General features: G+C 35.9%; 1 protein-coding gene across 6 annotated transcripts; it reads left to right on the top strand.

Annotated features, from left to right (window-relative positions):
* Positions 1–5,285: 5,285 nt before the first annotated feature.
* On the top strand, positions 5,286–74,247 carry LOC102047831 (cadherin-19). Of its 6 annotated transcripts, none has more exons than XM_055706017.1 (15): positions 5,286–5,449; positions 15,887–15,925; positions 16,267–16,358; positions 25,717–25,854; positions 33,395–33,624; positions 36,932–37,226; positions 44,855–44,974; positions 45,621–45,785; positions 46,774–46,958; positions 48,196–48,449; positions 51,507–51,643; positions 58,205–58,326; positions 66,616–66,733; positions 68,826–69,077; positions 72,781–74,247. In XM_055706017.1, exons 5-15 carry the CDS (start codon positions 33,424–33,426, stop codon positions 73,269–73,271), a joined length of 2,340 nt encoding a protein of 779 aa, XP_055561992.1. In that variant the 5' UTR covers positions 5,286–5,449; positions 15,887–15,925; positions 16,267–16,358; positions 25,717–25,854; positions 33,395–33,423; the 3' UTR covers positions 73,272–74,247. The 6 variants fall into 6 exon arrangements, with proteins under 6 accessions (XP_055561992.1, XP_055561991.1, XP_055561993.1 ...); XM_055706016.1 differs by having other exon boundaries at positions 25,714–25,854; XM_055706018.1 differs by lacking the exon at positions 15,887–15,925.
* The last annotated feature ends 50,503 nt before the right edge of the window (positions 74,248–124,750 follow it).

Raw genomic sequence — 124,750 nt, 5'->3', positions numbered from 1 at the left:
CTTTCATTTGTTGATACTATATTTATTATCTATAGTGACAAGATATATGCTCAGGAATTAAAAAAAAATATTATTGCATTTCAGAACTATGTAGCCCTCAAAGCCCCACTTCTCCTTTCTCTCTTGGCTCCACTTGGCTCCTTTCAGAGCTGTGGCTCCCTTAAGTTGTAATAGGTAAGATTTGCTCTGCAGCAAGCTGAATATCTGAATCCCCCAAAAATGTCCATGTAGAAATGGCAAAGGTCCCAACAATCAAACAAACAAAAAGAAAACCCTCGGGACAGATCCCCAAAATTCAGTATTGAGTCCCCAGATATGAAGATATTATTAATGCTCTCATTGCTGTTGCTCATACGCCACTGCTGCTATTCTTACAGCACCTTCTCCACCTTTTAGCAGTGTTGTGCCACCTGCTTACTGAGCCTGGAATATTTCTGCTTAGCCTGATGCAAATGACAAACACCTAATTGAAACACAAGAACCATCATTTGGATATAGGTGATCTGGGAGATTCATCCCCCTTGAAACCTGGAGTTCTGTCCCTCTCCTTCCCAGTCCCTTACTAAGCAAATTCAGCTTACTCTGATATCAGATTGATATTTGAATAATCTGCCTTATTTTCTCTCTGTCATATTTGCAAAGGTTATAAGCTATTATTTAGAAGCTGGGAACATAATATATATATAAAAATCAAAGAATACAACTTCGCTCTTCTCGTATTTCATGCCAATGATGTGTAAAAGTGTAAAAACATCATAACCTCCATAATATTCTGATACCAAATAGGGAAATGAATGCATCCTCTTCCCCCTAATTTTAGTTCACAGGATCAATGAATGCCTATGCAAAACTGAGGACATGACTAGATAAGTCTTCACATATGTTGCTCTTATACATGCTTGCCATGAACTCAGCAGACATTTGACTAACTTCATTTAACTTTTGACAAAATATGAGGCTTTTAAAACTACTTCCTTTCTAAATTAATCACCTTTATTGGTAGATAAACCCATGGCTTCCTATTCTCTGCAGACTAATACATGCAACATATTAATTCATTTTTTCACGTTTTAGAGAAAAATACCTTGAAAGAAAAAAATCTAGTTTTGCTCTGGGTATAAAATCTCTTTTTTCTTCCCTGTCTTTTATGAAAGAGATTCCCCCTCAGATGGATAGGACTGAAATCCCATCACTGAATTTCCTCTAAACCCCTGCATTGGGTAAATGCAGCTCACAAACACAGTAGAACAATAGTTAAACCACAAATAAAATAAAATAAGAAGAAACAAATTAAGGGTTTTTTCTCTTTCTGCCACCCAGCTCCCCCCACCCTCCACCCCCCCAGTTTGTCTCCCCTTTTAGTTTTCGAAGAATTTTCAAGAAAGCATTTTGCCCTTGCAAAAGCATCTGTCTGTATTTTGAATTCTCCTCATACTGGCAAGTGATTAAGGGAAGATCTGTTTACCTGTAGTCCCACTGAATGAACCCAAGGGAGTGAAATCTTCTGACATCAGTCCAATTAGGCAAGTGTCAAAGATGAGGATACAGTCTCATTCATCATCTTGAATGAGAACTGATCCCTTTTTAATCCTTTCTTTTTTCTTTTTTTTTTTCCACACAGTGCTCTTTATTCTGTTTACCATCTTTATTTTTTCTTTAGTATTCAGAAAATGTAATAGATTTTCCTTAGGAAAAGATAATTAATTCTACTGGATTCTTAGGACTGTCTTTCTTCAAGTCATTATAGCACAAACATATATATCCACAAATTATGATTGGTCACTATATTTGATGTTAAATTTAACGTTAAAAAGAATTAATAGATATCATAAAAAAATCCAAGTTTTAAATTGTATAGATATTTTAATTCCAATTTTATTATCAAGTTCTTGCCCTCAAGCAAACACGTAATTCAAGCTATAGCTTTTGGATGGATAAAAATCCTAATTTTAATCACAATACATATAATGAAAAAGGAATTTACTCCAAAGTTTAATTGGAATTACTAAGTTTCTGTCTCAGTCTCCAGTGTCTATATGCCAACTCATTTATTTATTTAGGTAAAATAAAGGTCACTCAACTCTTGCAAACCTCCAGTAAGGTTTTGCTCAGCCGATGAGTAGAGCTCCTCACATGTTCCCTCAGAAATGGGTTGCCCGTTCATGTTGATTGTGCTATTAATTCTACTGTCAGCAAGCAACAGGCCTCCCCTGTGAAGCAAGATGATGTTAAGCTTTTAACACACCTTGGAGAGATGCTGTGACAATAGTCAAGGTGACAGTGGCTGCTGAAAGCTACCATATTGCTGAGATCCCTCACTGCAGGAAATAGCATGGTCTGTGAAATCAGGCTAGAGCTAACAGGGTAACTGTTTTCCTTAATATGTGATGGCCCAAATTGTTTCCTTTCAATATTAATATTAAGAAGCCTGCCTGTCATTAACAGATGCCTAGATAAAGAGAAGCAGAGACTGTTTATCCCATGGGAGCACTGTACTGGCAATAAGTACGTGTTTTCTTCTCAGCTGAAAAATGTTTCTTATAACTTTGTGAACTAGCCTTCTTATGCAGACCACACAACTAATCTATTTTTTCCTTGTTGTTGCATTCTATCTGTACCTTGTCAAAAAACCCTCCTGTTCTGGCCAGTTTGCCTCACCAGTTCTCCAACAAACATTTCCAAGAAACTTTCATGTTTATATGATCCCTACTGCTCATTTCTGTTCCCTTCACATGGCACATCTTAGATTTCATCTTGTGACAAGATTCAGCATTCTTAATGAATGAGCATATCTTGTTTGCCAACTGTCAACAATGGTTTTACCCTTTTCTTACACCTATGTCTAGTTAACTCTGGCTCGGTGAATGAAACGTCACCTCTCCTGTATTGCTAGAAAGCCAGTGAGAAGCAGCATTTGTAAAAAATCCATTTTTCCAATTGGTAAATGGTAACACGTAACTGAATTTCAATTACACTTTTTCAGTTTCCACAGATCTTAAGAAAGAGTCTTTCACCTCTTCCCATTTTTCTATTTTGCATCAGCTATACCTCACCCTGTGCAGAGGTCATGTCAGACCATGAAGCAAATGTAGAATGCAACTATTCTTACTAAACAGCAGCTCTCCCCAAACATTCCTGTTTCTTAAACAACCAACCATGATAAAAATTGCAGAAGATATGAAAAAGTTATTTTAGTTTATATCAATACCTTGACTCAAATCTTACATCAAGCTTTAGACAAAGAAGTCAAGTTTTACCTAGCACAGGCAAAAATGCTTGAGGTAAGAGCACCAGAAAGAAAACTTTGTCAGATTGTTTTTAATACCTAACTTCATAAATACTAAGAATACAGTCTTCTCAAAGAACCTTAAGCTGTATAATATTATGATGTTTGCTCTGGTTTGAGAAAAAATTATTAGCCCGTCTATCTACTTAATGATAAAACTGTATATAATTTGATGAATTTTGTGTTCATTTTCAGTCTGATACAGAAACTGTATTACTTATACTGAAGTAGTTAGGAGGAGATAGTCCTCAAGAAGTTGTCAGGAGATCATTCTCAAAAGGCTGAGAAGTAATTCTGAATATTCTCACAAAAATCCAGCTGCCCAGATAGTGTACACAATAATTTATAGAGTAGACTTTCTAATTGTGTCAAGATGGACATAATGGATGGACAGTTTTCCTTGTGTCATTTCAAGCCCATTCATTTCGAGATTTAAGGTCTGTGACACTAGAGGGGCTTGTATTTATTTGGAACCAGCTGATTTGCCCCTGACATCTAGACATGAATAAAGTAAACAGTGATTTGGTGTTAGCCAAGGTACCAGAGCTCACATATGGATCAACCGGAAGTGTTTCCTTTGCAGACAGTGCTCTGCTCTGCTTTATTCTCTGACTTGGCAGCACTATAGTCATGTCTTCTTGTAGTATTACATATACTGAAGAATCACCGTTCCTTGTTCACAATCTTTTGTCTTCTGGCCATGAGATTCCTGAAATTCTAAGGCAGTTCTACAGGGCTGGTCACAATTTACTTTCCTTCTTTTCCAGAAGAAAATATGTTTAAAATATATGATAAAAGTACAGATAAGAGTTTTTCAATTTCTACATAGAAACAGTTGCTAAATTTTCCTAGATTGGATGGGGAAGAAGGAAGAGGGAGAGGTAACTTTTCTCGAGATGTCAAAAATTTCTGCCTGAAGGACGCAATTTCAGGACAAAAAAAAAAAAAAAAATAAAAATCTAACATATTTATTCCTTAGAGCTACTGATTTTAGAATGGAAAATTTAAAATGGTTTTAGAAGTTTTTTGGGTGGTTTTTTTTTTGTTGTTGTTGTTTGTTTTAGTTTTATCCTTAACAGAATACATTGACAAAATGTCATGTTTGTTGTTTTACCATTTAGGACTTCTCAGAAGTCTTCTTGGCCTGGAGCTAAAACTGATGTAGCTCCAGATTATCTCACCATAAATGTCTTCATAATAATTACAGAAATGTTACTGTAATCCATAGTTCTTGTTTATTCCCAATATATCCTTTTTTCTTTTTGAAAGCACAAGGAATGGACAAGGTATAATTGAGTTATTGTTTAAAAATTTCCAAACTGACTTAAGATAAAACTTAATTCTATGAAAAAAATATAACCTGTTGCATAATTTTTCCACAAGGTTTTGAGGGTTGTTTGCTTGGGGTTTTTTTATGATTATGTTCATTATATTTTTCAAACATTAGCTAGTAGACAAAAATAAACTGTTATAGACAGTTGCAAGAGTTGTAAAGAATTTATTTAATGTATCCCAAAATATGTAAAGACAGAAGCCGCTATCTTCGGCATGTGTTGGGGTTTTTTTTCCCCCTCAGTATGAAGATTTTATGATTCTTAAAACTAAATTGGGGGCAGGGGGAAGGCTGGAGGGCAAAACCAAGACTGTAGAAACTCTCTTCTTTGACTAACTTTTGTAACTACTCTAAATTGATCACTTGTTTTCCTGACTAATCTCTAAACAGAGGGCATATCCCTTTCACTTGCAAAATACTCTCTCACAAAATGAATTACCTTCCCACCACCTTGGTTACTTGCCAGGGAGTACTTTATTTTTCCACTAGGAAAAAGAAAATCAGCTTGTATTTTGCTTGCTGGAGCCTCCCGCATTTTAATTCTGAACTCTGAATGAACATCAGAGAGGCCTTATGATGTTTTGCACAAAAGTGCCTGTGTTCATAGTTTTACTCAGGGCACCCAAAATAGCATGCACTAAGCAGTGTCATACTGTGAGTTTTCAAAACTAAAAGCAGAAGTGACTTACACTGGCAGGAAGCTGTAACTCCTAAAGCTTTCGGAGGTTCTGTGAAGTACAAAAAAACTGCTTACTTCTTTGCATCAGATGTTTAATTCAACTTTTACCATACCTATTTCTTGAAACCTTGAAGGCCCTGAGGTTACACAGGTAAGATCTCTATCTTTCTTTTTTACCACCTTCAAAAATAAAATTTAAAACATTTAGCTGGGTGTTTCCAGTCCAAAAACCACAACAGGCAAAGAAAAACCCCAGTCACTCAAAATCTCTAAAAGAAGAAACGTGCCTTTGTTGTTTCCTCTGAGTCCAATGACTAACTTTTACAGCTGTAGAAATTCAACTTTCTAAGTTGGATTTACCATACTTACTATGTCTGTTTTGTGTTCAACTTGCACATTAAAATATTCATGCTGATTATGAATCTGTTTTTGCAAGACCCCCACCTCTGACAGATTGCTTGCGATTGCTTCATCTACACTCATGCAAGTAATTGTCATTAAAATGTGCTTACAAGTCTTTGAGAGAAATGTCAAGAAGACTGAAAAGTCTCTTTTTTTTTTTTACAGGAACACTTAGAAATACTTCTTGTATTTCTCCATTCTACCGTAGCAATAATACTCTCTTAAAAAACCCCACCTTTTCTTAACTTTACATTCACATTTCTATGGCTATTTATCTTTATAAACCCACACCTAGCAACTGAAAATCTTTCAGATGACAAAAAAGGAATGCTTCTACTTTTATTGGATCTCAGATGTGAAATGGTGATTTGTTAATAAATAAGATATTCATAGAGCAATGCAGTATATATGCTATCAAAATATTTGTATTTCATGTTTCTTTCACAAATCTTCTATTAGAATTGTATAGCTACAATTTATTTTTCATGTTCTAACTCCCCAATTACACTACAGTCCAGAAACATCCAGTAGAATACAGCGCAGAGATATTTAGTAGCTCTTGATTAGTTATTCAAATGCTGAATGTCTGTCAGCTTGTCCATTTCTAGAAATCATTTTGGTATGAAACTGGTAGGAATTTCATGGCTTTTGGATTATGTCATTATTTTTTAATAGACTATAATTTAGAATTGGTTGTGGTTGAAAAAGCACTCCAGATAAACCACTTTTAATTTATACAAAATATATTTGTGGTGAGGTGCAAAAACTGATCTGTGGACTCAATTATAGGAGTCACAATGATACATTTTGATGTTCAACATTTTCCTGTTAGAAGTGTTGAACTAAGCACTCACATAAAGTAAATATAGGGCTGTGTCTGGAGTTCAGAATTTCTACACTTTTAAACTGAAAAATGCATTGGTGTAAGAGCTAGCAGACAATGAAAATCCATACTTGGAATTATTTTTTAGGTAAAGGAGGGAGGAAGAAAGAGGGACTTGACCACAAAATAAGAAAAGTGGCTTAAAACCAAAGAACAAAACTACAAGTCTACTATGGAAAGCCATGCATTTTTAGAACAAAACTTAAATATTTTAACGTAGTATTAGGTAATTTATAAAAAATACACATTTTGCATCCAGAACTGCTAAAATATAGACTATTTTCAAAATTAACTCAATATGTTGCCTCCCTGTTTCAGAATGATTTACAATTACCAACAAAAAGTAAATATCAGAAATAATCAACACATTTTGATACTGAAATCAGGAAGCAGTATGTGATATGCTATACAGGCAGATTTTATTGATACCATGGTTCAAGCTACCTGCTCCTTTTCATCATTGCCCTTTGTTTTATTTGCTTTGATACTTCATAAGTGCTTGGGTTGAAATTTCCATTGTGTAATCTTTGCATCATGTTTACTATAAATATACTTGGAAACTCCTTATTTGGCTTAATCAGAAAGATTTGGCTATTTCTTAAATCAGTTTAATTTAAAAAAGGTAATTTTGCTAACAGACCTAACAATACAATAGATAATACTGAATTAATGTATTAGTTCTTTTGTAGGTGAAAACCCTTATTCTCATTCTACTTTACAAGTCACCGAAAGTCTTGATTTCTAACACAGACAGCAGAACTGGGTTCCAACATGGTCCCTTAATTTTTTCTCCATTTCAACTGTCTTCCCTTTTGAGACTACATTTTGAAGGAAAAAATGTATAACAGAATGTCTTCCTTACCCATCCTTCCGATCTTCTTAACCCAGCAAAATGCTTGTTTCTTAAGATGAATTAATCGAGAGGCCCGAGTGTGTATGGTGGCCTCAGCTACCCTGAGTATTGTGGGACGTTTCATTCCAGACCCTGCTAAGTAGGCAAGGCACATATCCATTACAGAGGAAGTCAATGAGGATGGAGCAATGTCAACAAGACCACATGGAAACATAAATGTGCTTTGGATACACAGATCCAGGTATCTTCTCCACAGCTGCATTGCCTGTAGCATTAAAGGAATTGCAATTGATATTGCTAATGAGGCTGCAACTGTTAAAAATGTTTGCAAAAGGGCATTACTCCCAGGCTTTCTATCAGGGACACAAACATAGCGAAAACCTCGTAAATGGAAGGTAATATTACATTAGAATCCCTCATTCTTAGGCCACTGACCTACCTGTTAAATCAAATTCCTATTGAGACAACAACATTATAAACATTCAAATAAACAACAACATTAAAGATATTCAACTTGAAAAAAAAAAAAAAAGAAAAGAAAGAAATAAAACCTCTGTAAAAGCTTTGTGTCTATAAATACAGTACTGGAACTGAAAAATATGATAATACCTGAACTAAGATTACTAAGATTCTCTTAAAGGAGAACTCTAAAGTTTACATATTCTGATGCAATGTTAGATTTGTGGAAGACAAACTTTGTGGGTTACTTTGCATTAGCACTTCCCAACTCCCACCCCCACCCACCCCAAATTTATGAGTGACAGTTGGTGAAACCTTAAAATTGCTAACTAAACATTACAGGAAGTATAAGGTGTCACTTAACATTTTCCTGGTTTACTTTTTGTATGGAATTATGACACATTGGAAGCCAAAACACATTCTAGTAAAGCAGATTGTAAACCATAAATAACAAATGAATAACAGAATTCACTGTGACTGAGCACTGTCTTTATTCTGATTCAAACATAGCCAGGATAAAATCTCTCTGCACAGTAAACTCTTTTTTAGTATTTTACAGATCTTTAAGACAGTCAGTGAAAAATAATATGGGTGAATAAAATAGCAATTAAAGTTCTTGAAGTTTTATTTTGTTTGAAAAAATCTGTTTAAGGCTGCTTTTACAACTACATTAAGCAATATCATATTTTGTTGTTACATTAATCAATATCTAAAATACCTTGCCCTCATTCTATGCATTGCATCTGTTATATGCAACATAAAGGTTTGTGGCTCCTCATTATTAACATTCTGATGGTGTAACCAAACTGATGACTTATCTTTAAATACAGAGATTACCAAAATTAAAAGGGATTTAAAGAGACAATATTTGGAAAATTGTGAAGACACTATAGTTACACACTCCTTTCCCTGTAGGGAACCTTTTCAGAATGGTGATTATGTGGGGAACAATTTACATGGCAACATGGTAAATTTTTCCATCCTGTGTTCATAAATTGAAGTGAGATAATGCCATCTGTCAAAACTGGCCAGAAAAAAAACCCAAAACAAAAACAAACAACAAAAACCAACCAAAAAAAAAAAAAAAAAGGGATCAAAAGACTTTGCAAAGAAAACTGAAAAGACTTTGCAAAGAAAACTGTATTTATTTAGTGTCTCTTTAACAATTTTAAATTGTTAAATGACATCTCAATATCCAAACTAGAATTTGTCAGAAGGTGAAATGAGGAGCTATGTCTTATATCGCTTTGTAAACAGATTGTGGTTCACTGGATGAACCACATCAAGTGAACAGAGCTCACTTCCTAAGAGTTTTATCCATGATGGCTAAACAGAGGAGCCAAACCCCAAGGATATATGAATCTTTGTAAAATCATTAGTCTGTGATTCCTGGATGATTTGAAACACTCTGAAATTAAAAAACAAACAAACAAACAAAACCACAAACAAACAAAAAAAAAAAACACCACAAAACAAAAAACCACAAAAAAACCCAACTGACAACAAACTTCATAAATAAAAGCTGAGAAAATCATAACACAGCAAGATGTAAGAATTTGTATAATACAAAATACTCTAAATTATCTCCGCATATTTTTTGAAATTTATTGAAAAAAGTCGTAGAAGTACACATCACCATACACAAAACCATGCTCTGTGTTACATACTGGCATAAGGAGTATGAATGTGCAAACTGCTACAGAAGCTCCGTGGCATCTTGATGTATTTGCATGTATTTTTGAGAAGATGGACTCAGGCTATTAGTCCTAACTTTGGTTACCTTTTGATAATCCATGACATTTGAGGTGATATGAAATGGGATAATTTTTCTCCAAATGGTGCAAATTCCTCCTCTTTTTCATCCTTCAGTGAAGAACACAAAAAGACACCATTGTCTAAGGGTCCATGAGCCATGACAATGGGTCATGCTCATGACACCCTTCACGGGTGTCTCAGATTCCCATGGAGTTCGCAGAAAACTCGAGGGAAAGAATGAAGGGAGAGGAGGACATGTGCCAATACAGTGCAAACTACACCCCCCCACATCTTTGCAAACAAATTGGAAATAGTGTTAGTTTCAATTACTGCCCTGTTCATCTTCAAACAGCTGATCTCTCACTCTGCTTTTCTCCATGAGATGCAGACGGCTGTTGGAGAATATTAAGGGCATTGCTGGTGCTGCTTTTATGTATCACTGTGATATATATAGGCTGGACCAAAATTTACCCTTGACGGTAATTTCCAGTGGTAGATGAGCTAGAATGATTTATACTACTTTATATCCCATGAGATACCCCTGGAAAATAAAAAGACGTTTCCAGACAAATTAAGATGACAACCAGACTTACAGAATGAAAATGTGGTAAGTGTATTGGTTTTCCCCTAACATCAATTTTAACATATAAATTGAATTGGTTTCAAATGCCAGATCATTAGATAGCTGGCATACACTGCTATTTTCATAAAAGACTGACCCATGAAATGTATAAATAGCATTTGGAAATGTCACATAGAGATAAACTGTGCTGATTGCTCAGCTTTTCATATATGCACTTTGAAGAGTGTGCAAATGTTACAAAATTAGACCCATTTTCTTGTGTCTAACATGTAATATTATTCTACTCATTTCTTTATCTCAGCTATTTTTTCAAGTGATCAACTTAGGAAAAGATTTTTTTTTTCCACTTAAAGATTGAGGGAAAACAGAGCCTAGAATCAAAGACTGTCACAGTTTAAGACAATTTGACAGTGTAGAGACTGAATGGACTCAGATGCCTGAGCATTTTGAAAAAAACTATAAGTTTTACAAGTGATACTACTCCCTTGATCTGGGGTGTGTGTGTGTGTGTGTGTGTGTGTGCGCGCGCAGACATGGTGGCCTCCAGGAGGAAGACCAGGCAGCTCATCACAGCAGTCCCTACCATGTGGTGCACAGCCTGGCGTGGCGCCGTGGGGGTCCCTGGAGTCTCTCTGGTTCCTTCTTAGAGTCCTTCCACATCTACCCAAATAATTTCTCCCCTCAATACCCCTGGAGTCTCTCCTCCATGTACCTCTGGGGACTCTCCCTGAGTGACCCCAACCCCATCAGTTACTGGTTCCACAGGCAATATCTGCCTGGGATCCCCTGCCCAAATCTCCTCAGCACCCTGCACCAGCCCATGGACATGGCTGTGGCTGTGGCCAAGCCCCTGTGGGCTTGCTCCCACAGCCATGGGGAGGCTGATGGTGGCTGAGGTGCTTTGCTTTTTCTGGTGACAGGGCTGCTCCCCTGTGGAGTGGGGTTCACATCCTAGCACTGCCAGGCCCAACCATGCACATATGGACAGGTACCAAGTTTCTCAAGAGATACATCAGTAGGAGCAGCTAACATAGAGCAGCACTGCTAGGAGTCTGAGCCCCCCCTTTAGGTACTAACCCAAGGCCAGATCCTGAAGCATCCTCTCTTGGTGGGCAGAGGTAGGTAGTTCCACCACCACCACCTGAACGACCCAGACAAGTAACTGCCTGTTCTTAGCAGCTCAGCATTAACAAAACCAAACAAAAAGTTCCTATTACACTGAGTTCTTAAAACGAAACCCAAGAATTAAGCTACATGAAAAAAAAAAAAAAAAGTTTTTCCGAGTAGGTAATGGTTATTTCCCACAAACAAAACTATCGTCTCAGAAGAAAAGAAAATTTAAAGCAAGAACTTACCCCCAAATATAGTGCATAATAGCACGAGTTTGTTGCACATATGAAGCATTCAAAGAAAGTCTGAAATATGAATGTATAATGACATTTTCTAGATATATTATAGAAACTGAAATATAAATTAAAAAATGTGAATAACTGGTAAGTTGTCATGAATAATGGATTTTTACTTTTCTATCCATTGGGGGTTTTGTTCTGTGGTTTGCCTTTTTTTGTTCTTTTTTTTTTTTTTTTCCTTTTTCTATCCCTGATAGATAGCTTCTCCAGAATAAAAGCTGATTTCCGAGTGAAGAAATACTGTTTAAGTCTGATCTACTATAAACTGATTAAGTCCATTTTGTTTCAAATGAAAACAAGGCAGCACAGCAAAAAGTGCTGCATCATAAAAATGATAGACTGTAGTCCTGAGTATTAACCATAAATATCAGGGAAACAGTAAAAAGTATACTATTTCAGGAGGAATTCTGAAGATAAACTCTGTTGGAACAAATTCAGTGGCCTTCCTACTGACTGACAGCAACTTTAGACTTCTAGGAATTTTTAACTGTGTGTAGGCTTTCTGTTTTTTAAATCTGGGTATGTTAGAGCAATGCTCATTATATCTAAACCAGGGAGGCGAGATGAGCCTACAGGCTCACATAGCAAAACCCATTGCAGAGTGAACTGATGTCAGTAAAAGACTGAAATTGTATTCACCTGTGTAATGCATGAAAAATGTGAAAGGTTTAATATGTACGCGACAAAATCACCAAAAACTATAAATTGAGGAAATAAAGAAAACTTAGTTTTGCTTTGATATTTTTTTCACTTTCAAAAGAAACACGTTTCTTTCTGCACTATGCCATAGTAATTATTATTTGGATATGATAGTATACCATAATAGTATGACATTATGATCATATCGATCATAGTAATCATATGGAGGAAAAGCATTCTGGTAATCAACTGTGTTAAGTAGGGATTCAAAATGTGTGAGAAAAAATTTCATAAAGATTTTTTTTTTTTTTAATATACTGGAAAACATGAAGAAATGTCAACTCCATTGGATAATATTATTCCTCTAGTCCAATCTAGAGACAAATGGTTTCTATAAAGTACTTATATTCTAATTCAAAATAGTTCCAAGAAGATAAATAATGTGTTTTATGTGAATTTCAAACATTATTTTAAGATAGTTAATCTGTGAAACATCTTTGTTTCAGTCTGAATTCCTTTACTGGAATCGTCTATCTCTACTTAAAATGAAAAATATATCTAACAGAGGAACTCTGAGCTATACACCTATGTGTAAATCGGTGCTAACATATTTAATAAGACGTATCTTGATCTTCACTAATATGAAGATGAACTCAGAAGTCAAAGAACTTTCTCAAAAATAAGATATTTCTGTGGGGATGGCAATAAGATTAAGAATGCAGTTCATCTGGCCTGTTTATTAGCTGAGGTTAACTGTCCAAATCCTCTCTGGACAGAAAGAGGGTGATTTAGATTACATATGTTAGTTATGTTTCTTACAAAGCAGTAAAACTCAGATGCCTTTCTCTTTCCATTGACTATTGAAGAGGCCTGCACAGGCACATTACACTAGGTCTTTAACTTTCAGATGCTTTAATTAATAACTGCAGCTTTAAGAAAACATGTGAGCCTTAGGCTTTGTACTATTAAAACAAAAATTCTATCTGTGCCATAAAGAATAATCATTCACAGACGTGGAAAAAAATTAAACCCTTAGGTTATTAGCAGGCCTATAATATCTAGAAGTCCCTAATAAACACTGTAATATTTCATGTTGTAATCGTGATTTTTCAATAAAAAGGAACTTTGTACTGTATTATGTTCTGTTCTTCTGGTAATAACATTATTTTTTCTACCTCGTTTAGCAGTTGTATTTAGCAAGCAATGATTCTAGGAATAGATTAATTCACAAAATTAGTATTTGTAAAGGTAATGTATTAAAATAGTGAAAAAGCAACACGTAAAGCTAAAAAAGGAAGAGAAAAAAAGAGGAAAATTAAACATTTTGGACATTGTAACTTTGTCCAAGGCTCTGATACAACTTGTCAAAGTGACAGCAGGTACCTGTGTAGAAGCCCTGGATGTTTTTTACTCAGCAGAAACTGTGAATAAGTTTGATTTAACTGAGCAGAGAGGCTGCAAATTGATTTCTTGATTAATTTAGGACACAGTCAGAGGTAGCATACAGAAAACCCTAGAGAGAAGAGGACAGCATTATTGTTTCCTCCCTTAATAGGTGTAAAAGGTTGGAAGTCTGTCAAGTGGTGGCAAGTTCATCTGTGTAAAACACAATGTAAAGAATTTGCCCGTCAGACACATCGATTGCTTGATGCAAGGGAGGTGACAGCCTCAGCAATGCTGATGGCTTGCTGCCTCCCGAGGCTGGGGGAAGGAGGTAACTGGGGGATGCTGAGCCAGCCCGGCCCTGCTGCCACTCACACCACAAACGCATGAGGTTGCAGCTGCACTGCTGACAAATCACAGGAGTGTTATTAGTATCAACCTGTTCAGTCTTGCCCTGTATTGTATCATGTTCACAATTAGTTAAAAATAAATTTTAAAATTCAAATTTTAAATTCTATATTCTCACATACGTCTCTCAAGACAGGAAATGATTTAAAGAAAAAAAACAACACTTTTCAAGTTTTGAAAAACTAAAATGCTAAACTGTATGGTTTTCACATGCAAAATCCACCATTTCAATTTTTAAACACCAACATATTCATAAGCGATGGTCATAAAATGTCACAGAAACAAATTTTTGTTTTTTAAAAAAGTTTCATTCAGTATCTTGCACTGAAGTCACAATGATGTAAAGATTTTTAGTGGGCATACCTCAACAGTAATTGCTTTAGATGTTCAAGACTTCTCCATCTGATAGCTAGGTATAGATATGTATTGGTAAGTTTACATGAAGGTCTGTGCATTCACCAGTATTTACAATTTATTTAAAAAATAAACAACATACATAAAAAAAAGGAAATTATTTGATAGCATGTTCATTAAATCACATATAAGCTCCTTAATTTGCAAATGAAGGTTTGGGGTTTTTTTTGATCATGTACAAGGCCACAACCTGGCTGTACAGCAATAGTCCACTAATGATACTAACGGAGTGCTAAAACCCCGTCCTTTTTAGTGCTGGAAATTACTTTACACTTTGAACTTCTGTAATACTTCTAAAAATGCAGTAACTGTGTATGTATTTCCTTTATGTTTTGTTTTCCAGTATTCATAATGCCCTATAACTCTCCCATTTCTAAATCTGTAATAAAGAAAAAAAATATAAATTATAACATCTTTCTGTTGTAACCTTCTTGCAGGTTACAATTACAGCATGTGAATCTTTTACCACATTTTGAGATTAATTTGCCATTTGCTGATAACCTTAGGCAAAATCTATGGAGTTCAATTTAGTCCATTAAACTCAACCCAATCAAAGACCTCTTTCTGTAAAGAGTGAGAAAGCAAGGAAGAATCTTGATTTTCAGATGGGTAAAGTGATTAAGCTTCAAATCCTTTCTGTGTTGCACTGGTTCTTGTATTGAGAAAATCTTTGTGATATTTATGTATCAGTTACAAATTTGTGCTAAAATCTTATCAAAAGGCATTATCTTGAAATGCTAATTTTCTTTCACTTCTTTTCATCCCTATGCTTCCTACACAGAAAACCCCCATTGTTTTGGAGATACTGTCTAAGCATTCTAAAGAGGAACAAGCATGTAGATTTAGATGTGGTGAGGTTGGAAGTAGTTCTTTGATATTGTATTAAGGTGCTCAACAGACTGAACACTATACAAGAAAAAACCCTGCAACATGAAGAGATTAGCCTTAACCTTGAAAAGAAACAGTACCATCCTTACTAAGGAGCTGAAGTCATAAACATTCTGTAAGCATCCCAGTCACTCTCCTACCTATCAGGCATTTTCTCCCTTCAAACCTTCTCCTTTATTGTACAAGTAGTAAATAACTTGGCAGAAACCTCTTCTTTACTCCCCCTCATGCCCCCCCCAGTTTGTTCAGTTCATAGCACATGATTTCTGTGTTCAAACAACAACAGGGGCTGACCAGGGGTAACAAAAGTAGCTGGTGTCAGAAGAGAGAAAAAAGGCAGCCTAAAGTCATGGTGTTACTGGAAAAGCTTAGGTTAAACTATAAGCTATAAACTACAAACTATCCTGTAAGAGGATTGCAGAAGAGTATGCTTCTGAGGGGGTAAAAGGGGACTTCTTACAGTTCATTTACCACTTAGCATAAAAAGAACTGATTTTTTTTTTTTTATACAGAACGATATTCTAAGACGAGCCAATGGAAGTGAATTCAAGGTGAAGTGCTTTCTTTGTAGATTAATTATGTGGCCTGTATACTGAATCAGTTGCTGTTTCTACAAAGATGCTGTTGTAAATCTGAATAGACCTAATTACAACGATCCTCATAATAGATCATGCTTTGCATTAAGATTGTCTTTTCACAAAGCCTGATTGGTCTCTTTTTGATCCTAGCTGCAAATAGTTCAGCATTCAGTCTGATATCAATATTCAAAAAAACAACATCAAGTGGTGTAATCCACAGATAAAAATGCCTGATTTTCCTCTTTGTATGAACTAATTGGATTTGTATGAGATAACTAGGTATTTTTTTCCTTCTGATTGATTCTCTTTAACAGAGAAAGATACTCCTTTGAAGCATTTCAGAGATTTTGATCAGCTTGGAATTTTTCAACTTTGAAACATCTCAGAGTTCAACTGTTTCTTCAAGGTAAATTTTTTTTTCAAGACACTTGCAGATGTTTGTTTGTTTTATTTTTATTTTTATTTATTTTAAATATTACTGTGTACATTCTGTAAAACTCACCTGATACCGGGTAGGGAAAATGGCAAGACATCCCAAAAGACAAATTCAGAAGCTCTAAAATACCTTACCTACTCCCTGTTCCAGCTGACGTACCACCTCTTTTCTTTTGGAGGTTGTAAGTGAATGTTTCATACATTTGTTCCCTTCAGTTTTACCTAACCTTTCTTAGGACTACTTCAGCAGTGAGTACAGTCAGCACATTAGATTTATTGGTTACTCTACAGAGTAGAGCTTACTGTCATGCTCTACTAAGAAAGCTTGAAACAACTTTATTTATTAGTTAGAATAATCATACTTCCTATCCAGTTGGGATTTTTTTTTTTGTTTGTTTTCACATTGCTATACCACTGGTCTTAACATGTATAACAACCCTGGCCCCTTCCCAGAGAGGGGGATTTCTGTGCCGTGCCTAAGATTTCATTGCACCACACCAATACTGTATCCCATTTCTACTCCTTTGTTCCTGCATGGCTGCAAGGGTGTAATAGTACAATAACATAATCAGTATTAGCAACGTACATTTTGAGTCATATTTCAGTTAAGGGCAGTGAGGTCACAAAAGTAATTTGAAGGAAAATAAGAAGGGAAATGTACAGAATTTACTTTCCTGGCTGACAGTTGTTGGTAATAACAGAAAGAACTCAGGAATAAAATATTTTTAGTGCTCTTTTGTACATCTTTCTCTACGGCAAAACAGTAAGACCACAGAGTAATCCCAGTTTGTCTCTACATAAATTTTCAGCTGGTTGTCTAAATACTTTAAATTTAGGCTTTTTTTTTTTTTAAACAAAGCACTAGTGAAGCAAAGCACCAGTGGAAATATGATGCACTACTGAATGAAGTTTCAACCCAAGGTAGTTGAGAACATCTCTGTATTTTACAAACACCTTGCATAAGAAAATACCCTTCCACTCATCACACTGGTAGGTGATGTCCTTTGTGAAAGCAGTTAAATATATTTCTGTGATTTAAGCACTGATTTACAGACAGATATGTTCTTTAAAGTTAAAAGCTACATAGGCCGTAACGCACACAATACAAATTTTGTATGCTGTGTAACAGCCTTTTGTGTGTGTGTGTGTATGTGTGTGAAAAACCCCCTTACAAGTAAATTTTATATCATAAATCCTGAATTATAGAACATCTTCTTATAAAAAAACATTTTCCATAAGAGATCTCTAAAAAGTCAAAATGTGCTGAACAGTAATGGAGATTGGAGAAGGGAGACGAGAGTAAACCTGTCATTAAGGCAGCAACCTATGCTATTTCACAGCTCATGAGAGGCTCCTGGACAAAACAAAACAAACCTAAAATCACAAAACACACCAACCCTTTTATTGTTGTATGTGACAACAAAATAAATTTATGATAGTGGAGTATCTAACTATTCCCTGTTTTCATTCACTTTTGTAAACAATCTGCTTTTTATTTCTCTGAATGGTTTTCCACATCCTATTGCCTCATGCCATTTATCCAGTATTTATACATCCTGGGCAAGAATCTATAAAAGGACCTAAACCACCTGGAATGATAGGAGATGGCTGGCATGACACAAAATACAAATCTAGTTATAAAGTCTGATCGCCTGATGAGCAGTGGAATCCCATCCAGGGAGAAATATAGGTGTCAATCTGCTCTTTGAATTAAATGTGCAGGGGAAACTTTTAGTTTCAACATCTTGCTGAAAACTGGCAGTAGAATTAAAATGCAAGAAAAAAATGAAATCAACATAAAATACAATAAAGCTGTAGTGGCAATTCCCACCTGGGCTGTTCTCTTCATGCTTGCAGGATTAAAATGAATAACTGATGTACTCAGGAATATCATGAAAAAGAGCTATAGAATTCATTAATCTAGGGAATTAAATTATATAGAATTGTTCTCTAAGATATTGAAATTATAGGTAGATTTGATGATGAAAATGTCCGAATCCATTTACTAGTACAAAGTTCCCAAAGAATGTTTATGATGATTATAATATTTACCAATGCTGTTTAGGAAAGTTGCAGTGCAGCAGGCCTGGTTTACGATTTTAATCTGCCCAATTGCTAAATGTTGCATAAAGCAGAAAGTGTGGGGAAAGAAGGCAAAGTCAAGCAGACAGAAAAAGTTATTGTTATTGTGTCGCGACGGAGGGAAGACACAGTCACTCAATATGAGTGATCAGCAGACTTCATTTATTTTACCTTACAGTCACCTTTTATGCCTTGTTATAATTAGCTCATACATATTACAAAAGTTAAGCTCATTATTGGTTAGTTGCCTAAATACCAAGCCCGCCCCTAGTTTCTCTTCTGTAGTTATCTGTTCCCACCTGTAACATTCTTTTCCCACCACGATCTTCCTGATACTGTGTAACAAGAACAGCCAAGGATAGTGTATTTTTGCTTTACTTCAGATAAGCTGAGAGCGATGTGCATTTTTGTCCAGCCAGCTGGACTATGTCTATGTGACCCTTTTCAGCTAGCCAGTTATCCACATTATTGTTCTCAAAGTTAATGGATAATCTCAAATCAGTTCAAAGTAAAAGACTTTTGGTTCATTTGCTTAATTTTGGGACATCCATATTGACACCACCCAGCATAACCATTGGCTATGTCACACTTTTTTTAATCCAAAAGAATGCAGTGCCCCTAAATAAATCATGCTGCCGATGACAAAACGAGGTGATTCATAACATTCTTCAAGAGATTTCTCCTTGAGTCTTGCTTTTCCACATCTATCTTGTTACCTGAGCAGTGTCACTGCAAATTCTGTCCATGGGCTTGGAGCAATAACAATTGAGTTCTGTCCCGTTGTTTTCATTAGATTGCAAATTTCAAAATGTGCTGTACTCTTTACTGTTAAATCCACATTGACTTTGTGGAGTTTAACAGCTCAGTGTTGGGATTTTTAAAAAATAAACTCTTAATAAATAAATAACATAATTCATATCCTCTCAAGATGGAAAGATGTTACCATATGCTGGTTTCTTGTTCCTTTTCATTCCCCTTGACTTTTTGATTGGCTTTGGCTTACTGCCCAACATACAACTACTTTTGAGACAGCATGGGGCAATCCAAGACCATTTTTCACTAACTAAGGAACTGACACCTATTTATTAAATATATATATAATCCATTAATAGTGGACTTTATAGACCTAAATAATTTAAGACCATTACTATCTGCAGGATATGAGTTCTGGCTTATATAAACTAGTGAATTAAGCCTTTGTCCATTCAGTTACTATGGCAACTTTATGGACTTCCCAGTTTCAGCTGGCTTGCAATGAATTAAAGTCAGAAACTCTGAAAGACTCCTGTAAAAAGGGGAATTATGTGGATGAAACGAGCTTTAATTAACTGAGATATCCATAGAAACCTATTTCAGTAATTTCTTTTGGAAGAACTTACGTGGCTGGGGCAAATTTAAACAATCTGATTTAGTGAACCATGGCATCTTCAAGAGCTCATAAGAGCTCATACATATTCATATGTTTATATGCATTGAAATTATCCACTCAGCTGCATAAAAACCAGAGAATGCTCTCAAGCTTGATGAAGGAAAAGAAATGTCTACAAAACAAGTATGCCAATGGCCAGATCCAAGGCCAAGAAGTAGTTTTAAAAGTACCACTCATTTCAATGGACTTCAAAGTCCTATTTCTTCACTACAAATTTTTGTGAGCCACTGTAAAGGGATGAAATTTGAAAGAAGTACCTAAAGCCTTGCACATCAATTTCACAAAAATATAGACCTATCTCCAATCCTGGGATTTTCTTAAAATACTACTTTATAGAGGAAACTCCCACCCCCGACTCTTCTCACAAACATAGTAATTAATGCAGTGAGGGATGCGGAATACAATCCATGCTTGCTTTTCCTGCTGTTGTCTATGAGTTGCCAGCTGAATTTACAGAGACATATAAAAGTTACAGATATAACTAGCAACAAAATGTATTGAAATGGTGATGAAAGAATTAGTCCTGGTCATACTTTGCCAACTAAACTCTGTAAGTCTCTAATTTTTATAGGTGAGTTTCCAAACTCAAACGTTGGCAATTATATGGTTGGTTCTATTTAAGAAAATTAATACAGATAATGGTATGAAATTAGTTGTAGAAAGGAAATTTTGCCCATAATATACTTTTAATTTCCATTTAGTTTGTTGTTGTTTGGTTTTGGTTTTAGTTCTTTCACTCTTCACCCTGTTACTTTGTTTCCTTATTCAGAAAATCTATTCAGGAAATTAATAGTTCAGCTTTACACATTCTTATATAAAACAAACCCACAGAACTTCTGGAGCTGTTATCTCTTCAAACATGCATCATCTGGGGTTAAGTTTGTTATTTGCAAAGGTCTCATGTTTCTTCCTTGGTTCAACTCTCAAGCTTTCTGTTTCCTGATTGTCAACACAATTCTTCATGGATCTTTGAAATCTTCTCAGACTACTTCTGCCTTCCATAAATCTGCCTCTTTCTCGACTGCAAAGCTTCTTTTGGTGTTATGTGTTGTGCCATGTCACCATCGAGGTCTGATAGTAGTAACTGATATAATTTTCTTAATCTATTATTTTGCTGCCTCTGTTTTGGAGAAACTACTTTGACCATGCAACACACTGCACTGATGTCACAGCACCAATATCAGCCTTTGGTGTTTTTTATATTCTTTGGAAACAACTAGGTGAGTACTTAACACAGTGCTCTCCTGCTTTCTACCAGACATGGGGCTCTTGTATTGAATTTCTGCAGCTCCTACAGATATCACTTGAAAGGACACAGAACCATTCAAGAAGTAATATTCCTGAGCAATTTCAATTAGGCTAAACTGTCTATACCTATAGATTTTAGGTAAGTCTGACTCTTAAAGTTGAGGAGAAAATCGAAATGTGCAAAAGACTTGCTGGCTGGTTTCCACAGCTCTGCTGTACAGCAGTGTGCATAGACCAGGAGTCAATTAATCCTGTGAATGTCTCCCATGGAATGAAAAGCCCCTGGCACAACACACTTGGCGCTTCTTTCCAATTCAGGGCTGACTCCATGTCTCATTTCTTTCTTTCCTAATGAGTGCATGAAAATCTAGTCGTGCATTTTAAACACCAGGCTCTCCTAGCCTGTCACTTCTTGTCACTTAACACTTATCATGATTCCTAGCCTATTAAAGTCACCCTAGCCAGGGTTTACTCTTAGTGTGAACTCCTCCTATTTCTGCCTCTTTCCTCCACTTTCTTTTTGGGTTAAGAAGCTTCTTTGAGTGAAAGAAAAAGGTAGTTGATGAAGTTTAAAAATATTGAGTATGATTGTGCATTTTGACTCTGGTAATTCATAAAGTACTGAGGATGTCCGCTCAGCTGGAGATATAAAAGCTAAGACTTCTAAGCACATAAGCGCTCTTGAAATAGGCAAAATTACCCTCTGAATGTCTCACAGGGACCCTGGCTCAACAATATAATACAGCACAATTTATGTTTTTACAATTGGTTTCTATGAAGCAAAATATCAAAAGAAAACTGTACAGAGAGGTCTGATTGAGAGATACCATTGAACAGAGAAGCAACAAAAGCTCACACAGGTAACGAGGGGATAATGACAGATGAAGATTAAATAGAGGTAAAAAACTTGGATAAAGATGCAATAAACTGTTATTGCAGATGAGTCAGAGTAGTGGGGACGGAACTGATAGATAAGTAGGTAGCTCATCAATCTTAGATGCAAACAGGAATTTTTTTTAAAATGAAGAATGGGAAAAAAAGTGGGGAGGGATCCTCAGTGCCTCAGCTTCTCAGTGAGAAAGATTCAATGTAGGCTAGGAAGAGTAAGAATCATGTTGTAATAAGGTAAAAACTGGTTGAAAAAGGAAAGAATTAATAAAAAATAATAATAAAAAAACTCCCATAGAACAGAAAATATGGAGAAAAAGCAAAATATTTTACCAGCTTCAAAGAGAACAGTAAGTCTGGTTTTCTTCTATCAAGAGTGTGAGTCTTATCAACTAACAATAACAATTAGCTGAAATAGTATCAGCTGAATTTTGGGGGTTACCGTGAAGTCTTTAAACATGTTGGATTTTTAATCCAATTTTCCACTGCTCTCACTACTTTTTTTTTTTTTTTTTTCCCCTCTCTAAATTAATGTAATACACTTAAAGAATGACCAGAGTTTAAGGACCTGAGATAAACAAGTGTGAAAAAGGCAGCATACTACCAGCAGTATCTGTGGATGTTCAAGGCAGAAATAATAGCTAGGAACTTTTCAAAGGCTACTTCATACATAGATATAATACATTAAAAATCACCCAACAACACACTACAACCTGAACAATTTTACAAAGGCAAGTTTTAACACAAATCCTGACTTTCTGATTAATGGATTTTTCAGTCAGAAGTCTTGTAATTCATAAGGATGTCTCAAGAGATCTTAATTTGATCTGAGGTAAGGACTATGTTGAATGATAATGGAAGTATAAACAGTATTTTCCCCTGGAAATGGGGAAAAATGTAACTTCATTTTATGGATAAACATGAAAGTAATAGACAAAATTTATGCTTTGATATATCACAGGAAGAACAGGCAACTTGACTATGAAGAGTGCCAAAACCTAGGTCCCAGATACTATGCAACTTAGATTTTTAAATTTCCTTTTTTTTTTTTTTTTTAAACTGAAACTATTCTTTGATGTTATGTTAGAGTATAGAAATATCAGAAGGGTCTGAAGTAACTCAGATCCTATAGAAATGGCTTTGAAGTCAAGAATTGTTGGAAGATGCAACAGCTAGAAAAATCATTCCTCTTTTAAGATTTTTTTTAAATAACTCTCATAAAATGATTTGATTAAAAAAAAAAAAATAAAATATGCATCTTTTGCAAATCTGATGGGGTTTGTTGAACTATACCTGGAATATTTTATTCCACACCTTGAAACAGAACATAAAAGAGAAGAAATCCTTTTTTTAAAATATTCTACATGAAACTGATTATACAACACCCTTTATTTTGCCTGGATGACCTAATGCTCTGTTCCTATCCTGTTCTGAATACTTCAGTGACTGGAAAATGCTTACAAAGTTTAATGAAATCAAATAGGAACTGCATTTGATTAATATATCTTTGGTATATGAGACAGATAAAAAAAAAAGGATATTAGCCTTTAACATCATTGATAGAATGAGTGAAGAAATAGGATAAGATATATTCTTGGTAGTGGAGCAGAACAGTGAAATATTAAAAAAAGGAATAAGGGAGAGATGACCCTTTGCTCATTGAGACCTAAGCAGAACCAAAAATGAGGTTATTTTGTTTATTTTTATTATTCCTGCTTATTGCAGGAAGTGATGAAAGATTCATCAGCTGAAAACTAGACTAAGAGAATAAAAAGGCAAGAAACAATATTAATTTTTTAGCAAGTTTTCAATTAGGTATTTTCCATCTGTACTTCTCACTATTCTGAAAAATACAAATGCTCTTCAGTTTGTTGTCTCTATCAAATGGCAGGCAAATTCTACCCTTTATTACCTGATATTGTTGTAACCTTTCTGAGGGAAGTGCATTCTTTCAGCATTTTTCCAACTGACTTCGTCTGTGGTGGTGCACAGAGTGCATGTATGTATGTATGCAAGAGATGTCTGTCCATGAATTGAAATTTTATCTTTAAACTCTATTATATATCAGAGCAAATTTTATAGCTTATAATAAAAACTCTTAATACTCTTAAAAGTAATTATTCCCTGCTTTATTTACCTTAATTTGTTTCATTAATAAACAGACACAAAGTGAGTTAATGAAAATAAAAAAGGAAAATATTTTTTTTTTATGTGGGAGTATGGTTTGTTTCAGTGCTTGTGAGAGACTGTTTTTGTGATTATTTATTGACTTTACAAATGAGTCCTAGTATGTTTCCTCAAATGTAAACATATGAGTCTGATTTCAGTCCAATTTCTCATTAACATAGACTGAATGAGCTCAGTTAAGGGTGTTTCTGATTTGCCTCATTTTATGAAGAAAATTGACTCTGAAGCCAAAACCACCAGTTTAACAAAAAGTCAAATTATAGCAAAAAGCATCTACTTAACTGAAATCTTGAAGCTTCTTTTTATCCTGGGGAGTTTCATGTTTGGAGGAATTAAATCTCCTCAAAAAAACATGGCAAAGGTGAATTCATTGCATTATTAGTTTTAAGGTATGCAAAGAATAATTATGAAATAATAATAATAAAAAAGGAATCTAAATACTAAAGAGAGTTTTGGGGCATTTTATAAGGTGCCTTCCTGAAAATCATTTGGCAAACAGTTTCAAATGTGAATCACAGAATGTGGTCCTTTACATCATTATGATGACAAGTAGTTCTTCAGTACTGAGTGGTATCCTGCAGAGCCGAAAATGTTCCAGTAGGATTTACCCGGTGAATCAAACATCTTGTAATTGGATTTGCTACTTCTCGACAACAAAAAGCAAATGCTAGAAGGCAAGAATTTCGGTTTTTACTGTGTATGTGTGTTAGACTCTTTAATCGGAAAAATGTTTATGCTAAAAGATATGGGCTTAGTCATAATTTTCTATAGTGCAAACTCTCTTAAAAATAAATAATAGTCATAGTTAAGGAAAGCTACAATTAAAACTAAACAATTACTTATTTCTAGTGTAAAGAGTGCAGTGTATGTACCACAACTACTGGCATAACTGAGTCTTTTAGCATCTCAGCATCTGTTTACTAAATTGATTTTTTCATCAGAATAAAATTGCTGAAGGTATTGAATGACTGTAGAAAATTAACACAATTTTTCATAAAGTTAAGTCCTCAGGTAAGCATTTCAATTTTTATTTAGCTAGGAAGCACCTGGACAGAAGTAGGATGTATAGAAAAATAGTCTGAGAAAAATAACTAAACACAATCATTAAGTTACCCATGTTTAGACAGGAGACACAGATATTCCTAGTTAAGTTTTCCTTTCTTTTTCTTCCTTACAAGAAACTGAAGTAGGAATATCTGTGTCTTTTGTCTATGAAACTATTCACTGAATAACTTCTATTTTGTGGTTAATTACATGTGGAAAAGGTATGCTTCCAAAAGATGTGAAAGTGCCACACCAACCAGGAAAAAATCCTAAAGGTTTAATTACCTCTGGGGAATCTGCTGGAGTTCTGTGTGTGTCACTGTGACGTTCTCAGTGATAACTGCTAGTCCCTGTTGGGGGATTTCAGTTGACTCCAAAAGAAATCTTTAGTTTTTCTTTATCACTTCCTGATGTTCCAGATTTAATTTGAATATTATCTTGGTTCCAGCAGAAAAACAACAACATAAGCACTCACAGGGAAAGTTTACAGTAATATCGTGCTCCATCCATACACAGTGCTTACCTTAACCAGCGTTCTCAAAGGTCACCTCTGCAGGACAAAAGCGGTCTGACAGAGTGCTGGCCACCAGTAGGTTATCCTTCCCCACACACTCTGTTCTGTTGATGGGAATGGTGTGGATGACTCTCTCTTTGTACCCAGAGACTTTTTGGATGGGTTGGGCCATCTTCACCAGCCTGTTTGTAAAGAAGCTCAAAGGAATTGCAATGAAAAGACTTGGGTCTCCTTCTGTCTTCAGCATGACGGAAGTGTTTGAGGCTGCACTTCCAGCTCCGTGTTATATGACACATCACAGTGAAACAGTGATTTCATGTTTCCAAAATCATGAGAATCTTTGTCCACAGTCACAGCAGTGGCAGCAGTGACCTAAAGGAAGTCAAACATGGGAATGCTGGACGAGGCCCAGAAACACTGAGCTGGTCCCAGCTACATATATCTCCAGCAAACTGCAGATCAGCAACCAATTGCTCAGCTCTAAAACTACTGGTAGAATAGAGTTTAAAAAGTCAAGAGACTGGCTTTCTCATATGTATGCTCACATCCGTTAGGAAATAACTACTATGCAGCCAGGTTTATATGACATATGTTGTCCTGGTGGACATATGACATGTGGACATATGACATATAGACATATGATATACATTGTCCTGGGGGATAGCAAGCTGCCCATGAGCCAGCAGTGTGCCCTGGTGGTCAAGGAGGCCAAAGGGATCCTCGGAGGCATTAGGACTTATGTGGCCAGCAGGTGGAGGGAGGTGATCCCCTCTACTCTGCCCTGGTGAGACTGCACTTGGAGCACTGTGTCCAGTTCTGGGATCCCCAGTTTGAGAGAGACAGGGAACTACTGGAGAGGGTCCAGTGGAGGGCTATGAAGATGATTATGGGACAGGAGCATCTCCCTCATCAGGACAGGCTGAGAGCTGGGCCTGTCTAGCCTGGAGAAGAGAAGACTTGAGAGGGGATCTTAGCAATGCATACAAATATCTTAAGGGTGATAAGAAAATGCCAAGCTCTTTTCAGTGGTGCCCAGCCACAGGACAAGGGGCAACGGGCAACACAGGAAGTTCTATCTGAATATGAGGAAAAACTTCTTTATTTTGAGGGTGACACAGCACTGGAACAGGCTCCCAAAGAGGCCTTTCTCGAAGTCTCCATCTCTGGAGGCATTCAAAGCCTTCCTGAAACGATTCTGTGCAACCTGCTCCAGGTGAATTTTCTTCAGCAGGTTGATTGGTCTGGATGATCTCCAGAGGTCCCTTACAAACCCAGTCAGTCTGTGATTCTGTGCCTAAGTTCAAAAAGAATAGAATAGCACCAATACTCACTGGCTTTAACTCAGAAAAAGGCTGTTTCTCAATGTGGTTTACTCGTCATTTAATGTAGCGTCACTAAGGAATGGGAATGACCAAAAATGCTGTGGTGTGAGGTTGTAAACCAAAATGTGTCACCTCATCCTCTATAGTACCTCCTTTGGCTTGTGGACTGAACAGGGAACAGCTCTAGCACTTAAGTCACTGCAGGAAATCTCATCCTTCACATTTGACCCCTTTCCCCTAATTTAAAAGAATTATCTTACCTTTCCCTACAGTTCCTATAGTTTTTAAATGGGAGAAAGGATTTGAAGAAATAAGTAACACAGTTTGATACTCTAAAAGGTGTTTGGAATCTCTGGTATGGACAGACTTCTGGCTACTGCTTGTCATGCTTTGAAGACTCAGGCTTTTGTCATTTGAAGTGACATCTGGGCTTTTTCTACAGTGCCACAGATATTCTAGTAAAATACCGGAGTTGGATAATGTGTGTTAATATACTACCTGAAAAGATAATCAGTAAACCATTAAAAAACAATAGGAATGACAGGATTTCTAGTCAGTCAACTCTACACTGAATAAAATCCACAGGCATAAAGGCACTAATCAACTAAAAAAGTAATTTCTCTAAAGCTATTTTGTCCTTGTATAACAGACAGATAATTACTCTGGCAATTCTATGCAATAGTTTGAAGGTCTTCCCTAATTATGCGATAGCATATTTACAAAATAGAGAAAATAATGTACCAATTAGAATGAAGTGAAATTTATATTACATTCATAACATCTAAGTAATTACTATCCACACAATTGGAGTGCTGAGTGACTAGTGGAGATCCATAAAGCTGTACTGTATTAATATGCACTACCAGTCAATGTAATTTGGTCAAACGTCACATCAAGTCATGTGTTAAGGAAGACTTCTCAAGGTTAAATAGTGGCTTTTAGTTGTGCAACAGACTAGCAAGACTATTGTTGATACAGCTATAATTAATTGAGTCAAGACGTTATTACATTTCAGATGTTAGTTCTGATAGCCACAGTAAAATTAAATTCAGCATACTTGTTAGCTGTAGCAGTTCAAATTTATTTTTAAAAAAGTGTGTGAAAGGCCAGAAAGTCAAAATATTTAGAGTCAATACAAACAATAGGGAAAACTAATCCATTATTAAACACTAAACTGATCATAAAGAAGCTAAATCAGACCGATAAATATAAGCTAAGAGGAATTATAGAAAAGGTGACCTGAGCTACAACAGGACTAGTATAAAATTTACAAATTTACCCATTCACAAAAATCAATAAATCAATCAAACAATCAATCACAGTGACAACTATGATATTCAGTAAAACAGTAAGTTCAAATAGCAAAATAAATTGCAAATTTTAGTCTTTTATTCCCACTGTTGCTCTTTATCAACTCAGTTAAACATTACTGACAAAACAGTGACTTCTGTGCCAGTCTGTGATGGTAGGGATCTGTGGAACCAGAGGGCAAATCCAGCACAGTTGGAGCTGAATATGCCATATTTACTCCTTAGGGGTTTAGTATGCCTCCAAATAAAATACTTAAAATACATGAAGAATGGAAAACTTACATAATGAAATATCTTGGTACTGTTTGCAAAATATCAAATCACAGCTAAAAATCAATGAAAATGGAAATGAAGAGTTTCTAATACATCAAACTTGTAAAAATTATTATCTGCTTCTCTGTGAAATTCAACAATGGCAAGAAGCAGCAATAATAAGATTAAGTCCACTACTTTGCACACTCTGGAAGACTTTGTCATTGTTCTATACAGATAAAAAAAAAAAAAAAACCACACCAAAAAACCAACAAACCAATATCACAATACATATGCATTAATTAAACTAGTTGTTATACATATGATTAATTCTTTGGGAATTCTATAAGTAATATAGCCTAGGTGTCTACCATATTGTATGAAACCTAAACTGGTTAATGAAAATGAATCGATATACAGTCTTTATACAGTCTTTTCTGAAAGGTAAATAGAGCAGCAGCACTGCAATTGAAATGAGGTTGGTCAGCAGCCAGCCATATAAAATGTAACTAGGACAAACAGCCAACAGACATAGTACAAATGAACTAATGTATAGTTGAAACTATGAAGGTTTCTATCCTTTTAAGCTTTTCCTAACACAGTAGTGTGTAGATGTTAGTTACAAATACCCTTTCTTTTTTATCCTATTAAGTGAAAATTAAAGATAGCACCATATAAGGGAGACAACTTTCACTATAATTATAGCAACACTGATAGAGAAAAGAGAACTTGCAAATAAAACAATGTCATGGTAGGCCACTTCTTGAGATAAGAAATATGTTTCAGAAGCTGCATATTAATGAATTAGATTGGCTTACATGATTTTATCCACTTTGTTGTTGTTTACTTGATGTTATTAAAACAAGCAAAACCCACCAAATTCCACAAAAGAAATGTTTTTCAGTCTGGCATTTTTGGTTCTGATCAGTAATTTTAAGGACAGAGAGATCTGTTTTTCTCAGAAGCCACTGTTTCAAAACCCTGTTATAAAGCAGGATCAAGTACTTATACAAGATGGTCCTAATGGTGTCTAGTTAAGGAGTATTTACCATGACCCTGGTTACCATGTTTGAGTATTTTATCACCTCCTAATTAAAATGCTTTACTTATATCAAATTGGGGTGTGTGTGTGTGTGTGTGTTACAAAATTAACCTGTTTTGTTGGGTTTTTTTTTTTCCCTTATTCTTCAGCTAACATATCTGGACCAGAATTTATCCTCATCTTTATTGTAATCTCTTGTTTGTATTTTTTTTTAATGCTTTAGAAGGCTGGTTTTTTTGTATTTTACTTTTTCCACCAACTTCACTATAACCCAGAGGCTGTATTTTGTAAATCTCTTGTTTTTCCTATTGTTGTTCTTGCAATGCTAAGCAGTAACAGGTATTGTTTTGTAATGTAATGACATGGTCATAATTCAACTTTAATCACTATTATTTAAACAAAGGAAATTCAGAACCAAGTCAGACTATCAGCAAACCTAAAAGTAATATCCAGTTTCAAATGGTGACAGTATGTCACTTGGTGGTTCTAGAATGAACCTAACAATGGACTCTGCAACTTTGTGCAAAGAGGGTAAATCTGTTCTTAGTCAGGAAACTCATGATCTTTATTGGGTGTAAAAGGAAGATAGTACTTTAAAAGTAGCCTGTTTATTACAACTGCAATTGATATTCTCATTACTCTGTTCTAAGTATCAGTCTTTATTATTGCAAGCCAATGCAAGTGAGAGAGATGTACTTCCTGAAGAATAAGACAGGAACAGAACAATAGCCCCCATTCCTCTTGTTCCCTCGGGAAATTATTAGTGATAGTTCTTTTGCTCATCTCTGAAAATATATTTGTCTTTTTGTTTTCAATGAAAGATTATTCTATTAACAATTATCTATTTGTGCACATTACTATAGTACCTAAAAGCCCTGTGCTTTTACTAATCCTCCCTTGTGCTGCATATTATAATTATAACACAAAGTACAAGGTCATTTCATTTAGAAAGACCTTACAAATTGAGTGTAAAACAAGAGACAGCTGATGGATAGGGAAAGACAGAGGAGTATAAGAGAATGATGAGACAATACTAGTCACTGTGATTGGCAGCAGTCTTAGCACAGAATTACCGTAAACACTGTGAACACTTTTTTTGCCTTTAAGCAGGTAACACTGAAATTTAGACTTTTTTAAAGGAAAGACTAGAAATAGAGGAGGGAATAAGAAATTTGATTCTGAATATTTTACAAGACCTACTTCTGAGGATGAGTTACAGTCTGTGGAATAGAAAGAAGGTGATTGTTTCACAAGTGAGTAATTGGAATGGTAACATGTGCTGGCCAGAGGCTGGAGGCAGCGTCTCAAGGCCAAATGAGTCGGAGGACATTGGAAGAAAATATGGTTTGAAAGGTCCTGAAAGTAGAAGCAAAGTGAGTATGTCTGATACAGCAGAGAAGAGAAAACCAGAAATACATATAATTCTCAGGTCCACTACATAGCTTTATGGGGTATTTTTACAATAATTTGCCTACCATCTGTATTTTCCCAGGTAAAGTCTTCATACAGATAACAATGTGCAACACATCAAAATCTAAAAATGCTTATTTCCCCCAAGTTTGTCCAAGATATGATGCTTGAATCCATGTATCATAGGCTATTAACATAAATCAGTAAAGAGGCGACACTGAAATGGACCGAAACATTAATTATGCTCTTTAAGCTCCTCATTGCTGATGGCTAACTGCTGACTGTATTGCTAAAAGATGGCCAACAATAGACCAGTGTAGCCATATTCTGTACCCTCCCTATGTTGATATGTATACAAGGTGTCTGGCAGGTGAGTTTGATAATGAGTGCCTGTTTGGCATTCACTCTGCATGAAATACCGGCCCACAGACCTGAAATAATTTGTTGAACAAGTGGCCAAAACACCAGCTAATGGGTAGACGGAAGCATTTGCTGTGGCCCAGGCTGAATACCTGTCTCCTCATTTAAAATAATGATTGAAATAAATTTCTTTATGATACCTCAGAAAGGTCCCTTTGACTATTCAGCTTTCATTGTCTGAGTTGTCTGTCCTTTGGTAAGTACTGCAATAAAAATGTTCATTTTCGGGATTGGCTTCTGTGGAAATTACTGTTTAGTGTTAAATATACCTGTTATACAGAGAGACTTTCCAGGGCCCTTAAGCCTTTTAAACCTCACTCAAGCTTTATTTGAGAGCCAAGCTGAGCTTTGTTGGCCTTGTCTTCCATGTAACAAATATTATTCTTGCAGCTATAAGAAAATACAAATTTTCCACAGAAAATCGAAATGAGAAAGCACCCAAGTCACATTCCTTCTATTCAAGTGTCATCTTGCACTGTTACAGCTTTACAGTTGGAAATCAGAAAATGTTAAGAAACTGGAACATGCACTTTAACACTGGCAATTCAATATACCTTACTATTAGAACTCCTTCATTTTTCTCACTAAATATGCATATGCAGATTACTTTTTAACAGAATAATGTTCAACATCATGTAAAATTGCTGGAAGGAAAGAAACAGTTGTCTATACAACCTGTCTGTCATTTTAAGCAATTATGGCATTTACCTTTGAATAAGCATGGGTATCAATAACATTACTTTTAAAATCATGATCTTAAAATACATAAATTCATATTTTATCCTGGACAGGAAAAAGGCTAATGGGTTTTTCAGGCCTAAAGTAAATGAAGCCAAATATTTTTTTCCAGTGTGTTTTACAAATTGACTGGCATGTGATAAATTCATAAAACAGACTGCTTCTGCGTAGGAAAAGTTATTCTTCAATGCTAAAGCCTGGAATAAAATCACTAATGTCTTTGCCAGGTAAAGTTTTACGACCCGAAATGTATGTGGTAAGGATTTTCAATGTTTTCCTTTTTTGCCTTATAGAAGGTGACCATTCTTAATTGAGCATTACATTTTATCTAAAATTTAGTTTAATTTACATCACTGAAAAGTCAATAACAGCATACCGTTTGTGCAAAGCCTTCATTTTCTGAAAGAATACTTTCATTGTGGCAATGAAACTAGATGCAGAAACCTACAGCTTTCAAGATGCATTTGCCCTTTGTCTGTTTAATTGAAGACAAGAATGTCAGACTTGGTAAAATCAGTTAAGAGGATTTCTTTTGACCAGGAAGGAGAAAGTTGTACATTTTTGCTGTTTCTTCATAGTACCCTACCACCTTTGCATTTTTACAGGCATTTTGCTGAGTCGGGAAAGAGGGAAAGAAGAGGTTAAAAAAAATATCTACACCACTCTATTTCAACTGTCACTCATCGGGGCCACTAAGGCTTGATGTGCACCCTTCAGGCAGTTCTGTGGCTGCTGCTAAAATGAGCCCTGTCTAAGCAGAAAGCAGAAACATACAATTATTCCAATCAAATTATTCTGAGGCTACACAATGCAATTACCCAGCTTAATTTGGAAGATGAATTAATTGAAGGATGATTTTCCTTTTTTTCATAGAAAGTCCCTATGTAGGATATTCATAAAGGAAAGTTGAATACTTGACTTTCATGCCAGAGTGTCTGAGACAATCTCTGGTTTAATCAGAAACAGACTTTTGTTTCAGCTCTTTCGTTTTAGGGAGAGGAGGAAGTTTCAAGACTGCAGATGAGCTTTTACATTTGCACAGAATCAATATGTAAAAGCAGAAAACCAAAAGTGATGCTTTGTCATTTTTTTTTTTATTATTTTTTTCTCCTCTTCCACAGATGAAAATTGATTGAAAGACTGGTTCAGCATGAATTGCTCTGCACTGCTATCTCTCATGCTAATGCTGGTTCAGCTCTGGCCTGGCTCTCCAAGCACAGAGAACCGCAGTGCTCAAAGCACAGATCAGCCTTTCACAGCAGTTCGAAGAGTGAAACGTAGCTGGGTGAAAAGTGAGCCACTTCTTGTGACTGAGGAGCAGACTTCAACGGTGCCTGTGTATGTTGGACAGGTATGATAAGTAATCATTCAAGGATGGTACGAGGTTAGATTTATTGTGCTGATTAGCAGTTTAGTACCTTCACCTGGAAGACCAAACATCTCCAGTGACCTGAAAGTATCAAGAAAGACAGAAAGAGGAGCTCAGGAAGTTTTAATCAGGGCACAACATCTCTCCTTTCCTGTGACCTTACTTAGGGTCAGAGTACGGATCCAAGAGCTGGAGGTTGTGACAGTACCACGGACCTTCCTTCACCTAGGTCTGCTGTCAAGGAAACCCCACATTCACTGTGTTACTAAAACTAGTTCCATACGCAACAGATAGAGATATCAAGCTGAAAGTTCCTTTCTGTCTTCTGAATGAAAGTTAAGGACTCATTTATCAACATCTGGCAATTTGCTTGTGCTATTTTTGGCACAGCATTAAAGCAGCCAAACTGAGTGCAGTGTAGTTTACAAACAGTATTTAGTCTGATTTTCTATTACACTAAGTAGCAGCTGATTTACCCCTCATTAATTTTTAATGAAACAGATTAATACTAAATCCTTTTACTACTGAGAAACTACAGGAATCTGCATGGTTCATTAGATTAATGTTGGGTTAGCAAAGTGAGCAATTATTTTTCACCCTCCTTTAAAAATGTGCTAGAAGATAATTGCCTTAATGAGGTTTTATCTGTGCCTTTCTTCCCTCTGCTTATTATTATTATTGTTATTATTATTAATCATTATTGAATGTTATTCGTATTTGTATGCTAGAAGTAATTCTTATCTTGAGATCTACTTTTCTTTTCTTTAAGGCACTTTCTAGATGAATGAACCAAAATAAGTTTAACTGCTAATTAACTAGCACTAAAATTTAATTTGGCCCAAAGGGTAAAGTGCTTAAAATTCATTAATTACTTTTTCACAGCCCCTTCAAACTAACTACTATGGAAGTGTGATGTCTCTCTTCTGAAATAACAAGTGTAGACACACTTATTTTTTAATTATTATTACTTTTCCCATAGCTGGAAAACAGCTTCCTGTAAAAAGACTTCATAAATGTCACGTATTTTCATACAGCTTTAGAAAAAATTCATAATAGTTCCTTTCTATTTCTCACAGGTAAAACATGGAGAATTTTTTTGAAGATTATGGTTAATTTATTACAGTCTAACCATTATCTAATCAGACATATTTACTTGTGTCTTTTTATTGAGTAGAATATACTTTGCTTTCAGGAAACTAAGTTATAGACTATGACCAAACCACGAATTTTTAGTAAATAAGGCCCTGAAGGAAACTGTATCAACAAGAATACAAAGGTAGACAGTCTCTGTTTTTAAGGCACTATTCCACATCAACTTCTTTTCACAGTCAGATTCAGAGCTCAATCTTCAAATTTCATTTAAAATAGATGCATAAATCCTTTCCCACTATCATGTTTAAGAAAAAAAAAAACATCCATCAGCACTGCAGTGGCAGATATGTGAGGACAAGTACATACATTCTTGTTTCCAGTTCTCATTTACAATGGGAAGAACATTTTTTTTTTTTTTTTTCGTGTCTAGCTTACTAAAACAGGTAAACTGAGAACCTTCAGCATGCTTTGTCATGGTCAAAGTCAATCTTTTGGGGAGAAATGATTCTGAGTGAAGTGGTTCAACATAAGTTATGTCTAAAAAGCCAGTCTGAGGCATGCTTCCCGTCTCTAAGAGTTTGATACACTCTATGATCCCATCTGAACCCCATCTTAGGTTAAAGGTGTAGATACTCAACACCTTTTCCATGCCCTGGGGTTCATGAGAAGGAAACCAAGATTTATCGTTCAAAAAGAAACTGTGGTGCCCCTTATCCAGATGCCAATTTTGGATGGTGTTAAAATTAAGTTCTACCAGATCACTCATAAAGTGGTGAACCTGCTCCATGTTTTGCACACAACGACTTGTGTTGAAAATATTTGGCTTTAAGTTGCTCATGTTTGAAATGGTTCTAAACTCCCTAGCCTTGAAAATTCTGTCTTGTACTGGCAAGAGGAATTAACTCTGTATAATCTAGGGTTTAAATACTGTGACAGAACTCAGAGCAGGAACTCAAAACTATTCCTCATACCTCAGAGCAGTGTCCTCATCGCCTTTGGAATAAACTATCCATTTAATGCATGCAGAAAATTATGCATTATGAAAATCTTCAAAAGGTATGGGCATTGTTCCAAAGAAAAGTTAAAATTATTTTTGCAGCTTTAAAAGCTATTACAAAATATGTTGAGTAGATTCAATAGGGAAATGTGCCCTTTTTACACCTCATAGTCACTTCTTCCCCATCCTGTGGCCTTATATCCTACACTGAGCTGTGGGGTCAATAAGCATAAAGAAGAACAGTGAGATTATCAAAGTCAAAAGCTAGACATATTATTTAAATTTTAAACTTGCTGCTTTGTAGGAGAAGCAGGTTTAATAAAACTTGGGGTTTTTTTCTTTTTGTTACATTGGATTTTTCAATTATTATCCAGGCTCTTAGACATTTTGATATCTTTTGTTCTAAACCCAAAATAAATAAATAAATAAATAAAAATATGATAGAAATTGTTGTTCCTATAAAATTCAACTTTGGATGCTTCACATTTTAAGAAATTAAGTTATTGCTATTAAAAAGGTGTTGGTGTGTACTGTTAGCATTAACAGAACTATTTTGTTGGCATAAACAAATGCAGCTGGACCGCAATGGTGTCCAGGGCTCAGCTTCATCAGAGGGTGTTCATCCTAGTAAAAAACAGAGGATGCAGATCATCCTGGAAAGAAATGGAAAATGTCTATCAATTTGTTTTAGAATAAATAATACAGGCTTATACCATAGAACGGCTTTTCATCTCTTCAATACAATATTTCAACAGAAATAGAACACCAGTGTCTTTCATTTACACTTAGTATTGCTGAGTACAAAAAATATATAAAACTTATAAAGTACACTTGGCATTCATAATAATAAAAATGTAGATAATGTTTAATGACCTTTGTATCATTTTCAGCAGAATTTTATGGAAGATGATAAAGCAACGATTTAAAGTAGGTACTTACAGTCATTCCCTTCACTTCAAAGTGGCTGAAGCATCATTTTTAAGGTTTACCATGCATTTATATTTCTGTTATATCAATACTTTAAAACTGAGACATGACTGACTGAAAATGTGACAGTATGCTTTTCTAAATATTAGTATCCAAGAAAGCTTACTAATCACAGGGTTCACTGTAGAATAAAAACAATGAAAACCTAAAATGAATATCCCAAAACTTTATTCCTCTTATAATGCAGCTTATTTTTCTGTTTTTTACTTGCAGCTGAAATCAGATTTAGACAAGCAGGATGGCAAGCTAAAATACATTTTGACTGGGGAGGGAGCTGGAAGCATTTTTATTATTGATGAAAATAATGGCAAAATTTATGTGATACAAAAGCTTGATCGAGAAGAGAAATCCTTCTACACTCTAAGAGCACAAGCAATTAGCAAGAGCACTCAGCTTCCTGTTGAACCTGAATCAGAATTTATTATCAAGGTTCAAGATGTCAATGATCATGAACCACAGTTCTTGGATGGACCTTATGTTGCCACTGTTCCAGAGATGTCACCTGAAGGTATGACATGCCCTGAACTAAACTCTTTTATTTCCTGACCTTTTTCTAGATAGCTATGTTGATATAAAATGTTAATAGCATATTTTATGGACTGCTTTTCAGTGAGAAGAAAGCAAAGTATTTTACAAGCTTGAAAATTTGGAAAGGTATATGCTTACACTGAAGGTTGTGCATACCTCTAGTTAACATCCTTGACTTTAAATATTTAGGTACTTACATGTATCTAAGTCTTTTTACAGAATCTGAATACATGCTTGGATTGACTATCGAGAGTTGTCTTTCCCATCAGTGATTCAGCCTTGAAATTTGTACTTGTTTAAAAATATAACATTACCATTCAAAATACATGGAGTACTATAACCAGTTGATACTGCAAAGATTTGGGACTGACAGATTTCACTACTTTTTCAATCAGTATATGTCCCAGTTTCAGCTGCGATGGAGTTGATTTTCTTCTTAGCGGTGCTGTGTTTTGGATTTGGTGTGAGAACAATGCTGATAGCACACTGAGGGTTTTAGTTGTTGCTGGGGAATGTTTATACTAAGTCAGGGACTTTTGGTTCCTTGGACCCTTTCAGTGAGAGGGCTGGGGGTGGGGGGGGTGGGGGGGTGGGGGCGTGGCACGGGAAACTGGGAGGGGACACAGCCAGGACAGCTGACCTGAACTAGCCAAAGGGATATTCCGTACCATATGATATCATGCTGAGTATATAAGCTGGGGAAAGAAGAATGAAGGGGGGAATGACTTTCAGCATTATGGGGTTTGTCTTCCCAAGTAACCGTTACTCGTGATGGAGCCCGGCTTTCCTGGGGATGGCTGAACCCTGCCTGCCGTTGGGAAGTAGTGAATGAATTCCTTGTTTTGCTGTGCTTGTGCATGTGGGTTTTGCTTTACTTATTAAATTGTTTTTATCTCAACCCTGGAGTTTTACGTTACTTTCTGATTCTTCTCTGCATCTCTCTGAGTGAGGGGGGAGTGAGAAAGTGGCTGAGTGGTATTTTGTTGCCAGCTGGAGTTGAACCATAACAGTATAGCATCCTAGTCTCTAGAAAATTTGTCAGTCTATGATTATTGTTACAACCTGTCTGTCAGCTTTTCAAACCTCTGTCAATCTGAAAGAGGAGTAGGATGCACATAAACTTTAAAGTCCTCTGACCTCAGCTGGCTCTTCTAAGGACATAAATATAAGCTTGGTTGAACTGAAAAGTACTGAACAGTATCCTTCAGTATACTGTGATTCTACTTAGCGATTAAACAATATGTCTTTATTATACCCTGTGTAATATAAAACATTTTGTACTGCAACTGGTAAAGAATCACATCCACAAGACAGGCACTCAAAATTACCACCTCCACCCTATCCCCTGAGATAGGGTTAATTTCCTTCCTATAAGTAATGGATTCAGAGCAGGAGTGGTATGGAGCTGATGTGGGGCTGATGTGATGACCACAGTAACACCATGTATGATGCCTGCCTATCTACGTTGCCAACCCTCTTCCCAATTATCAGGTTCTCTTTGTTTAGATTAGATTGTGTGAAAGGGACTTCCAATTTCCTAAGCACATAAATGGCAATTTTCTGTCAAGAGGAACACCTTAATTCCTGCACCTCTTCTTTTCCACCTCCACACTTTCAAACAGATCTGTACTAGGATCTGTCATGTATCTGGAAACTTAATACAATAAAAATGAAGCAAAGTCAACACCTGGCAAATATAGGTATACATATATATATCTATGTACATGCACATATGTATACCTAACATGTATACACATACATTTAAATCCTTAAAAAACCCCGAAGTGTGAATGCAGCTGACATAAACAAGCATGTTATAGAAAGTGCTATCTCCAAATAACTATTTTCAAATTCAGAGGAAAACCAAATTCTTACAGAAAGAATCCCAGTAATCTTTTAAATTCAAACCTCTATCTCTTTTGGTTGTCTCTATACCAAATAATATTGAAAAGAAATCCAAATATTGTACTACTTAAAACTGTATGAATTAATGAGGTCATTAATGTAACAGCATCAGTGATCATAAAAAGTAATAAAAACTATGTTTCATTGAGCATTAGCCATTCAACTTTTAGGATAGATTCAGCGAATCTTTCACAGGAAGCTGTAAACTTAATCTTTTTCTGACAGCCTAGATAGCACTTGCAAGAAAAGGATATTCATGCCTGGGGTTTAATCAAAAGTGGGGTGAATATTCTAATTTCTGTCAGGAGGCAGTAGGTCAGCATCAGTACCAGCAAGAGCTACAAAAGGCATCCGTTTAATCAATTTGCTTCCTAGTCGCCCTGCTTATACCACCTTCTACCAGGGAAATCACTTTTGGCTGTATGGTTGTTTCTTCATTGTTACTTTCTTCCATGCAGACAGACATATTTGTCTCAAGACTTCTGCATCTTATCCCTTGGTCTTTCTAACATTATCAGTGACTTATTCAGAGGTTACTTCTAGCCTTTGCATCTTACTCATTCACTGAAGTTTGGAGAATAGAAGACAGGTGCCTTGTCAAGGACATTTGCATATTTTTTTTTTTAATGTTCTCACAGTAATAATGGACATAGTTTATTGTCTAGAATTATCTGGATATTTTTATCTGGGTTTATGCGGATTTACAAATTTACAATTTCTTTCTTTCTTTCTTTCTTTCTTTCTTTCTTTCTTTCTTTCTTTCTTTCTTTCTTTCTTCCTTCCTTTCTTTCTTTCTTTCTTTCTTTCTTTCTTTCTTCCTTTCTTCCTTTCTTTCTTTCTTCCTTCCTTTCTTTCTTCCTTTCTTTCTTTCTTTCTTTCTTTCTTTCTTTCTTTCTTTCTTTCTTTCTTTCTTTCTTTCTTCCTTTCTTCCTTTCTTTTTCCCCCCCTTTCTTTTTTCCCCTGTGATAAAGCATTGCTTACACGAGACTTGGTCCTTATAAAAATGGTTTTAAAATAGCAGATTATTTAGTATGCGTTGATTTACACTCACGCCAACCTGTAACTACTCACAGAAGTATATCAAGAATTGAGTTACGTTTTCCTTCTATTTTATCTTCCTGTCTTAATGATGAGATTCTGTCTTAATGATGGTTATATGGAAAAAAAAGGAAAAAGTTAAGTAGGGCAGTACTTATGGCCAAAACCAACAGCAGCAATCTTTTCCCATGTACTTGTTTCTCACCTGAAACCATCAACAAGCAGTTGACAGATGAGAAGTTTCAACCTTTATTGACTTGTCTGCTATAAATTGATACCCTAAAACTGAAAGGTTCACCTGTCTTCATCCAGTCTCCTCTGTCATCTATTATATATTTAAATTCCTAAAATACAGTATCACACCAGCATAAGATTAATTAAACTGGAAAAAAAATATTTTGTGATATTCTGGTAAGATTATTAAAAAAACATTCCAATAAAATATAGAAATATATGACATGAAAAAAAACCAGAAGTAACATCACCTCTCATTTTTTCCGAATGGGTGGAAAACAAAATAAGATCCTTGTGTACTTCCTCTGTCAGACGCAAACTACCTGAAATTGTAAACACAGATCTGCAATCATCCAGTGTATGATATGTGAATCTAAGTCAGTCCTATGGATCTTAAAATGTTTTCTACACTGCTGCTATTTTTGACCTTGCCAGCCCTAATACCATAGCTATTTCAGAGATCATTCTTTCACCTACTTCTTCCACGTAGACACTACAACACTACTGGCACACTGATGTGTATGTCTTTCATATAGCATGTAAGTGGAGTGGTGTATGGTAGTATATACCTTAACAGTGATCAACTCCAACTCATGAAACAGCTGAGCCACACACAATGACACTTCTCTGGGCTTACTTGCTCTGCTTCTCAAAGGGTAAGGACTGCAATTCTGAGGTGAAACCTGTTTCAGTATGCACAGTAAAGCATTCATCCTTGCAAGGAGATTTCTACCTTCCCAGTAGATAGAAACAGTAACCAACTAAAATTTGTATCATTGATACCATAATGTTTCATTATATCAGGGCTTTTCTCTCAGTAAAACAAAACATCCTCTTGCATAATAAGGGATGCAGACCAGAATTATGTGAGTGATGCAGTGCAATAGAGAGGCTTGCCCTTTGATCTGTTTCAGATTTCTCTAGCATCAGTTCAGCTCACTGATGCTAGACCTGGGATCTCCTAGTAATTTCATCACAGAAAACACACTTAGGAAGCATGTTCGATACTTGGGAAAACAGCTCACTGTTAGTGAACATTTTGTCTGGACATAAGAAAGCAATAAAAAATAATTTATAGCCAGCCACTTGCCTCAGAGAATTGCAGAAAAACAGAAATTAAGCACAGATAATTTTGTCTAAAGTTAGGTACAAATATCAATATATATATATATATCCTAATGAGTCAACAAATTAGAACACATTTTACTTCTTTCTTAGCTCTCTACTTATCCTCACTACTAAATTTTATTAGGATTTTATATGCAGGTGTCACAGTAAATGAAAAGCCTGTCAGCAAATGGACTCTTCTGAGAACACAGGACTGGTTTTCCCTCAGGCATTTGGTACGATTTTATGTTAAGTGTTTTCCATATAGCTGTTAAACTTGTACAGATACAGTATATCTGATGGAATGGTTAAGAGTTAGATGCAATAATATATCATACTTAATGTTTTTATAGAATTGAAGCTCTAGTTAGAAAAATTAATAACTATTTGCCATATGAAGGCCCTACAGTTTACCTAGTAGCCTGCAGTGTATAAACGGCACCACTATGTTTTGCCCAGGAAGGGTAAAACCAGGGCTGCAGAAATGCAAAGAAAAATCTTATACAGCAATCAGCAAAATGTAGTTTGCCTTAAATAAAGATAATAAAAAGCAAGAAATGTGTAAGCATGTTTACTATCCAGCGTAAGACTTTGCTGTGTACATAAAAAATATGTTTAAGGCTAAACTTTATGTCAACATCACACAGACTCTCATATTCAAAATGATTGTTTGAAAGCTCACAGGCATATTTAGTTAATTTGCCTCTGCTATGATATCCATTTTCACATAAATATTGTGAAACTATATCATAGTATCATAGTTTGACTGTCAATTACATCATGTCATGGCTGCAATGTCAAGAGTTAAGGGTTTGGTGGTTTGTTGTTGTTTTTTGTTTTGGGTTTTTTTGTGTGTTGTTGTTGTTTGTTTGTGGATGGTGGGTCTGTGTTAATGGATTGTTCTACAATATATTATTTGTATCTGATCAACTATACTTCTCCCAAACATGGCGTTACCAAAAATGACTTTTTGGAGTTTCTGAGTACCTAATATTAACATTGTAATTTCTATCACTCAAATACAAATGTCTAGGTAAACAAGATTCCATTCAGTAAACGTCTTGCTATTTTTTGTGATTGGGTTAAATGTATAAAGAAATGCAGGCTTCATAGCAGTGAAAAGTTAAAAATGGAAAAAGTATTCTAAACCTAGGATAATATTTTTCTTCTGTTTATTACATAGTCCATATTTAATGTGGAGGTTCATACAACAATCATGAAATCTTTCGGCTGAAAAAATGTTAAAACCATAGCCCTCTCTTTACATGGTCTCATGCCATCCCATTTTAGAAATAGTCTTCCTTCTGAGAGTGCAGGAGATCTGTTACTGCTTTCCTCCAGGTCAGCTCCCTCTTTACCAGATGCCTCTTACCTTTCTATTGTAGCCAGCAGCTACATCACACTGAGTACTAGACATATTCCGTGCTTCTGTCCTGCCTTCTGCTAGACTCTGGAAGAGTCAACAGGCAAGCAGAAAAGTAGGCTGGGGCTTAGAGAAGCAGCAAATACTGGCTTAGATTCAACATTTCCTTCTAATGGTTAGAAACTGTGCAGAAAATAAATCTACCTTTAAATGAGTGAGATGCACAAAAGCATTGCAGTCCCATATATGTTGGATCTTATTCCTAATTTATTAAATATGGTGCTGTAAATGAGTCAATTTCGAAATGTAGTCATGGGTACCTCGGTTTAGTAGAAAATGACATTTATAACAGACTACACCTATTGGATTATTCAAAGTTCTTGATCCCTTTCTAACTAGCACTCTTCCCCCCCCCCCCCCTTTTTTTTTTCTTTCCCAAGGCAACTACATTCTAGTCATGCTAAATTGTCTTAAAGGATTAATTTCCTGTATTAGTTAGAACAGTTTTCATAGATTGCAGCTGATGAGAAGTTAACAGTTGTGTAGCTGAAGATTTCCTTCACTTTTCAGTCATATTAAAAAAGACTGTTACTTCTGAAGCACATAAGTGCCCTGATTAAATATTAATTTGTCATTTCATCTTTAACGTTTCTCCAGAGGAATAGGGAACAGCATATATGTGTATACTTCTATGCACACATCTAATACACACCTAAAGGTCAGAAGTTTGGTATTGTGGGTATGTTTTGAAGGACATATAACTCTAAAATTGGTGGCAATTAATAACATTTTAGTGTACCTCCACTCTGAGAGAAGACAACATGCATTATGGAATCACTTGAACTGTTGCTGAATAAAATGAGAGAAAATGCAAAAAAAATTTTTTTTTAATAATCAAAATATTTCATTCAGCATATCCTTCTATGAGAAAGCCATCTTCATTTCCATTTAAAAATAAAATTATTGACCTGCTGGAAAATTCAGAAATTAATTTATGTGTTTTAATGGGGATAATTATCAACTTTGAATTTGTCATAAAAAAGGTGTTTCTGTTCTAACTCCTTGCACTCCATCATTTCTTCTTCTTTTCTCCTCCAGCATAACTATACAGCTATATTGGTAAGCAGGTGCAACCATGTGATTGTATGTCAGAAACTTTTAGAAAGTAGTTTGATTTTCTGCTGTTAGTCACAAGTGATATTTGTATTCTTATGCAGAACCTAGATGAGGAAAAAAGACAAAAATAATGATTACGTTACAAAGTGATGCTACTGTGAATATTTTCTTTCAAAGGACAATCATCACTGACGGAGCTTGTGAGATTGCTGTCAATCTTGTATCTAGGATATAACCGCCTTCCAGCCAGAAATGAAATCAAGCTCTGCAGACTGATTCTGCTGTGTCTTTGCACTGGGGATTTTGCCGTCACTGTTGCACTAGGACAGTCTCATTAAAGACTCAAAGAGAAAAAAAAATTATCAGAGCCTTGTTATACTTTGTGGCTGCTTTGTTTGCTAACACTTAATTTCTTTATCACCAGCGGGCCTACTGCTGATAAAGTGGCTGTGTTTTATTATTCCCATGGGAAACTTCCATAAAATACTTTGAAGAACATACAAGAGAAGGAGAAAAAAAGTTTGTTATACTCCATTCATGTGTCAGAAATTAGGGGAAAAGGCATCAGACATGTAGAATTTTAAACAGTATAAATATAGTTCTGAAAAGTCTTACACTATTTATTTTTATTTTAATTGAAAGTCTGAATGCAGCAAGAATAGTTTCTGAGGAAATATTTTCCCTTTTTAATGACAAATTTTAGAAGTGCTGTCTGCTCCTGTAAATTTTCAGGACTGCTTGCTAATATAACTGGTATGTTAAAAGGTTTTTAAAGAGTTTATGCTTTTATGTGGTAATTTATATAAGAAGAAAATAAACATAGTCTATTTCATTTTTTCCTTGAGGTACGTCAGTTACACAGGTAACAGCTACAGATGGTGATGATCCTTCTTATGGGAATAGTGCCCGTCTGCTTTACAGTCTCATTCAGGGACAGCCTTATTTCTCTGTGGAGCCAAAGACAGGTACTACAAATGATCTTGTAAATTGAAAACATTCATAAACTAACATAAAATGGATGCAAGCAAAAATGTCTGCATTCATTTCAACACAAAGATCAACTGATATCACCCTACACTTGTATAACTTTGCATAGTTCTTAGAGTGAAAAAAAAAAACCCAAAACTTTCTTTCCCATAGGAAGCTGAAATTCTTTATCTCTAGAGAATCAACAATGTATTTAACAAATTATCTTGCTAAAGAGAAGAGCTGGATTCTGACTACCCTATACAACAAATGGATGTGGGACCACTTCTGGGTTAACATCTCTGACTCATTGTGTGACATTACTATCTCTATGTTGGAAAAAACACAGATATGTGACATCTGTCCAAAGTCCCGATTTCTGGGGAAGAAAGCTGGTTATAATGGGAGAGGAGATATATGGTGTGTTCTGTTCGCCAGAAGTCTAGGTATGCATATGGATCTGTCATACAGCATAGATGTTACCACTAGTACTAATTCCCAGTATTAGGACAGTTATGCTGTGCATGGTCTCAAATGTAAGTTCATAACTGTGTCCAATGATGCATTTTATACCCATATTATATGGTCACATGTTGGAAAAACTGAGACTATTATATGTTATTACATGATAGTTTTCTTTTTTAGGGGTCATCAGAATGGCTTCCCAAATGGATAGAGAAACAAAAGATCAGTATTTGGTCATCATTCAAGCCAAAGATATGGTTGGGCAAGCAGGGGCATTTTCAGCAACAGCCACTGTTACCATCAACCTCTCTGACATCAATGACAATCCACCTAAATTTCAACAGCGTGAGTATAGGCTACTTATACTAGTTGAAGCTTTGAGGAAATTTAGATATACTGGAACTCCATTAAGTTCACTGTTCAAGACAGGTCTGTGCTTTGACGTCATCATACAGTTTTAAATAAAAATTAAATTTAAAAAATCCCACACAAAATCTCAAAAGTAAAGAGGAAAAGAAAACCTATCATTACAGAAGACCTCAAGCCTGGTGTGTTTATAACTAGGCTTTGGAAGCAAATGACTTACCAAATTATTTTCCGTATAGTTTGCTGTACCTAAGCCTAAAATCTGGACAACGGGATATTTAGTACCATTTTCACTCAGCTTCTTTCTTTTTATCCTCTCTTCATTCTTTGCTTACAGATACTGTAAACCTTTTGGCAAATGATGTGACCTTCTCTGTCCAGGGAGTTTCTAGCAGACATGGGAGCTGCTAGCTGGTCTGTCAGGAAGAACTAATGAAATGCAGTTGGAAAGTGTTGCCCTCCACTGCTTTTTCACCCTGTTGGTTCATAGAATCATAGAAGAGAATCAAAGAATAGTTTGGGTTGGAAGGGACCTTTAAAGGTCATCTAGTCCAATGCCCCTGCAGTGAGAAGGGGCATCTTCAACTAGATCAGGTTGCTTAGAGCCCCATCCAGCTTGACCTTGAATGTTTCCAGGGACAGGGCAACCTGTTCCAGTGATTCACCACCATAACGGTAAAAAATGTCTTCCTTGTATCTAGTCTAAATCTACCCTCTTTTAGTTTAAAACCATTACCCCTTGTCCCTAGCTCTTTACTTACTGCTAAAGTGGGTTGAGAGAGGAGGACTCATGAGTGGAAAGGTTGTTGTCCTCTGCCTCCAAGATCTATCCATTGATGGATTAGATCCGTTGCTCTAATAAAAGCAGGGAGCTTTTCCCAACTTTCTGAGAGCCTCAGGCCATCATAGCTACAGCAGCTGTTAACCATGACAGATCACTAACCTGTGCCAGTATTTGTTTCTTTAGGAATCTACTATATGAGTGTCTCTGAAGAGGCTCCTGTGGGCACTACTGTAGGCAAGGTCTTTGCAGAAGACAGCGACATAGGGGAGAATGCAGCCATGAACTATTTCATTGAAGGAGATACTTCGGATGTTTTTGACATGATTACTAACAATGAGACTCAAGAAGGAATTATCTTACTAAAAAAGGTGAGATCTCAGAAACCTTCTAAAAAATCTCTAAGTACTGTAAAGAACCCCCTCAAGCAACCTGGATGTTTTAAAAAGGCCTATTGCTTTGTATTCTACTATGTTTTCTTTCTTCAGTCTTCATGATTCGATTGGGATATTATGGGGATAAAATGAAACATGCTTTTCTTTCTGAATTACTGAATTCAAATTACTGCTGAATACAATAGTGGCAGTCAAAATATTTTTATGTTGTTCCTAGCTGTGCAACACAGTGTATCCCATTGTGAAAGAATGGTCTATCTCTTCTGTGCATCTTTTGTAAATTCTTTATCGATAAATTGTACACAATATTTCTTTACTTCCAACACCTCCTTTTAAACTTAACTGAAGTTAGAATATATTAAAGTACTAGATAGACAGTGGAGTTTTTGTCATGATATAGCTTTGAAAAGACACTAAATACACTCAAAAAGATACCAGTTTATGAATTAAGATATTTAAGAGGCTTTGATACTGTGTGATTTATTTTGGAATTTCCAGGTCATCATATGAACTGATAATAGGTTTTGATATTTTAGTGAAACCCAGGACCCTGAAGAACTGAACACTATAAATTTGGTGGATTTGGTTTTGTGGTTTTGGTTTGTTTGGTTGTTGGTTTTTTTGGGGTTTTTTCCCCTTTTTGGATTTATTACAATTCAGGAAAGTATTTATTTAGGTTTTGTTTGCTTGGGGTTTTTTGTTTTTGTTTTTTTTTTTCATTACAGAAGAAAATTACTATCTAAAATAGTAATGTAAATATGTGTTTATCAAACACTCATTGTTGCCTTCTGGAATATATTTCCTTTAGATAATACATTTTAAGATACTCAGTTTAACCCCTACAAATTAACTGATTCACATTGTTTATGTAAGAGTAAAGAATAGTGTTCACTAGGTTACACCTATGCTGGAAATAAAAGTATTAAGAGAAGAAATTGTTTTTTTAGGGGTGACATTCTACAGGAAGATTTCTTTTGCGGTGTTATTTAACTGTAACATTAAACCCAGTCTACATATGAAAGCAAACAGTGGCTTAGCATAGCTTCATTTTAAAGTGTTTTTAACATAAAAAAGAAATTTTAGAAGTAACTATTTCTGAAACATTCCTAAAAGAAGGGTAGCACTGTTTTATCTTTAATCTCACACCACCTATTCAATTATATTTAGTTCAAATATGAAACAAGAAATATTCCACATGTCTCTTTCTTAACAGAGAGTGGATTATGAGAGCAAGAGGAGATACAGTATTCAAGCAAAAGTTGTAAACAGGTACATCGATGAGCGTTTTTTGAAAGAAGGACCATTTGAAGACAAAACCATTGTCAAAATCATTGTGGAAGATGCTGATGAACCTCCGGTTTTCACCTTGGAGAACTATGTGATGGAGATCATTGAAGGGGCCGTGAGTGGTTCAGTGGTGGGCGTCGTAACTGCTAGAGATCCAGATGATGATAACTGCCCAGTCAGGTACTTAACTTAAAATGTGGACAGGCCTCAAATATAGATGTAGCTGGCATTTCCAAAGGCTATTTCTGTTCCTTTCCTTGGCTCATGATTACAGTTAACCATGCTTTCATTGTCATAGCCTAAGTTATTCTGCGTCTAGTGGCTTAATACCAGTAGGCAGCTATGAACCACACAGCCCCTCACTCATTCCCTCACCCATTGGGATGCAGGAGAGAATCACAGATAAAAGTGTGAAAACTCATGTGCTGAGATTAATACAGTTTAATAATTAAAAAAAGAACAAAGAAAACAACAAAGACAAAAAAAAAAACAAACCAACACCCAAAACAAACAGAAACCACAACAAAAGCCCAAGAAAAACAAATTATGTAACCCCCCCAGAACGATTGCTCACTGTCAGCCAGCAGATACCCAGTCTGTCCCCAGTGAACAGCACCCTCTCCCAGCTTTACTGCTGAGCATGATGTCATACAATATGGAATGTCCCTTTGGTCAGTTAGTGTCACCTGTCCCGGCTGTGTCCCCTCCCAATGTCTTGTGCCCCGCCACCTGCTCGCTGGTGGGGTGAGAAGCAGAAAAGCCCTTGGCTCTGTGTAAGCACTGTTCAGCAATAACTAAAACATCCTTGTGTTATCAACATTGTTTTCATCACAAATCCAAAACATACCCTCATCCAACCTACTATGCAGAAAATTAACTCTATCCCAGCCAAAACCAATAAGTAGAGTAAATCCTGACCCCTATCCCAAAGTCTCAATAAATGAGCGTTTTTGTGCACCTTTGCAATAATTCTGATATGGGGTAATGTTTTAATCGGTGGCTTGGAAGAGGCTGTGCATAGCAGCAGAGGTAGGGTACCACAGCCAAAGCTGTAAGTGTCTGGAGGTGTTCCAGTCTGTTCCAAATAACTTCTGGAGATATGGAGAGATGGATTCATTGCTAGGAGGGAGACACAGAACAACTCCACTGGCATTTGCTCATTTCAGCATGACCAAAACCTACATCCACCACAACTGCCTCACAGAGATACTATATAAAAAGAGTCTCTCAGTCTTTCAATTTTGCAGAATAATTTTTCTGTCTCTTAAGGGAAAAAACAGGTAATTAATCTTTAACATAGGGTTTATAATTAAAATGGCTTCTCAAGTTATTTGACGTCACTGTGCACTGTACGATTTAGGCTAGGATACATGGAAAAATGGATGATTCACAAAATACTTTATGGTGTGTATATTCCTAATAGCAGAAATATATGTGTGTGTCTATCTATCTACCTACCTACCTATAGTTCGGTCTTCAGAAGTTTGGTCAATGCAAATCATTTGTTATGATTTTACATTAATTTTCTTTTATTTACTAAGCTATTTAAAGGTTAAATTAAACAAAAATAAACCCAAAATATATATGTACACACACACACACACACACAAAAAAAAAAAAAAAAAAAAAAAAAAAAGGAGGGGTGGGGGTAGTCTTGTTTATTTAGAGGACTGCAATTTCTCCTGCAAAACATTTAAACATAGTGCATATATATCTGACTTCTTAGTTTGAAATAGTTTGATGGAACTTGCTGAATGTCTGCGTAGTCCCAAAACAGTGGTGCATATATTGCATCACTGAGTTTTTTAAAAATAGACTATGTCACTTCTAATGTAAAGATAAATTTGTTGGGTAAGTGCCATGCATATGAATCTCATTTTGAGACCATTGCTACCGTAAATGACAGCAGTTGCTTATAATACAGAAAACCAGCTGTGCTGCCTTGTGGATGCCAATCATCAAACAAACAAAGTAAAAAAGACATGAACAAATTTTCACTACATCAATAATAACAAACAACTAAAAATATCCAACATGTTTTTTTTGAAAATTATCTATAAAAAATCAGAATACCAAATACACCCCAAACAAAAAATATCAATGTCAGAAAACCCTAAACAAGCATTGGATACAGATGATGAGGAATACTCACATTAAAAAAATAAAATAAAATAATTGAATTGTAAATCCCTAAAATAGAAGTTTATAAACGTCAGATCTTTGGCTCATGAGAAGAACTTTCACGGACTGTTTTGCTGGCTTCCTGATTTATCCTCTTGCTGATCTTCAAAACAGACAAAAGGTAACTATAAATAACGAGTTAGAGAGTCATCCAACCTTTGGCATATATTCTGATCAGGAGTCCTAAGTGTCAACAGGAGATAGAAAGACTTTGTCAAGCACAATTAAAGGTACAATAAAAGAGGGAATAGTTGCATGTGGGAATTCCAAATGGGAGTGGTAAGAACTTTCAACTTTTCAAACAGGTTTTACTTCCATGAAACAGACACTGCTAGGAACTGTGACATGCAGTCTTTTTTTGTATGTCATGAAAAACATTAGTAAATACCCTTTCCTTCTGAACCAGTATCTTTGGTGTCTTATTCAGTCTCTCTCTGGCCTGTGACCATTGGTTAGATTTAACTATTTAAATGGTATGTATGTATGTATGGACATAGCATCCGGAGCCTTTTCAGTGAAGAGTTAGGAACACTGGACTCGTTTGCAATCATGTCCTGCATTAGGATTTTGTACCCTGCCTAGGTGTCACCTCATTACAGATAGTTGTCTGCCTTTCTTTATAATGTCTGCTCCTTTGGCATCAAAGCATGTCAGCAATGATAAAATAGATTTGCCATTATACCTCCACTTAGCTGTTACTATTATTCATCTCACAAGTGGCACTTATGCTTTTTCTTTTCAACGAAGTCATTCACCTGCTGTGAGCCTGACTTAAAAGTAAGAATGAATAATGCATTTCAGATTCAGTTCGCATTAATATAGATCTGAGATATATTTAGTTTTATAAAAAGAAGAACTTTGATCTTGGCAGCAGTGAATTTTAAATGTTTATAAGCGTACATTTTTCATGATTTCTGAGTTTTCTGAGCACACATTTGTATGTATATATGCACAGCTCTGTTTTCTCAACTGACAATAGCTTTCTATGTCCTTGCTTTGATGGAACATTTCAGTATTAGGGAACCTCTTTACTTTTTTTTTTTTTTTTTGGTTCAGGTACTCTATTGTCCACATCAAGCATTTAAAGAGATTGTTCAGCATCAATGAGCACAATGGAACAATCATTACAACTAAACCTCTGGACCGAGAGAGAGCTTCTTGGCACAACATAACTGTTACAGCCACAGAAACAAGTGAGTAAGAAATTTAAGGAATGCTGTGTTTTATATACTGTGAACTGTAATTATCCTCTGAATACACCTTCTTTTAAGTGGAGAATACATGCTTCTTTTTCATTATATTACAGTTGCTTGCTATGTTAAGGAACATTATTAAAATGATTACTTAAACAGAAGTGGAATGTATTTGAACTCCAAGGTCCTGTGCTTTTTCATAAAAGATGACCTTATAAAAAAGAAAGGGAACTGTAATAAGATCGAGACTGTAACGCTTTCAAGTTACACTGAAGCATATGAATTTCTCCTGCAGTGCAAGATCTTATGTTAAATTAGACCCTGGTTAATTTCACACCAGATTTTTGACTAGTGTGAAATTAGCCAGTGTTTAATTTAACACCAGTCAGAAACTTTGGCTCTAATTGTGAATTTAGACCTAAATCAGCTAGACTTCTTTTCAGTGACAATTAAATCTGTGAAGCATCCTTTGTATAGATTTCACCTGTCAGTTTTGTTTGAAAGTCAAATGCAAATTGCCTCTGTTTGTGCTTTTGGTGATCTGGTTACCCTAAGTCTGGGACAACACTTTAGAAAAATAACAGCTACAGATTTATAACGTAGTTTAACAAGATTATTGGGATACTGTTTAAAAACTAATTACATCCATCCTCAGGAAGGAGGAAAAACATATGGAACTAGAGTCCAAACAATAAATCAGACAGGTTTTGCCAAATATTTTCAGCATGTTTTTGGATCCTGAATCTCAGTTACATGTTATTTATTGCTAAGACTACTTTAAACACATATTCATAAATTTCACTGTTCCCAAAAGGGAGCGAGGGAGCATTCCCTGTATATATGTAGAATATTACTGCTAGAAGTGTAATGCAGGATAGTCAGTAGCCATTTTCGTTGAAGTCTTTAATTTGTCTTTGGGAATTCATAGCATTATCTTCCTTTTCAGCTTCTCTGTGCCTTTTAAAACATGAATGTATTTTACTTTTCATGTTGTTGGGCAGCTGGCAGGTGTTGATCTCTGGCATACTTTTGTCATGTCATGTCATGTCATGAATGGCACTATAGAAACACAGCAGGATGACTTTGGTCTGGACTTTTCTGTTTAGTTAAACAATAAAATAGGAAAGAACCAAATGGTATAAGTGAATAAGTGTCTCCTGCAGCAAAAGAAAGTGAGCCTTTCACAGTAATGAAAGTTATTGTAGGGAAACCGAGCCCTTATGATCTTCATAGGCTTATTCTTTATTTCTTTAATGATGATAAGGTCACTGTCTATAACACTGTATTCAAAAGCATTGAAGTTAGGTCACTTTATCTGAGCATACCTGAAATGATTTATATCATGGACTAGTAGCATTTTATTCCTTCAAATATAATCATAACATACACTGTGTGAATGAGACATTTGGTGGATGACATTGTGGCTCCACTGAAGCCAAATCAAAATGCCATTACAGTTCATCCACACAAGATATTTGTTACAGCTGAGACAGATACTGAAACTGCATTAAAACAGCAACCTCCCCTGGGGCCTATTGATGTCCTGGCATTTGTACAGGACACAAGACTTTTGCCTCCATTGCAATGACAGGGATCAGGAATTAGTAAGAGGAGATTGCCTCTGTTATTGCAGACTTGTGGTGTGGATCATCCTATCCTCACAACTTTGAGATAGCATATTTTAAAGGTATGCAGAATTAGATCTAATTCATTGGAACTTAAACGTAAGCAGTCAGAACCTGCAATCTGTTGAGTCTTATTCCACTTAATGCCTAAGATGTTTCTAGCTCAAGAGAAATCAAAGGTCCTTTAATCAGTTTTTACTAGGTTATAGTTAGCTTCTGCTTTGTACAAGGCTGAAGCGTAAACATCATTCTAACCGTACATGAGAGCAAGAAATCCTTAAGTCATCAGCTTTACTTAACACTGATTTACTGAGTCGGATGATAATTGACTGACAATTAATTAATTTAGAAGAAGAGTATCTGTTTCAGCTTTCTCTCTACTGAACTATAGATGATTAACAAAAATTCCCCGTGACAGCAACTAACTTGAGCTTACTTTGATCCTCATTTCTCTGTACACTCATTGGAAAAGTGCACTATCAGTCATAAGCAAACTTACTTACCCTCAAGAGACAACAGTAGTTTTCCCACTGGGTCTTGCAGATGTCCTTTCATAGTGGATTCCAGACCTACTACAGGACTTACAGCTCTTTGAAGGTTTCAGTTATCGATCATATAATTAATTCAATGCCTAATTGTCACCCTACTTTGGTCATACATACTTTTGTTGACAGACTTATTTTTAGATTAGTCCTTTTAAAAAAAGAAAAAAAAATCATCAATTTCCTTTAGCAAGTAAATAAATTTGCTTTAGCCTAATTTATAATTAATAATTACTAGTGTTAGTATTGTTATTACTGTTGTTATTATTATTATTAAACATTTCCTTTTACTGGCTGATGACAATGCTAAGCTTTCTTTAATCCCATGCAAGTACTGAGTTCTAATTTGTCTCTAGAGATGGTCACTTTTTTTCTTTTCACCCAGCTCCATAATGAGCAAGTTACTAATTTTCTCCATAGTAATTAAAGCATCAACTTCATTTTCACACTGATCCAACCTATTGCACTTGATATTCTGTTCTCTCAGACCTTGTTTTTCAAGTTCTGATCTCTCTCATGGAGATTATAACAAAGAAATTTTCTGCTCATTGAAAGATATTTAGCTTAGTGTAGGATATGAATACAATAGCTGTATTAAAATTCTGACAACTCTTTTCCCGCGTAAGGGATAAAAGACTAAGTAAGTGTTACCTACCATCTTCCCCAATTGCAACCGAAGGAGTCACTCTGCTTCACCCAAAATCTTCATTAGATATTTACCACACACTGATTCCAGGATTGGTTTTGTATGTGTTTCTCCTTCCCTAAAAACCCTACCTGTAATATCACAAAATTTAGAAACTTCCCAGTAACAAAGAAGGAGGGGTATTTAGTGAAAGAAAATAGATGTGAATGACAGCTCTAGGCTGAAAGGTACTATCTAAAAGTTTGTGCAAGCAAAAAGGTAGGCTTTAAAGAAAATATAGTATCCATGACTCTTATGAACAAGCAAGTCAGGAGTAAGCCAAGGTATCTGGGTCCTTCCTTTGTATGCCACTTTGTACGTGACTGAAGCCACCAAGGGTACTTCCAGCCTCCTAATAAATGTGATAGTTTTCCTTTCAATACCAAGCCAGCCAGATATCTGCCCTATACATCCAGTTCTGTCTTAAGTAAAAGAGGTTAAGTCTGTCCTACAATCTTGGTATTATTTCTAAAAGGGATGTGTGCTACATTTTATGTGTATTTAAAAAATAAGCAAGCACTATTTCATTGCCTATTGTATTATTATGGATGTTGGGATTCAATAAGAGCAATGTTGTCTCACAAAAGAGTATTTTTGAGATGACTCTGAAAGATCATAAGCTTTGGTAAATTAGCACATCTCTAATGATTTCACAGAAGGAACAGCAACGTGAAACTGCTGAGTATCTAGCCCTTTATCTCTGTAGCAGTTGCTTTTTGCTGCCATTTCCTTTGGCAAAAGACTCAAAGCCATCAGCACAGATTTCATAAGATCCAAGAAAACAAATGTTTGCTCCAAGCATCTAGTGAATTATACATTAGAAAAGCAATGCAATAACCAACCAAACCCATATAGTTTGAAGTGAGGCAGAAAGGAGTTCATTTTATTTTCTTCTTAAAGGTCCATTTGACTAATTTAAGAAAATGCCTTAAAAACTTCTGAACAGGTCAGAAGCAGTGACACTAGCATTCATCATGAGGCATATTTTAAATATAATAAATATTCTTGTGATTGACAAACTGGTTTTGACAGAGCAGATTGAGATACTGATAGATATTTAAGTTGATAGATATTTAGTTTTCCTGGAATGTCTTAAGATTATTTTATTAACTGGAAAAATGTCTTCCTTATGGTCCTTAGCCAACAACATGTCCAAGCTAATATGAGTGTTACTATTGCAGTGAAACATCTTGCCTACTAAACTAACAAATTAGATTGTGGGGAAGGCAGACATTTCTCAGAGCTGTGCTCTGTAAATGTGAATTCAATGCACTGACAGGCAAAGGACTTCCAAGAGGTATTCTGTATACAATGATAGCATCATCTACAATGGAAAAGACCTTTAAGATCATCAAGTCCAACCATAAAACTAGCATTGCCAAATACACCACTAAACCATGTCCTTAAGTGCCACATCTACACATTTTTTAAATACCTTCAGGGATGGTGACTCAAGCAGCTCCCTGGGCAGCCTGTTCCAATGCTTCACCACTCTTTCAGTGAAGAAATTTTTCCTAATATCTAATCTAAATGTCCCCTGGTGCAACTTGAGGCTGTTTTCTCTTTTCCTATCATTTGTTATTTGGGAAAACAGACCTACCCCCACCTGCCTACAACAGGTAGTTGCAGAGAGCAATAATGTCTCCCCATGAGCCTTCTTTTTCTCCAAGCTAAACAACCCCAGTTCCCTCAGCCACTCCTCACAAGACCTGCGCTCCAGACCCTTCACCAGCTTCATTGCCCTTCTCTGGACACGCTCCAGCACCTCAGAGTCCCTCTTGCAGTGAGGGACCCTAACTGAACACAGTATTTGAGGTGCGGCCTCACCAGTGCCGAGTACAGGGGGACAATCACTTCCCTAGTCCTGCTGGCCACACTGTTTGGGATACAAGCCAGGATGCTGTTGGTCTTCTTGGCCACCTGGGCACACTGCTGGCTCATGTTCAGCTGGATGTCAACCAGCGCTCCCAGGTCCTTTTCTACCAGGCAGCTTTCCAGCCACTCTTCCCCAAGCTTTTAGCTTTGCATGGGGTTTTTGTGACCCAAGTGTAGGACTGGCACAGGCACACACACCACTCTCCAGGTTCACAAGGACACACACCCCCTTCAGTACCTGTGTGGACCCTCTATCTGTCCAGCACCCCTGCCCAGACCCCAGGCCCTCTTATCAACTTTGTGGGTCCCCAGCTCACCAACTAGTGCATGCTTGATGCTTGCTTGCAAACCCACAGCACTCACGCACTTGTCTCTTGTGCACCCTACATTCACAAATCCCCCCTGAGCATACCAGCATGGACCCCTCTGAGCACCTGGCCTGGACCAAAGGACCCCCTACTAAATGTTGAGTCCAGCTTAAAGTTTGCTAGCAAAAACACACACACACTCCATGCACACTGTTTGGGGAAGATACAGATATTCTTTCCTTGCACCTCCCTGTCACTCCAGTAGCTGGCACCACGGGCCAGGGGCATCCATACCCCCATCTGACTCCAGATGCTGGCACCAATTTTCACTCACACTTATGCAGGTGTCGGCAGTATCTGGCACTTAGTCCCTGCGGCACACATACACAGTGGCAGAGTGAGATTATGCAGAGAGATAGTTAAGAAAAGATTTAATAGGAAGAAATAAGACATTAGGACTGACTGGTAATCAGGTGCAGGCCTTAGCCAGACAAGTATACTGGCTGGTTCCATTTTCCATGTAACCAGCCCCTTTTACATCCCTTTCTGTATGTCCCTCTCTATTTCTCCCTGCATGTTCTCCATGGGTCTGTACAGCTCCGTTGATTCCTGTGCCTTTCCGTGTCTGAGGTCCCTCTGGTTTACAGTCTTATCAGTTGCAAAGTCCAGGCTGACCTCCTGGAACTGTTGCCCTGTGGTTTCTGAATAGCCCATCAATTATTGTGAGGTTTGTTTATTGCCATAGTCTCTGTTTGCTTTTTTAGAGTCTGTGTCTTGGTATATTTTGTGACTGTTTTCCCCTTTTTCTCCCTTGGTTTCCCAGCTGACAAGGTCCCTGGTCTGATAACCTCGCAGGGATAAGCATTCTTACACTTTCACTTGCCCCCATCAATTAGTGTTTTTACCAGGTTTGGCTCTCATTACCCCCTCCCTTATTTTTCCCCAAAGTTTGTGTCCTTTATGTTCTTGTTTATGGCTTCCTGCTTTTCTTATTAACTCTTGTTGCAATTGAGTAAGGTCCTTGACCAGATACTGTTAGAGGTGCAGACACTCTTCCTCCATATAACCTTCCACATGTCTAGTGTTGTTCTGCAATATAGTAAATCAGTCTGCATGAACAAAACCTCATTTAATTTCTCCAGATCAGATTTTATTTTTTACATTTAGATCAGTTTCTGACTTGGTAAGTGAAAGACTGAACAAATCCAAAATTTTACATGAAATAACCTTACATATTGCAAGATATACTATTATAATGTAACATGATGGATTGGTGAAGAAAAAAAACCCAAAACCCCTACACCTTTTGTAAACAGAACCCCAGAAAAGAAAGAGAATGCCATTTTTTTTATGTATTGGATGTATTTGAACTCATTAAAAAGAATTAGTATAAAATGTGCCTGTAGGTCTCAGTGACTATGTTCTTCTCTGTAGAATATACTTACATTTTTCTAATGTCTACAGTACTTTAAAATATGTAGTAGATTATTTATAACTTTTGATTTCTGTCTTTTTTTAACTATTAGGAAATCCTGAAAAAATTTCAGAAGCAAATGTGTATATCCAAGTTCTCGATGTTAATGATTATGCACCAGAATTCCCTAAATATTATGAAACATTTGTTTGTGAAAATGCGGTTCCTGGCCAGGTAAGGTGAAGGGGTTAGCCACCCGTTTTCTCATTACAATGAAGATTTGGCCTGATATGTTACTATTCCCTTTACTATTGATTATTTCAGTACTGTGAGCACAGGCTGTATTTTGTCTATTTCCAAAATTAGTTCTGTTGCTATATGTATAGTTTTAGATTTAAATTTTGGAAGACTGATGTGTATTTTTCCTCCCTTAAAAAAAATCAGTATATCTCATTCATCTGTAAAAACAGGTAACACAAGTACAGACAGAAACTTCTAAAGAAAACGTAAGGCACAGATTTGTTTCATGCTAATGTCACAGATGTAAGACCTAGGCATGGTGATTTCAGCAACAGCATAATGTAGCCTGGAAGAACCAGACTTAGACATAATTCAAACAAGATTGTTTCCTTTGGTGAGAAATCATTTATTGCAAACTGAATTCAAACCCTGTCTAGTTCAGTAGAAGTATGAAGATGCTTAAGTCACGCCCCTTGCAATACCTTCTCTAGCTAGCAGCTTAAGGGATTGTTGAATTAAGTATCCTCCACTGGAGGATTCTTTTCCATTTCCTACTCCTTTCTCAGGTGAATGGAGTAACATCAGTCAGCTGTCCCAATCCCCCAAGTAACACTACTGACTCTGTTTTCCTCCTGCAAAAAGAAAAATAGGCTATTCAAAGCTTAAAAACAAACAGAAAACAAACGAAAAAAAAAGAAAAAAAGAAGTACAAAATGAGCAACAAAAGAAAGCAACCACAAAAAGCTATAGACAGAAAAATCTATATGTTTTTTCAAGACTTTAAAGCATTATTCGGACAAATGAAAAGGACCTTTGGGATATCTGTGATAGTTCTGTTCAAACATTTTGCTGTGTTTTGATTTCTGAACCACAGAGCAGAGCCTCTCTTTTTACACCAGCTTGGTTTACTTTGACCTGGATTAGTCTGCAGTGAAATAAAGCTTTCCCTGTTGCTGAAGTAATTTCTTTACAGCTTTCATCCATTTATGTGTCCTTCTATCAGCAGTTGGTTGGTTTGTTCTGCATTTGGTAATTTTCCACTCTGCAAAGGCTACCTCTGGTTCAGAGGTACTTGCAGCAAGCCATTTCTTTTGGGGTTTTGGTAACTCATTGACAGATCAAAGTACAGGCATTAAAACAAATGCCACTTCATGTTCCTTGCCTTCAAGACACCATGAATTAAATATGGAGGATTATAGAATGGATATTTGTAATCCATGTTTTGGAGTTGCCTACAATATAAAAAACTAAGTGATTTATTTCTTAGAGTTTTCATTATTCCATAATTACCTACTGACAAACAACATCTGTATGCTAACCCATTAATGGCTCCATTTCAATAACAATTAAGTATATATGTATTAACTATTTTGAGAATCACTGGTGAAAATGGCACTGTAAAAAATAGTAGTAGTAACAATAATAATAAACTCTTTAAGCATAAGAACCAGAATTATTCCTGTTTAACACTGTAATATCTGAAGGAAGGATGCGCATGATATACTTCCCATTTTACAGACAGGCAAAATGTTTGTCTAATTTTTTTTTTCCATCTTTTTTTTTTCTTTTTTCATTGCTATAGGTTTTTGAGAGTCACAGGCATCTTTAGTTTATCCTTTGGAGACCATGACAGTAATGTTAAATAATCTTCTCATTAACAAACGACCTTAGGAAGAACAACAGGAAATTGCAATTGAAGTGCATAATTATGACAGTCAGAGCTTATGATCTTTTATTTAATGTTTATGATTTAAAACAGAATTGATAGCTGATGTGTCTCCTTTAGTGTTTTTTGGGGTTTTTTTGTGGTTTGTTTTTTTTTGTTTGTTTGTTTGGTTTGGTTTGGTTTTTTTTTTTTTTTTTACTTTTTACTCACAGGAAAATGATTATTTACTTTCATCAGCAAGAAGCCAAAAGGTTCAAAATTGATTTTATCCATAGCCTGGCTATCCACTGCATAACACACTTCACATTTCAGAATAATCTCTTACAGCAGTTGAAGGGCTTGATCAGGACATTACACACCTTTTTATCTTAGTCATATATCTGCAATCAATTCTGAACAGCTCAGGAATCTGCTTACATGTTACAAGTTGAGATCAAAGTTGTATAGATACTCTATTGCATTTCAATTTCTAAAGCAGCTATCTCTATCCATTTAGCTGGAAATGATACACTGAAAGATATTCTCAGAGATGTTCTCCACTTCTAGAATTTACTTCCTTCCCTGATCTCAGCTGAGTTCTTTCTGGTTTCATGAGTGCCTCAACATATATTTGCATCCTCCAGCTTATAGTGTTTGGGAAAAGGGAAGGAAAGTCACCGCAGAGGGCAAGATACTGTCAAAAAAATTGTCTTATTTGGGTGACTTTTTCTTGGTGTCTGCCTGGTTTACAATAAAAGCAAGGCTGAGTCATGTGGCAAATAAGTTCACATAGCCTTAGTGTATACTAGGTTATGATAAAGAATGTGTAGAATAGAATAGTACATGAATAAAACTAATTGTTGGTTTAATTATCCAAACTCAGAGGCAGTTAATAGTGCCTTCATTCTAGAGAAGAAGGCTTGGTTTGAAGTTTTGAATTTTCTGCAACGTTAAAAAAAAATTGTCTACCTTTATTGAAAGAGCGTTGATCTTCATGTCCCTGTATAGTGGTTTTGTGAGTTACAGACATACTTAACCTCTGAAAGTCATTCAAACAAAAAGATATATTTTGGAATGTGAGAATATAGTCTGAAATCTGACAATAAAAATGGATGTAAAGACTGTAGATAGTTTTTTTTGGCATTGTCTAAATCCATTCTTCATCTTTATTAGACATTTTTCATATCAGTGGAGTTTTCACTATTCATTTCATGTTATAGGTCTGTGCTGTCCTATAATACAAAAGTTATCTGTATACTAACCAGAACTAAAGTTTTATTTTGCACATTGAAAAAACACTTTCAGTGTACCACCAGTATTAAATACATTATTTTCAAAATACTTGAACATGAAAGTTGCTATGTAAAATAAACTTCTCTCCTATTACAGCCATAGCTGGCATCAGATCAAATGGAACAGTATTAATAAGGCATCCAAACCCATGTTTCCCTTTTGATCAGGCCTTTTGACTTTATATCTATATGTAGGCAAGTAAATGATGACTCCAATGTGATATTAATTCTTTATATTTACCCTTTATGTGTGTGTACAGTAACTACAAACTGTTGAATTCTAGAGGAAATATTCTATAAAAATGATCAGAACATGAAGTGGACCAAATCTGTCTCAAAGATAACACTAAAGACATTTCAACAAGAATGAATTTTAAGCAGAAAGCTTAATTGCCAAGGCATTAATAAATTAACTGAGCCTGAAACTGCAGCTTAAAAGTTTGATGTAAGCTGTATCAAATATCTTATGTTATGTGTAAGCAAGCTGACCATCTAGAATGTACCTATTTGTATGCGTGGTAATTCAGCACTAGTGGATATTGGTCTTTCTTCATATCAAACAGATTTCGCTGAAAACAAGCTACGCTGAACACACCTACATTCTGAATTAATGCTGTCTTCTCTAATGAGTATTTATTCTGGTTATTCTGAGTTCTTGTAGTCTGGGGGTCATATATGAAGTGACTTCTATGTTGTAGCTTGCTTAGTAATTTTCATTAGATCTAAAGAAGTGAGTACGTATGCAGAGCACTTTGAGTTAGAGACAACAAAAAAACCCCAACAAATTTATTTACTCAGTAGTTAGCATATAATAAAATAATCATTCATTACAGTGTTACAGTGAAAATGGAGTACTCATTTGATATTACTTTGCTACACAATGAAATATTGACAGAAGAGAGGAAATCTTTAACTTATGATTAATGTCATAAATGAGCAGTTTGCTAAAACAGATCATTTCTAACAAACCGTGATGTAAAATGATTTTTGGTAGCAGAGAAGTGAAAATGAAATGTTAGTAAGCCAATGTTTGTTATTTCACCTTGTTAGGTTCTCTTCATCATTTACGAAAAACATCTGAGCAGTAGTGATAAGAAAATAAAACGTTAAAAAGAGAAAAAGAATGAGGGCATCACTTAGAGTATAAAAACATTGTGAAGCTGTGAAAGCACCATATATCCTAGCAGTCCCTTACTCTAAGCTATACCTGCAGATTCACAGATCGTAATTTGTGACATTTTGCAACAGTGGCCACATTGGCCCATGGAAAACTCCTTTTTCTATTTTATACAGACCATGATTCATCAACATTATCTCAGAGCAGAATGGAACAGGTAAGAATAGTTCTTCAGCATATACAAACAAACATAAAAATGCACCTAAGTGTCATGGCATGAGCTTTGTAATAGTTATTCCTTTGCTGAGATGTACACCATTTTATTTATAGCTGAGAAGAAACATCTTACAGTATATCCAGTGAAATCAGATCAATATTGTGCAAATTTGGTTTTCAAAAATGAAATAGAAGCAGTGAAAAGGAAAACCTTAGTCTTGAGTTAGAAGGTCTATCTGGAAAGTGCAGGTGTTGACTAATCTACCTACACTAAACTTTGATGGTGATCAAATATCATTAAGCAATGAGAAAAATCCCACTAGCCAATTTGAACAAAACCAGTTCTATACTCCCCAAACAGGTGGGTGATCTGATATCTTACATCCTACAAATGATAGCAGTTCCTATTGAAGGATGTTATGTGGAAAACAAAACAAAAGAAACTAAAGTAAGAAGGAAGAGGTGGCAAATCTGTGCCTACTTGCTTCCACCTGTCTGATGGGAATGATAAGACTATACCTGGGTATGGAGGCATGCACAAAGGACTTAACATTATACACTCAGAGTACTTTAGCATAAAAATTAATGGTACTTGTGATTGTTCAGTTGGATAGTTTAAGCCTTAAGTTGAATCTGGTAGAAAGAAAACTCTTAGAATCTAAAAGGATTATAATAGAAAAGCTTTCTTCTTCCTTCTGAGCATTTCCATAATGCCAGTTCAGTGAGACCACCTAGGATTAAGGAAATACATTTTCAATGAATTTTCATCAAGACTACCTGGCAGTCAGCTACTCCATACTCCAAACTTGCTATTTGCAAGACAAACAACACCCAGCTAGATGTTCAGTACAGAAGGGTTTACAAAAAATCTCTTTACGCAAAGTAATTAGTCAATGAAAGATCAGAGCTGTTACTAATATCTTAGACTCCCTCACTGGTGACATTTATTAGTTGCAAGTGCTCCCTAATCAGATGGAAGGGGAAGGGGAATGTAACAGGCCATATCTTTTTGTGACCTTTGATCAAAGGGCCTCCTGCTGTTCCTAGCAATGATCTCATTGTGTTTGGAAAGAAACAGTAAATGAGGCCCACCCACCATGAACTTAAATCATTTTTTCAAGAAAAATTAAGTGACTTAATCTCAGTTTTAAAGAAATGTACATTTTCAAATGGGCTGCTGGATTATTACAGCTTCTACATGCATGAGACCTGATATAAGGAATTTTACAGCAATTAAATGTCAGCCTATTCAATACAACAACTGATACAACCTTGCAGAAGCAACAAATCATTCAGTCTAAACTCTTTGTTTACACACTAAAATGTAATGTTTTTTTAAACCTTGAATCACTAGCAAGAAGTGCAGTTTTTCAGTCTGCGATAACAGTCTCCCTGGTGAAAGGCTAGAATCTCCTACATTAGATGTACAAAATCCTAGGAAACGAGAAAAAAAGAAACAGTTTCGTTCTCCTGGGTGATTTTTCCTTTAGAGTCAGCAAAATCAGAGCTGCCTATTGCTCTCTGAATATTTTATAGACTCATCTGAGTTTTGCTGATTCTTAGTGGAAGTGGTACAGTAAGAAAGAAATAAACAATAAGGGTTTTCCCTGTCCTTGTGTTCCAAATATTCCCCTACTTCTAAGGTGAATCCTTAAAGGTATATTCATATGACTAGAATAGCCATAGCAGTCTTAGGTTTGTGGAGAGCAGCACAGTTCAAAACAAGGGAAGGTGTTTTGGTTTTTGGTTTGTTTTTTTTTTTTCAGCTAGCCACATACTCCTCAGAAGTTTATTGATTGGATCACATATAAATCAAATTTGTTGGGGCAAATACATTCTGTATGTAGAATAACAGAAGTTAACAATAAAATAGCAAAACAGTATCTAACTCACAACTGCAGTAATTTTATGATTTTCAAACATGATAGACTCCTAAGCATCTACTTTCCAAAGACATTGCTAATACCTAGTTAAATAATTATTAATCAGACTGAAAAGTGAAAGTATAAAAATCACATCTATAATTAATGTTTTTGGTTTTGGTCTTTTTTGTTTTGTTTTGGTTTGGTTTTTTAGGTAGGTAACTTTTCACTAGCATGTCACTAAAATAAAACCAAACCAAACCAATACAAATTAGATGTGGCTAAGATGTCTTTGTAGGCTACTATATTACTTCTCATATTCAGTCTGTTCTAGCTTGATAGACCCTGAGTTGTACAGATAGACATATATCCATACAAATCTTTTTCTCAGAGGCAACCATGGAGATGTTAGCAGCAAAGCATAGCCTTTAAAAGTTTTTTGAGGTATATGGTAAAATATTATCATAAAAATGTGCCATTCTTCATGTTTTAGGCTGGGTATATAATTTTGTTCTTTATGGCTGTTCATATTAGGCATATTTTAGGAATGGTATCCCCTTCTAAAACTGAAGCCTGTGGTTTATTATCAAGATAATTTTAGTGAATAGTTATTGTTCTTCACTGATTTCTTGACCTGCATGCTTATACCTGTCTTTGCGTCACCTTAGCTGTTTTGTTTTCTCTGAGGAAAGGGAAAAAATTCCCTGATGAAGTACGTCACTGAACAATCACTCCTCTCATTAGTGGCAATAAAAAAATCTCAAGGGTAGTCATTTTTCCATAGAGTGAAAACATAAATTTGTAATAAATTTCAGATATGAAAAGGGAACAGTGCTATCTTCTGGGGTGTAAGCCTCATTTTGCACTCTGCTGTGATGGTTTCATCAAACTTAGCTTCTTGAAAAGAAAAATAATGTGTGTTGAAGTCTTAGATCTTTGACTGAGAAATGGTTTAATCAAGAAAGAATTTTCAAAGGCACAGATGGAAAGCTGTAGTCATTTCCGTCGACGTACTGCTTTACTTTTAGAGCACCACTTGTAACATGCAGGTTCCTTCTGGTTCAAGGAAAGTTGAGGCTTTAAGTTTCTTGGGCACAAATCTCTACAAGGCGTGAGATGACTGATAAAATAGAACCCAAGTTCAAATTGGATACTATCTTTTCTGAAAGTAGGTGGGCTTGCATCAGTTTGTTTTCCTCCTGATCACTTACTAATAATGCTGATGCTCAGGTCATTAAACATTTACTGATAAAAGTAACAAAAATAAGCTCTTTTAAAGCATAAATTTTGCTGATTATGTTAACTGTAACTTGGTTATTTATTTGCAGAGATGGAAGATATTCCTTTGCATGATAACTGTTATTTTTTATTTTATCTTGGAATGACTATCTAGTTTGACATATTTGTAAATGAAGGCTGTTTTGCTTTCTTCAGAAAAAGCAACCAAGAAGTTCCATAATCAATCCGTTATAATATCCAGTTTCAACAATTGAACACATGACGTTGTCACCATATATCACTTACTGGAGCTACAATACATCAGTTGAATGATGTCAATCTGTTTGTGGGTTGGAAGGAAATGGGTTTTGTATAGAAGGATTTGTTCAAATTTTCACCTTGAAAAAAAAAGAACAGAACACTATATATATGATTACTTTTTTCAGTTATGGAAACTTCATTTACCCCTGGTCTTTTGATCCAGTAAATACTTTATATTTTCTCAAGATTTTAATGCCTGCCTCTTGTAAATTGATGAAAAATCAAAGCAGAGAATTTGCATAATATTAGTCTCAATAAGCCTGTTTTGGTATAGAAGGTATATATTTGTTAGTGCTTTAACATGCACTCAACATGTATTCACAGATCACATCTCTAACATCAACAGTTTAACATGCCTAAGATGTTTTTTTATTCTTTTAAAGGACAAGTAAATACTTTCATGTTTGATTGTTTGGGTTTTGTTTTGTTTTATTATTATTATTATTATTATTATTATTATTATTATTATTGTTATTGTTATTGTTATTGTTATTGTTATTGTTATTGTTATTGTTATTATTGTTGTTATTATTATTATTATTATTATTTTATTCTTTTAAAGACAAGTAAATACTTTTATTCTTAAACAATTCTGTTTGTCTGTGTTTCCAGCTAATTCAAAGCATCAGTGCAGTGGATCAAGATGACTCAGCAAATGGTCACCATTTTTACTTCTCATTGGCTCAGGAGGCCACAAACAATTCAGATTTTACTGTCAAAGATAATCAAGGTAGTGTCATTCATGTAGCTCTTTAAGACCTCCCTAATCAAAATTTCATGCTTCTAGTGGTCCTCACATTCTGTAAAAATTTCCACTTAAATATAAATTGTCTTTATAAGATATGATCATGCATTTCAATAATACCAAAAAGTTTATTTTCCCTTTTCAGCCAAATAAACAGCAAAAGACAGTTTTATTTCAATGAAAGAAATAAATGCTGAGATGAAAAATACACTGGTATTCTTTAAAATCTATTTACTTAATGTAGGATATGGTGGGAAATACCAACAATCTTGTTAAAATTATCTCTTTGTTGAAGAAACAAGATGGCCAGAAAGAGAAGATTGTTGTTAATGTAAGTCCATCACTTCATCCCTTCAGCAAGACCAAAATTATAAACACAGATAAACAGGAATGCAGTCTTATTTCTTAATACTTTTTAAACTGCATACACTTATTACTGATGACATCATACAAATGTCTTCTATATATATTCTAATGTATTCAGAAATTATATTGATTGAGAGTCTTATTAAAAGAATGATATAGAGAGATATCAAACAAAACCAGTCTGCTGTGAAAACGTCAATACAATATCTGATGGAATTTCAGGGAAGATGACCACTCAGAGTCACTTTGCTGAGACTACAAAGAAGAGCTTCTTCAGACTCAGCTAAAGTACACGCTGTACTTACTGATTTTTCTGATTATTTGAATGTTCTGCCTAGGTGAATAAATCAGTGGAAATCAGTTTTGGAATGTTCAGACTATGTTAAAAAGCAAACTACTTCTCTCAATACCTCTAAAGTTAGTCAATCTATTAATATGTATTTCAGTTCCCAGGTTCATTAACATCTCACTCAGTGCCAGGAAGAGATAAGTTGTTACACTGAGGTCAAATTGTGTACAAGCCACGAGCCTTTCCCACTTTTGCTCATTCTGCAAGGCCCAAGCAAAGCCACACACATGGCAATACAACCAGTTCTTTTTGGTGGTTATTGATGGGGTGGGGAGGGGGCAGAGGAGGAAATCTTTTAAATTATGGTACTGTCAGTGCAATCTCTCTTTCTGCTGCATTTCATAGAAATGGCTGGGTGAACTGGGATCATCCTATGCAAAAGCAAAAGTGACTCTACAGATCTGGAGAATTTTACCTCAGAGTTACTTTCTGAACTATGACAGAAACCTAGAAGAACTTAAATGTGAGGGAGTTAACTTCAGTAGACTTTGATTAGATTAGATACCAGATTATCTGGTATTACACAGATAATGGTAGAAACACTTTTTTTTTGCCTACATACATGAATGCACACATGCAGAAATTCACCCTGCCAAAATGAAAAAAATCTGATATGTATATATTTATAGATTTTTCTTCTTTCCATTATACAGAGATTTAGGCAGAGCTAATTTGTTTTGCAACAAGCTGTTTCAGATTTGAATTAGTTGATATGCAACAGGAGCTGAATTTGAGCCATTTACTGGGTTTGGTACAGAACTGATTTCTAAACTCTAATAGTTAAATACAAAGTAAGGTGAGACCCTATAGCAGCTTGTCGTTAAATTAGATAGGAGCTTAGATAGGTCTAGTTTTTGAGTCAGGGAAATAAATAAAAGACTAGTTCACTGGACTTTTTTCTTGCTTTCTCTTCTTTTCCTTGTCACCTGCTTTCTCTGTGGGCTGCCAGACACACTTTTGAAGCCTTTTGATTGGTAAACTGTCTATATTTCATCTGTGAACTGCTGGATTGCTAGCAGCTGGATACATGGAATCGTTTTAAGAATCAATTAATTAGTCTGAGCAGGTTTCAGGTACTGGAAAAAGTGGGGGTTTTTTTAGCTTTGAACATAAAAAACAAAGCCTCTATGTCAATTTTTTTTTTTTTTTTATTGCCCCTGGAATACATATGTCAAAAATAAATGCAGTTTATACAGTTTACACAAAACACCCACCACATGTCAATGCCTGGTTTTACTTTTTTAACTTTTTTAATAGGTAGCTTTGCACAGTACCATTGTTTTTAAAATAGGTCAGATTCCACTAGAGTTTTATCGTTAAAAAGTGATAAATGTGTACCATACATAATAATTTATCTTCTAGATAACACAGCTGGAATTTTCACAGCAAAAAGTGGCTTCAAGAGGCAAGAGCAGTTTTATTTCTACTTGCCAATCTTAATTCTGGATAACGGAATTCCACCACTGTCAAGCACAAATACTCTCACCATCACTGTCTGCGACTGTGACACTGAAGTTAATGCCTTGTACTGTCGATATGGGGCTTTCATGTATTCCATGGGTCTCAGCACAGAAGCTTTAGTAGCTGTTTTGGCTTGCATACTAATACTCCTCGGTAAGTATGAGAATGAGAAATTGTTTTGTTTCCTTCTACAGTGGGCTTGGTTGAGTGACAAAGATGTTTCCTTGACTGGAAGACTGGAAGTACTGTGTTATTCAGAAAACTTGCAATAAGGCAAATGATCCATTTTTCTGTTTTTCTAATTATAGTTCACCTCCCACAATTCCAGTTTTCAGTAAAATTTGAATTCTAAGACAATGTTCGCAAAGTTGGCTCTAGTTGAATCATGGTCCTACTTACTCCTCCAGCTCTATAATAATAAAGACTTGGGAGTCCAAGGTCTGTTTTTAGCCCGGGTAAAGCTGAAGACGGGGTTACACAAGAAAATTCGCTAGTATAAGAATATATGTAAAGGAGCAACACCTTACTCGTTCTGCCTTAGGTATGCCAAATGTAGATCAATATAAAATAATGAAAGAAAAAGAGAATCTGATACTCTCAGAAAGCAACTCCAGAAACAAATGGGGAGTTTCTCTGTGAGTTCATAAAGCTGTATTGCCAGGCAGCCTTTTCTCCAAATGTTGGACATCCCCTTTTACCTTTCAGCAGACACCAGATTAACCTGCATTAAAGTGTAGAGCTTGTGGGGGTGTCAAAATGGGTTTGAGAGCATTTTAAGCACACAATTGCACTTGTATTGCTGCAAAGGGTCATAGCTGGGAAATGGCACTCAGAACCAGACCAGCTACCCAAGGCTGGCTGTTCCTGCTCTGCATGGGGCCATGGCTGCTGCAAGGCATATTGCAGTGACAGCACACAGGGAAACAGTTTCTTTACCTGGTGAAACATGCAGGTATCCCTGCTACAGTGAATTTGTCTTCTTCCAGCAAAAATAATATACAATAATGTGCAATAATATGGCATATCCATATTATGCCATAAAGCAGTATGCTTCATAAAGTGACATATCCAAAAATACCACAAAACGATCAATGGATTATATATAGTAAAACCATTCTTCCACCAGTGAAACTACAAACAAACAACTCCAAAGTAAGAAAATTACAATAGAATCAGGATTTCACTAAGCAATGTGATATCACATCATCATTATATATTGGGCAAACATAGCATAAATTTGTTTTCAATAAAATTTTTACAAAAGGCAAAATATGACCAGAATTAAAACAAAACTGCAGCATAATAACTAGTACACAAATATCATGTCCACAAAGAAAGAAGTAATAACAGAAATTACACTGCCTTAAGAAACAAAAACTTTCAGTGAAAATTATTTTCACAACGTATTTGTCAGTCACAGCAAATATAATAGTAATATTTTTAAAGTCCTATATTATTGAAAGAAATACACAAAACTTTAAGCAAACACACACCCACACCCCACACCCCACACCCTGATGGCTAGCTGGGTAAAGAACATTCTTTTTTCTACTCTTGTTACACAATATGACCTCTACTAGCCTATAAATAACAGCATACAACACAAAACATACAATCATTAACTACATGAAAGCTGAGGCTAGAAAATGAAGGCTTGCAGCATTATTCTAATGCCATAGTAGCAATAGAAGGCAAGAAAGACAAGTCCAGTAAAGCTAATGGGATTATTTTGAGTTTACACCAGTGAAAAAAGAAATTTAACAAGTTAAAAATCACCCATATTCTGCATTATGTCCACAAGGTCACAGCTTATTTTCCTTAGAATAAGGAATAAAAACTGGGTCTAAATATTTCCTGTTGTACCTTTGACCTCCTGACTGGATCTCTGGTGAGAACTCATGGAAATTTCTCCTAAAATGGGACCCTGTAATTTAATTCCACAGTTAAATGAATTGCCCAGAAGCAGCATGTGTACCTGTCAGTTATGAGTCAGCATCTTCATATGGCTTTGAAGTCTCAAGATGAGGTAACATGCAGGAAACTGCAGAAGCAGAATGGCCTACAAAACGATATGTGCTTTTATTTATCCTTATGAACACATTGGATAAACAGGGCAAGGACGAAAACAATGGAAGATTATCTCATAATTATTGTGTCTAGATAGGAGTACTTCTGGCCAGACACTAGCCATTTCTTGACTCCATAGCAAACTCCAGGGATGTACTAGTTCCCCTAGTTACATGTCTTGTTTTCCAACAGTGAAAGCAGGAACACACAATTGAATTTTTGGTTTCTAGACTGGTCTGCACTTCAGAGTCACCTTATTTAAATCTGAGCTTTCCTTGTCTCAGGCAATCTTCAGTAGTGGCCTCAAAAGCAGCCCCCCTGATTGTAGTCCCTGTTTTAAACCTTGCAGTGTAGTTGCAGCACGCATTTCAAGGGTTTTTTTGATTGTTGCAGGATATCTGAACTTCATCATTTTGTGTTATGCACTTAAGAGACTGAGGGTCAGAGAAACTATATCACTGCATTATCCAAGCCATCAGTGAAATTATTGCAGAGAGGTCCTCTCTCCAGATGGAATAAGCCCTTGGTGTCTACTGGGCCTATGCATATCACAAAAGCCAAAGCAGGGATACAGATAAATGTCTTACAGACACACATATTTTAAATGCATTAAGTTTTCAAATGTATTTTTGTGATTATTTGAAATGAAATTATAAAAATTTCTATGCATAATGTGTTTGGCACATATCTGAAAACTAAAGTTTAATTTTTTTTCCATTTTTCTGTATCATCATGTGTACCATTGGAAGAGTTCATCATGCAATGGGTTTAGAAAGTTGAAACAATCTGGGGTTTAATAATGTATTATAACATTGTAGAAATTCTTATTTGCAACACTTTCAAGTTTGGTGTTGGTGTCTCCCAATCAAATGAAATAGTATAAAGTAAATATATAGAAATAAAGAACTACTTCAGGTCCTTCATATCCCTAAGTGAGGTAGAATCCTGCCATTGTTGGTAGTTGTTGAGTAAAAAATTAAACCCCACAAACTACTTCCTTATTAAATAGAAAAGCAGTAAGATTTATTTAAAAACTGAAATCATTAATCTCTGTGAAGTCATAGACTGTTTCAGAGGGATTATTCAGCTGAAAATGAAATGAGTTATGATTAAAAAATAATGCTTTAAAATAAAATCTAAAAAAGTTTCATATATGAGAGAAACAAGGTGCTCTGATAAATAGGCCTTGGTAGTAAATACTGCTACAACATCATGCAAAATTTGGTGATAATGTTCAAATTTCCAAACCAACATAACAGAAATAATTGAACCATACCCTGCATGGTCTATGGAACTGAATGATTCAACCAGCTGAGGAAAATATCTTATTGCCTCATTTTTCATTTGATCTTCCTGGGGCTTTGTTCTGAGAGAAAGTGAGAGATAAAGAATTTAAATTCTGAATGTGAAATTGACGTATTATGTGACAAACCAAAGCAGTTTCAAAAAGCATAACCTGTGTTTCTATCAGTTTCAAACTCCCATCTACCAAAAGAGCTGCTCCATTTCATTCACCTGTTTTACAGGTCCTGTTGTAGCCATTTTCCCACCACATACTATGCTCATCTCAAAACCATAAACCCCATAAGAATTACAGCTCCATATTTTTTTTAAGATAGCTTCACTTTGCAATGGCATCAGTATTAAGAAACATTACCATTTTTTTAATCTTTCCAAGCACATTCAAAGTGTCTGGTTCTGTTTATTTTTTCCCTTGTTTATGTCTTTTTTTTCTTTTCTCTTTGTGTGGTTTGTTTGTTTGTTTTGTTTTGTTTTGTTTTTTTGTCAGTGTTCTTTTTGGCAATCATAGCCATAAGGCAGCAGAGGAAGAGGTCTCCTTTTTCAGAGAAAACAGAAGAATTCAGAGAAAATATTGTCAGGTATGATGATGAAGGAGGTGGTGAGGAGGATACAGAAGCCTTTGATATTTCAGCACTGAGGACCCGTACCGTCATGCGAATGCACAAACCTCGGAAGAAGGTCAGCACAGAGATCCACAGCCTCTACAGACAGTCTCTACAGGTTGGCCCCGACAGTGCAATTTTCAGGCAATTCATTTCAGAAAAGCTTGAAGAAGCAAATACAGACCCTAGTGCTCCTCCATATGACTCACTTCAATGCTATGCATTTGAGGGAATGGGTTCTTTGGCAGGATCCCTCAGTTCTTTAGGTTCAAATATGTCAGATGAGGATCAGAGTTATGACTATCTTACAAACTGGGGACCTCACTTCAAACAGCTTGCAGGCATGTACACTTCCAGTAGAAGTGCGGGGGATTAGTTACTCTTTGGTTTGCTGTTTTATTTTCCCAGATCTTGGCCATCAAAAAGAACTGTGGATTTTTAAAAAGGTGATCATCCCACATTTAAGCATGAAAAATAAAAGCCCAAGGTGGTTTGGTTTTTTTCCCTGGAAAAAGAACTTTTAAAATCTTTTAAAGAACTTTTGAAAAACCACACCAGGTATGTCATGAGGTGAGGGAGTGGAGACTCTTGTTTTAAAATCTTGTGGTTATTTAGGTGCCCAAATGCAAACCGTGCTGCTCTGGATACATAGGTCCCCTTCTGGATACTGAAAACTGTCCTGCAAGTACAAAAGGAGGAGGAGAAGCCATAAATGGTTATTGTAAATATTCTGTCATCCTTAAGCTTTAAACTGTTTCCAAAGTTAAGACAGACTTTTGCAGTTGCAGTTGAGTATATTCATTAACCAGTGTTAAACATGCATATTTGTATAATGCTTCATTATATAAATCTACTTGTGTGAAAAAGTGGACCTTACATATTCTAATACAATTGTCAGAAGCACTCATAGAATCATCTATTTATTGTTCTTAGGGTGATAAAACTAAAACAAATGTCTTTTCCTATCAGTGTAAAAATAAAGACCTATTACAACATCAGCAAGTATTTGCTGCCATTTTAGTTTTTAATAGAACTATTGGAAAATGTATAAACCAATACTTAATTTAGCAAATAAGATGGAAAAAAAGAAATCAGTTCAAGTTAGAATCAATAGTCAACATAAATACTGCAATCGACCATGTTATATATGACTGTACTTAGAACAAAATGCTATACAAATACAGGCATTTTTCCTTTTATTAAGGGTTTAAAGGATGACTGAATTACCAGCACAGATTTATTTTTTTATTATGGAATAGAAAATCATCTGCAGCAGTCAGTTGTATTATAACAATATTAAGAATCTTTAAAATGCTAAGATGATGGTTATAAACCATCATTATATGGATATATGTTATGTATAAACATTATATGGATATAATGTTATGTGTAACATTAGATAATAAGATAATAAAATGCTTTAATGTTAATCCACTTCTGAAAATGGTTCTGGATCATTCTGCAAGACTCAAGTCAGTCAAAATTAATTTCCTACTGTATTTTTTCCAAATATTCATTAACGAATATGAATCTGTCTCAGAATATTGTTTTACTCTTCCTTATACCACTACCCAGAAGCAATTTTGGATCTGAGGGTTATCAAAAATGTTGAAAATGGTCTGTCTGGAAGGAGCAATCCACCTGTTTTTTATTCATCTCTCTTCCATGATGTACTTATTTTACAGAAATTACATGGTGTAATCAATTCATACATTTCCACAAGTAAAAGCTGGCATCAGGATAAGGAAAATTACGCAACATGCTGCTTTTTTGTTTTGTTTTGTTTTGTTTTGTTTTCTCTTCCCCTCTCTTTTTTAAAATAAGATTTTAAATAAATGTTACTGAATTACAAAAAGCCAGGCAAAGCTTTTGCAAGGAAAAAGAAAAAAAAAACCAACCTAATGAAAAAACGCAACAGAAAAAGGCATGTAATATACAAGCTCTGTGATGTTTGCTACAATTGCTGATGATTGAAGAAAACTAAGTGGAAAGGTTCCAGGGCAGAGTTTAAATTCCTGTTAGCTAAAAATAAAACATGTGGAGGAGTTTGAGATCTGCTAAGGGCAGAAACGTTATTCATGATATTCATAGCTGGAAAAATACAGGGTTGGTGTCACCCAACCAGGTGCAGATGAACCAGCACCTGCTTCATAAGGAAAATTGTTTCTTCCCAGTCTCACACTAGGACACCAGTATGAATAAGCACCTACAAGACAGCTTTACAAGATGCACAAGTAAACCCATTATATAAATGGCTAATGATTATGTTCAATGGCTCTCAAAAAGATATGGCAAAATAATTTTTGAGATAATCTTGTTCATATTAGTATTTGTTCCATGGAGAGGAATAGAGAGACAACAACTATGCATGCACTGGTTGCTGTAGATGTGGCGTGTGGTGAAAAGCATATTTTTAGGATTAAGTCTAGAGGTTTATGTGGGTTATACCCTAAACAAATTCTTATTCCACCGATGGTCCCGGTAGCATTAATAGAATTCCTCATGCTTTCAGGTTGTATTTAGCACAAAAAGGATAGCAGTGTCTGCTCCTTTCTCAATCCAGAGATTTTGCCCGTTTATGTGGGGAAATGGCCTTGAGCAATCAACCAGATTTCCACTTGTATCATAATTTCCTCTTTTTAATGTAAGGAACTTTAACAATAAATAATTTTTGTAACCAGTGCATACCACTGTTATGTTATTTTTTTAATCAATGTATGCCATTTTCAGTAACACCTGTATGACAGAAAATAATGGCCTACAATGGATCTTAAATGGTCTTTAGCTGAAAAGGCATAGGATCGTATTTGCACAGCAGAGAAAGGTAATGTTTTGCTCTGAAGTAAGAAGTTATTCCTAGCTGTTACTGGGCCACATATTATTAGGTTCCCGGTTTTCAAACTAAGTCTAAACTGTCCATTTATCTCCACATGTGAGAAAAGAATCACTGAAATGACCTAGTAACTTCACACTTCTTTGAATATACTACACTGAATTTAGCTGAACAGTGTCTGCAAAAAGGTTTTGTAGACGTATCTCCTTCTTTCAAGGAAGTAAACATTCTGGGGAAGCAAAATTAAACACATAAGAGATACCACAGTAATTAATAGTATGAAATAAAGAAAGGATAAATCATAAGCCAGAGTTCCTGCTGATGAAATCTATTAAATTGTGGAACGGTTTTCCCAAGAGAATCCTCCATTACCTTTACCTTTTAAAATTCATTAGTAGTTAGTATTAGCTGTTACTGACTGAACTGAAGAGTGCAAGTATAGTACCAGATAGTAAAAATATATTCAGCTGTTCATGACCTACTTGAGGGAATATAAGGAAGACTTACTGACTGGTCAAAGAAACTATGGTCATACACAGGCTTTTCTGTGTGAATGCTTTGAAGAAATGTTCCTGTATATTTATTTTCTGTAACATGTTAATGAGAAAGGTAAAGAACTGGTGAAATACCTGACAAAAGATTGGCTTCCTATTTCATTCTTTGCTCACAGGGATTCAAAATGTTGTGTTGTTGGTTTTATTATTTAAAAACCAAGGGAATGAAGACTATGCAAACAAAATCACTTGATAGCACATTTTGGCTTCAGACTTGTGATTGAAAATAGTATTTTGTTTATCAATTCACCCATAATAATTTATTTTTTTCTTTAAATCATTTTCTACATCATGATGTAGGGCTTTTTTTATTATCATAACACTAAGAAACAATATTGCTTCCCACTGAGGATAATCTTAGTCTTTAATTCACATAATTTTTCTACCACATTTTCTCACAGACACTGTCATTATGCTTCTAGCTTTGCTTTTAACATTTGCATTGGAAATGTGGTTGTTTTAACACTCATTCTTAACTGTATGGGGTAACTCTGTCAGATGAGAGTAAAATATTTTTGAAAAGGCAATGTGCATTTTATGCTTCAAAGTCAGATCTAATACATGCTCTCTAAGGAGAAGAAGTTGAAGGAGATTATATATTTTTACATTCTGGAAAAGAATACATTTTACCCTTGATCCAGAATATGAACAAATAAAATAGAAGTGATATGAAAAGAATCAGTAGCTAATAGCTAAGTCTGTAAAGATTTCTCTACCAGAAAATTGGTAGACCTATATTTTATAGAGAAAAATAGAGTGGATTAATGTTTATAAAAAAGGTTGACTCATTTTAAAATAGTAATTCTTATGCTCTCATATTTATTCAGCAGTTGTAGAGAGCATCAAGGTCCCCTCTAAGCCTCCTTTTCTCCAGGCTAAACAACCCCAGTTCCATCAGCTGCTCCTCACAAGACCTGTGCTCCAGACCCTTCACCAGCTTCATTGCCCTCCTCTGGACACGCTCCAGCACCTCAGCGTCCCTCTTGCAGTGAGGGGCCCTAACTGAACACAGCATTTGAGGTGCAGCCTCACCAGTGCCGAGTACCGGGGACAATCACTTCCCTAGTCATGCTGGCCACAGTTTGGGATACAAGCCAGGATGCTGTTGGCCTTCTTGGCCACCTGGGCACACTGCTGGCTCATGTTCAGCTGGATGTCAACCAGCACCCTCAAGTCCTATTCTACCAGGCAGCTTTCCAGCCACTCTTCCCCAAGCTTTTAGCTTTGCATGGGGTTGTTGTGACCCAAGTGTAGGACCTGACAGTTTTTGTTGAAGCTCATACAACTGGCCACAGCACATTGATCCATCCTGTCTAGATCCCTCTGCAAAGCCTTCCTGCCCTGAAGCAGATCAACACTCCCACCCAACTTGATGTCATCTACAGATGTATGGGGAGTGCACTCAATCCCCTTGTCCAGATCATCGATACAGATATTCAGAACCGGCCCAAACACTGAGCCCTGGGGAACACCACTTGTGACTGGCTGCCAGCTGGATGTAACTCCATTCACCACCACTCTTTGGGCTTGGCCATAGAGTACACCCATCCAAGCCATAAGCAGCCAATTTCTCCAAGAGAATGCTGTGGGAGGTGGTGTCAAATGCTTTACTGAAGGCCAGGTAGACATCATCTACAGCCTTTTCCTCACCCACTAGGCAGGTCATCTTGTTGTAGAAGGAGATCAGGTTCATCAGACAGGACCTGTCTTTCATAAACCCATGATGGCTGGGCCTGATGACCTGGTTTTCCTGTACAGGTCACATGATGGCACTCAAGAAGATATGCTCCATCACCTTCCCAGACACCGAAGTGAGGCTGGCAGGCCTGTAGTCCCCTGAATCTGCCTTCTGGCCCTTCTTGTAGATGGCCATTACATTGGCTAATCTCCAGTCTTTAATAATATTAAAGTTTATAATTTAAACAATACTCCACATGTGGGTGTTCAAGTAGGATTTGTTTGTAGCAAAACATTAACAACTGCATACATATATGTGACCAAAATAGTACAAGTTTTTGAATTAAAATTTAAAAAACCCTAAACCTACCCACAGATATGTGATGCTTCCCTTCTGACACTGTTATGAGTAAATTAATCTCTGTCATCACAAATTCTTCTGTAAAGGGACTTTACAGGGATATCATGACAAGGGATATCATGGAGAATTGTTTTAGTAGCTTAGAGGCTGGAACAAAAATTTTTTAAAGTACTGATTCTTTATGTTGGACTTAGAAATGTCATAAATGTCCCCCATTATTAATAGTGAAGACACCTGAATAAGCAAGAGCTGGATATCCTTGAAGACTGGAGAATAGAAAATGATTAAAATGTAACAGAAAAAATAAAGATCACCCACTCTGGAAATAGTTCCTAAAAAAATATCTGGTATTATACTGGGCACTTGTCCAGTAAAGTGATTAAACAGGACAAGTATATTCTAGCTGCTAAAATAACTATGACCTGCCAACAAGATTCAGCCTACAAGAGCCCAAAAAATCAAATATGAACCAAAGCTATACTAGAAAATGCAGTAGAAAAAAGAAAATGTAGACCATGAAATTAGATTGAGATTAGATGAAATTACCTGTTTACTTGACAACTCTTTCTTTTTTGTTAGACTCTGATGAACCACAAAGATGTGATAAAAGAAGTTGTCCTTCATATCCTTTTATATATATCCTTTGATAATTTCAACCGTCTAATGCAATATGCACACATTCATTTATATATTCAGTGAACCCCATTTCATTGGTTTCAATGTCTATTTACTTACATCGCTTATGAATTCAATTGCAATGACTTTACAAATATTTTAAGAGAATTCTGAAATATTATAATGACTTTAATAATACTTTATGGAGGTTCTTGTTGTCAAAGCAGCATATTCTCACAGAAATCTTACCCTGCTTTTACTATTGCTGAGTATAAAAACATCCTAGTTTGATTCTGAAAGCATTTGCATCCACTGCAGTTCATCTCACCCAACCTTAGCCACCTATAACCAGGGTAAGTTATTCAACTTTCCATCCCATGTTGCCACTCCCTTGGGCACCCCAGAAGTCCTAGGCAGGCTGAACACTCTCCTTGGCTGCAAAATGAGAGAGGCATCCCTCATTATGGGACTGACTTAGACATGGCAGACCTTCCACAGCAAAAAACTCCTGCTGCTATGTCTCCTTAATGTCACTGAGGACTCTAACCCACTGATGAATCACCCCCAAAGCTTCATCTGCTTTTCCCTACCTGATAGAGGTATAAGGATTCTGCTTTGTCTTCTTACCTTCATGTACATTTGGGTTTATTTAAAAAAACAAAACCAAAACACAAACAAACTAATAAATATTTTTCTTTGACAATAGTTCCCATCAGTCTTTGATTATTATTGCTTTACAGCATTCTGTTAACAGCTAAAGGTTTCCAAGTCAGCTCCTTGTGGAGATAGCTATTTTTTTAATCTCAAATTTCAGCAAATGTAGTGAAAGAGACATGAAATCAAGGTCAAGGGAAGTCAAATGATTCATGTAACTGGTCAGGTCCTGAGCTGGAAACAAGTTGTAGATCCTGAAATATTCAGTACACTGCTCAGCTCCCTGGGCTGCAGTTAATATTTTTGCAGCTCTAGCTGTGCTTTCTTGGTGAATAATAAAGTAATTTAAAATAAAAATGCTATTTTCACCTAAGTTGGTCTGTTCTTGTTTTGTAGGTCACTTTGAACACCTTTTTGCATCTGACTATTGTCAAACCAGGTGAATGTAATGCAACTGCTTGTTTCTTGTTTATGATGCTTTTTCCCAATGTAACCTAGACTAGAAGTGTATGAGTGGCTTTAAAAAAAAAAAAAAAAAAAAGAGTTAAGGGTACATCTCAGGGAAACACTTTATCTTGCTCTCTCCCTGATATGTAACTTACGTGGATCTGCCTTTGTTGTACCTTAAAAGAAACAGAAAGCCTTAGCAAATGTTGGTCTCTCACAATCTTCTTTTTTGTATAGGAACTTTGTAAATAACAGTCTATGAATAGGATTTACAGTTAATTGTGGAGAAGCAAAAGGAAATGAGATGAAAGAGAGTTGAAATGTTTAAGGAAATCACCATTGACTTGATACCAATTAGCTGTAGCTAAGTCAAGAGTAGGTTGCTTGCACCCACCAATTTATTAGACAGAGTATCTTGTTATAGAGAAACAGTTATATTCAAAAGCAAGAATTTACTCTTGGTCTAATTAAAGTTATTATTAGTCTAGTAGTTAAAATTCAAAGTTCAAATCATATACTGTTAATGTGCTATATAATCAAACTTTTTCCTCTCTACTCCTTTTTTTTTTTTTTTTTTTTTTCTGTTTTTATGCTCATGCTCCTGAGTTTTCAATCTGGAACAGGATGAATGTTACCACAAGTCATGAGTATCACTAGTCCTTTGCCAGGAAGAATGCAACACTGATGTTGGTCATGTCTTACTCCTTGCTCCAACATTTGCTTGGGGGCATTTTTCTATGTTTGTTATCATTCTTTACACTTTAATCATTCTTCACTGGTCTACAAGTCTAAATATATTTTATATGGTTTGTTTTACATAGGCTGAATACTACTTTGTTCTAAAGCTCAATGTACCCAGCTCCCAGTGTTTCCCTTTGGTGGTCAGACGTTAAGCACTAGTAAGCTGTTTGTACCCCATAGCATCCTATGCCAATGGCATTACCCTGTGCCAATGCTTTACAAGTCTCTTCTCATTCTGTGCTTTTATCCTATGCTACATTATATACTAAACTCTGTTGTGGTTTAAACTCAGCCAGTAACTAAGTACCACACAGCTGCTCACTCACTCCCCCGCATCTAAGAGGGGTGGGGAGGAGAATCGGAAAGGAATGTAAAACTCAAGGGTTGAGATAAGAACAATTTAATAATTAAAATAAAATATAATAATAATATCAACAACAACAATGATAATAAATGATAGCAATAGTAATTATAATGAAAAGGAGGGAGAAGGGAAAAGGCACAAAATCCAAAGGGAGAGGAGAAAAGAAAACAATACAATTGTTCACTATCTGTTCACCAATGCCCAGCCAGTCCCTAAGCAACAATCAGCCCCTCCTGGCCAACTTCCCCCATTTTATATACTGAGCGTGATATCCTATGGTAAGCCATATCCCTTTGGCTAGTTCAGGTCAGCTGTCCCAGCTGTGTCCCCCCCCCCAGATTCTTGTGCCCCTCAAGCCCTCTAGCAGACAGGGCCTGAGAAACTGAAAAGTCCTTGACTTAGTATAAATGTTACTTAGCAACAACTGAAAAACATCCACAATCAACATTATTCTCACACCAAATCCAAAACACAGCACTGCATCAAGTGCTAAGAAGAAAATGAACTCTATCCCAGCTGAAACCAGGACAGTATCCACCCCTTATTGCATACCATTTACGCCATGCTACATTTTCCAATGCATCATCACCTTTCCTGTCTTTTAACATAAATACATAGATTATCACTCCCTCAGTCTATTGAGCATCTCTCTAAAATCCATTGAGTTAATTTAGTCTATGATGTTGGGCTTCACCTGTTACAACAGTCCTTTGAGGCAGGGAGCATGGCACAAGGTTTGGTTGTTGCATGCTGAAGGCAGTTCTGATTCTATCATGGCTGCACTGGTCTGGTTTAACCGGTCATTCTTCGTTGATATGTCAATTGGAAGGGAGTCAGGCTCAGATCTCCAAATCCAAAGTGTTAGAGATGGGCTCCACTAGGCACCCAGTACACTAATGGTCATATAGAAGTGACAGTGTACAATATTATATAAAAATTAACATCATATCATTCAATTCATTGCCTATTTTCTCGAAGAGGGTCCCCCATGGAAAGTTGGCCAAGTCACGACAATCACACCAATATGGCTACATGCCGTGCTCCCTTTATTAAACAAACAGGTCATATTTATAACTTGAACCAACCTCTCACACGACCTTACACACAGGTGATTGGATAAAAGTCTCTGGTCACGTTGGTGTCCATGTCGCTGATTGGTGAGCATGCTGCAGGCGCCTGATCAGAGTGTGCTGATGAGCGTGTGTTGATTCCGCGGTTCCCAGGACTTGCTCTGCACCTGGCTTCTTGTTAGTTCATAGCTTGTTTTCTTTCTCACACTGCTCATTCCAAGGACAATTTAAAGTTGCTCTGCAGCTTCAACTAACAGGCCTGGATTGTCCAACCCGGACAATGGTAACATATGCCCTCAGTCCTTTAAAAATCCCTCTACATTTTCTCCCCCCTGAAAATATATATAGTTATACCACACAATTATACAAAGCTAAAAAAAGCTAAAATAAATTAGATGATACTCACCTGATCATTAGGTAATTAATTTATGGTTAAAGAAGCCAAAACATATCTCCAGTCAGGCTAAAATAAATTCAGGGAATTGCTGGCAGGTCCTGAGGCTTGTGTTATCCTGACACTAAGACTCTTACGAACAGTGATATCGCCATACTTATTACCTACAAGTGTATAATCCCTGCAAGTTTTCCAAACAGAAATCACAATCAAAAACTAAGAATTAACTGTCTACTACAATTTCAAGTTTTTCTGTAAGAGTAATCACCTCCAAAAGGAGTGGGTAACCCTAACCTTTCTGTTGGTCTGAGTTACCAGAGAAAAAGTAACCAACATTAAAACAAATGCATTTTGCAAGCATTTACCAGAACAGTTTTCATCCTTGCTATTTCTTCATGGTATATTTGCAATATGAAATTCCTGAGTGTTCACCACATGTTTTGGTTTGCAGATCTTGCTCTCAGCTGAAAAGTTCCTCCGCCTTCTGCTGTATAACTGCCTCTATGTACTAGGTGGTTCAGAATCACTAAAGAAAACCTACCCACCCACCCACCAAACCAAGTGAAAAAAAAAAAAAGCAAAGCAGTGTGCAATACTTATTGCAACAAGATTGCATTATTTATTTTCCATTGTTATTGGAGAGTGGTAGAGACAATGAGGACGTGATGATTAGAGAGCAAATCTTCTAAAAAACATCCACTAAGTGAATGCTTCTGCTATAAACTTACAAAATTTTGGAACAGCAGAGATTCAAAGAAAAATCTACTTGGCTGATGCTTACTTGTTTGCTTTCCTTTTGATGCCCAGGAAAAGAACTTTGTAATGCAAGTCATTGTGGGGACAATCAAAATGGACCAAACAGCTGTTGTAGCAGACCTCTCTGGAGCCCCACTTCATTCCTTGGGGATAAAGCAGATCTTTGCAGGCTGTTAATAATGTTGATATCATGGATTAAGCCTGAGCAGCAAGTTAAAGGAAAAGGAATGTATTTCTGGACACTGAAAATTGCATCCATTTTGTAACCCCTTTCTAATTTTCTGTGCGGTTTCCAGCACATAAATTAACTGTTCCTGACATTCCTTGTAAAGTTCACACTTTTTTGGTTTACTCCCAAGATCATATGAAACAATTTTAGCTTTCTTCTTCTTATTGATTTATTGGCTTGTAGGATTCTGACAGGTGGGCACTTGTCCTTTTTGAGTGCTCCTTTAAAAAAAAAAAAAAAATTAAAAAAAAATGAGAAGGGAGCAGGAGGGAACCAAAAACTCAGCAAGCAGTAGAAATGCCACTGTGGAATGCAGTTTTAAATGCAATCAGGAGCAGATCCTACCAGTAGTTCTATAACTTAAGCTGTAACAAAAGAAAAATTTGGAGCTTTATTTTCCCTTTGTAGGGCACGAAGTACCCTTATAGACACCTAACAACATATCTGCTGTTGCAGAGACCTGGGACATCAGAGATGCTTTCCCTCATGCTTTTCTCTTGGTGTGGCATGTTACAGATATTTCACTGTAGCTCTTAAGCTTGCGATGGTGTATTGGTAAGCATTTTGTAACCCTTATTAGGGAACTGATAATGGGAAAGATGTTTCTAAAGTAGATAGAACCATGATTGTTACACACAGAAAATCTGATCTGATATTCCTTTTGTTTTTTATTATCATTACTATTTTTATTTTAAATAATTTGAAAGTTGAAGTGTGACAGTTTAAAAATGTTTAAGAATAGATATTCCTTGCCTACAGGAATCATTTAAGGAAAAGATAATCAAATCCTTATGCTGATCTGCACAGGAAAAAAAAAAAAAAAAAGAACAATAAAAAAAGAAGACAACAGAAGCCCCATTGGACCTCAACCACCTCAACATCTACTTGGGGAGCAACACAGTAGGGTGCAAGCAGTCCAGGATTTTCTAGCATGACAGATGACAGCTGTTTGACATATGAATCGGGTGGGCCAGTTACAGGATTACCTCATGGGCCACCTAGGAAGTATGCTACCTGAAGCAGAAAAAGGTCAATATGTTGGATTGGTGAGAAACTGGTTAGACTACTGGTCTGAATGGGTTGTGACCTGCACTTCAGTGGTGCCCAGTCTAGTGGGTTTCCTTAGGGTTGTTACTGAGCTTAATACTGCTTATCACCTTCAACAATTCCCTGGGAATTGAATGGTAGAAAGTGCACCTTCAGCAAGTTCATGGACAACACCAAACTGGGAGGAACCTCAAAAGGTTCCTAATGAAGCTAGAGGCACAGGTGGCAGTATGCTGAAATCATAGGGAAAAGCTACTCTGTGATTGCTCGTAGCTATTCTGCTCTGACAAGAGTCACTTATTTCTATGAATAATAGAATGCATTTGTTAAGATTTACATTTAAAAAACAGCAACAACCAAAACAAGCACTGTCTCAATACCACCAGTACACTGGAAGATGTAGCAGCTGTTTGAGTGTGGAGTTTCACATGCTAACATGATACTCATTGTCACCTCTTTTGCTTAACTAACTCAGATGAGGAAACAATGTGTTAGCCAATTTAACTTCAGGGATAATTTTCACCAAATGTAATAATTACATCCAGAAATATTCTAGTTGGGAGAAAGGAAAGGTACACAATAAGTAGCATAACCATCTGCTTATCTAAATCTTATGATTTTAGAGGCGTAAGCAAATTTTTGCCAACACTGTAATATGTATATGCAGGTAAAGCATACGAACTGTTTTCTTAGATAAATAACATTGTCCTAAACCAAACAACTCTTGCTTATTTCTTTGTTTCATCACAGTTAGAAGCAATAAAACATATAAGAACTGCATAACTTCCTGGGAATATAATATTCCCTGCCATTTTTCAGAAGCTGGCATACCCTAGATTACAGGGGTCCTCAAACTATGGCCCGTGGGCCGGATAGGGCCCCCCAAGGTCCTCAATCCGCCCTCCGGTATTTAGACACACACACACACACACCACCGAGGGTTGGGGGGGAAAACCAAGCAGCCACAGATGACTGCCTGCCACTTCATCCGTGCGCCAGCCCCCTGTTTAAAAAGTTTGAGGACCCCTGCCCCAGAAAAAGGTAAATTGAATCCAGGTATGACTGAAGGACTTTTTGTATTCCTGCCTCCTTACTATTATCTCTCATAGTAGCTGCTGAAGGAAACTCCTACAGCCTGTACGTTAGAGAAGAACGCGGGAGGACAAGAAAGAAATTAAGTCATGCAACTCAAAACCAAAATTAGAAATTAAGTCACAAGTCATCTTTGACAACAAATAGTAAAACCAAAGAAGCAAACAAAAAATTTTACAGATCTTGAAAAGCCATAGAAAGGTAAGCCTTAGAGATGAATATTAGATAAAAACATTTATTTTCTTTCCTCTGTGATTATTTTAAAATGTAACTATGCCTCTGGTCCATCCTCCGAGCTTTCAAAAGCACATATGTGGCAACAGTTTAAACATAGGAAAAAAATAATTTTCTGATAGAACGACTCTTTTCTTCAATGCTATCTACACTTCAAGTTTTTAAGTTAATCCTTGAGCACATTCCAGGCAACAGTCCAGCTCGCTCTAACATTATAGCTTTCAAAACCTTCCTTCTTCTTGTCTCAGCTGTCTTTTTTTACTGTGCATGTTTCCTCATCAAAAAAATCTAATTAACCAATTTATAACATGTGCTCTAAATCCCTACCACCTTTTTACTGATATGCTGAAGGTACAGTACATACTTAACCCTATCCTATGCAAAATACGTAGAAAATAAAGTGCCTACTGATTTTCTTAGAAGGCATTTTTCTTTTTACTGAGACAGGATACTCAGCTTGGAGCAATCAATCATCCATACAATGAAAAGTCATATTAGAAAAGTCCTTAAAATAATGTTATTGTGGGGATATTTATGGTGAAAGTATAGAGCTATTTACTGATGGTAATGTTTCATGCAGGTTTGCTTAGACTAATGGATGGGAAAAAAAAATCACTACACAGTTGCACTGCTGCAAATTCTGAGTGTGTGTAGAAGCACACAGGTTCATTAAGACTATACTTAAATGCTTTACCACTGAGCCGTTTTATAGACTGTTACACTGCTGAAACAATTCTGAAAATGTTTGCCCAACACTTTTATATTAGTGTTATTCTGCATTGCTAGACTAGCTGAAAAACTTTTTTAAGAACCATGTCAGTTGTCTGTTAGGTTTCTGCACCTCATTGCAAAACATCAGTGAAGTGATAAGACTAAGCCCTTGGTTTTTGAACCGCTACTCTGATGTGTCTTCACTATTGCAGTATGCTATGTGCAGTGTTGAAAGCTCTCATCAACTGAATTTATTTTGTGAAGTTAGTGAAACAATCCTAATGAACTATAGCTAGGTCTGCTGACTTTATTTATTTATTTTTCTGCTGACTGCAGAAAAGAGTTTTTCCTCAGTTTAAGAAGTGATTTTTTATTGCTTTACAAGAGACCTGAAGAGCCAGTGCTTACTGAGAATTACTGCACAAGCAGCTTCCGCTAAGTAGATGATTATATACATCCTTTCATGCTCCTATATTAACTAAATGCTGATTATTGTGGTTCTTTTTTCATTTTCTTTCTTTCTTTTTCTTTTTTTTTTTTCATTTTCTTTGAACCCTGAAGATGGTTCATATGGGTTCAAGTACTAGCATGTAAAGCATAGATGTGCTACTGTAGGGTCTACTTTATATACCACAGAGCTTATTGGTAGTAAAATCCTGATATCCAGGATTAGCTTCACATTGCGATTAACTTTTCAGTGGCAGCAGGATGAGATTTTTAATTCTAGGTTTTAATAAGTTTATGTCAGTTATCAGCTGAACACTTTGGTTAGAAATGCACTATTCTCTTATGAGATGTCTTTATTCTGCATCCACTTTTTTTTTTCATCTTCTCATAAACCAATTCTGCAAATAATTATTTTTCTTTCTTAAAGGATTCATTTCAAAATAGGCTCACACAAGGCTTTAAAACTTAATATTTCAGTTATTTTCCTTTCCAAGTGATTTTTCTGTTGAGTCACACACAACTCTTAAGGCAGCATCTGCTGTTAAATAAGTCAGGCTTGTTTGTGACTTACCTATACAGGTTCAGCTGGTGGAGGAGAGGAGAAAAATCATAAATAACAAAGACCTAAATGATACTGAAGGTCTTGTCACAGTTTTGGGAAGTAATTGGTTTAACACCTGTTATTGACTCTGGGACATTAGAGAAAAAAACAAAACAATTATGTTCAGAAAATGTCCACCTATACAGTTCTAAGGGTTGACTTTGAATCCCAAGCTGACCAGTTATCACCCAACAGCAGCCTGAGGCACGGCGTCTGTAAAAGGTGACTGCTTTCTGGTTATGGGATAGTGTTTTTCTTTTTTATTATTATTATTTTTATTACTATTCTGTATGTGATAGGCTAAAGTATTTGATACTTTACAGTAATATTCTTCTTGAAACAGGTATGGATCCATTGCAGAGCTCTTAAGGCCTGGATAATCCAAGGTTGTTCTACGCAGATTTGTTATTTTGTCTCGGTAATGCCCATCAATTCAGTTTGATTATAGGTTATTCAAATTTGCTTCCTCTCCCACCCCTCCCCCCCAGTCTATCCCATTGTAAGTGCAACATCTCTCTGCCTCATGAGCTGCTTTTATGTCTAATTACTAAAACAGTGAAGCTAACTATAAAAAAACCCAAACACATAAATTGCTTGTTTGGGTATGATCCACAGCCTCAACAGCTAAAAATTATTCGCTTTACTGCATACATAGACAATAAGGGCTTCTGTGCAAGGGACTGGGAAGACTTGGTGCTGTGCAGAGTGATACCAGTGCAGCGTAACAAGTCATGTAGTATGCCCTGCTGTAGGAGACACTACCGGGAAGATGGCAACAAAAGTGTGGAACAGGTTGTAGTCTGCACAGGAGGTAGCCTGTCACCCTCGTTCGTGTGTATGTATGTATGTACGAATACACATATAGATGCAGAGCATCATTTGAATATTCCCACCATCCCCTGAGCTGTCCAGATGCCAGCCAGATGTAGATATGGGAACCATATTACCATTCAAGCACAGAAATAAACCCTTATTAGGAAGAAAGTAAGCTAAATTATTCTAAACACAGCCCCAGTATGCAGCTCCAGGGTCATAACTGGCTTACACATAGCTGCCTTGATGTATTGAGACCTGCCTGCCTGGACCTCTCTGCAGAGAGGTGCTCTTATATTAGCCTAGCCCAGACTTCTGAGAGGATTCTTATACTATTAGAGGTCAAATTCAAATGAGCTACTTCTCAGGGGAACAGGCATTAGTGTTTTCTGATTTAACTACTTTAACAGCATCCAATAACACTGCAAATTACAGAAGTAAACCTTCCATTATAAATCACTTCTTTCTTCAAGCGGTGCTGTGTTCTAATTAATTGGTCATATAAGACTTATAGAAACTCAAGCCTGGGAATTACTGAAAACTATTGGAGACTATTTGAGCACTTCAAAGCAGTGATGAAAGAACAAAGGTTAAATTTTGCCTTTGAGCAGTACTCATGTTGGACAGACTATAGCCTGAAAACATTCACTTTATGAAATAAACTTCAGCTATCTTTACCCTGCACATAACATGGAAAGCCAGATAATTTACTGCAGTCAGGCAGATGTTTGTTTTGTTTTGTCATTATTATTGTTATAAATAAAAATAATGAAGAATAAGTGATCCCAGCCAATGGAGAAATGTTATTGCTGTAAATGAAGGGCTTGAAATACTGCACAAACTGAGAAATCAGAGAGAGAACATTATTTTAAAACGTCTCTAAGGAAAATAATAAGGGAAGAATTCTTATAACAAAACCAGAAAAACCCACAACCCAACCACAAAACCAAACAAACCCAAAAAACAAGCCCAGGAGAGAATGAAACGGGTTATGGACTGAGCTTTCCTTGTTTCTCTACCACGGTGAGTGTCCTGCTGTTTGGGGCTTGAAGTGGTTTCTGTAGGAGAGCCAGAGGCCAGAGAAAGTGAACTGTGACTGATAGAACCAGCTTCCCCTTAAAGGAGGCATAGTTTAGGAATGTCAAGAAGCACCCATGTCATCCTCTTCCTAGGTAATGAGGTCAAAGCTTATGCAAAAGGCCTTACTCTGAGCAGTTCCACCCATAGTGATGGCAGATGCACGTTCCTAGAGCACTAGGGGGCATATGCAGAGGCAACTTATGACCAGACTCATCCTATAAAGACTTCATAAATTAAGGATATTTGTTGGTGGGGAGGGCAAGCGAGGAGAAACCCACTTTCTGCATGATGGGGATAAGTTCCTACATCTTTTGTTTCAGTGTCTTGCCCACTAAGAAAGGCTAGAGAAGAAAAGCAGAGACTATTTAGCCCAGTGACCTCAGGGTGTTTGAAGACTACATGGTTTTCTAAATAAACCTCACTGCCTACATGGTGGTTTGCTTGGGTGACAGTGAGTTAGGCTTGATGATTGCTCTAAAAAATCCAAATCTACGGCTGAAAAAGTTAAACTGGTAGCCAGAAGGAACATGTCTCCACACTGAACTTCCCTAAAGCAGGATGAGCTTTGCATGTACTGTCTGTGTAAGAGGAATAAAAAAATTACCAAATATTCCCAAATGCCATGTAAGGAATTCTGACAGAGGCTCACATGCAGTTGGCATCCTTTCCCCTTAACCTGTTTTACAGAATTGTACATGAAGGGTCCATTGAGTCCATCAGGTTGCTTGGCTGATATCCCAGCACAGATAATTGGCATCAAGCAGGAATGACAAATTCTGGTTGTTCAGTATGTGACAGGATTTTTATCACCAGCTATCACAGCTGATGGCACTCATTCAGTTTCATTGAAAAGACTCTTCTTTTTGTTCATGTTCTTAGTAGAGGTTTCTGGGGTGAGGTGTTTTACAGGTTTTGTATCAGGTCCATATATATATATATATATATGTATATGTCTTCCTAATGAAAATTTGAGACAATGACATGACATTCATCTGAGTTTGTCAGGTATGATGGGATTACAACATGAGCCCAGAGAAGATCAAGCCAGACTTAGTCAATGTTAAAGGTTGTATTGGTGTGTTTCTCTTCTACTCTTTCTAGGCTTTCAAGTGTTGGCTTCAATATTAACTTCCTCCTTGATTGCTGCCTTTATCATTTCAATTGAAATCACTTTCAAAAGACATTAATATTTTGTTCAGTTATATATTAACATCCATCTGTGGGAAGAACCTGTCAAAGTAGTAAATTACTTTTATTTTTAAAAAGAAATTAAATATTTAGATGTAAAGGCAAGTTTTTAAAGGATGAACCAATAAGTTAAAAAAAAACAAAACCAAACAACAAAACAAACATTTCAAAATTCTGAACTAGGGAACTGAATATTTCATGTATTCATATTGTTTTTAAAAAATGTTATGATAAGGAAAACAGGATAAAGATTGCTAGAAATAAAAAAAAAAAATAACACCAACAAAAAACAAACCACAAACCTCCAGGAAAACATTAGTTTAAAAAAAAAAAAAAAAGAGCTTTTTTCTCTCTAGTTATGTGTGAAGTCTTAACATACATCTATATTTTGTTCTTTTCCCTCTGAAACTTCTGTTTTAGTTTACTAATAGTTTCTCTGACTTTGGGATTTTGCAATATTTGTTTTTACATTTAACTCATAATTTTTCACTCTTCTACTAGTTATCTGAAAGATTCCTGTCCCCTCCTCCCCCCTGCCCCCCCTGAAAAAAATATTACAGTGCTCCTTATGAGGTCTGTATTATTTAGCCTTTGACCGGCACTGGCATATCGGGTGCTGGCAGGAAGGAAAGCTTCTAGGTTCCCCCACCAGCTCTCCAGAAGGCACCTTTAAAGATCTGCGTGAAACGCTGAAAACACTCTCTTTCTGTTTCACAAAACAGGTATTTGAAACTGATTGTCATACAGTGCTATACTTCCACAGAATCACAGAATGGTTGCAGTCAAAAGGTACCTCTGGAGGTATGTGGTCCAACATACCTGCTCAGGCAAGGAGACTCACAGTTGGTTACCCTGGACCATGTCTAGATGGCTTTTGAATATCTCCAAGGTAGGACACTGCAAAACCTCTCTGGGCAACCTGTGCCAGTGTGTGGTCACCCTCACAGTAAAGAAGGTGTTTTCTAATGTTCAGACGAAACCTCCTGTTTTTCCACGTGTGCCCGTTGCCTCTGCCTCTGTCACTGGCTGCCTGAAAAGAGCCTGGTTCTGTCTTCTTTATACCTTCCCTTCAGGTATTTGCACACATTGATAAGATACCCCTTCTAAGCATTTCCTTCTCCGGACTAACTAGTCCCAGCTCTTTCTGCCTTTCCTCACAGGAGAGATGCTCCAGGCCCTTCATCATCTTTGTGGTGCTTTGCTGACTCTGCCCGACAGCTCCGTATCTCTCTTGTACCGGGGATCCAGAACTGGATACAGCACTCCAGCTGTGGCCTCACAGAGTGATAACAGAGAAGGGTCACCTCCTGCCACCTGCTGGCAGTACTCCGCCTAATGCAGGCCAGGATACCCTTGGGTTTTTTGGCACCAGAGCACATGGCTGCCTCATGTTCAAGTCGATGCCCACCAGGAAGGAGACCCAGGTCCTTTCCTGCAAAGTTCAGTTTCAACTGGTCGGCCCCCAGAATATACTGGTGCTGCCAGCAGCACTGCCCAGCATGTCCTAGGGAGGTTGTTCCTCCCCAGGTGCAGGACTGTACTTTCCTGTGCTGTACTCCATGAGCTTCCTATCATCTGTTTTCTCCAGCCTGCTGAGGTCCCTCTGGGTGGCAGCACAACCCTTGGCATATCAGCCACTGCTCTCAGCTTTGTCATCCACAGACTTGCTGAGGGTACACTGCCTTACCATCCAGATCACTAAAGAAGATGTGGAGCAGGAATGGACCCAGTGTTGGACCCCAGAATACACTGTTGGTTACTGGCCTTCAAGCAGGCATTGTGCCGCTGATCACCACCCCCTGGGCTCAGGTGTTCAGCCACTTTTCAATCCACCTCACTGCTCATACAACCCATACTTCATCAGCTTCTCTATGTGGCTACCACAGGAGACAGAGTCCAAATCCTTCCTGAAGTCTACATGCAATATCCACCGCTCCCTGTTCCCCTCCTAGCCAGTCGCTGCACGGTAGGAGGCTATCAGGCTGGCCAAGCAGGGCTTCCCCTCTGTGAATCCTTGCTGATTGCTCTCAATCACCTTCTTGTCCTTCATGTACCTAAAATTGGTTGCACAATTAGTTCTCCCAGGATTTAACTTTTTGTTTATGCTCTATGTTCTACTGTATTTACATGCCACTTTCACAATAGCATTTCATAGAAATCAACTTTCAAACCTCTAGAGGAGTACTAATGACTTTGAAAGAATCTTGATTTACTTTCATATCTGTAAAATAGCCTAAATGATATTTTACTGCTTCGTATGTATGGAACAGAATAAGTTCATTTTAAGTTGGCTCCTGAATTAGAAGTAATCTGTAATTTTTTTTAATTATTTTTTTTCCTGACACATCTAAGCATGTGGAAAAGCTTTAGCAGTCTTACATCAATTAACTCATTGTACAATTTGACCCAAGAATATGTTAGATTAGTGCATAATATAAAAAAAAATTGGTACATTTAGAGTACACTTGTAGCTGCTAGACTGTAAAGTATCATATTCCAAGCTTAACAGAATTCTGGAAAATTACCTGGGATTTCAATGAAGAAAAATAATTAGCTGTAACTTGGCATTCATTGAAATATCTTTCCAGTCATTTATAAAGGCGTTGATTTCATAGACTAGCTTCCAAATTCATTTTGGCAACAAATTGTTAGCACCAAATTCTAAACATGAGAACCAAGTAGTGACTTCATTAATCTACAGAGGAGCTGGGCAATTTCCAGTAATTTATTTACAAATTTCAGATAATTAACTTGATGGAAGGCTTGTCAGTGTTCACTTTTCATATCAAATACTGGCTTCTATTAAAAGTGTCTATTTTGGAGTCCTTCATTTTTTTCCTATCTACCATCACAAATAATGAGGGCAGAGAAAGGGGTATTTTTCAAGGGGGTGGGTGTGTGGTGGGTGTGTTTTGTTGCTGTTTTTTTCTCTTCTGGCTTCCAATAAATAACATCTGACACTTGCAAGCAGTAATAGGTATTACGCTAAAGACACATTCATTGGCAACTCTAAAATTACCATGTAATGGTTAATAATACAACTATTTGAAAAATAGACTGTCATGTATTATTTCCTCTCCTACCCTCCATTTTTTGTTGGATTAAGCAATTTTTAGATGCATGTTATTTTCTAAAACAAAGAAGGCTTTTTTATGCATCAACTTTAAAAATAACAGTTATAAAAAACTATTATTGTGTTCTGCTTGAATCATAGTTGGCAAAACTTTTGGCTGTGTGTTTACTGCACGGTCTTTGCAATTTTTTAGAAGTTAGAGAATACACAGCTGGAATTTCATATGCCTGGTGGCATATATGTATCTGGTGGTTAAAGTGGGCAAAGAAATTAAAAAGCCTTCTGATTCGGACGCTGATGAAATCTAAGGCAGAAATCACAGCTAAAAAATGAACGTAGAACTCAAGAATGCCAAATTTATTGTCAGTGCTTTTTGTCTTTATCACTCGATCTTCATGAATGTCTGAAATGGTTTCTGATATGAGTGAAAGAGGCTGCACCACCCAAAATTTGCTCTCTATACCATCACTGTAGTTATACAAGAACTAATTACACAAAATGTGGAAAACCTACTTTTTTCTCTCATTAGTAAATTTTCAGTAGCGTATTTACCTCTCTGACTGGAGGATTTCTGCCTAGTGCTTTTGCTCCTTTTATTAATCATAAAGAATTCAGTTTAGAGAGGGAGCACAGCTCTCTCATAAAGCCCTAATAACAACTATTGCAAACTAGTGAGGTCAAAGAGGTTATTCACTATACTTCACTTTCACCTGTTTATCCTTTCTGAGTTACTACTGATTTCCTCCACTAGGTCAGACTTTTAAAACCTGAGGTTAGCTTATCTTTAAACAAAACCTATATTTACAGTTTTCAGCATGTTCAATATTTTTGTCTTAAAATTGTTGTGCTTTTTTTTTTTTTTTTAATGTTATGGCCATGTTTTTATAATACAGTTTAATTGAAATAATATTTTCTCTTTTTTTCTCCTGCTTTGCTTTTTCTTTAGCCCTCATATTGTGATTCTCTGTTGTTCATATTTGCAAGATAGGTGAGAAAGTGAGAAAGATTTCCATAACTCACAGCTTAAGCTGCTTCTCTTTTTTGATATTCCTGTCCCAGGTAGTCTATTTCTACTTTTCTATTATCTATTTTTAAAATTGCGTTTTCTATGATGATGTGATCTTTGTAGTTTAAAAGGAAAAAAATAGGAAAACTGTTTATCTTCTTAATTGCAAAACCAACGAATTGACACCTACCATATTAAACTCAAACGAATACTAATTCTTCTTTCTTTTCAAGAAAAAAGTATGTGTTGCATTTGCAGAGCTGTGGGGTTTAATCTGCATTTGGCACTACCTTCAACATTCTGCTCAATTCATGTGCAATTAAGTGTGTTCTTAGCTGCAACAGCAGTTGTACGATACACGTGCAGAGATAAATTTCCATTTTATAAATATACTTTCAAACACATTACCACAGCTCCTAGGGCAGTCATGGCTGAGTTCCTGGTACCCTTAGTAGTAAAGAAATTGTGATCCAAATGACATCTATTTCAACGACTTCACATGTTAACACCATCAAAAATACCCAGAACACTGCCCATGTACATACAAGGCCTTCAGGGAAACAAGAAGACAAAATGCTGGATCTATCTTCTGAGTCTTGTGTGACAATTCCTGTTAGGAGTGGTCTTGTCCTCTGATTCAAGCCTAGATTTTACTTCGAGGACAGCTGAAATGGTGCAAAACAGGGGCAATGAGAGAGCTAATGATCTTGCAGTACAGTTTTGCTTTCTGGCTTTTTTAAATAGTAGTGCCCTGTTAAAGAACAAGAGAAGTATGTGCATCTTTCTTGATGAAAATAAGCTGTGTTTGCAAAACAAAATGGAAAATGTGATTTTTAGCATTACTAGTACACATGAGAACTCAGGCTTTCCAGACTGATAAAGATATAAATGGTATACAATTAGTATGTACTTTTTTTCTTAGTTATGCAACAACACTACCACAATTTTGTCTGATATTTTTAGAGATGCTGTCTCTTTGTAGAGATCCCACTTTACCTTTTTCTCATTCTTTATGTTGTTATTAAAATGCTGTGGTTTTTAGACTCTTCAAGTCATACAACAATGGCAAAGCATCAAACCTTGTAAGAGCACTTCAGAACTTTGTCAATGCAGATTTTAGGAAAAAGGTGATTTGTCATTGGTTTTAATTAAGAAAAAAATCCTGTTCATGTCTCCAAAATGATATAAGATTTGGGAACTAGTCCTTTTAACGCATAGGTTGCAAGCCTGATTGGAGTTAGACAAGAAGTGAGTACAGAATTTCTGCTGAGACTTGCAATCTCTGTGTCTGCATCAGGCTGCCTGTAGCTCAGAGGTGTAAACAATCTCTAATGTACCACACATATGTATGATCTGTAGTGTCTTGACCCATAAACATTGGAATTTTATGGGATCCTCCTTCCTGAAGCTGGTCACATAATAAGGTTGCACAGCGTAATAGGTACATAATGACTGAAACATGGTGATGGTCATTTAGCCAGACTGAAAAATAAGTTGTGTGTGGGTTTATATATAAAACCCCCTACCTTTCCATGTTCTGTACTCTGTGGCTGGAAGATTTCCCAAAGTCTGTCTCTTAAGACTTATTTCTGTACAGCCAGTATAGGTAAATGTAAATTTGACCTCAAGCACAGTCTTGAAGGTAACATAGATCTGGCCTTCAGAAACAAAGTATTGATCCGTAAGGGACTATTTCAAAATCTGTAGAAGAATGAAACCATAGGGAAGGTAAATACAGCTGAATAGGTCATAGTTATCCAATCTTTCCTGGTTTTCCATTACATTTAATTTTCGTTGACTTTTTTTTTCAAAATAGACTTAGGTATAAGACAATTATTGTAACATTTTTTTTAATTGCAGCCTCTATCTTTGTCCATTGTAATTGTTTGTCTATGATTGTATTCCAATAAGGCACCCTGAAACCAGTTTCACAGGAAACAGAAAGAAGCAGACAAAAAAGACTCAAAAAAACCAGTGAAACAAGCAAACAAACACTGGATTTATTTCAGAGTTCAGCATATGCTTATGTTCTTTTTCTAGGCGGTGAATGGATAAAAACAGAGAATCAGATGGATGTGATTTATTGGTAGGAACACTTAAATGTAAATTAAAATTGTTTTTTAGTAGAAATCTAGAGGCATAGTTTTATTAAAGGAATTGTAACTCTTTGTTGGACTCAAGACACCAAGTCCCCAGCCCCTTTGAATTTGAAATTTTAAAAAGTTGGGGCAGGGGGTGCTTGGGGGGGGGTGGGGAAGGAAATTAAAAGATTGTAAGGAACAGTAACCTAATGTTGTTCAATATTTTGCTACAGCTTAAGGAAGGCCCTGTGGCTGAGGCATTACTTGTAAAGTTATGTTCTCTTTCCACATTGTATTTTATTAATGTTTTCTTTTGCATCACAGTGTGAAGGGACATCGAGCTTTTATCTTTCATTTAAAATTAATGAGCAGTATATTACTTTACTAGAGAAGGACATCAGAAGAAAATCTTTTCCCTTAGAAAAGGAAACACAAGTTCGTAAGCAGATTTGATTTTTGGTTCTGGATCTGTCTGGCTTCTTAGGTGACCTTCAACAAATTATTTAATTTGTTGCTGAAGTTCCTACATGTTTATGCTATTATGATATTTGCAACGTAACTTTTTAGGTGCATTGCACACCTTCATGAAAATCTACATTGTGATAGCAAAAATTCGAGATAATAACATGTAATTTTTTAAGTAATCAAAGACTGTTGGCTACATATCTTCCATTCAGTTCAGATATGCTGAAGCAGTATCTTTCAGCTAAAAGACATTCTCATCTAAAAATTGTAGACGGTTTGTTAATTTGAAGTTAATTGCTCTACAGCTGAACCTGAAACAAACTCAGTTTTCCCCACAAAGATCCAGTCTTGAAATATGTCCACCATTTCATACAACACTCCTTTCATTACTGGATGAAAATGTAGGGATTTTCCCACACACTAGCACCTGGGAAATACCTCAGTGTATCATAGCTCTGACAAAAGGAAACCCAATTATATGAGATATCCCCAAGGCTGACTCAAGTGTCCATCCTGTGAAAATTTACAAGTCAACCAGACTTTCTCTAGACTTACAAAGTGACTTTTGATATGGTAGCTGCATGTGTCCTTCTCCTATGGTATAAGGTGTTTGAGAACCCTCTGTAGCCTCCTACAGACATCTGAGACCCTGGGACTGTATGCGTGAAATGTAGGAGCCAGCTCAGCAGTCTATCCCTCTCGCCTTCCCTCCCCACCACCCTTGCCCAAAGATAAAGTTCTTGCCAAAGTCTCAACAGACACTGTGAATTTTGCAGGACCATCAGGTGTCCAGAAAAAGTATGTTAATTGAACAAAAAAAACTAAAATAAAATTCTTATTTCTATCAAATAGAGTGTTCAAAAAATTAGAAAAGCTTCTATTTTGACTAATTTGTTTTAAAGTACCCTGTGCATTCAACTGGTCTATCTACTCAGTTTTTTATAGAAGTCTCTTTCACCCTGAATGATGCAAATGCAGAACAATATATTTATTTAAATCAACAGCTCACTATGGTATTCTTCACAATAAAAATTGGGGTAACTACATTTAAGAAAGACTAATTCTAAGCTATATGATTAAGTTAGCCAATATGTAATAATCGTGAGATAACAAAGCAAATACACATAAAAAAGCAACTTGAATGGGGGTAATAAGAGAACTACAAGATGAATTATTGTCCACAATAGTGTCTTCCTGAAAAACCAGATAGGAAACAAATTAATTAAAATTAAATTATGTTTACAATATCTCATTACTCCTCAAAAGATCAGGCAGATTGCTCTATCCATATCATTTGCCTGTTCAAATTTCTACATCTGTAACTATATACTCTAATTAGAACCACAAGAAAGCCCAAATTCTTCATTCACTCATCAGAAAATTGATAGATCATTGCAAGTTGTCTAAACTATGTGTTATTTGTATGGGACTGGAATTAATAGCAAAGAAATTTAGGAATGATACATACTCCTCCTTTCAGCTGATATGGAGTCATGACATGTGGGTGAAATCAGATTTAATAACTTCAAAACAGCCATACTTTACAGTGCAGATGAAGCCTAGGAAAAGAGATTCAGAGATATCATGGTTTAACAGAACTCATGTTCCTTTACTCAATTTCATCATAAGTTTCCATTTTAACAAAGTTAATCATGTTTCCAGTTTTACTGAAGTGAGGGCCATAGTCACTAATTACCACAAAGTTTAGAAGAAAGATGCTCATTAACAACGTCTATTGGTATCTGGTCTGATTGCATTGTATAGGAAAGAAAAAAAGAAAAAAAAAAAAAAAAAAGATCCAGCTCAGGTCAACATTCAACAAAGATTTATTCAAAGCATTTTGCATAGTTTAGTACCTTTTCATTAGTTTCTTTGGAAAATAATTATAACAGTAATAAGAACATTTTAACAGTATACTCTGTGTACATAGTAATTTTTTTGCACCCAATTACATGTGGTACATACATATGTTCACTGAATGAACCCAACATTATAAAATGCAGTTATGTATCTTCTTATCCTTAATCAGAATGATTTTGTTCTTTTTGTCAGACCGTCTAGTGTCAAATGTCTGAAAATTGTTGTTTTCCGGTCTGTTGGCAAAAAATTATAGGTTTTTATTATAACACATAAAGGGAAGAACATGTTGGAAACCAATTTTCAAAATATTCTAATCATCTTGGTTTATCACTGTTCTTATTAATCTAGATGCTTTTGTTATTATTCTTTCTTTTCTGAGTTTATACTTCAAAAAAATTGCCATTTATTGCTCACAAAAAACTGATCTCTCAGTTTTCTTTTCATATGCATTTATTTTATTTTTGTCTTTGTTAAATACTGAGCCATGTTGAGTCATCTGACTCTTCTAGGTTATTTTACCCATCTCTTTCTATCCAGCAAGAAGCTCATCAGGGTTTACAAAACAAACTGAATTCTAGGAGAGGCTAACCTTTTTTCTTCCTTATGTGGTTTTGCATACTTTCTGATTATGTAATTGTTATAGATATTTTTTCCCTTAGTATTGTCTTTCAGTTTGCAAGGGGAAATACTGCTTAATATCATCCTAAGAGTACATCTGAGAAAAGTCTGGAGTTTCGACATATGTTTAATCCACCCAGATACTTACATGAAGTTATATCTTACAAAGAGAAATCCTTAACAGCCACTTCTCAAAAGCATCTAACTGGAAAAAAAAAAAAAAACAAGAAAAGCAACAAAACCAGCTGAGCCTGTCCTCCTCTACACTCCTGGGGCACAGGTAGTTGGATATACACTTTCAAGACTGTTTATATTGTATGTGTTATAGTATACAAAAAAATGGATAGCAAGCAGGATTTAGATACTAGGAATTCAGAGGAGATCACTGACCTTTCTAATCCAAGGAATTTTATCCATTTGTGGTATACCTTTCTTTTGTTTGTGAAGAAAGGAAATTTATTCCATCATTCGGGACACACAAGGACACATGCTTCGTTGTGCTACTGTCATTCTACTGAAGGCAACTGTGAACAGGCAAAGGTTTTCCTGAGTGACTCAAAAGACTGATGCTAGAAATTCAGCAATGAATTTAGGAATTGAACAAGAATTTTGAAGACACTGTAGAGATATTTTTCAAAGGTGGAAAACCAGTGAAATTTCCAAGGAGCTGAGGCTTCCCAATGAAGATCACATTTTATGTTTTCAGAGTTGATTTTTTTTTTTAAATAGTTTTATTGAAGACTTAATCTTCAGAATCCTCCTAAAATAATTTACTGTTTCTCACTCCTCATAAACCTGAGAACTTTACCCATGAACAATATAACCACTCAAGTTCATTTATATGCATTTTAAGTGGTTTTGCCTTATAATTCCAAATGAAAAGCTAGTTATTAATAGAACTGTAGAAAGGCAAGTATCATTTTACATTTACAATAGTGTAGGATATTAAGCTGTTCAGTCATACATATTTGGTTGCAGATTTCTAGTAAAGTAATGGAGGAAGTTTAGATCTCCTTTGAAAGGATGAGAAGCGTTTGGAGATTCCCAGAAGAGCAATAAGACCAGTATTATTATTATTGATTTTTATATTAATATTCAAAATATATTTGGGGATTTTTTTCCTTGAGAGAATCACATGAGGGAAAGGATTCAATCCTCCATCATAAAAAGTCTAGGAAAAATTAATAAAGAGGGAGAAATGTGGTAGGCAATTATAATAAAATATACTGAAATATTACATCCTTTCTATGGCACTTTTTGAGCTCTTCAGATCTTTTGCAGAAAACATTGTCCATATAATTCTATAGAATTTTTGGTAGGGCTTGTCTGCACCATTGAAAAATATCTAAGAACAACTACTTTTGGAGAAAAAAACACATTATAGTGAGTTATGAAAATAATTCGCTATCAGAGTTTGGATTATATTCTATTAGTGAGTCTTCACTTGCCACAGTCATTCAAGTTTTCTTTCACCAAGCATATAAGTGATTATCCTTTTACATCTTTTAGTACTGAATAAAAATTTCAAACATTAGACTCACTTTCTGGTTTTCCACTGAATGCATTCCATGAGAAAAGAGTGCTGTTTTACTGGAGCAACAGCAATGAACTAAAAGCAGCCAAGACTGACCAGGAGTAGTGTGGTGCAATTGGTGGGATTATTTTTATAAAAGTCTTTTCCTGTTGTTGGTTTAATATTCATCTATTTTCTTTGCTTGATACAAACAAACACTAACCATTTCAGGTACCTCCTATAACTAAATACAAATGAAAAACACCATGATCAGCATAAACCTTTTTTTTTCATCAAATATACACCAAATGCCCAATCTACACTAAGTGGTTGCTGGCAATTCTGAAATTAGAAACTGACATTACTAGACTAGTGAACTAGTTAGCCCGATTTGCATGAAGTACAAAATAACTATAATCTTAGGGTAATTCAGAAAGGAACATATTTACCTGAGATTGCATTAGCATTATTTCAGTGTGATGCAGCAAGAAATTATATCCTTTTATGTATATTAGTAAAATATGGAAACACCACTGGGTGCTGTTTCACATGTGCCATTTCTCTACAGGTAACCAAAGTGCATCATATTTACTAAATGAGAACACGTAAACAGATGCTTCTGAATTATTTTACAAATAGGATGTTTTAATAATACATTAATTCATCTTGATTTATTATGTAGATAGATGGCAGAACATTATGCATTCAAAGGAAAATCTTCACTCTTCTTACCAACCAGAAGTAAAAAGACCCTGCTGCTATCTGCAATCTTAGTAACAGTTCATAGTGTATGCCCTGTGCTGAAGTCACACCTGTGCTTCAAGTGCGCGTTATTAAACCTTCTCATAGCAGAGCAGAAACCACTTTTTTTTTTTTTTAATTAATTTAATAATGTGATTTTTTAGGTAAATTATTAGGTATTTTAATGAAGACAGACATCTGTAGAGGAAGCCACTAAGAAAATGTGCTTTTCTTTGTTATTTTTCTAAAATTCTGGTTGGACTTCCCTGACTTTATGAGAAGAAAGTACTTGCCAGCCCTGTCTCAAGTCAAGCTGTGCCATCACCTGAACCATGCTGGCAGGCTCTCACACAGGGATGTAGGAAGCAGGGTGCTGGCATGAGGCACGGCAGAGCAGGGTCCACACAAACACAGCCTCCATAGCTCCTCAGGCAGAGGCGTCTCAACTCAAGGTGGGTGGATCACCCTTGCCTTTTTCTCATTCTGCTCCGAAGAATCTCTAACATCATTTCATGGAAACACTCAATTTTAATCTAAAGACTTTTTCCAGCCGATTAGGTGCCTTCACCTTGGTATTTGTGACACTTTTCTAGAGGCTATTTGAACTCCCTGAGCAGCAAATTCAGCACAGCTCTCTCCCCAGCTGGACTGAACAGACTTTAAACACTGTCCTCTTCCATTCAACCACAGCTCTTTGAGCAGGTGTCTGTGAAAGGAAGTGTTAGCTCCTGCTGCAATTTGGGTAGAGCCAGACTCAGCAGATGTGAGTGGACCCAGCTGTAGGAACAAACCCCCTCCTGAGCCTAAGATACAAATGCCAAGCTTGCCTGGAAGCAGAGTGGCAGGTACCTCAGGCAATGTCATGCAGGAGACTCAAATGTTTTTCAAGGTTAGGTGTGCACAGATGTGCAACACTGAATTGGGGACTGGATATATACGGACCAACAGTATCTTAGCAGGCACCTAATTATCTTTATTGATATTGGCCTAAAATCCTTAGTTACAATGTGTACTAAGGAGAATGCATATGAAATTCCCCTGAAATTTTATTTTCAGTGATCTCTAGGTGTTGCTTTAAAAAGACTTTTTAAAAAAATCTTCATTCAATTGCATTTAGCATACTTGTGCTGACCATTCTGTTATACAGAGTAAATGAAACTCATGTCTTAGCTTGAAAAAATCCCCACACTATAAATCAACCAAAAAGTAACAATATTTTCCCTAAAATGACATCCCATGCAACCTGAGTTTGCCTCTCTGCACATAAAGCACTAGGGCAAACAAGACAGACAAGTGTTATGCTTATAATTCTTATGCATAATTCTGTTTGACAGATAATAAGTATTCCTCTGTGTGAGCACAAGAGTGTGTGTGTCATAACATTTGGAAAAAGCAGGAAAGCAATTACTTTATCAATAACTTAGAATTAGTCCTTTTCCCTGTGTTTCCAGTTTGGCTGTTTTAAATAAATAGCTAATATACAAAGACAATTTATTTGAGATACTTTGCTACAGAAAACCTTTCACACAGTTCTCTCTTGTATTTATTTTATTTAGTACTATGGCACTGAACAATGAAATGGGCTCATAATTATCCAGACTTTTTCTAATATATCATGCCTTAGGACTTACAGACTTTTGAGTGATGGGTGATCTATCAACAAGCAACCATCTTGGTATGATGAAAAAGCCACATAGATGTCTGGTTGGTTGGTTTTACTGTTTGTTGTTAAAACCCATTACACTAAAAAAGCTTATCAGCCTCACAGTGTGCAGCATGACTTGAATATCATTAATACTTCTGTGCTAGTTTGGAAGACTTTGTACTGAAGTACCTAAAACATTGAGAATATGAGGGGGTTTGTCCTCCGCAGAATACAGAAAGATACCAATAGCACAAAACACTCTAATAAGTGTTTATCTGTCCCTTTTGCTTTGTGGTTTTCCCAATGTCAGGGAGAGGGATACAGTCCTGTGCTGCAGCTGTGTGACCCAGGCAACTTCCGCCATCTCTTGGCCTCCTCCCCATGACACGGTGCGGTGTAGCACAAGGAATCAGACCAATTCATTGAAGTCATCCTCATAATGCTTTGGATTTGATGAGATGAGTTACTTATCTGTTGTTTTAAACTTTCTGTTTGCAGACAGTTCAGAGCGGTGGGGGATAGTAAATGCAGAAAGCCTTTTCCAAGACTCTGCTGGCTCTTTTCTATTTAGACAGTTTCTATCGCACTTACCACAATGGCATCTAAGCACTTTTCAGTGTTAAAGATGACAATTAAACTGATGGCTTTTCTAAAGCTATTGAAGCCTGCCACAGGTTGGCACCGCTTCCTCTCAGCTGCAAGACAGGGACTATGAGATTGCCAATAATTTCAGAGGCTGACAGACCAGCAGTGTTTCAGCCCAGGGATTACCCAAATGTATACCCCTTTGGCTAGTGTCTCAGTCTGTCAATTACAAGATTTCATCTCAGAATGCTTCTACATGCCAATTTTAATTGTTTTCAAAAAGCTAGTGTGTGTAGATGCAGAGGCATAGCGCTGTTACTGTTTACAAGGCAGCCGACAACAGTAGGATAAAGTAGGTGAAATGCCAGATACCTGTGGAAAATTTATGACAGCATGCAGCTGCATAGAGTTTCAGTAACATTTGAATACAAAGCTAACGTGGTAGGACTTTATTCTCTTCATTACACTTGTCTTTCAAAAGTGACTAAAAAAAATAAGAGGAAGTTACTTGCAGCCATCTTATCAAATTGTCGCTCCACATATGTTAAACAAATTTGTCTTCAGGGAATGTTAACCTTTTCACGAAGAAAACAGAGAACTTTTCCTTCTCTATTTACCTTGTGCATCCATCATCCTTGTACCTCAGTAATGGTATTCCAGTGCCATTTAGAAAAAATATCTACTAATCAAAATGATGATTTCTGAATGCTATCCTTGGGAGATTCTGAAATGTCTAGTTGCGGAGTTAAGAAGCACATCTTGCCATGTAAATTTATGTATGAGAGCATTCAAAAATCTCTCTCTGAAAAGTTAATGATCCAGACAATGACAAGTTAACCTTCTTCACTCAGCAGGATATGGAAACATGAGGAAAGCAGGGGTTTAGTGCCAACGGGCTATTGTCTTAGCTGGTGTGAATTTGCATGGCTTTATGAAATCCACACTTGCTTCAGGATCTGAGGTTCTTCAGCAACATGTTAAAATTAGAGATCCCATTCCAGCCTATCTAAACTATAAGCTTACATTTAAAAAACCCCCACCTAGAATGATAGCACAAACAAGATCTCATACATTGTTAAGTATATTAAGAAAGCACACTGGACAAACCAATACAGGCATTTCTTTTTAGGCATGTAAAACCTCAAATAATATTGCTGCCATGGTGAGGAAAATAACAACTACATTTTAAGATTTCAGAATGCATCTAAAACCTAGACTAAGACCAAGAAAGAGAAAGGGTATTGTGCATATATTGTAATGTACTTGATGCAGCCACAGTATAATCTTTGCAAGAAATTATATTACACATTACATTAATTTATCATATTTATCGCAGAAACCAACCCAAATAAAGTCAAGAGAAGTTTTGTTACCAGATTACTTGAAACTAGAGTTGCATCTTTTGTCTGTTGTTATCAAATACTTCCATATTCTGTGCTGGGAGAAAGACAATAAAAATAAGTGTACATATCCAGAGAAAAATCTTACTTTCACTTCTTTTCTGGGCAGATTTATGACCTATGCTGTCCCTGAAATGGGAAGTTCAACCTTATAAGCACTTAACATATGTCTACACTATTGGTAATGCTATGGTTTTCCAAAATGTCCCAGATATGTCACCCTCAAACATAATGCCATGAACTCCCTTTCGTTAATCTGAATTAATGAGCAGATAATATCCAGCTAAGGCTCGAAAAGATAACAATCATATATTGTCAGGGATATTTCACATACACAAAGATAGAGTATTTGCTAAGGAATAAACCCTTTATCATAAAAAATCGTCTGTATTCTTCCTGCTTATGTAAATATATCTAATGGGGTTTTCAGGGGTGTAAGGAAAAAAAATTCACTAAACCGAGAACGTGCAGCTACATTATATTTCTGGGGGTTCATAAGCTATATAAAATATCTATTCTTTCTATATCATATAAAATTTATACATATTTTATTGTATTTTATAATATATTATTATAATGTCTTGATTTTTTAGTATAATAATTGCTGACACCAGCGACACAGTTTGTGATATTATTTGGCTTTATTTTTATAGGAGCAGAAAGAACTTGAATAACTGTTATTGAACATTTTTTCAAAAAAATATTAAATATTTGAGATTTACTGAGAATAGATTAAAAACTTATACCATATTTTTGTCTACTCATCCATGTTGTTCAGTGTCTGAAATTCAGTGCTTCCTTGTTTTTGTGGTAATAGGGTATTTTTAGCTATTTTTATATTTTAATTATAGACAGTTGTAGCAAATGAGCATTTTATGGGGGACTTTAAAGACTTCTCTCAGGAGAAGGGGCACAGAAACAGCACCTAGAGACATTTTTGTTTAAATTACAGTGCAATTAATTTTCCTCTATTTTGTAAAACAGAAATTGATTGGAATATTTAAAAAAAACACACCATTGTAAAACAGTAAGAGCCCAGAAAATAATCTCTTTGAAGACAAACATACAGCACTATTTTTGAAACATTTTCTGAGTATCAGCATAGTATTTTCCTGCAATCTAAAATAGTTATATGTAAGATTATTAAAATTATATTGCTACTTTGTTTATTTTTTTCTGCAGAATATGCAATTATAATGGGAATACTCGAGAAGTATACATTACATATGCAGATGGTGGGATGATTTTGTAAGACTACTCTAGTTCAGATTAACAGGTACAGAACCAAATGTACAATCCTTCAGCAAGAGGGATTCTGGAGCGTTTAAACAACCCACACACCTAGGTCTGGAATGCTTCAGAGGTTGGAGCTGTTTATGGAATGTGGTGTGCAGTAAAATTAGTCTTCTCAACGTGTTCCTGATTGACCCATCCTGACTCCTTGACTCTTGTATCACCTTCTCGACCCCATCACACACTGAGGGGCTGGGTTTGAGCCTTTAAACATGTCATGATCAAGAGGTGCTGAAAAAGTAGAGCAATGCAAATTGGAAGCTGGCAATTCTTCTTGCTATGTCTTTTATCACTGTGGGCTCCAGGCTGGAAAATATTGTCTCAGAGAGATAATAACAATGATGATGATGATGATAACAACAGCAACAACAACAATAATAACGATAATAATAATAACAATAATAATAAATTGAGTTTATTAATCATCTGGGTATTTATAAATGTTTATTCATTCCAACTCCTTTGAAATAACTTCCTATATTTAGTTTATGAATGCATGCCAGTATTTTAACCCTTCTGAAGCTAGGGAAACATGCTTATGAAAACAGACTTGTTTGTAATTGCAGTGCTAGATGCATAGTATCTTTCTGGCAATCTTTATGTTGACTTATTTTATATTTAACTGTTTAACTTGAATCCTATAGCTTGTGCTGTTTTGTGTCATTCAGAAAAGAAGGACAGAACTGTTTTGACACTTGTCAAAAACAGATCTGTGAGAAAATGGGTCAAGTGGGATTGTGTCGCACATAGAGCTGGATTCATCAGGTCAAAAAAGAAAAAAAACAAAGCAATACAAATAAAGCAAAATTTGCTTTTTTTAACCAAAATGTATTGCACAAAGTTATATTTCTTGGCTTTTTGTGTTCCTTTCAAAAGCGCTTTCAGTTGTAGCTTTGAGAAAATTAACTTGTCAAGGAAGTTTTTGAGATAATTTTTTTAAATCATTAAGGAAAAAATAATCATCTTTCAACACTCAAGAGTAGTTAGAACAGCTAAGCCAAGACTCAGCTCCCCTCCTCCATCCTCTTCTCCTTTCATTGGGCTGTGGTACTGAGAAGTTCAGTAAAGCAGTCTGTGTTGGACCAGCCCTCTGAGTGCTTTGGAATGGGCAACAGGGCTGAGGAACTGCTGTTCAATGAGGGCATTGTGGTTCTTCCACCTTTGCCTGGGCTGCAGGGTTGTTTTCCTTATCATCCAGAGCTCTCTAGATTTCACTGACTGTGTTTCCTCTTCATCATAGTCTGGGGAAAAGACTTTTGAAGTGTAGGACCCTCTTTGGCCATGTACACAGATTTTCCAATAAATTTCTATGGTGCAATTCTGAAATCAAGCCAAGGGACAGAGGGTTAATCTTTCTCATAATGAGCAACTCCTCAGCTAAGCACTGATTGCTCTTAATTTACTGTGTTTACCAGTTACCTAGTGTTTCTTCAGGAAATCCATTTGTGTCCTTTCCACAACATACTATTCATTACCCATTTCTGTAGTATGAGTTAAAGAGGTTTTTTTTAAAGTAAAAACAAACAAACAAACAAAACAATCACTAAAAATGTAGATATACATCTCTAGAATGAATTACAGATGATTTGGAAGTCAGAGTTTTTGCAGCCTGTTTCCTTCAGGCCTTCTGTAGAAATGTATGTTACACTGACTGAGGCCCATCTTCAACACATTCACCAAATTCTAGTCAAATATCTATCTATCTATCTATCTATCTATCTATCTATCTATCTATCTATCTATCTATCTATCTGTATCTGTGTGTGTTACAGTATTACTGAAAACAGATATGATGGCAGATATGATAAAATAGAATAACTTAATTCTTCACTAAAGTTTAGCAGTTGAAGAAAAATGTCTCCTCTCGAGCAGTACAATTGTGTTTGATATTTGTGAGAGAACAGCCTGTGAAATATATTTTGAGGAGAAAAGTAAATCTTGTTAAGATATTGTTTGGTCTTATTGGTGAAGGTCCTATTGTAGACAAAGAAAGGAGAAGAAGTAATGAGTCACGGATGTCCAAGGGTAAAAAATGCAGGCATACAATATATATATATTTTTTTACAGGAGCGTCAATGCTGAGAGAACAGATGCTGAAGTGACATACTTCCTCGCATTCATAGCTATCTTTTTAGGGCTTTTCTAAGTAATTTAGGTTTAATTAATTAAATATATTCTGAGAGTTTTAAACACATTTTAAATATTTAATATGAGATTTTCAGCTTTGAGAGCTTTATTTTGGCACTATTAATAAAGAATTTAGGTGACCATACTAAACTCTCTTCCCCAAAATACACTTTATCAGAATAATTTTTATGTATTCAAAACTGACAGATTTTCATTAATTTTAAGAAATACATGCTAACTTTTTAGGAACTTTTATGAATCTGTAGTTCAGGAGGTATATATCAGGACAGTTTACTGGAATGACGCTGATTTATGTCATATGAAGTTATAGCCTATAGATCTATCTGTCTAGTTTCAATCTTGGAAAATATTCAGTATCTTCAATTTCCACAGAAATCAGAGCTAGTTAAGGGTGAAAAGGATCTTATCAGATACCTCAGTAAGTTTCAAAACTGAACTTCTGAGCCCACAGACTCCTTTCTAATTTATTATTAAACAATATTAAAGTATTACTTTGCACTTTCTTGCATGGATATCACACCATAGCTTAGAAGGTACGGACAGTGAGTCTATAAATCTGGATCCTATTCCTGGCTGAGTCATTGATTCACTGCTTTTCTAGCACACAGAAGATAGTTGTTAACAACCTAATCAAAGTCCTGGTAATCTCTTCTGGGTGGCACCAGTTCACTTTTGTTCCATACAGAAACCAGGATAAGTTACTTTTAATTGCCCGGAGTCTGAGTATGGCATGAAACTTCATGCTGGAGCTTGGAAAATTGCTACAGATATTACTTGAAGACATATCTTCTATGAAATTAGGCAAGTCCTTTCGTTAGTTCATGCATTTGTCTATCTATGAGGTTGGTTTCATGTCCATGGAGTATGAATAATTTCCTCTGTCTATATGTTTGCATGTTCTCTATCAAAAGAGGAGACTAATCTCAGCTGAGAGCTTTTTATGCTTTTATAAAATAAAAATGCTTCAGCATAATTATTTTAAGTGGAACTAATTACATAGGTACAGAAATAACATCTCCAGAACACTTTGTTGTTGTTTTCTAGTGTGTTACAAAAGATGTGCATATTTAGTCACACTGATTTGCTTTCTGCAACTGCTGTTCCTAACAGGAATGTTAATTGAGCAGCTTTTTTTTTTTTTTTTTTAAATAGTTTTCAAAAATGTAATAAATGAATATTCACCGTTAAGACCTCCTTTAAAAGGATACAGAAGCACTTTTCAAGGTTACAATTACATGATTGGCCAAATCAAACAACTAACTGAAGTACTGTACTGCCTGTTCATAATGTTTACTAATTGATTTGTAGCACCATAAGTGAACATGACTATTTTTACCCTTTATTCACCATATACTTGACCTGTGTGCCCACCAGGTCAATGTGCACACCATTACATAGTAAATTGTTTGACTTAACGTTTAATCTGCTTATGTGATAACATCACATATGTGTCAGATAGAACTAACTGAAATTGTCTTGAACAAATACATAGATTCTAATTACAACTGCAGGAGCTACATCTGCCATAGTCAGGGTGAAATACATGTATAGAAATGGAGAATTCTTTACATGTCAAGTAAAACTGCTAGTATGCCATAGATAGAAAATCTTATTGCAAGACAAATCCTTGTCTTTTTAAAGGAAAAGACAAAATATCTGTTATAATCAAAGAACATAAATTACAATTTTAAAATATTTCACATGTAAACAAATTCAGTTAAGAGAAGAAAACAAAGCTTTAAACTTTTGACATATTTTTACTTGTTATCAAAAATGCTTATTTCTGGTTTTATCTAACTGAAATGCTTTTCTGACATTTTAATTGATTTTTATGTTCTTTAGCAGAAAGAAAATACTTTATATTTTTTTAAACTTAACTCAAAGAAGCTTGTTAAGAAAACATAGTTTAATTTCATTGAAATTTCAGCCACCCTGACTCATTATAAAGTTCAAAGCATTTCAGATAATTTTAATGAAGGAGATTGATAGTCATATTGAAAATGTCAGCATTAACATTTGTATGTGTTATTAAAAATAAAGAATACAGTTAAAAAGTATTTTTACATTGCCAACAAGATCTTTATTTGGAAAGGTTGAAAAATATTTATTGCTATAATTATTGAACTCCTTCATCTGAGACCAACAATATATTGTGTTAAATATTATAAAAATACATAATTAGAGTTTACAATTTATTTTCATGAAACAAAAGTCAGTAAGAAAAAAGCAGGCAAATTATATTCCTTAAAACCTTTTGAATATCTTGGGAAAGCAAAAAACCGAGTACATTCCAGATTGTAACCTAGTAAAAAAAATAGATTAGATTAGATTAGATTAAATTTTATAATTCCTTGATTTTTTTTCCTAGCATGTGAAAACCTTTAATATTTTATGCAATTCTCACTATTTAACTCTCACCTACACACAGGTAACTTTTACTGACAATGCTCTTTGCTTCCATGAATTTTGCTTTCCATATTATAAAATACATGTATATTATGTATAGAAAGAAGTTTCTAAACTACCTTAGAAAACATGGGTCTGGTTATTTACATATGGTGAAATTTATTTAAAAAAAGATAAATAAAGTGTTAGTGTAGCTATAGGAAAACATTTTAAAGATTTTGAATTTTGAAAAATTGTGGTTTATCACAGACACACAAAGATGAGTTATAAAAATGACAGAATAAATAAATTTCATTTTGTACATTCTGGGGGTCACTTGAACAACAGCACCATGAAGATGAAAGTAGACTAAAGGTGCATCCCAATGTAGGAAAAAATTTCAAGCACATATCCAAACTGAATATAACTTTGCTTCTAGTTTTCTTTTTCATATCTGTGTAACTCTATACCCCTTTAGGCAACAGAAATCAACAGCTCTCCATATCTAAGCTCACTCTTAATTTCACAAACACCTGTTGGAAAGTAGGGGAACTTAGTGTCTCGTTATCATTTCCTAAACTTATTCAATTTACGGGCATACATTTTATAGACAAAATATACCAAATACAAGTGACCAGTAATAGATAGAGATGAATGAAAAATAATACTGGCCACAGAGTTTGATTACTACTGTTGAAAGAATTTGGGGTCCTGTCATACCTAAAACTGAGAGCAAATGGCTGGTTTGACAGAAGGTTTGGCAGATCCCCAGCTTACATCCTTTTCCCATTGAAAGGGAGAAATACACTTGGAAAATGCCTTGATTTTAGAAATTCTTTCAGAAACCCAGAAAATTAGTTTTTATCAGTTATTACACAACCAAGCAGCTTCTAGCACCACAGTCAAGGCAAATGAGTGTTCAGCTACTACTGCAATATTACAATTAAATAATAAAGAATATTTTTATTTGGGTATTTTTTCAAGTAGGAAAGGCTTTTTATTTGCCTAATCCCTAACTCAAATGTGCCTAAGAGTTAAATGTATTGACTTTGCCATTATCCTTTGAATCAAAAGATACCAAAAGGAGATGATTTAGAACAAGGCCGCCTTTCTTTCTGGGCTCCACACCTGCAAATACAAAGTGTTGAATGTATATAAATAACTGTACGGCACGTACACTGGTCATAGCATTCTTACTGACATGATACAAAGTCCTCTGTACATCTGTATGTCAGCTTTCAATGTAGAAGTTCCAGCACATACAGAAGCCTGTCCTTTCCTTTTCAACTATGAGTCATCCTTCAAACCAATTTCCTTCCCTTAAAAGTGTTTTGCAAGGGCAGTTCCTGTGTCTTGGTCTAGATCATTACACAGTAACAGATACAAAAAAATACTGCTCATCATGTAGAGGCGTCTGAAATGCTACATAAACGTGAATGGATCAGGTCACATTACAGACCCTGGTCAGAGAATCAATTACATATTTGAGCTGTAAAACAGCTAAATATGTATTCCTGAGTTTTTACTCTACTGTACATTCCAGAATTGCAAATTTACTTGCTTTTTATGATCTCAAAGAGAGACTGGGCTCATGCAGAGAAAGCAGTTCTGATAAATACACACTTCTTCAACTGCACTACCTTATAAGCCATCAAAGTAATTTGAAAATCAATTTTATGTTTGATAGGGAGCCACTGTATTCCCTCCAGGATACAACTGACACACTGAGGCCACTTAGAGGAAAATTTTGATGATGCCATTTTTGCAAAGTTGGAGTATCTGTAGTGTTTTCTCAGAAAGATCATTGAATCAAATATGATAAGAGTCTTACCTAGAGGTCAAATTTCAAACCAGTGGTAGCTTTAATATGTACCCTCAACAGGCACAGCTGGTTTCTGACTAGATGATACCACTGCATTCTCCTTTTTTGTCCTTACAGATGTGATAGGATTATCAAGTCACAATTTCCCAGGTGTTTTTTATTAAGCAGTAGGCATTAGCAAACATTGGAGAAAAATTTCCTTGGTTTGCTGGGATCATTCACTGATACTTTTAAATCATTTCTGCAGAGATGATTCAAAAGACTAATTCTTGAAAATATGGATTTTTTTCTTTGTTTTATTTTCATCTTAATTAGTCAGTGACTATCAGGTGTTCGTAAAGTATTTCCTACTGAAAATGTTTTATTTTGCTTGACTATTTTACATAGCTATTTTGAAATACATCAAGGGATTTTCTTCTATATTTTCAGCAATTCAGTATTTCTATAATTATATTACAATCAGTGTTATTCCTTTGAATTACATAAAATGAGGTATAGACACATTACCTGTGCATTTGGTTGAAAAGTTCCAACAAACATTTTAGTTTCAAAAGGAAAAGGGCTGCAATATTCTTGCAGGTTACAAATATATCTTTTTGGAAACATAGATTTTTACCACAGGCAAGAAAGATGAAATTTTTACTATTCTTTTCAAAGTTATAGACAAGATAATGATCGTAAATGGTCTAAAACCAGAACAAGTGTATATTACTTCCTAAAAGACTAATCAATCAAGTATTACTCAGGTCATTATGAGATAAAACTGCCAAAACTTTTACAAATTAAAACTGTAGTTCAATAGACATTCCCCAAGGATGATCAAAACGTGAGAAATTTTTTAATCACAAATGAAAAAAATGAAACCTTTTAATTGGAAATAGAAATAAAAAAAAAAAAAAAGAGGAAGAAAAGCTTAGAAAAGCTGTAAACATGTTCTTATTGAAAGTGAACTCTACTATGGATGACATTGGCAGTCTTGACAATATTAATTTATCATAGTCATCTGTAGATCATGGATACGAATTTTGATGGACACATTGAGACATGTAACAGTTAAGGCATTTGTCCAAGGTCACAATGTGGGAAGTCTCTTGCAAAGCTAGGAATTAAACTGTTTCACCCTTCTGTCCTAATACTATTTACCTTTTTACTAAGTTATTCTCCTGCCACAAGATGAACAGCTTTCCTGCTGAAAAATGTAAAATCAAGTAAGGATCATTTTGGTACCAGCTGGCAATGAGGGTGAGTAAAGAATAGTGTGTCAGCTACTGCTCTGAATTTCCTTTCCACTACCCATGCAGCATAATGCTGTTTGAACTTCTGTTGATTTACTGACATATATTTTCTCCTATTCATTTTCCATAGTCTGCCATGTCATGTGGGTAATTTATTTATTGAGAGGTGTAGCTGTTATTACACTTGGAGCCACCTAGCTGAGCTGTATTTTTCTTTGTCTTTAACGCTTCTGCGCTTAGTTATGCTTACAGAACTCCTAGGAAAAGATGGTGTACTTTGTCATAAGGCATATATCTTCTTCACAAAGCCTTCTTTAAACTGAATACATTCTTGGGGAAGGTAACTGCATCAGTAGTTTAGCTGTACTCCAGGTAACATAGTTACTACAAGGCTCTGACAATTGTGATTACTAATACTATTGCAATAATGCCTGAAATGTTGCCCTGCAACACAGACCCAGGAGGAGATTTGTAAGGAGCAAACTGACAAAGTGTGATTTACCTCACCTGTAGTGCTGTTCTTTATTCTGTCAAAAAGAAAGAAGAATAAAAATAGTCAAAGCTTTGCTATATAAATACAGTACAAAGCAAAGTGATCTGAAAAATGGTAAGATGTCCTATTAATTACAGGAGTCAGTTTGCTTTCAACATGTGGTAATTAATTTTTATTTCCTCCATTTCTCAGCTTGTGTGCAGTTTCTTCCTCTTGCCTCTTCCAAATCTATAGTCGTTTAGTCTGGAGGATCAAAATATTGCTTTAGTAAATCTAGCCTCTTTCACCATTTGGACTTTGTGTTAAATGTGTTTTCAGTGATCATGTTAGTTTAGGTGAGAAGAAACTCATTATGCTAGGGCAAGTCAATGCAAATTCTTTTGTGTAACTTTACGTACAGGTAGCTCAGTAATCAGTGACAAATGAACAGACCTTAATATTAGGGGGAAAAAATAGCTAATACTATGACAGCTTTATAATTTCACACAAGGTAAGGGTGAACAAGAAGGCAAAATATTGGCAAATCATTTAAGTGGAGAGTCATCTAAAAAGAAACCAATTTGTGTTCACAAGTGAAGTATAGAACTAAAATACATGAGGCAGTTTGTACAGCTCAGAAATTATATTTTTATAATCAGTGTTCTAATTCAAATCAATAATCTGGTTCTTAGCCATTTTCTTCTGTAAAAAAGAAACATATTGAATTTATGTATTCCATCAGAGAAAGTATATGTGATGTGAAGCATCCTCAACATAAAAAAAAAAATATCAAAAAAATCAGGTTAAATCCTGAGATACCTGTATACACAGAATTAAAGTACAAGCAGGCTCCACAAAGATATCTATGCAGTGGGAGTTTTTGTTTGCTATTTTATGTTATAAGGAACAAGACTTCCTAGCAGATCTTTAGATAGGTAACAAACAGTACATGCTGTGTATAAATAAGGATGAGGTCAATAGGTCAATTTCCATTAAGAACTACAAGCATAATCCTGTCATGGAAGAGCAGAAGAGTATATCAGTTGCACTAAATACTCCTTCCCATGTAAGGCAATCAGTAGTTCTCCAGGTAATAAACCTGCAATGGTATTAACTAGAGAAGACAAAGACCTCTGAGCAACTACAGAAATGACAGTTACTAACAGCAATAAATTTAATGTAGAAATGCTGGAATGCCTACGTTTAGCCCTAAATTCAATGTAATTGCATTGCCAATTTCTTTGTTTTCTTTGGAGCTATTGGTATTCAGTATGAAATTAAAGCTGAAAGGTATGTAGTTAATGAGGAGATATTAATCAGCAAGCACCAAAGAAATATCATTTAGTACATTTTTAATAAATCAGAAAAAAAGGTCAGGATTTAAAGGAAGAGCCATGAACATCATTTCTTATTATCAGTTCCTGTCAGGAAGACCTTACATGACTGCCAATCATCTGGACAATTATCAATACAGTAGTCTCAAACTGAGGATCAAAACCTGACAGGCTGCAAGTGAAGTATTACAATGGGAATGAATTGCAAGTTTAAACACACAAGGGTATATTGCATTTAATGATGAAATCTTAACATCAGGTGTCATCATTGTCTATCACCAACAAACATTACAATCTGTCAACAGAAAACTAAATGGGTATTACAGCATGTAAAGAGGAAAGACATGATGGGAAGCGATGTAATTCCTTCCTGTTCTCTCCATATTTCATTCTTTCCACTCATCAAATAACATTAGGGGTAACAAAATATTTTTAGCACCCTGTAAGAACGAAGCCTTTTTATTCTGTGCCACACTGGCCAGTTAGTTGGACAGCAAAAATGATGGGATAAATCAAAGGTCCATTTAGTATCTATCTACCTATTTTTAGGTATGTATATATATATGAGCAAACTTTAATATTATCTTTGTGATAATATTAACAGTGCTAAGAAAAGATAGTCTGAGATTTAACATCAGTACCTCTACTACATCCAAGAAAGGAATATAAGGTCTACCAAGCTGCATCACTTAGGGCTAGCTTACACTGAAGAAAAAAACAAAAAAACACAAACCAAGTCGTCCTCAGAACAGACAAGATACAGCAATGAGAAAAGTTCCTTGCATCTGTCAGTGGAGTTTGCTGATACTGTTTGCTTGAGACTGCCCTCCCAACATGGGCAAAACCTACCAGGGCTTCAACAGCGCTCTCCAAAGAGACTAAGTTGTTGGATAAGTGCCTTCAGCAGAGAATTCAGGATGAGAATTTAATTTCCTCCTTTTAATAACATATATTCCAGTTAAAACAAAAACCAAACAAATTATGGAAGTACATATCAAAGATATTCATCCAGCTTGATCCAAGGTTGTTTCATTTATTTGGTTGCATTGATTCATCCTGGCCTAATTATTTTTAATACAGTGACAGTGAGCAACATTTTCTGTGAAACAGCTGCTGCTGGAATCCTTGCTACCTAGCAAATTCAGCAGAAAATGTGTGCCAGAACTGTGCTGAGAATCTGTGTACGCCACGGCATGTCCATCTGTTATATACAACACATGCCAGTCTCTTCAATATGCGCTGGGAAGACAAGGATGGATTGTAGGGAAGCAGATTAATTAAATACAGAATATAAATAAGACAAATCGTATATGATTACAACACTCATACTTTTTTTTTGTTTGTTTGTATATCCTTTCACACTATATCTTGTTAGGGTCAAAGGCCATATGACATTTTCTAAGCACAAGATATAAAAAATTAACTTTGCACTAAGGTGAGTTGTTCATACTATGCATACTAGTACCAAGCTTTCTAAATTCCTGAAATAAGCAGTATTAGAGCTGCCATCTTCTTCTATGTATTCCTGCTTCTGTGGTCATAATTTCTGGCATAGGTTTCAACAACAGAAGTCTGGTCTTTGAAATCCTGATATTGCATGGAAAATAGGACAACCTAAATGAACCGTTAAGAACAAGCCAGATCCTGTAAAATTTACATACTGATAAACCTCTGCATCTGCATAGTCCCACTGGGAATGGTTATTACTATATATAGTACCCAAATCTGTGTGTAGGTCAATGAAGAGACAGTGGACCTGTCTCAAAAACAACAGTCTTACCAACCAACCAAGCAGCCAACAACAACCTATTTGGTGTCCAGACAAAGCCTGCACAGGTAACACTTGAGTAACTGTTTACTGTGAAGTTGAGCTTTACATGATTATTAAGATGTGAATTTTTGCTTTGTCCATCAAGGAAGTTCTTCAATTAGGACACACATGCTAGACATACTCAGATGGGAAATTACACCTCTCAGAAGGTGTATAGAAAATTCATAATGATAAATCCCAGGAACAAGCTGCAATCACTTTGGAACCCCGGCAGAAAAGTAGTATAGAGCTCAGCCTTACCACTTAGATACAACCTTGTTTCATGAAACTACAGTGTGCCAGAAGAAGCATAAGATGGTATTTACGAGGTAACCAGCTCATTCTCACATGACAAGTGAGCTCCCACCTTCAGTAGAGGTGAGTTAAGATAGCATAAGAAGGCAAAGACCTCTTGCTTTCCCTCTCTTTTTTTTGATCAATTCAGGGTTTCACCTTGGGAGATCAGAGAAAGTGGTGCCTGTATTTTAGGTATATTTCAGTATGTCTCTCTGAGGGTTACATTAATTTGTCATTTGTATTACAGTAGGAAACAACCTTGATGCAGTCTGGTAGCACAGCTGGTATAAAGGATTTCCATCACTTCCTTATGCTAATTTTTGTGCACAAAATGATAGGCAAATCAGTTTGGTCAGTGGTTTTCATTTCAGTGCCTGTGTTTTATGCTGACAACAGCTGGTTGCGAGCAGAGCTGTATCTTTTCCAAAGGTATATTGCACCTAAAATTGAGGCCCATATTCAGTATTCATTTAGTTCTCATATGAGAACAGTTCTGACTGATTGGTTTCAGTGGGAGATTTCAGTCTAGAGGTCCTGAGTTAAAAAAGAGAGAGAGCATTTTCTGGGCTAGCTTTTCACTTTCTGTTCTCTTCGGCAGGCTAAACATAATGTTGTGTAAGTGTAAACAACTTATTTCAGAATGTGAGTTTTATTTTATAATAGCATGTTCAGAATAACATCAGCTGCACAGTTTCATAATTGTTGTTTACATATTTAAACATACAAATATTCATTAAATTTTACATTTTATGTATATCTCTATGTTAAAATTCAATAAAGATCAAAAAAATCCAAAACGTTGACTTCTGAGTAAACATTTGAACCATTACACTTTGTTGCAGAATTACTGAGCTCAGAAGTTTCAGAAAATCTTTTAAATTGGTTTGGTGGCCGGACCTCATGTGGAATACCATCTCTATGTCAAAGCAAGAGAGTTAACATACTCTGTGCACTCAAGGCTCTTCCAGCCCACAACTGTGCCATCTCACTGTTAATGCATACAGTTGGGAAAGGGGAAGAGGCAGTTAGACCGTGTGTGTTTATTTCTAACATTCCTTTAAATCTTTAAAAAGCTTGTTTAAGTCTGCCTTATTAAAGTCAGCAACTATACTCTGAGCCGACTCCTGAAATCAGTAAAACATCTGTTTTTCCTTACTGCTTCCCTGATTTTTTTTCCTTTCATTTTCGTCAGCCATTCTGACATGTAGCTTTTCTCATGTCATTCACCCTCACACTCTCTTCTGCTCTTCCTCCAAGCCCAGAGTTCTCTCTTGTTTTCTCTCTAGTTTTCACTTCTGTGCTGGTTTTCACTAGGATAGAGTTAATTTTCATCATAGTAGCTAGCATGAGACTGTGTTTTGGATTTGTGCTGAAAACAGTCTTGATGATAAAGGTATGGTTTCTTATTGCTGAGCAGTGCTTGCACAGATTTTTTGCTTCACACCCCACCCCACCAGCGAGCAGGCTGGGGGGGCACAAGAAGCTGTGAGGGCACACAGCTGGGACAGCTGGCCCCAACTGACCAAAGGGATATCCCATACCACATGGTATCATGTCAGCATATAAAGCTGGGGAAAGAAGAAGGAAAGGGGGATGTTTGGAGTTAACGGTGTTTGTCTTCCTGAGTAACTGTTACATGTGATGGCGTCCTGCTTTCCTGGTGATGGCTGAACACCTGCCTGCTGATGGGAAGCAGTGAATGAATTCCTTGTTTTGCTTTGCTTGCATGTGTGGCTTTTGCTTTACCTCTTAAACTGTCTGTATCTCAACCAGCAAATTTTCTCACTTTCACTCTTCCAATTCTTTCCCCTATCCCAATGCGGGGGTGTGAGCAAGCAGCAGTGTGGTGCTTAGTTGCCAGCTGGGGTTAAACCATGACCAGTTTCCCAGCCTCCAGTATTTCCCCCATTCTGGCTCTTCTTGAAACTCCATTAAAAGTCCATTGTCATTGCTGTTAACATGACACTTTCTTCTGACATAAAATACTTATCCGATATTTATTCAATCTTTTTCTTTCACTGGAAATAGAAAGCCTGAATATATAATGTAGGAGGCTTTCGTTAAATATTAAACACTTCAGTTAAATTCCCTTTTTCTATTTACAGTATCTGTTGCATACTTTTTTTCCAACTCACAATTCAATCAGTTACAAATAAGTATGCTGAATGGGCATAAAGAACTATGTCTATGAGAGAATCCTATCTTAAAAGCCTTGCTCAGGTGAGAAAAAAATAGTTTTATTTTCAAAATATATTATTTCTTAATGTTTTCTAACTTGCAAACCAAATGAAATGAACAGTTATAATGGCTGTAATGGAGTATAATTAGCATCTGCTTTTTTTATTATTATTATTTTACGGTTTTAGTACTGTATGCTACTAGTTCTTGGCATCTCTAATTAAAAAATGGAGTCCTGTTATGCTGTCATACTTGTAAAGCAATTTATGCAGCTATAAATGTCAGATAGATACCATAAAGAAATATTTTTACAGTTACATATTTATTTTAGAGTCCGTACTGCTCTCAAACACCCACTCTTTCTTTTAATATTTTCCTATTGTCTTAAATTTTTCTATGTGGTCATTTGCATGTCTCAGATGTACTAAGTTATGTTTTCTTGCTGGGAAAGGTCAGCGTCTGAAAATAGGACCCATAGTGATTTAAACACTAGGTCCATGATTTCTAAGAACCTTGGCATACATTGATCTCTAACTGCTTGACATATGTTATGAAACCACTTGACTGCAACCTTTTTTGTGTAACTTAAAGGCTAAAATGTACTTATTTCTCAGTTCTCTTTCCCAATGGGCAAACTCTGATGAGGACGGAAGATAGCACAAAATTAATCCATTCTCACAAGGTATTAACAAGGAATGAGTACTAGAGCAAAGGTAATAATTTCTTACAACAACCTTTTTCTTGTGATCACAGATGCTTTTAGGAGACACTGAGGAAAGCATTTTCCAAAGCTCAGTGATTGAACTGATGTGCAAGTCCATCTAGGCACAAGAGAAAAGCCTTGCAATGAAACACAGAAATTCTGAAATTGTAAGCACTTTCTGACAGGATGACCTTCACAATCTGACAAACTATTTCTGTAGATAAAGACTTCAAGTACGAGCAGTGAAAATCATCAGAAGCTACAAGGAATTGTGCCCTCTCAAGGCAATGTGTGAGTCTGACCTTCTGACTCATCGATTCCAACAAGCTCAGCCAGTCAGAGCAGTGACAAAACCCAGCAACAGCCTGTGTAAGCTGTAGCAGGACAAAACAACATGATGGTTCAACCTTCTGGTTTGGGAATCCTCACAAGGCCTGCCCAGGAGGCTCTGCCATTATGAGCGAAAACAACGGCTCGTATTTGGTCAGCAATTAGGAAAGGCAGACAGGATACAGGGACACAGCACTACTACTACCTTTGAGCACTTACACTTAGAGACACAAGCCCTGCTTTCTGTAATCAGAGATCATTAAATCACTGTTTTTCTATTGCAGAATTTAGCTATGTCATTGGAGAAGAGTTCAGCATCTCACATACTGCAATCCTATAAACTTTTAGAAACAAGTCACAGAATAATTAGCTTCACATTATTTCATTTGGTTCTGAATATATATAATATATATAATATTATATATAAATTTTTAAGCTCTGATTCATAATGTAATACATATAATATATTAAGTTCCACTTCAAATTCTTGTTGAAAAAACAATGTTGTTATAAACATACTGTTAATTTCTATTGATTAGGAAAATAAATAAAAACCCTGCCATTCTGCTTATGAACAGTTTTAAACGCTGTGCTGTTCCCTGTTTGCAAAGATCATCGAACAAATGAACACATTAAACATGCCAGTAACTCTATTAATATTATATCTAAAAGGCAGAATCACACACAGGTTGGATTTTGATAATCTTTTTCACAGTCATGGGTTATGATGACTTATTTCTAGTCCTATGTCTTGTCTCAGTATACTGCAACAACTAAGCAATGAGATGAGGTCTGGGATATACCTTCTTGGGGTCTGCATGTATAGAGAATTTTCTGTAAAGGCTGGTTGAGATCTAGTTTATAACTACACAGCTTTTAACCTAGGTATTTCACTAGGTAATTCACTAAGTTTAAGAATACCTGTTATAACAGTATGTATGCAGATTACAAAGGTAGCTGATTTTACCCAAAAATATGTGAAGGGTCTATCAAGTCCTAGAAGATCATTCCCTAAAAATGAATTTCTTTGGTGTGACTTAGATTTCCTACCTTCCAATAATACAAGCTGTTAGGACAAATTAGAAGTATCTTATAGTCTGTAAAACTGCTAGCAACAGTCGAACAGCTTCAACCCAGGCTGTGATAATCAGTATGAGCAAGTTGGAAAGACATACAAAGTTTGTCAGGAAAAAAAAAAAAAAAGTAAAATATAAGGTTTAAAAGTCAAAGATTTAATTTAAATATATTCTTAGTTTTCAGTAATAATCTGAAGAAGAAAAAAAAAACACCCTATGACTGAAAATGAATATTCATTAGAGCCACTATTTAGCAATCTGCTATTAATATACCATCTATCTGCTTCCAGTGTTTTTTTTATCAATATTTGTAAATGTTTGATACCAACATATATAACTATTGCATTATGTTTTTGTTTATATTGATAAACTGAATGACAATCATGTATCCAGCTCTACTCAGATCCATTATCATTTCAGAAAATCTTTAATTTTGCAGCAAAATGGACACAGAAGTATTATTAGACAGTCAGAAGTGCCATATGACTATTTAAAGACATTACAGATAGGATAAAGTGAGATATCTTGTGGGAAATATGAGAATAGATATTACTATTACAGAATTCTCCCCCATTCTGACAGAAGTGACATGATAAAGGGTGTTGCTGGAAAAGAGAGTAAGTTTGAACACATTTGTATTCTGCAAGATCTTAGTGCACATGGTCAGCTTGGATCTTAAAAATCCCAGACTGTACTTGTGAAGTTTTGTGGTTGTGTATCTTCCATATTGTCCTTTTCTGGATAATGTATGTGGTAGATCTGGAGAGTGAGACCATAGATCCCCTCTCTCATTTTCAATGTAACAAACTGTTCCCTCTACAAGTCGGCAAAGCCAGTCCTTACTCAAGGCTGCAGCTCTGGAAAAACACAATAATAATAGACCTGGGAGGGGTCAGTTAGAACAACAAACAGCTGTAAATGTGCCAGGAAAGGTTGGATGTGTTAATATTCAGTCATGATACATTATGATGCATGGTGTACTAGGAGCAGATTGTATAATTGTAGCTCCAGTAGATAGTTTTCTGTTGATAGACGTCAAAATATGCCACTTGATTTCTTTTGAAAAGGTATAAAAATAAACTGACCAGCTTGAAAGATCATGTTCACTGATACTCAAGCCAGATGATGCAATGTAAGCAGATCTGTCTGTACCATGCATCCTCTACCATATAGTGAGTTCATGGTGACTGGTTATGTGAGGTTTTATGTCCAGAAAGACCTTTATCGTGAAGGGTAGATATGAAATCATGGTAAAAAAAAAACCATCTTGCAGAAATAAATAATGAGAAGCATACTATAATTCCTGAGAAAATAAACTTATGAGATCTGCATGGCCATTTCTAGATATCCTTTTTTACTTGGAATGATCTCAGGATCAAGAAATAGCATTATCCTTTGACAGCATATAAGGCATTGCCATATAGCAGTAGTATGGATTAAAGAATGCACCTAAATAGAGATATAGGTAGATAGAGTTATATGTAGCTGTAGTTAAAGTCTGTTTTCTTCAGTCTCACTTCAGAATGTGTATTGTCATTTCAGCCCTGCGCTAGGCTGAGACAAAAAAAATATGCACAAAATATGAAAAGAATTACAACATTAAACAGGGAAGAATCAATCCATGCGCAGTGTGGAAATAGAAATAGAACAATGCTGTAGGAAGTTTTAGTGAAAAACCGGATACTCAGTTCTAAATAGTCTTTACTTAAAAGTTACAATGTCCTCAGCAGGGGCAGAATTTCTATAAAGAGAGGCAGGGATCCATTTCAATTTTATAGGCACAGAGTCATTTCATTTTATCAGCTGGCATGTGGTACACAAAATACTAACGACTATTTATTGCCTAAGAAATGCAAACACATGGTTTTATTTTTTTC

Source organism: Falco cherrug, chromosome 3 (genome assembly GCF_023634085.1).
Source record: "Falco cherrug isolate bFalChe1 chromosome 3, bFalChe1.pri, whole genome shotgun sequence".
Lineage (NCBI taxonomy): Eukaryota > Metazoa > Chordata > Aves > Falconiformes > Falconidae > Falco > Falco cherrug.
The sequence above is the reverse complement of the archived record's forward strand: the minus strand, read 5'-3'. Positions and strand labels throughout refer to the sequence as shown.

Bases quoted from the DNA above. Each gene is read 5' to 3' on its own strand.
- LOC102047831 (XM_027798369.2), top strand. From the start codon at position 33,424: ATGAATTGCTCTGCACTGCTATCTCTCATGCTAATGCTGGTTCAGCTC. The intron at 44,975-45,620 runs GTACTACAAATG...TTTCTTTTTTAG, and splicing joins CTCTGTGGAGCCAAAGACAG to GGGTCATCAGAATGGCTTCC. The intron at 69,078-72,780 runs GTAAGTATGAGA...TTTTTTTGTCAG, and splicing joins TTGCATACTAATACTCCTCG to TGTTCTTTTTGGCAATCATA.